This window comes from Cebidichthys violaceus, unplaced genomic scaffold (genome assembly GCF_023349555.1).
Source record: "Cebidichthys violaceus isolate CVI_PGR_0920_01 unplaced genomic scaffold, fCebVio1.0.p SCAF_3, whole genome shotgun sequence".
NCBI lineage: Eukaryota > Metazoa > Chordata > Actinopteri > Perciformes > Stichaeidae > Cebidichthys > Cebidichthys violaceus.
The window spans coordinates 18,500,222-18,644,400 of record NW_027176483.1 but is presented as its reverse complement, the minus strand read 5'-3'; the positions used below and the strand labels follow the sequence as shown (position 1 = coordinate 18,644,400).

General features: G+C 41.5%; 2 protein-coding genes across 4 annotated transcripts; both read left to right on the top strand.

The window, feature by feature from the left end:
* Positions 1-307: 307 nt before the first annotated feature.
* On the top strand, positions 308-15,074 carry hsf4 (heat shock transcription factor 4). Its single transcript, XM_068723328.1, has 13 exons — positions 308-811; positions 3,055-3,163; positions 3,376-3,503; positions 4,652-4,776; positions 6,579-6,654; positions 7,391-7,458; positions 8,823-8,922; positions 9,996-10,114; positions 10,313-10,543; positions 10,688-10,805; positions 10,988-11,053; positions 13,468-13,565; positions 14,966-15,074. Exons 1-12 carry the CDS (start codon positions 686-688, stop codon positions 13,525-13,527), a joined length of 1,326 nt encoding a protein of 441 aa, XP_068579429.1. The 5' UTR covers positions 308-685; the 3' UTR covers positions 13,528-13,565; positions 14,966-15,074.
* A 19,409-nt stretch (positions 15,075-34,483) lies between these two features.
* On the top strand, positions 34,484-121,379 carry gnao1a (guanine nucleotide binding protein (G protein), alpha activating activity polypeptide O, a). Of its 3 annotated transcripts, none has more exons than XM_068722650.1 (8): positions 34,484-35,292; positions 36,015-36,057; positions 52,376-52,517; positions 93,057-93,217; positions 101,148-101,276; positions 103,089-103,218; positions 108,302-108,455; positions 109,751-115,570. In XM_068722650.1, exons 1-8 carry the CDS (start codon positions 35,175-35,177, stop codon positions 109,936-109,938), a joined length of 1,065 nt encoding a protein of 354 aa, XP_068578751.1. In that variant the 5' UTR covers positions 34,484-35,174; the 3' UTR covers positions 109,939-115,570. The 3 variants fall into 3 exon arrangements, with proteins under 3 accessions (XP_068578751.1, XP_068578752.1, XP_068578749.1); XM_068722651.1 differs by lacking the exon at positions 109,751-115,570 and adding an exon at positions 118,345-121,379 and having other exon boundaries at positions 34,489-35,292; XM_068722648.1 differs by lacking the exons at positions 108,302-108,455; positions 109,751-115,570 and adding exons at positions 116,244-116,397; positions 118,345-121,379 and having other exon boundaries at positions 34,505-35,292.
* Positions 121,380-144,179: the final 22,800 nt, after the last annotated feature.

The window sequence follows — 144,179 nt, the reverse complement described above, 5'->3', positions numbered from 1 at the left end:
AACAACGTCAAGACATCTAAGATGTCTGTGAGTTGACAGAAATGAAAATGGACCCTTTCTACCTGGCATACAGGTGCACTGAACCCTGAACTATTCAGTTTAACCAGTAGACTTCTGATGGTTGGACAGTGGTGTATTATTGGAGCTTTTGTGTGGATGCTGTATTGTTTTACTGGGCGGTCTCTTGGTTGTCAGCTGGAGGCCTCGGGGTAACAGGGAGGGGGGGGTAGGGGTGGGGGGGGGGGGGCTTGAATGGTTTGTGTATGTGTGTGCTGACATGGACCTTCTGTGATGACATTCTGTTTGATGACTGGTGTGGCAGGGAGGACAGAGAGAGGAGAGCAGAAGAGAAAAAGAAACTGTAAGAGCAATAGGATTAAATGACAACATATTAAACTGAAAAAGAGAAATTGAAAATCAGAGACAAGGTAAGATTGTGTCAACAAGGACAAGTACAGCGACAGTTTGACCGAATGAAATGGAATCAAAGAGACTGAGACAAACTTGGGATTATCAGTAACGGATCATCAGAAGTGGAGTTTCTCAAACATGGACTAGTCTGGGAGTCTGCGCACACACACACAAACAAACAAATACACACACACACACACACACACACACTTTCTACTCGCACACACATTTGGTTTCCTGTTGTGAGCCGTCTCGGTAGTGGACAGCTGTCAGTATGCAGGAGTCTCCAGGTGCCGTGGGTGTAGATGGCAGCTACGCCAGCAACGTTCCAGCCTTCCTCACCAAGCTGTGGACTCTGGTGGAGGATCCAGATACCAACAACCTCATCTGCTGGAGCGCTGTGAGTCCGTCCTCAGGACATGCTGTACATCACACCGTAGTTACTCTGTGGGGAATGTAATTTCAATTCACAAAACATGTCCTCTAAACCGTCCTGGTCTTCTTTGGTGAACACACTCTAGTGCGAGTGTTCATCATCTGCCTGCTGTTCTCTGATAAGGTATAATAACTGTTGCTGTATTGTCACAAATTGTGACTCGTCACCTAAATGTCATTTAACGTTGATGAAAATTATACACGTTAATTATAGGTTCAATAGCAGATTACATAGGTTCTGGTAATAACGAGCAAACAACAAACAACAACAAAAATATATAAAATGAAAATACATATTGTTCTGGCAACAGGACAGTTTCTTTGCTTGTTTATGCGTCGCTCTTGTTTAGCTTGATAACTGCATTTACTGGTACGATTTAGCTGCGATACCTTTTTTTTTTAGCCTGGCTAACAAAACTGCTACTTTCACACCTGTTTAGCTTTTAACAGCTTGCTTGTTGAGCGTGTCCGCTCGCAGGAATGGCCCCAGAAAAAAATCAGAAGGTCTAATTTGTATAATATAATATTCCTATATGAATACGGTAATAAAATATAATGTAAATCAATGTCACAAAAGGCAGTTGAAAAAGCTGATGATTAGCTGGCCGCTGCTTTAAAGGGCAGTCCCGCTGGTAAGTTGTGATCTTTCCAGACAATTATATGTAAGAATTTTCCCAGATGAAATTTCTAACTTCCGACCTCCAAGTGTTCCAGGTGCACAACGCCGAACACAAACAAAAGCCAGGCCTGACCGTGACAAAGTTATGTTTCTTTAGTAAATGTTCATACAGTTGAACTCTCAGCAGTGGAGCCTCCACTACATTTTGTTTTCAACATTTGTGCAGAAAAGATAACTTTCTGATGTTGTTTACTGTAACCAACTATCCAATAACGTAGCAACATATTTTAACACCAATTAGCATACAGAGCAGGTTTTGCTATATATTAATATGTATTATTTTCATTAAATAAAAATGATTAATTAAAATATAGCACAGATTCAAAGTACCAAATGATTATATTATTGGTTGATAAACCATCTGTTAGTGGCATTTATTCTACACTAATAAGCCATCATAATGCATGCATACATAAAAACCCTATAAAAACGTATTTGTCTACCTTCATTTAAGTGAGGAATCTGTTTAATTAGTTTGTGTTGTATCCTGTGGTTTCTTTGGCGTTAAAGGTGCATTGTGATTACCACACGTTTACATTCTGCTGTGATTAGCACGCTTTACCCACAGATGAGAAGCAACGTGTTTAGTTCGGTGAGCAAATATAAGTGCTTCATCATTCTTTTAAAAATATATAATTTCGTCAGTTAAATTTGACAGCATTGTCCAGATGAAAACAGAGACCATATGTGGGTTTCAGGGGGCGTTTTCTCTGTTTGTCCTAAAGGGAATGAGCTGTGCAGGATTGATGTGTGTGCTTCACTGATAAACAAGAAGAGGCACTTTCTCAGTTCCTCCTCGTAGGGAGATAAACACTCAGACAGATGCTCTTCAGTCCCATGACATCTGTAAGAGTGTGCACCATCAGCTGTTACATTGTCAGTCTATTAGTAGTCAAGAGAGCATTACTACATGCATGATAACAGCAACATCTTATTAGAAATGTCTAAACCTCGTGAATTTCACACCTGTTGTGAAAATGTAAAATATTTACAACACTTTACACAACACTGCTTTTCAGAGTAAAACATTGCTGCAGTTGCTTAGAAAGATTGCAGCGTTGGGAGAGAGAGAGCATGATTCATCACACACAGTGAGAGCGAGAGAGTCTGTTTGATTGGCTGACTGAGCTGAATTTGGCTGCTGATGAATAGATTGTGCGCTCTGGGGAAAATGTATTACCACCTTAGAAAGCTCCTTTCAGTACTACGGTAGCATTAATCCATGTACGGTCTCAATGACAAACTCAAGTTACATGGCAGCAGTTTTGAGGGAATTAAAAATGTTGTCATTTTCTTCAGCGAAGCATCAGTGAGATTTGTTTGTCACTGTACATTTAGATTTGATGAACAAATGAAATGGCTGCAAAAGTGCTCTTTAGAATCCAAATAGCGTGAAGGAAAAAAAAAATAAAATAAAAATGAATCCATGCAGAATAATAAAGAGCAAAAAAGTGTTCTAAATCCAATTGTGTCTCTGTCTTGTCTGTCTTGACTATAGTTTGAGCTTTCCTGACTTTTCTCTATTTCAGTCTGGGACCAGTTTCCACGTGTTTGACCAGGGACGCTTTGCCAAGGAAGTCCTGCCAAAGTACTTTAAACACAATAATATGGCGAGCTTTGTTCGACAGCTCAACATGTGTGAGTAGCCTACACTTCTCTCCTTGTCTTCTCTGCTCTCAATTATTGTATGCACTGATACTTTGTGTGTGTGTGTGTGTGTGTGTGTGTGTGTGTGTGTGTGTGTGTGTGTGTGTGTGTGTGTGTGTGTGTGTGTGTGTGTGTGTGTGTGTGTGTGTGTGTGTGTGTGTGTGTGTGTGTGTGTGTGTGTCCTCCAATATGTGTGCGTCTAGATGGTTTCCGTAAGGTGGTGAACATCGAGCAAAGCGGCCTGGTGAAGCCTGAGAGAGACGACACAGAGTTCCAACATCTGTACTTCCTCCAGGGACATGAACACATGCTGGAACACATCAAGAGGAAGGTATGGACACACACACACACACACACACACACACACACACACACACAAATGCACACAAGCACAATGTCCCAAAGACAAACTCACCAGAAAGTGTCAAAATAATGTAACAGGCTTTATATTTATAGACTAAAAGTTAGTTTGGAATGTTGCAGCTGTGCACATTTACATTGATGTTTTATTCACGGTCGATCAGATGAAGGTGATCTGGATGGAAGTTATTGGTTTCTAATCACTACCGCCACAGTATGTGGAGATATGGCAAAGAGCAGTGTGGAGAAATAACACCCAGCGAGAAATACTTTGCTAGCTTATGATTTGAATCATCAAACTGCATGATGTACTGCATTGTAATCAGAAGAATTACTTTATAATAATGGCTTTGGATGACTATGTTCAACATAAAACGAATAGATTTCTTGGCAAAGGCCTGTAAAAAGTGAAATACTGTTCATGCATCACATAATGCGCTGATTTACAAGTGAGGCGCCACCACAGTAATGGTGGCTTACCTAAGCTGACGCCTACGACCTGAATTTGTCAAAAGCTCTGCAGTACCTTGAGCTAAATGCTATGCCAGCATGCTAACATGCTCACAGTGACAATGCTAACATGCAGATATTTAGCAGTTTAGCTAATGTTTACTGTTCACCATATTAGTTTTGCTTGCTAACATTAGTTTACTAGCAATGAACACAAATTACACCTGACATTGAAGGGAAACATTATTTTTCTTTTTTTTCCAAAAGTTCAATGATGGTGCTAGATGAAAAGTGAAGGAATCACCAAGGTTATTACAATTTGTCCTAAGGGGAACATGAATGTACCAAATTTCCTGACAGTCCTTCCAACAGCATCCATTAGCATTTTACTCAAAAGCACAAATGTTAACATCATGGTGGCGCTAGAGGAGAAATCAGGGGATAACCAAAGTCATCAGGGTTCCTCCTCTGGGGACCATGACGGTCTGAACAAAATGTTGGCAACCCACCCAATAGTTCTTGACTAGTGGATAGAGCGACTAGAGCCGCGCTGCTAGTGTGGCTACAAACTCCACTGAGTTCCTCTGCTCACAGACATCACAGGGAATGTGTGGTTTGCATGAGCTGCATCTGAGTAAGTTAACAAATCAGGCTGTGCTGTGTGTTCAGGTGTCCATAGTGAAGAGTGAGGAGACCAAAGTCCGTCAGGAGGACCTCAGTAAACTGCTCTATGAAGTCCAGCTTCTCAGAACACAACAGGACAACATGGAGTGTCAGATGCAGGACATGAAACAGTGAGTATAAACATTGTTGTGTGTGCCATGACCCTACAATCCCTTTCCACTCCAGGCAAAGTAGGCAACTGCCCCAGGGCCAAAATCGTTCAATTTGTGTTGCGTCTTTGTTTATTGCTCAGATAACTATTTGTTTAGGTATTTGAAAAATGAGCACGTTGTACCGAATTGACTAACACAAGTCCAGCATTACTCCACTTGAGGCCCTGTCTTGTAGGGAGACCTTAAGTCTAGTTTTAATTTAGGTTCATATTTTATTTAAATTTAATTAAATTGCTTCCCATTCAATGACTCACAGGGAACCAAGGGCCACGTAGTATTCAGGATTACTGGTTGGTGACGGGGTGTCGACATAAACCAGTGTGCAGTCGGCATTAAATATTGTACCAACAAATCTCAAAAACTAATTTAATTTGACCGTTGACTATTAGTGATGCTTTATAGTTTACATTCACTACCTGTTTTTGAAAAAACATATTTCAGGGGGATAATGGGAAAAGAGCAGTTGACCTGTCTGTTATTCCTCTTGCTAAGTTGGAACAAATCACCCAGTGGATGTACTGACTTTTTCTCTGGAGGCTATTGTTGCTGAAAATAGCTGCCGTGTGTCTATTGTGAGGTGGAGCTGCTTTGTGCTCAGTATTGTTTGCTAATGTGAGGAGAGAATGTTCACCTGCTCACCTGACCAACGCACACACATGCACACCAATAACGACAGTCTTAGAAAGGATGACCAGATGTGTTCATATGCACATAAACGGCCATGGCGCGGACAACGCTCTCTCAAAATATTCCACCACAGACTTTTCTCTTTAGTATAATTTATCCACGGAACTAATTCTCCATTTCTAAAAAAAAAGGATAGAATGTATTGAGCTGCTTCACTCCAGTCACTTTGCATTACATCGAGAGGGTTGGACTGCACATGCACATCCTAGAGAGTATGTCAAGACAATCCTAAAAACGGAGACCTGTCCCTCCCAATATCCCAGCCAGGGACTGTTCTCCAGGCATCATATGCTCTCAACAGTACTCTTGAGTAGCCGACTAGGGCATTAGCCAGGTGGTGCAATTAGCAGCTGAGTCATTTGAACCTGTCGTGGTACCATCACACAGTGGACAAAACTCCAATAACTGTTAGGATCTTCTTTACATCTCTCAAGAAGATCTCCTTGGAGTGGCAAGACAACTAAAATAGCTACGATATAGGCCGACGCTCTGTATGGTGGTTGTCTGACAGATAAAATAAAGCATGGCTGGTGCAGACTGACCATGACAACTAATGCCTGATTTGTATTCCTGCCTGTGCATTCTGTGAGCGCTGGTGCGGGCACCTCTCGCACATGCCAGACATGCATAGCACTGTGGAGGATTGCATGTAGCATGTCATTTCTTTTTGATTTGGACCTGCAGTTGGTAGGCTAGTTTGAAGTACGTATGACCATGTTTTGCTTTTTCATTCTCAGAAAACAGCAATGCGGATTCACACACCTGCATGAACATATATCACACACAGCATACATGCATTCTATACCTATTAATTTTAATTATATGAATTAAAAATGCTTGTATTCCATCCCGCCTCAAAAGCCTCAAAAGTTAACTTGACGAGCGAGCAAGTGTTGGGTAGAGTTTGGAGGGTCAAGCATGTGCTCGTCACAGCCTCGGGTTTGCGGAATGCGGAGCGGAAATGCTCCCTCGAGAGAATCCTTTTCCGCTTGCGGATACTGTTCTGTGCACTCGTAGCATGTGCAGGAGCTCTCAACCACCTCCCTCTGACATCCTCCTCCTCTTGTTTGCAGGCAGAATGAGGTGCTGTGGAGAGAGGTGGTCTCACTGAGACAGAATCACACACAGCAACAGAAAGTCATGAACAAGGTCAGTCTGTGTGTGTGTGTGTGTGTGTGTGTGTGTGTGTGTGTGTGTGTGTGTGTGTGTGCCATGAAGTCATCTGTTTCAAAGTGAGATACACTTACATCAACAACAACTCTTACACTTATTGGTGTGGTGTACGGTGTATCTTATCTCTTGTGTATGTGTATATCTACTCCTACTCTCTGCCATTAAAGTACTAATCCACAGGTACATTTCAGTACACCTCTGAACTACTACTACTAGTACTCTACTACTACTACGACTTCTACTACTATTAAAACTGATGCAACCAGCCAGAGATCTGCAATTGTGTGAAATATTGAATATAGATACTTTCATTTAACATAAAAAACACATAAATCAGATAAACCTATGAAATAGCATACCCTATCATAGATGGAAAACCCTGCATACCCACAGCTTTTTTTTAGGCAGGAGTACTTTCATGAAGTAAGCCAATATTACGCCGCAAAAAATGTTTTTAATCAAAATGTTTAAAAACATACTGAAAAAAATACTAAATAAAAAAGATATGTATTAACAAGAATGGTGCAGGTAACGCAACTTAACTCCCTTTTCCTGCTTTTATGTTTCAAGCAGGAATTACTGTGTCAGTGTGTGTGTGTGTGTGTGTGTGTGTGTGTGTGTGTGTGTGTGTGTGTGTGTGCGCGTGCGTGCGTGCGTGTGCGTGTGTGTGTGTGGATGCTGATTCATGCTGTGCTTTTTCTCTCATTGCCAGCTGATTCAGTTTCTGTTCAGCCAGATGCAGTCCAACACACCCAGCACTGTGGGCCTAAAGAGAAAGCTGTGAGTACATGCACGTGTGAGCACACGCACAAACACGCACAATCACACACACACACACACACACACACACACACACACACACACACACACACACACACACACACACACACAGTGGAGAAATCAACAAAAGTGAGACAAACAGGGCCACAGTGCAGCAGAGGGAAGGGCTGGCTCAGCTGACAAACTGAACAATCTAACTCACCAAGCGCTGTGAATGGAGACAAGTGCTGAATCAGTCAGACGCACACACACACACACACGCACATATTCACACACAGTGAAGGCACAGCAGAGTGCATGACCCTGCTACAGCCTGTGTGTGTAAAACGCTGGTTCAGCTTTGCTGCTGAGTGTGAACAAGGCCGCCATGAGAAAGGAAAGGCACGCTGGAACACAAAAGTGCTTTAGAAACATATATTTCAGAGTCAGTGTGCTCACTAACAAAAGTTACAATTTTGCCCCATGTTTTAATGATAGTCATCATGTGAGGCCCTCTGGCTTTCATAATCACTCTGAATGTCCACCATCTGTGTTTGACATCTACCCACTCTCATGTCTTACTCATCCCTTCACTCTCCCCCCTCATTTACTGTCACGTCTCCACATGAACTATCAAAGTTATCTAACTAAGTGCTCCAAGAAGCAAAGACTTAGGGTGCTTTCAAAGCTGTAGTTGGGTTCATTTGGTCAGGACCAACAGAAAATATGATTCATTCGTTGCATTTTAGTTCTGGTGTGGTTCTGGTTCACACTGAGTAGTTTATATTTAATTGACAGCTTTCACTCCAGGCGGTGGCCATTGAATGAGGCTTCACTTTTGTTTACATGTTCACAGATGTATTGGCTAATGTATGTAACGTATTGGCTTTTTACTAACAAATATTTTTTTGCACATACAGTAATAAGTGTAGTTCCCATCAACTTGAGTATCCTTCATTTCATCTGGTTCACTTCACCACAGCTTCGTGTGTGTTTGTGTCTGTGTGTGTGTGTGTGTGTGTGTGTGTGTGTGTGTGTGTGTGTGTGTGTGTGTGTGTGTGTAGTTGGAGGAGCTTAGCCCGACAGAGAGAGCAGATGTGATAATAAATTACATTAAAACATTGAAAAGTACTCATGAAAACCCCAGCATCGTTGCGGCTTATCAATACTCCAGTCAGTTAGCACTGGAGTCCGTTTAATACCGGGTTTGTTAACGCATCCCTGTCAGATAATGTAAAACGTGAAAATTAATAAAAGCCTCCATTGCAACAGTTTCTATCCATTCATTGGTTAGTACTCTGACGAGGATGCCCTGCTCTCCCTGACTGCGTATTGCTGTTATGAGTCAAGATGCCTAACTGATTGAAAACTGTTGTTCCCTCCAGGCCCCTGATGTTGGACGATGGCTCTCCCAGCCCGCCTGCCTCCAAGTTCAGCCATAGTCACCCAATGGAGCCCATGCATGAGCCCTTCTACATCCAGTCGGTGAGAAAATATGAACGCCATACACCTTATGTTCATCATGTGCTTTAATCCCTTAAATTAGTAAAATTATCTTAATTTTGGTCTTTTCTTTAGAATTGCTAAACATGTGTATCTATCTCTGCCAAAAATTAATCTCCCGTAGAGTTATTAGTGCTCTGCCGCCTTTTTCAATGACATATTTTGCTGGGAACTATAAAAGTAAGCCACTGTGCTGCTGAACTTCCTCATTCAGCACAAATGCTACTGGCAGGCTCATGCAGTAAACATCTACTTTGAAGTTAATGGATGGCCTTTCTAAGTGCTTGGCCGTGTCGGGATTATAAATGTATCTATCGGTTGATTTACCACACACCATTCCTAATATGGAAGATATCCTTCAGCAGGTCAAGACATTTATCTTAATCTGTTCCTCAAGCATGGCATATCCACCACATTGCAGCGAGGATATTATCCAGACTTTATTCTTCTTGAACCTGCTGCCACCAGTCTAGCTATTATATTACATCACCACTAGAGGGAAGCAATGTGCGTTGACAGTTTTGGAGGGCTATACATGAGCTGTGTACATATCTAAAGCCTTGGATTGAAGCAAACTTTACAGTAGCTGTGGCTATCTTACCAGCTGGCTTCATCATGACCTTTTTTGCTGCGGCTGTAGTTCTCTGTGGGAGCGCAGTAAGTGTGACAGTGGGTTTAATAGCCCAGATATTACCGAGCCACAGTAAAGTTATTGCTTCCGGGGCCGCTCTACAAAACCAGGATGCAGTTACTGCGGTTTGCCTTGGTTTATAACTCACATTTTGTAGTTACTGCCAGTTCTGGTGTTCTGGCAATACATTTATGTGCAATATTATTGTCATACGGTAAAACAAATGTTTATTGATATTCTGGTTTTACTCAACAACCAGCTATGTATGTAAATGTTTTGTAGGGCAGTATAGCCCTGTGAATCTGTAATGTCACATTATCAACAGTGTATAAATTCTAAATGAGCAACACAGTGGGCCCAAAGAGCCAATTTGTTAGCAAAAGCAAGTTTGTCATCACAGTCATCTCCCCTTTTTCTTCCGCAGCCATCCAGTGACACTGCCTCTTGCTCTACTAGTGGGCTGACAGGAGGACCGATTATATCCGATGTAACTGACATGTCTCAGGCCAGTATGGCCCTCCAGATGCAGCCTGATGAGACCAGGTGAGTGATCGATATAGCATCACTATTTCCCATTATAAAAGTAACCTGCATCAGCTCTTTTACAGCATCGAACAACCATTTTGTAGGATATTGTGCAAGAGATCATGGATATTGGATCATAAAACTCACTGTAAGAAATGTGTATTACGAAACAGCAGTCTCAAAATGTGTTGTCACAGTATTTGACTCCACGAACAGGGAGAAGTGCATGATGCTTATCAAAGAGGAGCCTGTGAGTCCAGGAGTGAGAGGAGGAGGGAAAGGAGGCAGTGCAGGGGGAGGAGAGGCCGTAGCGTTGGCCTCCTCCTGTGAGGTGTGCTCCTCTGAACCTCCTGTCCTCCCCGTCGCAATGGTCCAGTCTGTTCTGGAGGGGAGGGGCTCTGTGGCCTCTATGGTGGAGAGGAGAAGTAAGAGACCTGCCCTGGACAGGTGAGCGCTCACACAAGATCGCATAGACACACATACAGAATGCAAGGTACACACAGGTGTTTGCACGGACACAAAAGTGATGCAAGTAGTGAGGAAGTGACCCTGTGTGTGTGTGTGTGTGTGTGTGTGTGTGTGCGCGCGCAGAGTGGAGGTTTCAGATGCAGTGGAGAATGTGGATATGAGCCTGGAGGAGCTGCAGCAGCTGCTGCTCAGGAGCCATCAGCAGAGCACTGTGGAAGCTGGGACCAGCGCTGTTCTGGATGTCAGTAGATCCGTACTATTCAGAAACACACTTACAACTTATTTAACTGCACATAGACTCAGTTGTGTCTGGAGCGGTACTATATGTCTCTGCTTATACTGCACACAGTGGCCTTTGTTCCTCACATACTGACCTGCTTGGATAAATGTTATTCTCACTCCTCTTTCTCTCTCACTCTGTAGCCCTTCAGTTTAAGCCTTCCTCTGCCTGAGTGGAACTTCACAGAGATGGAGTCCAACCTCAAATCAGTAAGTCATATAGTGTGAGAGCTGTATGGACCGAGCCTATAGATCCTTTCCTACTCAGGAGTGACCACCTTCTCCTTTTAATCATGTGATGGCAGCTTCTCTAATGAACTACATGGCTGTCATCCCAAAATCTAAGAATAATGAACCCTTACTTATTGACAATTTATTTTAAAATGATGATATTTCCTTCTTTTCTATACACTTGTTGGCACGGCAACAAGCTGTGCGACCGACACAGAGCAACATTATCGTTCATTTGGAGTTCTGTTTGTGTCCTGGCATACAACCAAAACAGTCAGCTGAAAGACACTAAAACACTCTCTAGAGCTGAAGGGAACCGCAAATTTAAGTAATAATTCTTCCAATGTTTGTCACTACGAGCAACACCTGTCACATTACATTATCTTTAGTTCCAACAATCGTGAAGTAAACATGCATACCAGGAATGTGTGGTTGCATGTATTTGCGCTGTGCCGGACCAACCCTGCAATGTTTTGTCAAAGCGCTCTGCTGTGCCGACACGCTGGTCTTATTGAAATGAATGAGGGTGCTGCGGGTTTTTTTGATGCAGCGTTAACGTCGGTATGGACACAGCCTTAGGCCATCAACAAAGAGGCCTGTCTGATCCACTGATTGCATAAATACAATACTATATAAACAACACTAACGCCAGTGAAAAATGGAAATGTGCCGCCAGGTGGAGGTTTCCTGTCAAACTACAATAGTGATTCACAAAAGAGTCTGAAGCTGATGGTGAAGCTCAAATTGTCCAATGTGACTCTTGGATTCAGGATCCGGTGCAATACAAACAGGGGCATTGCTAAAAATGCTGCCCCCCGACTACCCTCTCCAAAGTTTGCCTGCTAATCCTCTATGCTAGCAAAGTAATCAATAACGTCATTGATGTCCAAATTTCTGGCCACCTTGCATCAAACAGCAAGGATGGCGAGGCTGTTCAATCTGTCTTGACACATTGTGGGGCTTAAATAGTCTTTCATGCGGCTCACCTTGTAAACGGTTTCCCACCAGCCACAGGCAGAGTACAAAACAGCCTAATATAGTATGTAGCGCCTCTCTAAAACTGCTTTGCATCTGCACTTTAAAGATTGCATTTAACAGCTGAAGTAGAGAGAAGTTAGGGGGGAAATTGGTGCCATGAAATGATAAATGAATTACAAACTGCTTTCAAATCATTGAAGACTTGTTTGCCTGATGAGCAATCCGAAATGTGTCCTCTTCAGTGGCCCTTAATGTCAAACAGCAGCTACTTCTTTAAATGAAGTTGAAATCACTGATTATGCTGTTGCAGCATATAACACTCTGATGCAAAACACAATCGCTGGATTCTCTTGAATTCTTCTTCACCAGTCTCCTTATGATGATGTCCTCTTTCCTTTTGTCTTTGACCGCTTCAGGTTTGACTGTTAATCACGTCATGTTGTATCGCCTTCTCTTCTGCATTGGCACCTGACTGGACAATTAGCTCCACAAAATATCTTCAGGAAATCACTCAGCCACTGGTCGCCAAGCAATAGTTTCAGACCATAACTCTTTATTAACTCCACATTGTCATCTTCACATCATTGTCTGAGCTCATTTTGGTATCGGAACTAATATCTCATCTAAAGAAGAGCTCATTTCTGCCCTGTTTGGTTTTGTTTTTGCAGCTGACAGTCAATACTACTCCCAGTAATTGCAGGTTTTTCCACTTCCAGTCACAGTCTGTGTGCGCCTTGTTTGTCCCTTGTTCCGTTAATCTGTCATACATTCTGTGCCATTTACCCAAAGATATTCTGTTACCATGTTAAGGACCCTCTGCAGTACTTGAACATTTTTTTTAATTAGCTCATGAGGGAAAACGTAATATGAGAGGCATTACAATGCGAATTTGTTCCAGTCCTGTTACATCTTCCTCCTCTATGCCTGAAGGGGTTTATTCATATCCATCACTGTCTTCTACTCTCTCTCTGGCCACTGTCCTGGGTCAACAGACTATCTCTCGCTTCATGCAGCTTAACAGAAACACTTTAATTGCAAGAGGATGTGGTCGGTAAAAAGAAAGGAAAAAAATAGATTTGTGTTGATGTGCTTTTAGAAAATCAATTTGGGTTGGAATCATCAATGGTTACATTGCCAGATGACCAAAACCGGGGCTCACCTACTATATTAGCAACAAAGTGGAGCAACAAGCGCTGTACCAGGGTCAGGTGTTGCACTTAATATTGCTGGTACATGTGTTGACAGCCAAGCGTCTGGATGAAGGGGCAGGACTTTTAACATCACCGTTCAATTCTGCTAAATGAACATGTTGGATTGTAGATATCCAATATATAGATAATGTTCTATCATTTGTTATGACATTAGGGATTGAGGGTTAACGGTATAAAATGTGTTTGCTTTTTTTTTCTTCACAGTATATGTTCCAGAACCAGGAAGCGGAGACTTTTCCAGCTTCTGGCTGTGAGGAGCAGTGATCCATCTGTGCTGTGGACTGACTTTTCTGAAATGGAAGGTAATGATCCTGTGACTTAATTTGTTAGTGAAGCGGTCAGTTTTTCAACACCAGGAAGATGTACGTTCACTAATCTTGGTGCTAAACAGGATGCAAAACACAAGGGTCCTCTTGATTGACCCTCGAGACCCCCTCAATGCGTTCACAGCAAAGTTTAAGGTCTGGAAAAATGTGTCACATGTCACTAAAAGCTTATTATGTTCATCGGTATTTGTTATTCAAATTGCAAAAATATTTATTCACAAATACAAATACAGAATTCTTGTGGCATTTCCTCTTAAATACCCATTTAATACCTGGTTGTTTCTGGTACGGTGGATTGCCTTAGCTTACATCTTTAAAACCTTGTTGCATATTGAGTCTGTGTAAGAATTCAGAGTAACACTGGAGCACTAGGTGTCATTAATTAAAGGTTAATGCTGGTGATATTATATAGTTTAGTCAATGTCAATAAATCACTAAAGTGAAGTTCTTGTGGAATGGTTTCCTACTAACTCGTTTTAAATTATTGAAGAAATCTTTGAAAAATGAATATATTTTCTTAAAAAAAGAAATAATAATTACCCAAAACAGCAGGGCACTGTAATTTGATTGTGTTTGTTCCCCAAATGTGTGGGACTTTTTTTCATCTGTGGATTAATACATATTTGGTGCACTAATGAGTATTTCCAGCAGCAGGACAGTGTCTGTGGGATTGACTGAAATGTTTGAACATAGGATTTGTTGATGATAAGAAAAATATAGATTATCCATTAAAACAGGATTACCATATATCACACTTTTCTAAAAGTGCACATACTGCTCCTTAGCACAATGATGTCATTGCCGTGGTAACAACAAGCAGACATCATGCAGGTGCATTTTGACACGTTAAGCTAATAGCAAAACTCATAACAAGAACATTTAAAAAAAGTACTGTACATTCTTGACAATTGCACCTAAAGCTAAACTCTTTTTAGACTCTCTCTATTTTTGGCTTATGTGACTGGTCCTTTCAAAATAAGGTACCTAGATGAAATCAAACATGTGTGGGGGTCATTCACACTTAAGAATTAGTTTGTATCACTTTCCTATCAGTATGGAGAGGAGCAATGAATACAGCAACCAGTAACTGTACACATGGCATATCATGTATCATATTAGGACAGACCTGTTTTTGGAATTAAATTGAAATAAACTCCATCTGTGTCTCAGTGTCCTATTATATCTGCTCAGGGAGAGATGATCACTGCACTCACTGATCCTAATGATGAAAAGACCTGAGTGTATTTGTATCCAAGAGTTGCAGATTATTCACTGTACTGTAGTTTCCCTCATCTTCATTCCTCCGTGTTTAACTATGAAGATGCTGTGCGTGCCCACCGAATGACTCTGTCATCTCTGCTTGTTTCCCTCCTCAGGCCACAAAAGCTGATGTTCTCCTCATTATTCCACTCTGCATGGGTTTGATCCCACGGCTCTGCCAGGCTGCTTCTTACACGTGGCTTTCTTTGCTTCCTCCTTCATTTCTTTCCATTCACACACCTACAAAATGCAGCAATGAAAAAGCTTGTATCCTTACATTTCTTTGCCCTGCCAATGGGCCTATCAGCCAGCAGCTCTATGGGCATGGCCGCTTCTTTGCATGAGAAAAGACGCTGGTCAAAGTTTTCCAAAGTTACCCAAACAAACAAATGTGTTCTGACACAATTATACCTAGACTCTAATATTAAGCCAGTTGTATCCATTCTTGGCTCCGGCACTTTAGTCTTTGTGTGAGAGGGAGTTCCTGCTTGTGGAAGTGACTTTTTCTTCCTCTACTGTATAAAGAATTTATTACGGATGTACAAAAGAATATTTTTAAGTATTTTATCCTTATTACAATTTTTTTTATTTGTATCCAAGAGAAAACTTTGGCAAAAAAGTCGCTGTGAAAAAACATCTTGGAGTGCAATGTAGCATCCTGTATATTACAAGTTCTGTTTTTTTCAGTCTTTGTAAGAGTGTTGAAAATTTAAGGGCTCCACAAATATTTCATGCATTTCCAATCATGATAAATGTGTTGAGATGGATCAGAGGTGATTTAGCCTTCCATGATATCAAAGGTTCTTCTTGCAAAAATTTTGGATGCAAGCCACTCTAAAATCTAAAACGTTAAGAAACCTTTAGTTTTTTTAAGCATATCATGATAGGAGGTTTTACACTCTGAAGCGCCCATCTACTGTATCTTTGCACAGGCCTGACATGTAGCTATAGACTTGGTTACTTCTCTTCTGTCCATTTAAATGTGAAGTTTAAAGGAAAAAAATATTAAAAGATAGACTTCTCATTTGACAAAACCATGAACACCACTGCATTTTTGCACAATCTGTATCACTAGTTATATATAGTCATGACAACAGGTCATTTATTGTGTGTTTGTAGATGACCAACACTTTGTCGCTCTACACATGCCTGTCTAGGAGAGATACTGGCCTCATAACAGGGTTTTTGAAAACTTGAAGGCAAATTTTAGTCTTAGAGACATGATGTCTCTGAATGTTTCTACAGTTTTTATTTGGAAACAAAGGCCACACTTTGAGTTGAGGCTTGAGTGTGCATAGAACATAAAAAACCCTGATAGAAAGTCATGACAGCTACTTTTCATACTTTGTAGAAAGAAGAATACTTAACTGTCCAGGAGCCAGTCTTTAAAAAGATTTATGATTATGATTGACTGTGTTTCATTATATGGTGGGGTGGTTATTTGAGAATTTAATCTGTTATAGAACCATGAATACCTGCTTAAAGGACTGCGTATTAATTCTCTGGATTATTTAAGATAATCAATAACCATTCAATGTAAAATATTTGTCCTCTGCACTGGTGGCAGGCAACAGTTAAAAAGGTTAATTGATGCAAAATATTGGAAATCTCCTGGAGATGAGTTGAATCGTGCAATACTGTACAGAACTGTGAGAACTCACAAAATTGCAATACATGGATGACCATAGGAATGTAGGAAACAGCAACTGTGAGTGGTGGACTGGAACACACCCTGGTAAGATGTGCTGCAGAAGCATAATGTTAGCCTGTGACACTAAAAGCCCTGCTAGCTCTTTACACGAGTCAAACAAAAGCTTCAACTGGTAGTTTCAGTTTTGGGGAGGCGTACACCAGCTACAATTTAGCCTATGCTGTGGGGGGGGGCTACACTGTAACGCCTTAATGCGACTATAAATCCAGCTTTACGAATGCCTTTTTGCACAGAATACCTGGACATTTTGTCCCCTTTGTGAATCTAAAAGCCCTGCTAGCTATTTACAGCGAGTCAGAGCAAAAAGATTTGAGCTAACTGACCCGCAACTTCACCTTCAGAGCTACACACCGATGCTAGCAAGGCTAAAGCTCAGGCTAGCGATTTGCATTAGCTTTTTGAAAAGGGCATTGCATTTTCTCCATTATGTACTTTTGAATCTACCACTACCACTACTTAAAATGATGACTCCAATTGCTAAAAGTTAGAAAACCAATTCCTCTGACATAGACATGATTACAATTGAGGATGTTATGTCTGCATTAAGTGAGGACAATGCTTTAAGAAAGACTAGCTCATGACTGTGTTCCTATTTGGGTCAATTTACCCAGACATTACATTGGATTTGCCAAGTTAAAAAGCTAATGCAAACTGCTCCCTGCAGGTTAACATTTGTTTGTGGCAGAGCCTCCTTCTCAGTGCATACTTTGGGGAGAAGGGAGAAAAAACAAGCTGTGGTGTATAACAAGTGGAATTGCACTAAATCACAGTTGTATGCTATTTGAGAGTATACAGTATATTTTAGACATAGCATTTATTCTTGTTCCTCATGATAATATGAGTGTTAATTATTTTTTCAAGGAGTGATGAATACACACATTCAGTTGCTGTTGCGTTCTTAATTTATTCTGTTTTAAATTTTTATCATTTGCACTGGAAATGAACGGATGTGTGTTCAAATGACATTTATGCTTGTCAGGATTGCAGATAGATAAGGAAGTATTATTGTTAACTGAGTGAAAATATCTCTGCTGTAACAAAGCCTGGTATCCCCAAAACACTGCTACATAACCAACAATACATCAGCATATTAATACATATACAATAAACAAAAAAACGGACAGAAAAACCCTTTCTTGTTTCAACGAAGTACGCTTGCAGACACACAGGCGATCTTACTACTTAGATGCCTTTAAAGTGGGCCACAACCTGCTGAAAATGTGAATTGTTTTTAATGGTTTTTTGCAAAGACTAAAGTGTATTGTTACAGAGAGTCAAAGAAACTGAACATGTATTCCACCTGTATGAAATATTTAAGTTGTTAAAACAAATAAAAAGTGAAAAAAGGCAAACTAAGAGTGACAACTTGGATTTGTAAATTGCTGTCTATCTACTGCATGTCTTTGTGCATACAATTGACTGTTCCCCAAATAGCAAATGTCCAACTTAGCAACTTTAACTGGGCACAGCTGCTCTTGCTGTGTGATTGGGCCTGTAGAGGAAATACGAAGAGTTTGAGTGGTGTCTTTATTTGGCTTTGCAAAATCCAAAAATCAGAAGTGTAAGGAACAGATTAAACAGGTGCATCCCTTTGTTAAGGAATCATTAGCTAACTACATTATTATGTGGGGTTGGTGCAACAGTGGCCCAGGATGCCAATAACCCCTATACCAGGGTAATGTTATGTTCTGTAATGCTGTATTAGAGTATGAATGGATGTATAAAGTAGTTATTATATGTGATTATATTTCCTCATGATGTTGCCAATTATGAGCATGTGTAAGTTAAAAAGCAGTGGTCCAAGAATCGACCCTTGTGGAATCCCTGATGAAGTTTTTCAAAAAAGATGAGACAGACATTTAATGTAATTTTGCAGCAGAACGTTTTAAAAATTCTGAACAGATTTTTATAATTCTGTCCAGCTTAGATTTCCTGTTTTATGTAGTTTTTTTGTTATATCTGTAAATAAATTAGCATATCGATAATTACATTTCATAGATTCTGTTTTTGGACATGGTGCTGTTTACACTTACTGTCCAAAACATTCTCAATAGATCTAAAAAAAACACCCATTTAGAAAGTTTTACACATTTTATTTTTCAGACTTGGTTACAACGATGCGGGTCTTGCTCTATCTCTCGCTCTCTCTCTCTCTCTCACATCAAATTTACTTTAAAATCAACACTTACACATAAAATAATTTACTAGATTGTGGGTTATTAATGTGGTCAACACATGTCTCTCACTCACTCACTTCATTGTTGTTTGTTCTCACTCGTAGCTCTGCTGGTGGCTGAAGTCTCTGTCCTACTGAAGAGCATTACTGCTTTTGTTCCTTTACATTTTATCTGCGGATTTCACAATAGTTGTGCAGAACAAAAAAAGCATTAATAAGGACAGGAAAGTCCTCCGTTTTGTGTCCATCGTCCTCCTCAAAGCCGCCAACCGTGACTTCAGACGGCCACTCCGTAGGTCTGATAAGACCGCTGGACACGCCGCTCACTGATCGCTCCAATAACAGCTGCTTCCTCCGCAGACATGCAGACTTTAACTGAACAACAGCTGCTAGTAAAGACAACAAGGTCAGCAAGGCCTGTAATCAGTTGTCCATGTTAAATCAGTCGATCGGTAATCAATGTTGTTGTTTGTGAATTTCCGGGTAAGGGTCACGTGATAGGGGTGTGACGAATCAGGGAAGGACACGTCATGACTGCTAAGAACCAATCAAGTAGTGAACACGTGATCGTTTCCAAATATATGCGTTTACGCCGTCCACACGACAAAGCAACCCCGGAGTTTTCAAACGTATCCGTTTTCGATGCTTTGAAAACTCCAGTGTAGTGTAGACGCTCAGTGTGAACGTAGCAAAACATGCGTTTTCAAATGGAAACGGAGTAGTGTGGATATGGCCTCAGGCTTTGACAAAAATAACATGGAAATAAATAACGGTTGTTTTTATTTTATTCTTTGCACAGCGGACAATCGTTCAAAGGGAACACCTCTTATCTTGGAGTTTGAGGTGATACTGTCACTGAAAAAAGCAATAAAATGTCAGGAATTGTCTTTATTCTTGTTCTACAATTTCATAAATACAACAAACTATAGTTTTTGTATATATATAATATAACTATGTATAACACTTTATAAACTGTGATATGAAATAGCTTTTGCGGCTCCAGACAAATTTTATTTTGTGGAAAATAGGGCAAAATGGCTCTTTGGATAGTAAAGTTTGCCGACCCCTGTACCAGGGAAATAGACAAAATAGTTTAACATAAATAGGTCTCAAGATTAGCAATGCTGTACTCTTATTTCATACCCTACTTATGGATTCAGAATGATGAAGAAAGTAGGAGAACAATTAGATACAAAATAGGATGTATGCTCAACAGGCTCTTGTAGAGCATACATCCTTGTAGTGATTTTTAGGTATCTGTTATCTAAAAAACCTTGACAGATAGTGTACATAGCTGTGTTAAATGGGAGAATGCCCCCGGACCACCCTAGGTTTGGGCTGGGCCCTGAATGTTAACGTCTTGCTCTTTCACTGATGTTTAGGATACATTTCACCCACATACAGTAGTATCAGATTGTCTATGTCTGTCTGTCTGTCTGTTATATTCTGGTTTGCTTTGTCCACTTCTGTTTTGTTTTCCTTCTTTGTCGTTCTTTTATTCCTTTAATTGCGTTTTCAGTTTACTTTGCATTGCTGTTGCTTTAAACTCTAATGTGCAAAACCCTTTTTGAGTAGCACTATACACATACATTAATTATCTTCACATGATGTCTGTAAGGCATCAGAAGCCGAACTGGGGTAACCAGCACACAGTGTCTGGGGAAAAAAGGCTTCACATAACATGCTTTTCATTTAAGAAATGTGCCACATATAACCAGCACTTTAGAGACTGTCCACTTGGACAATTGTTGACCTGGATTTGATGGAGCTGCAATTGACCTTTTGCTAAGTCCCACCCTCAAACCAGGGTCAGACAGCCAGACTTATTTTGTAAAAAAAAAAAAAAAAAACCCATCTTGACTTTGATTGTTGTTTCGTAGAAACTTTTCTCTTTGTGTTTCATGCAGTGTTTCCTTGCTGACATGAGGCGTTATGAAAAGGAAAAGAATGGAATACATGTTGTATTACAAAATTACATATTACATACACACACACCTTCTGGTGTATTTTTAGAACCAACAATCCTTTCCACAAAATGTGAAATAAGTGTCAATAAACCCCCAACATTACAAAGATAGTGTCTTGATTTTTGAAGGGGAGATTTATGTCTGCTTCTTATTAATTGGACACACATGCTGTGGCTTATACTGTGTAATCTAGCACATTTCAAAGGCTGTATGTGTGTGTAAAAGCGCACACACACCCAGAGAAAGTATAGCTGCTATAAATATATCACTATAGGCTTCTCTCAACTTGTGTGTCTCTCAGGCTCTTTGTCTTGTCTTCTCCTTGTTTCATGGCAGTTGAGCTGCACTCCTCTCCAGTTACGCCTCTGATGTAGCACATATTCCATTTGTGAATCCTCCAAATTAGATTTCAGCCCTTTTAACCAGTCATCAACCAAGGAGTGTAAAGACACCGTCTGAAATCTCTCAGCAATGATATCAGAGAAATTGTTGCTTTCTCTGATTACTGGCATATTGAAGTTCCAGGCAGGTATAAAGCAAAGATAAGTGCAGTTTCCCACAACAAGGCTAAAATATTTTACTATATATATCTCTCTATTGTTATTCTTTTCTTCTTCCTTTTTTTTTTTACAATGACTTTGCAATCAGTTGCTGTGACTGCTGTTGAATTTTTGTATTAAATCAACCTTTCACAAGGTCAGCCCCATTGGCTGTTGTTATTATTTCTGCTGTTTCTATTTACTTCTCCTCGAAGCCTATTATTAATCCTAAAATCATGCCATTTGGGTCGGCCTCACTGGATGATTCACACAGCAAAACCTTTTGTTTTTTTCTTGCGCCTAAATATTTCAAACTGAACTAGTTTGTGGCGGCTTGGAAGAGAGCAGTTGCTCAGGTTTGTGATTTGGAAAAATCATACCTAAGCAGTTGAGTCTTTTAAAGGCTTTTATGTAATTGATTTACACGTTTCTCTGTGCAATTTGTTCATGTTATGTAACCCACATTTCTAGCATTCATGAGGTAACATTTATGACATATCGCTGATAATGTATGATGTGAGAGTCATTCCTGCGTATGTCCATTAAATTAACTTGTCCATAATCAACCTGTTACACATACGTTGTGGTGGATATTTAAACTGTGAAATAAGGGAATCTGTTGGCAGATTTTCAATTCCTTTTCTTCATCTTTCATTTTGAAGGTCAATGTCACTCTAAGCTCTTTGATTTAACTCATGATTAGATGGGTGCTACAATTCATGCTAAAATATGCTAGAAAAAATAAATAACACAGAATGGCCATTGTTAAACCTGCATGCATTGATTTGTTTGGCCACTTGGGGGAAGCCAACAAGCTGTAAATACACAGTTGCTGATGTGTGATGTGTTTGAACAATTGCCTACTAGTGTAGATAGCTGATTAGCTGCTCAGCTGCAGCTCAGCATACAGCATGTAAATCTACCTGCAATTGTCCCGTGGGTCCGGTTAGATGCTGGTGTGGTTCATACTCGTCCATATCTCTAACATCACGCTGTCTGGCCATTACATGTTGGCTATGCCGCTAGTTTGTTTACTTCATCTCTTGATCTAGGTCGCAACACGGCACTCTGCAGCCGACCAGCTGCCAATAAAATCAAACACCAACATGCCTCTCCAGCCAGCTGAGGCAAAAAGGATCATTTTTTATATTTATTTTTTTCCTTGTAATGATAAACGAGAATTACCGTCTAGCGGTTGTATGCCTTCTCCAAAATGTCATACATTTTACATTTGTGTGAATTTATCTTAATCAACATGCATCCTTGAGTTATGGCCCAAAATGTGTTTGTGAGGTCACAGTGACCTTTGACCACCAGATTCTATCAAATCATCCTTGAGCGCAAATTCGAAGAAACCGTTCAAGGCGTCTCTGCCCACGGCTGATCATTGGCATGGCGATATAAAAACGTACTAACTTAAAACATCTCGCACGGTTTTGATATCATCTCAGTGACAAAATCTGTCCACAGAAAGACCTGTTACTGAAAATAATACAGTATCAAATGAAAGTGTTCATAATTACGTACAATCACTGTACTTAGATGTATGAATTGCTTAACAATTTTTCAAACTATATAAATTGTGTATATCTTGTAATTAATACTATTCGGCTACTCCACTTTGATCTTTTAAATAGTTGTGTAATTTAAACTGTGTCATTGGAACATACAGGATTAACAAGTGTAGTTTCTTGCCAAGTGCAAAGCCGCTACAACAAGGACGACAATGGGAATAAGTCCTGTGATTTTTTTGTGTTACCCTTGATGTTCTTTTAATGGTGCATGTACATTGCGTTTCCTCCATTTCTTCCTCTCCTTTCATCCAGCACCTTATTTACTCTCTTTTCTCCTCCATCTTCTAAGGAGCTTGTATCATTCTGCATGCTCCTTTGCTCCCCACTCACTGCACAATCTCTCTTACGCCCTCTCCTCTTCATCTTCTTCTTCTTCTTCTTCCCCCTCCTCTCTCCCTCCCTCCTCCATACTGTTGCATTATTCAGACTGAGTGCTATTTGGAATGGCTTGTGTTGTCCCTGAGTACCTCTCCTCTCATCGCGCTCCATGAAGCATGGCTCCCTGAAAATACCCCGACAGCACCGCACACACACACCCACACACACATGCAAACATCCATCAGGTCAGACCATGGCACACACATACAGATTCCTTACATTCAGGCGTTTTCTGCACATACGGTGGTGAATGTAAAGAGGTTCTCCCAATTGTCATGTCCTACTTGCTCCTCCCCTCTTTTTCCTTTCTTTTTCTTCCCCAAATACCAGCCAGGGGTCCTCAGAGATCACTTAAGCAGCAGATGCAGGGCCAGACTACAACAGACCAAGGCGTCTTTTATTCATAACTACCAGTAGCACGAAAGCTGAAGCCCTTCAACTACAGGCGCCACAGCCTTACAACACAGGACAATGTTCAGCACCGACAAAAAAAAGAGAGAAGGAAATAGAGGAAACATCCATGCATATTTAATCGTTTTAAAAAAAAAGCATGGAAATACAAAGAGATACAAAGTGTCGCTGTAGAGTCGCTTTACTGGAAGAACCTGCATCTTTGGTGACGTGTAAAAGTAAAGAAGGAGAAAGTACAGATATGAGAGGAAGGCCAGAAGAGATGTAATACGATTTAAAGAGATGTTGCCGAAATTATCAGTTGTGTATGTTTAACACTTCACTTTTTAAGACCTATAATCATTCAGTCGTCAGTGTGAAATCACAACTGATCTGGGAGAGACAGAAAACCCTTTGTTCAAGTCTTCTAAGACATTTGGTGCTTGAAGTGGCTTTCAGAGTGTCCTCTCATTCATACAGTTTTCTCTTTTAAGTGTTTTTCTTTACCTCTTCATTTATGAACATAGTGGAGCAAATTCACAACAGGGAACGCAATACAAGATATGAACTATGCATGTTCTTGGAAAAAGAAAATCAGGTCTAGTGGTTGTGGTGGCACTGATGATGTGACTAGGGCATCAGGGTTGAAACTCTTCTGCATTTTTCATGCAAGACTGTCTTTTTATAGCCGAGTTGTGAGAATGCAAGCTAGCTGCCAGTGCAATTGAGTTACTGACGTCAAACAAGACTGGGACACTGAATCAGTGATGATTTATGAACAAAAGATGAGATCCTAAAGGCCACAGCTGAATTTATACACTGCGCTATCCTTCCAATGTACTGTAAATTTCATTATGTAGCATTTTAGCAACAGTCATTTTTTTCATATATAGCTGGAAATAAGCAATTTCACCATCTCTTTGATCATACATCATGGAGAAGATAAAAACTGTCAACCTCCAGGGCTGAAAAGTGAAGCCAGTGCGGAAACTTGCATTCTCTCTACTGGCCATCAGGGGGTGAATCCTCTGGTTGCAAGAAGAAGTCTGACTGTTTAGAAGTCTATGACAAAACGCTCACCTGATTTATTAAACATTATAAACTTGAGTTTATGGTCTTAATCGCTAGTTTCAAGTCTTCTTCAATATAGCATGTTCATTAAGCACATTATGGTCCCATTTAGAGTAAGATAGACGATAAAGCAGAGTATGCTTGAGGGCGTGGCTATTTTGTGATTGACAGGTTGCTAGCACAGCATTCTCTGGTCAGGGAGTTGTCTAAAAAGAGTCTAAAAATGTCTTATCAACGTTCAGTTTTACTGAGCTCCACCCTCTCGTGTCACTTCTGGCTGCAAAGAAACTAAGATGGCGCCGGTGAAATATCGAGGTTTCAAAACAGCGGTGGAATGTAATGACTCCAAACGCTTCCCATTGTTGGCTGCATGTGTAGCGGTGCACAGAATGATGTCACAAAGGCTCACTCTGATGCTACACATTTAATGAAGTCTTCTGCAAAATAGAAAAATATCACTTTAGGTTATCGCTACGCAGCGTTTTCTGCGTCCATCTTGTATACAGATATTCTCATTATCTCACTTATTGACCATAGACGGTTTTAAAATACCACAAATGCAAAAAAAAATTACGATTACACCTCCTCATGAACTCTTTTAAGGGTAATTTGTCTCATACATTTCCATACACATAAAAGTTGCTCATCATAACACCATATTTAATACTAAATAGTCCTATGAAACAATAATATGAGTGACGGGGGCTCCCTCACATTACCAAGGCTATACCGCCCGGGCCAAAAAGCATTTACAAAACCAAACACAGTGCCACCAACGTACAGTAAAACACTGTACTGACCCGGGATACCTAAATAAGGTCGCCAGCTTACCTGCAAAATAGGTATACAATCGCTACACAGCATTCCATCTAGCACAGAGACTATCATTATCTCGCTTATTAAATCTAATGTGATCCCATCCGCGTCATTATTAAACGGTCAGAGAAACTGACATACTTTAAATAACAAGAAAGTCCCTCTAGTGCGTTTGGGAGGGAAGGGAGGGGAGTAAAGAAGAGTGGACGGGTCAAACAAACACAGGACTTTCACCCAAGAGACATGCTGTTTGTGTCCGGTGTGCCAAGTCAATGTTGACTTATTTTACCATAGTTTTCTTACATAACTTCCTTAACTAACAACAGCTGCGTAACAAGCCTAGTTATTTTACGTAACAAACTTTTTATTCAACCCACATCACAATCATGGGTAACCTTAATCACAATAACCAACAAACTACTAAAAGTGTATTTTGAAAAGAGACCATAAGCATGTAATAAATGGAAACTGCATTTCATTTGAACAGAGAACTTTATTTTGAAAAGACAACATGCATGTAACTAGTGGAAATTTCACACATGTCCAAAACTGGCACTAGAGGGTTTGAAGCGTAAGACGAGTTGTGAGTGAGAACATACCGTCAGTTGGAGCTTTCTCAGCATGAATTAAAATCACAATTTAAACGCTGATCACCAACAGAAAGTACATAAGCAGTCTCAAAAATGTAACTTTAAAATGCTGCCATGAGTGAAATTAAAAGGACCATTGGTGAAATGTAAAAGGTGAATGTCTTGAATGGGCCAAGTGATATCTGTGACAACAAACAATATGGTCATGTGCACACGGCTTAGTCTACAAACATTGACCCTTGTATTGATTGTAGCTGACTATTACTTTTTCATCTCTTTATCTTAAAATTGACAATTTTCCAAAATGAGTGCTTTATGAACATGACTTCTTTTTTAAGAATGTAAAAGACTGTAAAGGTTTGGGAGTATGTCCTTGTTGCTGCCTTCACACTGACTACCCAGGAGGCTGTGCAGGAAGGGACTTGGGATCTGGAAAAAAAAAATATTCAGTGCAATAAAAAACAAGGTCCAGACATGTGCGGTAGCTATTAGCCTATGACACACACAGACATCTAACAAACAAAGCTTTAAATATTCCTATACTAATGAACAATTGCAGACAACATCTCCAACTCTTTACCAATCTACTAAACCTTCAAAGAAAAGGAATTACACACTTGGCTCTTTATATTCCCAATGCATTCTGGGATATAGGCTGCAGCCCCAGGACCCTGAAAAGAAAAAGCAGTTTTAAAAACTAATGGATGATTATAACCAATGTATCACTGTGATTCTGTTTTAAATACATGTGAAAGTTTTATGTAGAAGATGTATTCTGAACATGTATTTGACTGAATCTTGCACCGCCCCTTAACGTGGACAAAGTGTAGGAACCTTGACGCCCGCCTCTCATCCTAACATCCTATAGCTTTGGCCGACATTTGTAGAATTTAACTTGTCACGGCAGCTAATGAAATCCATTTTCCTTGCATTTTTAAGATTTAAAAAAATGTTTTTATGAAAAATGCATGATAACATCTAAAATGCATGAACACTATTAGATTATTTTAAAAGGCTCTGAAAGGCACTTTGGTACAAATCCCAGCTGTCTATAACTGACTTAATGTACTTTTATTTACTCTTGACCATATAACACAGATATTTTTAATATATGTTTGAGAACTTTTCCTCTCCTTCTGCATGTAACTGCTCTTACTTTTTTCATGATATAACTCTCCAAAATTACTTTGAAATGCATTTGCTTAAATTTTAACTTCACAGTTAAACATGATTAATTACCCCATAATGACAATTGTCTCCTTAAATAGACCACCATGCCGATTGTATGCTAGGAAAGCGAGTTTGTGACCGGAAAATCATTGGTTCATAACCCTGGAATGGCAGAATATATCTGGGGTTTGAAAGTGAAAAGGCAGTACTTAGCCCACCCTTACCACCATTGCTGTTCCTTTGGGCAAGGCACTTAACCGCAACTGCTGCAGTGGAGCTACTTAGTTGCCGGACTGTGGTTGACTGGGCAGGATCCACGTGTTTGAATGTGATCAGGGCGTTCCTGAAAAAAAACAATGCTCTCAGTGAAGCTCATCTCCTGATTATATGAAACGGTGAAAACCAAATCAAGATGGTGCTCACAATAACACAGACAGTACGAACACACACACACACACACACACACACACACACACACACACACACACACTCACTCATCACCCATTGACTGTTTGCTGTTTGTGTGGATTAGGAGGGATTACACTCCATGCTTCAGTGCCTTTTGGGGGTTTCCGTGTGAGTGTGTGTATTTCATTTAGTGTTGTATTCCGGCCTTTAGCTGTCTCACAGCTTGTATATGACTGCAGACAGCTTGTGTTTATATTTGGCAGTCTGGGTCATGTCTACAGGTTGGCAGTGAGGGGTCTGCAGATGACAGGGATGGCCTAAACAAAGGTTGAAGTACCTGCTGGGTTCAGCTCTGACTCTGCACATATTGGCAGTCATCATATTTGGAGAAAATAGCTGCTGGCTCAATTTATACAGCGGACAGCATTGATATATGAAAGTAATGTAGTGTGTTTGTGTGTGTGTTTGTGTGTGTACTTGTACATTGTCATTTCCCCTTGAGTATGTACAATAGCCGACTGTCAATGTATGTACCAGTTGCAGCAAAAAAGGCTGTCAAGTTGTAAAATGTTCAGACCGGTTTACCTTCAGAAGCTTTGGATCCTAAATGTTTACATATGGGCTTTCAACCAACATTTCAAAAAATGTGATTTCATGGTTTGAGTCTCTTTCTTGCTGGAATGTCTTTACACTGCCACAACTGTTTAAAGTCTCCCTTTTTGCTTTTATTTCAGGTTAGTTATTTTATCATTTTTCAACTTTGTGGCTGTTCTGATTGTGATAACTTTGCACTTGTTGCTACAGTTGTAGAGATACGGCAAAACAAATACTGAGGTAAGGGGTGCGAGTCTCCTAAAGTGTTCCAATTTTGAAACACATTACAGAAATAATTTGAAACTCCAGCCACCAAAACACATAAATTAGACCCCTGGATTAGATATTTTTGTTAACTGCATAGGGAACTCCTTACAGGGCAACCAACCTGCTGAACAAGCTATCCAGCATATGTTGATATAAACTTCTCTCTCAAGCTCTCTTTCTCATTCTTCTCACAACAACTTTGTTGTATCTGCTTCTTTGTGAACAAAAGTGTGCGCTGTTATCGCTGTTATCGCTGCTATCGCTGTTATCGCTGTTATCGCTGCTATCGCTGTTATCGCTGTTTGCTGTCTCATCGCTTGTCGTCCCTGTCATTTGACACCAGGCTTGTAATAAACTGTTAAAACAAAACTAATCCACAGGGCTTCTCTCTTCTTACTTTTGTTTGAACCCAGACAGTCAATTGATGACTCTAAATTGCCCGTAGGTGTTTGTCCGTCTACATACAGTATGTCAGCCCTGCGATAGTCTGGCGACTATATGCTTTCAGTGCCCCTGAGACCTTAAACAGGAGAATGGATGGATGGAAGACATAGGTTGAAAAACAACACAATATCCCTGTAAGGACACTTCTGCCTTTTTTTCAGAGTAATTTTGAGGGTCTCTCCCAAGTGTGATAGGTCTTTCTTTTCCTCTGCTGATCCATCATTCTGCTATTGAAGCCTTCCTTAATTTTGTCATGTTTAGACTACAGTAGAATGCCATTTTTATTAAAATCACTCCCATTTACATAGCCTAGAGTATTTTGTTAACATCGTCACTCTTTTTGCTGACAGAAAACAAACACACATAAATATCACCTCTGCAATGCATTTTGATTATTTCATCAAGACATTTCTCCTGGTACACTTATGCATACACACATATGAAGTATATATGGCAGTAATCGAGGTAAATGATCCACATTCCCATGTTTTCATGGGAATGTGGATCTTTCTGATCAATTTGAGGAGGGCCTAGTTTGCATGTTTCACATTTAATGTAAGAGTGTCATGCAGTGGTCTGGTCTTGGTCATGACCTGGTTTTGATTTGGGTGCTCTCGACTACAACACTTCACAGCAGTTTGCGATCATTTCATTGGTTATTAAGAAAGTGTAGTTCTATTGTGGACCATACAAACACAATGTCATACCCCGTGTTGTCTGTTTTGGGGAATATTATGAATGTCACACACAGTGGGCTTCTATGCCATAATGTGACACTAACCCCATGGTCCTTACTGTAGTCCAAGCTGTCTTTTTATTCTTTCCAAATATTTACATCTGAGATGATTTATTTATACTCGTTGCTTTCCGTGTTCGTGTTTGCATCCTTCACTGTTTTTGGTTTATTCACTTATCCTGTCTTTATTCTATATTACAAAAGAGAGTGAAATTAGGATGCTGATTCCAATTAAAATCTATTTGCAACTACTGTAACGGGAAAACATATTTCACTGCTTGTTCTCAGAATGTTATTACCCAGGGGTGTTTGTTTTGACAAGCAGCACTGGTAGACATGGAATAAACAATAATTTCCAAATCCACACATCAAAAACACCACACACAAAAAGATTAATTATATAAACTTACCCAAAAGTATTCATTACCAGCTGCAGAGAAAATGAAAATTTAAAAATCAATATTATTGTACTTCTTATGTAACCCCCAAAGGCAGAACACAGAAATAGTGGTTGTGTGGCAGGCTCAACTTCATCTCCGATAGATTCAGTGTTATTTAAAGAAACATTTGTAATAGCCCCAAACTTTTCTGAACTGTCCAGGCTTCTCTCAGGAAGCAGGAGTAGGCGTGTTGGTTTTGAAGGCCCACACAGGGCACTGCCCCCAGATCACTCAGCGCTTTGGTGCTTTGTTTGATTGTTTACTGCTGTAATAACTGCTGCTCTAAAATGGAAACCTTTGTGGGGTTCTTGCTCAGCACCTGATCATTTCACAGCCAAATCGCTGCCCATGTCGGGGATGAGGGCTACGGTCGCTGATACCTGTTGTTGATCAGGAAGTGTTGAGGAACTTCATCTGAGAACATGAGATTGGCTGAAGGTAGAAGTGTTAATGCCGTCATCAGCTGGAAGCAGTTGGTCGGTTGCTATGAAATTTGATACAGACATTCGTGGCCTGTACCACATTTTCTGCCAATCCATTGAGTACTAAAGATCCTAAAGTATTTCACAGGATAAACAAAAAAGCCTGCTGGTGGCGCTAAAATCACCAACGTCTGTGTGTCTCAATGCAGTTTCCTCTGCTTTTTTGTACCAAAATAACTTTTGCTTTATGTCGTGGGCAATTTTTTCAGTACATTTTCAAGTCTCTCACTTCCCTTCTGCCCTCAGTGCTCTCTGTTTATTTTCATATTTACTGAGCAGTGCTCTGAGTGTACAAGACATCATCATTAAGAGCATTAGGATGTCTCTTTCTGCCTCCGCACTGCTCCACATCGCATCCCATTTTTTCCTGGCACCACTTCTTCTATAGGCCTGTCTTTTTTTCTCCCCCTCGCATCACTCTGACCTTATTTAATCCAGCTCCTTCCATCTTCAACCACGTTGCTTTGAAAGTCGCAGACTGAAGAGTGCAAATTACATCCTGACACATCCGGTTAGCCCCAATCCGACACTCTCTGTTTTTCGCACCAGCCTCTGTTTTTTTTTCTAGAAAAGAAGATGAAGGTGTTGTATAAGCATCTCTGCACTTTTTATTAGAAATAACCCATGGCTCTTTCCTTTGTTCGGAGAGGTGTTAATGTCGTACTCCCGGTAATCGCAGTAAAAGTACACACTTAAATGAGTGTTTGCCAAGCACTGCTTACCTTACTGATGCTACTCCTGTCAAGCTTTTCTCTCTTGCATGGCACACATGTAGGTCACAATGCTAATGGAGGCAGATTATCACCACTCTCCAGATTCTTAGCGATGATGGGTCCTTGAGTTTAGACTGAGGTAGACAAGTCTGTCTGAAGACGGTCGCTAGTGACTCCTTGGGTTAACGTTGCTGACGAATCCTGTCTTAAATATGGACTTGATGGATGCATATCATGCATGATATCACACTAAAAGACTGAGGGGAAGAATAAAGATCCACATAAAAGACATGGAAATAAAGAGACTGCGCTGTTCTTGTGTCACAGTGTAGTTAGTCCTAGTTTAGTATGATAATAAAGTTATTTTGTTCCAGCATCATCTCCATGTGGCTCCTGTTCATTTTCCATCGCTGATGTCAGCTAGTCAAAGAGACATGCTAATGATTGTAAGTTATTAACACACCGTTCCATCCATTCCCTGCACTTGTCCTTGCAGGTATAATTGTCAGTGACACACTTTGTAATTCTTCCTTCTTTTATAAACGAATGTAGGAAATTCAGGGTGGTTGTAATGTGCAGCACACCATGCTGTGCTATTTTTAAATTCCCTTTGGCAAACAAGGGTTAAACAGATTAGAATGGAATTGAAATACTGACTGCTGCCAGCACAGGTTTCTCATTTAATGTGTTGCTGAATATGTTTTTTGTTTCTTCAATTTTGTGTTCTCAATCAGCTCTTACGCTCTCCTAGGAAGACTTGCATCACATTGCTGTTGATGGTGTGTGTGTGTGTGTGTGTGTGTGTGTGTGTGTCTGTGTGCTCTGCTTGTGTAACAGCAACCACAGTCTGTGTTTGTTAACGGACTGACCAGATGTGACAAAGGAAGGAAAGGGAGGCAGAATGTGCCCTAAAGCTGCAACACAGTGTCTCTAATATCAGAGAATATCAGAATCAGCTTTATTGGCCACGTATGAGTAGCATACAAGGAATTTGACTCCGTTTTTTCCCGTTGCTCTCAACGTACATACACAGAATGACAAATAAACAAAACAGAAAAGAGAGACAACAAAGTAGAATAGAGGTAAGCATAAACATTTAACTACTATGTACAAATATAAATATACAAACATATATATGAACATAAAAAACAACAACAATGACAATGTAATGGAGGTAATAGTGCAGTATGACATGATTAAGTGTTCATATGTTGCATACTACACAAAATAATACTCACAGAATTCCACGTACAAGGTGCAGAAATGGGATGCTCCATAAATAGCACCAAATTAAGCTCACTAATGCTCCAGATTGACAATGATTTGCCTTAACTGACTTAAAGCCAGGTCTTAAAAATACTAACTGTTGAAAGCAGTTAAAGTCACACACACAAACAACCTATGTTCAACATGGGCTGTCAGCTCAGCTGATGCTTCGTCCAGTAGGGTTATGTTTAGACTGCTCACCCTGATCAGGCAGCTGAGACACCGATAGATGGGGGACATTGCTTCTGTTTCTACACGCTTTCTAGCTGCATGGATTACAATGTCAGTTGGTCCACCACTGTGGTTCGTATCGCACCAATTCATTTTTACAGACGTGCATGGTTGAAACCTCCTGATTTTGATCAATCTCCATGGGGTTGACACTTCAGAGGATGGTTGGTTCAGAGGAAATATTTTGAAAAGTACTGGATGGATTTCTATGAATTTTGCTCGAAATATTCAAAATTCCTTGTGGATAAGAATTTATTGGTCCTCTAAATCTGCCTCTAGCACCACCGTGAGGTCGACACTTTTCTTTCTTTATTGATACAAAATCTCTATGAAATTTGTCACAAATATTCAAGGCCCCTAATGATCAATTGTGATTACTTTGATCCTAATGATGAAGAGCCACAATCAGTTAAATGAGTAGTATTCATTGTTAGCATGCTTACACTCTTAAATACGATTATAACTGATAAACATTTACACGCATCATCATCACGAGTATGCTAGCATGCAGATGTGACCATTTATCACAAAATTCCCCAAAATCAGTCTTGAGTATCAAACGGCAGACTTATAAATTCATAACGGTGCTTATGAACAGGAAAGGTCTCAAAAATGGTGGTTCATGAATTAAATATGACTGAACATTGTGCAGAAAGAGAAATTAATACTATTCCGAATATTTCTGTTTTCATGCAGTTGAATATACCTAACTGTACCATCATCACTGAGGATTGGGGGTTAATTGCAGTTCAGGTGGATGATGACGATGACGATGATGATGATGATGATGATGATGATGAAATGGTGGTTTCAGTAAGACAATAACATCCATGCCTCTCTGCCATCTACATGAGCTTCACAGACGGGTAATGTGCTTTTCCTCCAATGTGCTTGGATGGACACAATGGAACAGGATCCAAACAGGTTTGTGTGAAAACGTCCCCATTGACGTTCTGTCTGTGTTTCGAAATAGACTTCCGTTAAAACACGGCAGGATGTGGCTACCGTAGTAGTTAGCAAATGCTTGATGCTCGACTTCCTGCAGCCGTCACTTGTTCACTTTGGCTCACTGCCATTTCTTGCAGGTCCTCCAGGCAGGGCAGCTATAGGCTCAGCTTGAGTGTGTGTGTGTGTGTGTGTGTGTGTGTGTGTGTGTGTGTGTGTGTGTGTGTGTGTGTGTGTGTGTGTGTGTGTGTGTGTGTTTGCAGGAAACGTCTGTCTTGGGTTTCAGATATGAGCCCTGACACTCCACCCAACAGTCTATGAGCGGGCCAGAAACACAACTTATTCAACTAAAAGTAGATTAAAAGCTGCACAGACCTGCAGAGTGGAGTGCTCAAAAACAACAAGTCCTCTTTTTTTTTTTTTTTTTACACAAAATGTATGAACAATGTATGAAATTGCTCAACCGGGTCGTTTTTGTTCGCATTACATTAAGATCCTGCTGAATAAACCAGCAAACATCTGTCCGCTTGCATGGTTAAAACAAAATGTTTTTTTTTTTTGTGAGTCTTCTCTTGACTTTATTGGTTAGGTGAGTTATCAATGACATCAAATATTTCTTGAGCTCTCTCAGTTTTGAGGCAAAGGGGTTTTATTTCTTTAAATCCTCACGTGTGACTAACAGCCTGCGTGGAGGGCTGCTGTTAGTGCACCACCAGGCCGCGCCACTGGGAGTATAGACGCTCTCTCCCTCTCTCCCCACTTCTGCTTTTTTTCTTTTTTTTCTTACTGTTCTGACGTCAGCAACCTGCAATTGAACGAATGAACTAACGAACGACCGAGCCCCTACCGGAGCTACCGGGAGGCAGTAGAGAGTCACAGAGCGAGTCCCCGCCGCCCGCCTCGGAGGAGCCAAACGGAGGAAGAGCCACTGTGAGCCGCCGTGAGAACGTCGTGTTGGAATCAAACGATGCGAGCGCTGCTCACCGCCGCCAAGTAACACACGACCTACTGTCCACGAGTGGAGAGGAAGAGAACCGTTACCGTGATTTACCGACAGGAAAAAAAACCCCAGAAGAGAGACGAAGGACGGACCACCACCGAGGCCACGCTTGAGAAACGGACCAACTGCGGTGGCTGCAACGAGTTGCGTTTGCGCTGTGGATCAAACCGAGAGGATCCTTGATTTTAAATGCGTTAACGGTGCCGTACCCCCGGTTTGAGAGCGCGAGAGAGGGAGCTGCCCAGAGAGCCAGAGAAAGAGGAATCGAAGGCATAGCTCACAGAAGGAGGAAATTAACCAAGACAGAAGAAAAAGAAAATATTTGCAACCAGCTTTGGTTCCACACAAGTGTCATTTTTTTTCTTTTCTTCCGTGGGTCCCGGTATCGGTTAAGCTATCAAGCTGTGTTCTCTAACCATGGGATGTACTCTGAGCGCAGAGGAGAGGGCGGCTCTGGATCGGAGCAAAGCCATCGAGAAGAACCTGAAGGAGGACGGAGTCACCGCGGCCAAAGATGTTAAGCTGCTGCTGCTCGGTAAGAGAGTCCAGCTGCCGGCCGGAGGGCCCGTAGGGCCACGGCAGAGAGGTGTGGTGTGAGGGGGTGGGCGTTTGGTACAAGATGATCATAATGGTGGAAATAGATGAAAAAAAAAACAAAAAACATGACGTCCGTCATAAGCTTAAAAAAACAACGATATGAGCAAAAAAACAAACAATTAGGCATATGACTTGCTTTATTTTTGCCTTCCAAACACACCCTGCCCTCTCATTACATCACTTTGAAGCCACCTGCTATAATAAGGTTGTATCCATCAAAGATATGCCAGGTGGGTAAAATGTCTGCAGAACCAGTCAATATGTAGAGAAAAGGTGGGAACTACATCAGTGTACGTTTGTGTTCTAAATTGTCATCTATTTAACTGATTAAATTGGGAGGCGGATGGGAATTAAGAAAAAAAGGATGTTCGGGAGGAAAGGGTGCAGCCACTTTCTCCATCTTTTTTTTAATCTCCACCCAGCTGCTGCTGTCTGTATTCACTTATGGTTTTAAGAGGCTGATTCTCTCTCTCTCTCTCTCTCTCTCTCTCTCTCTCTCTCTCTCTCTCTCTCTTTCTCTCACTCTGTCTCCATCTTGCACACACACACACACACACACACACACACACACACACACACACACACACACACACACACACACACACACACACACACACACACACACCTGTTTACATTGTCTTCTTGTCTCTTATCCCTCAGGGGCTGGAGAGTCAGGGAAAAGCACCATCGTCAAACAGATGAAGTAAGTCTCTAATAAGCACGGTCTAATAACTCTATAGAGTGGACGTGTGTCCCTCTCTCTCTCTTTCTGTCTCTCTCTCTCTCACACACGCACACACACACACACACACACGCACACGCACGCACACACGCACACACACATATATACACTTATGCAGCCTGATCTCAAAATTAAAACCCTGATTTTGTGTCATGTTCTTGTCCTGGGAAAGCGTGTCGTAGACCATTGGTACCCCTCACCTCAACCCTAACTGGCGTTGTGAAAACATCTGCCCAAGCCTCACTCTTTCAACTGTTGTCAAACACCCGATGTTGCTCTGTGTGGGTGGACAGATTGTGTGAAAGGAAGAATAATGAAGGTGCAGTGATTTACTGTACTGCTTGTATGCATGGGGGGAAGCATACAGTATTATATGAAGTGTTCTAGCATATGTTTCATGCAGATAAACTCTGTCGTGTCACTGTCGATACACTCATCTTCACTCCGGTCCAATAATATTAGAAGTAGCGTTCACTGAGATGGTTGCTTCAAGCTTTCTTTCGTTGAAGGGTTCAGATTTGAGGTGTGGCAAATTTAAGTTTGATTTATTCTCACTATTTAGTTGTACTCACACACTATTGGTTTTATTATTATTATTATTATTATTATTATTATACTACTGCTCTCTACAGAACAGTGAGTTTGAATGACCAAGTCTTACTTTCAATTAATTATTTGATTGATTAATTTAAATCCAATCTGCAGCTATTTAGAGATTAGATTAATCGTTAAAGGGAACAGTGTGTAGGATTTAGAGTGGGAATATAATATTCATAACTATTTTCTTTTCATGCGTATAATCACCTGAAATTAAGAATTGTGTTGTGTTTTCATTAGCTTAGAATGAGCCGCAGGTCTTCTGTGTTGCGCCGCCGTGTCTCTGCAGTAGCCCAGAACGGACAAACCAAACGCTGACTCTGGAGAGAGCCTTTTAGCGTTCCCTGTAGGCCACCGTAGTTTTCCAACACGCTTTGAAATCGAGGGGTGAGCGGAGAAGCAGTCAGGCTTTTTTGGCTCTAACCTCACTGTTTGATGCCGCTAAATCCTACACGCTTGTGCTTTAAGTCATTTGTTTCTAGCAAAAATGCCAAAAATGATTCTCGGCTCCAGCTTCTCAAACGTGAAGATTTTCTATGTTTCTCTATTTCATATAATTTCCACCCGAATATCATTTTTGTCTCAAAAAACAAGCGATTTCTCGGATGATTCTTTTCTCAATGTCAGCTTGGGCTTTAGGAAATTGTAACGAGCATTTTTCTTGAATTTTATTAACTGAGAAATCAATCAATTGAAAAATGAATAATAGAAAAAAAAATCCCTATTTGATTATTTTTAAACCCAAAATATGAAAGAGCGACTCTGTTATGGCACAGTCAGTTGCCACCTTTATGTAAATACCATGTAGGCCGTTAGCTGTGTCAGTTTGTGTCAAGGCCTGCTTACTAACCAGGGGTCAGTCCCATGTAGTGCTCATAAAGTACCACCACAGTGCTCCTGTTTCACCCCTGTAGGGACTCAATGTGTACCTGTGGTACTTAGCTTTAATGAAGTCTCTAAACTCACTGCTGTCTTTTTCTTCTCCTCCTATGGTATCATAATGCCCTTATAATTGTGTGTCCTATAGGGACCTGTCTGTGGGGCTCAGTGCAGAATTTCTTGCAACCATATCATACTTCAATAGTACTTTTGTATTTGCTATATCACTGCAATAATCCTATAATATATCTACAGGATTTAGTGTAGTCCTTTTTTTTTAAGCCCTCCTCCGTCATTTGATCCGTAATCCAGTTGTGACATATGGATCCTCTTCCATATCCTCTGCTGCGTCATTTTCACAGACAGCCGAGTGCGTATTAGCTGATAACAGGCTTCGGTTGTGGTCGTACGGTGACATATCGCATGAGGACGTGATTCAGTGGATCCAGATGAGCCTGTTCCTCAGCTGTTAATGGTCAACCCAGCAGCACTTTCTGCACACGGACTGACAAACGCTCCCAGTGGGTTCATCCAATACAAAGTAGGCCAGTACCTTTTTGGAGCTACTGAATTCATTGATTTCGTTTCACTGTCGGAAATCACGCATTTATGTAACTTGGAGTGACGTAGATGAATATTAATGTTGCTGCTGTGTTGGTCCATATAGGCGGAAGCCTATTACACAAACGTGGCAGATATTATGGGATGCTATTCTTGGCCAGATCTCCTTTACAAAAGAGGTCTTTGATCTCAACGGGACAAACCTGGTGGAATAACGGCTTAAAACAAAGAGAATAGGAGGTGAACTATTGGGTTATTGCTGCTTTACACTCATTGTTACACCAAATGCACATTGTACAGGTGCATAACATGAATACTATTAAATGAAATTTACCGTATTTATTGACAGAAAGAGCGCCCGTGTCTTTTCAGGTGGTTCACAGCCACCTCTGCTTCTGTTGTCTGATTGCAGCCTTCAAGCTATTGTTACGTATGCTTTTTGCCTGAGTTGATGAATTTGCATCTAGCAGACAAACATTGTCTTTTGAAGTGTGTATGAAAAAGACACTTTTTTAGTTTTTTGTTAAATGCTTTGCATGCTTCTCAGTGGCCACCTTCACCTCCAGATACAAAGCAATGTGATACGATGTCACCCCGAGCAGCTGATTGATGAGGTGCACTGACCATGAATTATTTGTTGTGGCATTGTCAGAAGAAGCTTTTCACCAGGCAGACATTTTCTAATGGCTAACTTGATTCAGAAGGGACACCTCTCTGTCTTCTAAATTTCTTCCGACCTGGAATAACTGCTTGAGCGTTGGCATTAGAATCCAAAATTGCGTACGCTCGGGACTAACTAACCCTCACCTGCCGGGCCTAAGCATCAGGGAATTATGTATGTTGAAGGTGTTTTTAAACAAAAAAAATGTGTCATACAAGAAGCAAACTCCTGTGAGGGGCGCAGGTTGTGTGCTTCATGTCGGTAAGTGTGGTGAGAGAGCGACAGAGAGCCCGTTAAGTTAGCAGTCACCGCGGCGTTGTAGCCGTGAGCGTAGCAGCGCCACGTGTGTACAGTTTAGGCTATTATGCTAACTCAGCGTCTTGCTTGCCACCTGCCGATCAAAGTGAAGGGAGCTAAGCTGCTAAATAACTTTGGCTAAGGCTTGCTTAAGGTGGACAGGTGCTCCTCCCCACCAAACCCCCCTTCCCCCCCAAAAAAAAACAAGACTCTTCTACTGGAAACCCTGATTTCCGTACAAAGGGATTCTGATATTGTGGAGAGAGGAGCTACTTTTCAAGTGGTGGACAGCGCCCTGTGAGGGAAGCCTTCACGTTCCTGTCCAGAGACGCTCTGCTATTTCCGAAAAACCGCATCAGAGGAGCAGAAAGCCCTCACTGCTTTTTCTTTTTCACAGTGCTTTGAACATCTGGGGTGTGCTGAAGTGACCAATTGTATGTGTGTGTGTGTGTGTGTGTGTGTGTGTGTGTGTGTGTGGGATTGGATTTGTGTTTTATGGTGTGTATATTGAGCTGCGGTGTGTGTGCACGTGATCTCAGTCAGTGAAAATAAGTTTATTACTGCCTGTACAAAACAGTGGAAAACAACACCGCAACATGTGCCCACCTTAAAGACTTCCAGTCTATTCTGTAAGTTCACTTCTAGAAAGTACTTTTGAAATGGGCTTTGGTTGAAATTATTTACCAGGCAGCACAAAAAAACCCTCCTTTGAAACACAGATTATTGCTTTGTCAGATGATGCAATCGCTGAGTGACAGTAACTCATGACAAAGCACTGATAACGTCTCTGAGGTGAGCACAGGTACGTTTATAGTGTGTGTGTGTGTGTGTGTGTGTGTGTGTGTGTGTGTGTGTGTGTGTGTGTGTGTGTGTGAGAAAGAGAACTGAGAGAGGACTATAGTTGTGTATGGACAATTTGGAATTTAAAGGGAAAGGATTTGCTAGAATCATGTGAATGTCTGGCTTCTGTACGTTTGTGTATATGATCGCCTGTCAGTGAGTGTAATATTTAGGCCAGCAACCCAAAGGACTTGGTCATGTGTGAACAACGTATCTCTATCTTGTACATAGAAGTGTGTGTGTGTGTGACACCATCTGTTTATGGTGCCTGTGTGTACTTAAACGTGTGCAAAGGTTCTCTTGCTGCCCAGCTGGCAAACTGACCCCTCCAGCAGTGCTCACTGTGTGTGAGAAAAATAATTTAATGTTGTAATACTTTCACATAATCGAGCAGAAGCAGGGAGGCCGCCGCTTGGCACGGCCATTATAAAACTTAGGGGGGGAAAAGATTAGAGATCGTAGTGCGGCCCCCTCCCCCCTCCCCTTTCTTCTTTTCAAATTCTGTGTGAGTTTCCCTTAAAGGCTTCAGGGGCTTGTTCTGTCAGGGCAAACTCCAGAGATGGATATTAGCGTAGCGGTTGTACTTTTAAAAACATTTTTTTTTTTAAAGGAAACTTGATCATACACATCAAGTTCAGCTTACTCGTCATGGTTAGTACTACTTAGTTAGTACTAACATGTGTAAAATGGCTCTACAGTTGGACAAAATAACCCAAATGATGACATCAGGGTTATTTCAATTAAAAACAGGACAAGTCTAATGAAAGATGCTCTCAAGTCTGGAGCTTGATATCAATATCTCGGCCTCTGCTTTGATTAGAGCACCCCCTTAAAATCACATGGACTGATATTCCTCATCAGTCGTATTTGCTCTGAATATGTGTGTAAAATGTGACTGCAGAGAGACCCAGGCACTTTGAGGAAGTGAGCACGGCGAGTCTTCCTGATAGCCAGAGGAGTCGTGCCATGATATCCTTTCATAGCTGATTAAATCTCCAGGTAAATTATTTTTCAATCATTAACAGTTTACGACCCCATGTAAAAGTATACAAACTGTAAACTGCCTTCATCGTAACCTCTGATGTTCACGGGTAGAGCAGCGATTATAGATGGCCTCTATTGCTCACACGACAATGTTGATTTGAAGTTTAACAACACAGTTCATCGTCCTTGTTTATTTATGCTTAGACTGTCTGCGGTGTCGGGACTCGAGACACCTCCGCTTTGTTAAAGACCTCCTCATTTGTTCATTGTAACCCAGATAACAAGGCTGAAGCACCTTGCCAAATTGTTCAAAATAAGAAATGTATCCAATCCTCATTCAGCCAGTCAGTCACTTTGTGTACATTATACACAGCTTCACACTCTCTCTCTTCCTCCTTTTCTTCGTCTCTGGCTTGCTCTCACAGTGTGTATATGTGTGTGTGTGTGTGTGTGTGTGTGTGTGTGTGTGTGTGTGTGTTGTGCCGCGCTGACATGATCGGAGGCGACTGGCCGAAGGGAGAACAAACGCTGTCCGTCCCTCACGGCTGCACCGCTTCCCACAGGCTGTTTCCCGTGTGTGTGTGTGTGTGTGTGTGTGTGTCTATGTGCGTATGTGTGTGTGTGTGTGTGTGTGTGTGTGTGTGTGTGTGTGTGTGTGTGTGTGTGTGTGTGTGTGTGTGTGTGTGTGTGTGTGTGTGTGTGTGTGTGTGAGTGAGTGAGTGAGTGAGAGAGTGGTTTCTCTAGAACAGGAGATAATTAGGTTTAAGCCTCAGAAGAGGAGGATAAAAAGGGGGAAGGGGGGGAAGATGGAGGAGAAAAAAAAAGGTGATGGTGTTTTTTGCAGCGAGTCAGAGGGTGGGGGTATAGATGGAGGAACACAGAAAGGGAGTTTAAATGAAGGAAAATGCCCGGTGCATAGAAAGAGAGGAGCAGTCTGTAAGTGGACATCGAAAGGACTGAACTGGAGAAGATAGGAATTTTTATTAAAGGAGAATTACAGAAGCAACCGGGGAGGGAAAATTATTGTTTTGTTTTTTTGAAAGGGTAAAGTGATGTTGGAGTGTGAAAAAGAAACAGGAGGAGAGAGAAAAGGGTGAAGGGAGGATGTGTGAATGAGGTTGGGGAGATAAGGGGAGGGAAGTGAAGCCATTTTGTGCTAGAAGAGAGAGAGAGTGGCAAGTGAAAGAACATATTCTCACTTATTAAGCAAGCTGGAGGAAGTGACAAAGAGAGGCGAGGACATGGTTGTCAGGGTGCAAAGGGCACTCCTCTTCTGGACTCTGTCATCCTCGATAATTATTACCCTCCTTTTCCTGGGATGGTGAGACACAAGGAGAGAAAATCAAGAGCAAGAAGGAGGAGAGGGGAGGGGCAAGAGGGGGGGGGGGGGGGAGCTCATGTTGGCACCAACTCAAGTGTTGCATGAAGAGACAGTCGGTAACTGGTCATCTGAAACAGTCCGTCAGCCAGATAGTCATCCTTCATTGGTTAAATATAGCCGTGGGCGTGCTCATTGGCGGAATGATTTGATTGGCTGCCTCAGTGAGTTGTGAAATAACAGCAAGGCAACGTCTCATGATAGCTGTTTGTGTCTGCGTGTGTGTGTGAGTGTGTGTGTGTGTGTGTGAGTGTGTGTGAGACCAAGCCGTCTTTGGTAACAGTGTGTGTAATAAGTGTTTGAATCCTTTTTTGCATTTTGTAAATAGGCAGCCGGATTTAATCACATCGTACACGCTTATGCTGCGTTCACACCACAACGTCATTCTACGAGCCGATTTTCAATGGAAGCCGGTGACATAAGCCACTAACTGACACTTGTCGCTGCGTGACGGCCGAGTGGTGCTGCAAAATTAAAGTTGAGCCGGTCTCAACTTTAATTTTCAGTGCTCCAGTGACTCGGTGAAGTGTCAACCGATCATATGTTTCTGTTTCACCCTCTTCCGTTCCATCTAAATCAAATGGCAGTTGCCCTTTATCGACAGAACTACGTTAACGAAAGTTTGAGGACGCCGACAATGTAGCTGGAAACACGGCATTAGACACACATACACTCTAACCCAAATCAAGAAACCAACACTCTTCTCTTTTTCATCTCATTTTGTGAGCTCTCTTAAACTCGCCTCATTTACACTAGTCTTCTGGGTCATGAAACGTATATCCGTCTTACCTGTAATCATAAATAATACTATAGTCTTGCCTATAGGAATCTTGTCACCCTAAAGTGGACCATACCATTTCTTTACCTGGACATTATTTCAATGACCTGAGTTGCAGTGGCTCGCGTCCTTCTATGCTGTGTGGTGCAAGCCAGTGAGGATGCTAATGCAGGTTGCTAGCTGCTATCTAGATAGTTTGATACACTTTACTTTCTTACAGAGTGTCGTGATTAGCGTGTCAAGTGTAGTTTTTAGCTCTGTGAGAAGAGAAATAGGACTCCATCACCAGTAGCACACTTTGTAAAGGTGAACTGGTCGGAGAAGCTGAAGCAGGAATGGTTAACACGTGTGTTCTTCTGATAATTTCTGCATGATTAAACTTGATGCCTTTTAATGCGGCTATAAGTGGGAGACTTTGCGGTTTGTTTGTTTTTTGAAGGTGTGGGGGATTGGGGGGGTGGGGGGGTCAACCTGCTGGGATGTAGAGAAGGGGGTGTGGCCTAAAAGGTTCGGAAGCCGCTGCTCTAAGCCACGTCTGCTCTCCTTCTTGGTCTGCACAGTTGAGTCAGACCAGTTCAATGTGACTGTGTGTGTGTGTGTGTGTGTGTGTGTGTGTGTGTGTGTGTGTGTGTGTGTGTGTGTGTGTGTGTGTGTGTGTGGCCCGCGCGCTAATCAGGGCTTCTCACAAAAAACAAAGGTCTTTTGTGGGAGGAATGTGTGTGTGTGTGTGTGTGTGTGTGTGTGTGTGTGTGTGTGTGTGTGTGCGTGCTTGTACACATATATGCAATTGAGTGCTTTTTTTCCCGGTTTATGCTGTTTTTGTTCATTTCGTTGCTGCGGTTGTGTGAGTGTGTTTTCTTTTTGTGTTAGGCCTATTTGGCAGATTTCATGTCAGTTGAGTGCGCTGCGAGACAAAGGAGTCTTGTTACAGTGACCCCACTCAGCTGATGTACAGTCAGCTGATGGGGACTGTGGCTGTAGCTGGAAGTGTCGATTTTTGAAAGCATGTTTTTATTTCTGTGTTTGTATCACACACACCCAAGTGCGAACAGAAATGTGCCGGAATAAATACTTGTGATTTTTGTGACGCCTTGTCAAACGGACGCCGATTCAATTTCATGGTTGTCATTTTCTTTGCGCTATTCGTAACGTTGTATTGGATTGCATTCTATTGGAGGTAGGGTTTTGCTTTGTTTGTCCCCTCCAGTATGCAAATCATACAAATTATTAAAAATAAACTAATTTTAGCATAATGCTGTCTGATACAACACCACCACAAAGCACAGCCTCAGGAGTGAGTCAACACACAAGCAGCTGAAATGAATAGTTGAACAGAAACTAAACATTTTAAGAAAGTAGGTCTATTGCATTGCTTCGCATTACATCATACAGGGGTTTGTGTTTTTCTTTTGTCTTATCAGAATTGATTCTTAGACTCCTTTTGGTATTTTGTGAATACAGGAAGTAGTTGGGTTAATGTCTTGATCTTTATCACTCACAAAATAGAATAGAACGGAAGAGAGTACCACAGACCTACTAATGCTAGAATGGCAACACCTTCGCAGTAGCAATGCTAGCTATATGACGACCTGATTAAACCTGAGGTCCCACTCCACTCTGCCTCTCTCCCTGTCCGTCTCCTCCCTTCCACAGTCTGGAGGATCCATCAATCCACCAACGACTCAAATGTAACAGAGGACATGTTGACTTATACAGGCTTCACTATTGATGTTATCAACTGCTCCTGGAGCAACCACTTCCCATAATTGTGCCGTCAACTGGAAACGCAGAACAATAGTCACCATGTCTGCTACACCACTTAATGCGCGCCTACTTTTTTATTGGCTGTTGGGTTTTCTGCATTTCACATGTGATGTATTTATGTATTCCTATCCTTTTTGAAGTCTACTCTCAACAGAGACTACACAAATATGGTTGTTGCCAACATATTGCAAATACCAAGGTCTGTCAGTACCGGTCAATTTAAAAAAAAACGATGGGATCTTAGGTCAACAAATGGCCTGGATTTAATTAAAAGCAGCAAGAAACGGCAATAAAAAGAATACAAACAGTGCATTGTAGCAGTTTAATAAAGAGACCAAATCCCCAGAACACAGACCAAGGAAACACGTATGCTTAGTAGAGGAAAGAAATGCTGCTCGTAGTTAGCTTATCTTCACAAGGTGTGAAGGGATGAGCCACAGGGCCAAAACTACAGTTACAAAATAGTTCAACATATGGTCAGCAGCTGTGTCATCATGGCCAGCTAACAGGAATACTTAAACTTATGATTATTGATTTCTAATGGGATGAACTTTTAACAAGCTTAGCTCTTTGATTTCAAAGGCACAGCGCGGTGACGGATGCTACTGTCTGGTTTCCCGGCCAAGAAAAAAAGATTTTGATGTATAAATATATAAATATTTATTTAAGAAATCCCACAAATAATAACTGGGTCGCAAAGCTTCAGTGGAAGGTTTCGGGTGTGACTCTTTGTGCACCTGTTACCCACTGTTAATTAGGCAACTGCAGGCACTGCACTCTCTGCAACTGTCAAACTAAAGTTTGCCAGGCGAGCACCTGTGTGCAGGTGTGTGTGTGTATGTGTGTGTGTGTGTCTGTGTGTGTGTGTGCACCTATGTTTCCCTGTAGAAATCAGTCAGTGGGGAGGGAGGAAGGGTGCATCGCTGTGCTTTTTAATTAATAGTTAATTGCTCATGGAAAAGTAAAGGAAGCAGAGGAGGGGAGTTAAAAAGGAGAAGACATAATTAGGAATGAGGAGTAGGAAAGAGAGAAGATGGCAGTGAGTGGGAGAGACTGTCGGGGAACTAGTATGATGTTAGGTGAGAGAGAGAGAGAGAGAGAGAGAGAGAGAGAGAGAGAGAGAGAGAGAGAGAGAGAGAGAGAGGGCACAGGAATAAGAGATGAAAGAGAACTTGGCAGAGGAGAGAGGCAGATAGAGATAACTTGTGACAGTGAAACAGAGAGATAATGGCAGACGGATTTAATGAGGTCTTCCCACATGTAATACGGAACTGTAATTATTCTGTTCTCCTGTCCGCCTGGGTTTAAAAGCATGTGTGTGCAGCTCCTAGCATCCCCCCTGAAATAGTGCGAAGCAGACCGTGTCCCTTGGCACAAGAAGTCTTCATCGTCACGTGACCAAACCTGGAGCCGGGACTCAAAAACTGAACAAGTACCCGTCACAGTGCCTCTTCACGTTATCCGTGCCGTTATGACGATGAGATATAAAAGTGACATTTGTTCAAAGGCGTGAGCTTTTTCTTCCTTTTTTTGTTTGCTTGTAATCAAATATGCAAATAGTCACAAATGTGGAGGTAAATCAGTGACTTTTTCTTCATAGATTGTTATCAAAACTGTAAGTGCATCACATGTGGTCATTGATCCAATGTTATAGGATACAAGAAGAAGGATTTTATCTACTGGTAGACCAGTATGTCAGCTTCTCTCTCTCCATGTATTTGGTTTTCAAATCGATTCTGTACCATTTTCTCATTGTGTGTCCTGGACAAAACCACGAACCTCACTTTGCACAAGAGTAAATATAAATGGAAACAAGTCAGTCAAATGCCACACTAGCGGCTCTGCAGGCTGGACTTTGACTTTGACAGAGCGGTCCTTTTAAGCTAAATGCTAACAAGCTCACAATGACGGTGCTAACATTATGTATAGCAGGGATAATGTTCACTGTGTTCACCACAACAGTTTGTTAGCATGCGAACGTGCTCAGGATGCTACTGCTTGACTTCAAGGTGTGACGGCAAGTGAGTGGAGCCAAACGACGGAGCAGCTGATACCTCCAATTCTGTGTGTGTTTGTGCGTCAGTCGGGGTGGGGGCCTTTCTTTCTGACCCCTTTGGCTATTTATAGCCTTTTCTGATTATCTCCCACCTCTTTCATGCTCTCGCTCACACCCATTATCACCCATCACATTTTGATCCCCTCTTTCTCCTTCACTCTTCACTCTTTGCTCTTAACACTCCCGTAAACACACACACACACACACACACACACACACACACACACACACACAGAGAGTACGTTGCGTAAGTAACTCCGTCCGTTAGTGTTGACAGGAGTTGGTCAGTGTGCACTTTGTCACAGTAAGAGCTCTGTTGACAAAGACCACAAAGTGAGTGACTTGATGTACAGCATAGCGATGAAGAACCAATCACACATGGTCCTGTGTGTGTGTGTGTGTGTGTGTGTTGTGCCAGGACAAACTGTTCGCTAGCAACAATTGCGGAACCGAAATAGATGCCTAATTGCGCCCTGTGGTTTGTAGGCTTTGTGTTTTTGTGTGATCACATGAGTAGGTGTGACGATAAAAATATGAGAGTGGGGGGGGGATAATGGGAGACAGAGAGGGGAGGGACAGGCATGTCATGTTAGACACAATGATGTGCGATTGGTCACGTTTGTGTCCAAAGCACAAACAGCTAGAGAAGCCTTGCACGGACTACAAGGTCCTCTCTTTTAGTATCGTTGATGTTTTTTTTGGATCTAGCAGTTGTTTGTTTACGGTTGTCAGAGAGACGGGCCTCCTGTACGGCTGCGTTTTGTAATTCACTTAGACGCTTACAGGTGTGGCATTTACATTTTATCTAATCTAAAGCCAAACGCTGCACATACTGTCTGTCTGACGCTCTGATGGGAGGAGCCAGCGTCACCTTCAACCACAAGGTTCCACATTATAGAGGAACTGAGTTCAATGTTTTTTAATAGAAATCTTAATTATGAAATGCAATTTTGTTGTAGAATGGCACACATCAAAGGACATGCTTTTGTCGTGAACCGTAGAAAGAAACATGGACTCCTGAGGGGAGGTTTTGCAGCTCGGTCTGATTCACACCGGGTCCCATGAGGTGACGGCGATGAAGAGTGGTTGTCATTACTTAATTGCCTTTAAGCTGGTCAGTCGCCGCGGCTGCTTTAGCTCTCAGGCTGACGGTATTATCAGCTGAGATGCACATCGTTTGCCCCCACAGTGCAGACATTCCAAGCCTTTATGTTTAAAACAAACAAATACATTCATCAACTTATTTTGCACTCTTCAGTGTGGTTGTGTTTCGCTCGACGATGACAGGTGGAGCCACGCAGGCTTGACCGAATGAAGTCAGGTGATTGTAAGAGTGTGTCCTCACTTTACCTTACCATCCAAGGGGGAAAAACAATATCCACGACCAATAAAGTGATGAAAACCCTCTATGTGTGACTAGTGCTTCACCGTCTTTATTAGTTTCTGGAACCAGGAAATCCAAAGCACAGGTGTGTCCCGAATCCTATTATTTCTAAGCACATTTTGAGTACATGAAACATACTCAAACCCAACAGTATGAATACTGCAGACCAAGTAATGAGTGTGTTGTTGACAGACACCATTCCCCCACAATGCAATGCACAACGGAAATGGAAGAGCTTCCCATAGCGTGAAAAATTCAAAACAGATTGCAGATGATTATGAGACGCCTTCAGAAAGATCTCGGGGAATCTTAAATGGAGGTTTAAACCTAAAGACAGACGTTTAGTTTTATATTTGTGGAGTTGAATTGGAAGAGACATTCACAGTTTAATTGACATCCAACATCAAACACATTGTAGCCTTTGTTTCACACACACAAACAAAAAAGACAATTATGTTAATGTGATTATTGATATTGCAACACCTGCTGCGGTATATGTCCAGAATGGTCGCCATATCATGGAATGATACCGCGGTTAAATTGCCCATATGTCTGTCCTGCTGTCCATCTGACAGCCTCGGTGTGAAGCTAAACTACGTTTCAGGTCACTGTGCAGATTGTGCCAAAGCTACGGGAAATTACACACATACACACCGACACACACAGTGTTCTCTCTCTTTGCTGACAGAAGGGCTTGGAGAGTGGGTAATGAGAAAAGGTCCTCATGCATGAAAGCTCACGTCAGCAGGCCAGCCAGTCCAACACACACACACACACACACACACACACACACACACACACACAAAAAAACAAGTCCTTGATACACTTCTATTAACACTTGCTGCAACACTTCCTTCTTTTTTCACCTGAGTTCTCTGTTTTTGTGTGACTGTCCTGTCTTTTTTTTTTTCTGTCACTCTATCTTCCTCTCTCTCCCGGGGTGAATACGATAATAATGTTCACTTTCTAGGAAGACGGTAACAATTCATCAAAACATCTCACAGATTCAAATTCCCATTGCTTATCTTTTCAGGACAACACCTTTTGTTGTAAAATGATGAGAGCAGGTTGATGTATCGTACGTCTCGTGTTGGAAGGATAGAGACACCGGTACATCATCAGAAGTCTCTTCTTCCATTTTTTTTAGGTTCTTATTGATTGGAGTTTCGTGTAACTGATAAACACACGTCACTCATCTCCTTGGCATCTGCGGCTCAACACACTGTTTCCGCAGACACTGCAGCATCCAATTAGGAGTTTGTCCTCGTTTCACCCCTGATGCAAGGAGAGATGGTGAGACGGAGGGAAGAATGCAAAAACAAAAATTGTCTGCTTGACAAGTCATTAAGACAGAGTGTGAGACAACAGGGAAGATTAAAAGCCAGGCTATCGAAGGACTAACAGATTTAGATTGTATTCAGTGACACAGTGTGTATTCATCCATAGACATAGACATTACCTGATGTGCACATCATACAGATTAGAAGTAGGGATGCAGCCATTAGTGGTCCGAACATCGGCAGCGACCGATATTCACCTTGTCGACTGCCGTAAGCACATCGGCATTTAAGATGACATTTGCAGGTGGCAGTGGCCCAAGTCTTGTCTATCTGTTTCGTCGCATCAATTTTGCACCTGATAAATGTTGCGTTGGACCCGGACAACAGTAATCAGCTGCTGATTCGGATGAGACGCCACTGTCACGTGTGGTTTGTGCACGAATAACAGTGCAAGAAAAAGTCAGCCGTGTGATATTAATTTATGTTTCACGAAAAAAAAGTGTTTTTGTTGGGCTATGCAAGTAGCCCACTGAAACATTCTCCTCGTTAAGGACTTCAGTAGTTGTATAGCAGCTAAAAAGGTTTCTGAAGCAATTCAAAAAAGAAATGAGGTTGTTTAATTTTTCATAGAATATGTTTGTTTCCTTGGCACAAAACGGGAATAAATAACATCAAAATCAAAAAATGTAAATAACCAAAACATCGGCTATTGGCCAAGTTTGTTCATTTTTTGGACTCGCTGCATCCCCAATAACAGCCATCCTTAGCGCTAGCTGCAGTGTATAGATCTGTGCTCTATGTGAAAGTCACAGACGTGAACAGGAGCCTGGTGTATTTATATAGGACTGGCAGGCTGCCTGATTGATCTGAAACCGTACACTGCCCTGGACTGTGCTGTCCTCCAGACCACAAATACATTGACTCACACAACGTAAACATGCTCACACACACACACACACACACACACACACACACACACACACACACACACACATACACGAATGTGCATACAAATGTATGGTTTGTCAGATGTCAACACACACACACTGCTTAGATATTTTTTTTAAGACAGAGCAGTGTGTGTGTTTGCTTTTTTTAACTTCAGTTTTCTTTAAATACTTTCATTTCAGGTGTTCTTTTAATATATGTGTTAATAATTCCTTTACCGGGATAGTTTGGGGGTTTTGAAGTGGGGTTGTTTGAGGTATTTATCCATAGTCTGTGTATTACTGTATTACCGCTCGCCCCCAGTTTAGAGAAACCCACAGGAGTACCGGCATGTTTTTCCTGTTGCAGCAGCCACCTAAAAAAAAACATAACCCACCTATAACAATCAATATAGTGTATGCGTTATTTAGAATATTTTCAATATTTTACCTTTCTTTTAGATGGTTGGTTCAGTTGGGGAATTGAAGCACAAGATGTTCCAAATTCTAAATATTCTCCATTTTATTCTGTTATAGTCATCTCTAGTTGTTGTCTACATAAAAACACACAATGCTGAGGAAATGTAAGATTGTATTTTTATACAAAAATGAGAGGCTGGATCTATAAACACTACTGTAAACGATCTAAACATGTTGGTGCTCTTGTACTAACAGTGGCTGTTTAAGTAAATACAGGCTACTCAATTTCTGTACCTAAGTACAATTTTGAGGAACTTGTACCTAACTTGAGTATTTCAGCTCTTGTTGAATTGGGTTTCTGAAGGATTTTAAATTCGTGGCACTTTGACTGAGTGGTGTGTTAAAAAGGGCTGGATGTACCGACCGAGAAGCTATGACATTACCTCATTTGTATTGAGTCCGAAAGCGTGCTTGTTTCAAGATGCAGTCAAATGACTGAGTGTGTAGCATGCAGTAGGCAGGCAGGTAAAACCGTAGGACGAGACAAAGGCACTGTGAGTTCATAGAGATGTTGGAAGATGTGTTTCAAGAAGGTGCCAGGTTCCATCCTCAGTCCTTTCTGAGCAGGGATCCTGTTCACTCGGGTTAATGTATGTGTGGGGATGTTGTCAGTCTCCATTGCCTCAAAATGTTGCCCCAACCTGTATCCGTCTGTCTGTATCAGTCAGCTGTTTTTTTTGTTCTGTTGTCCTGTCTGTTGTTCTTGCTGCCCGTCGCTCTGTCAACTCCCTTGTTTGACTTTGTCTGATTCGTCCATCTGTACTCTCCTCCTGCCGGTCTGTCCTCCCGGGTAACTGTCTAACCGCCTTTTGAGTCTGTCTGTCGGTGTGTCCTTGTGTGCATGACATTTAAAACAGCAGGATGGGCTGCTGCTTGCACTGTGTGCCTAAATGTCAGCTTCGCCTACTGGTTATGGACCCCCCCCCCCCCCCCCCCCCCCCCCTGGTCTGCCCTCTCTGTCTTTTGTGTTTTGGTTGTAACCCTCCTTCAACCTGCTTCTCTCTAACCCCTTGCCCCCATTCTTCTGAAACCTTCTCCCTCCTTTATTTACCTGACCGTATTATCCCAAGAACACCTCCGATGTCCCCATGATCTCATTTGAATAACTTATCACCCTGCCTTTTTGTGGCTTATGTATCTGTAATCGGGCTGTAACCAAACGGCGACTTCTGTGTAGCGCTACATCCCTAATCTGTCGACTTATGTAACCGTTGATGACAGGAAGGACCAGCATACTGAAACACCTGGCTATACATACGCACGCTCTCTTTGTCTGTGTTGTCTTGTTTCCTGTCTACAGTATGTCTCTATAAGAAGTTTGGAAGCTGCTGCTGTTCCTATCTCTGCGCTCAAAAGCACAATGCCAAACCTAACTGACCCATTGACTGACGCGTATGTATTTGTGTGTGTTCAGGATCATCCACGAGGACGGTTTCTCTGGCGACGACGTAAAGCAGTACAAGCCTGTCGTTTACAGCAACACCATCCAATCTCTGGCTGCCATCGTCCGTGCCATGGATACACTGGGGCTGGAATACGGAGACAAAGAACGGAAGGTCAGCACTCGTCCCCCACGGTCACACACACACACACACACACACACACACACACAGCGATATTTACACTTCATTTTTCAAATACTGTCACCAGATGTGCGCAGTGTATTACGGCATACAGTCACACTGAAATGTAGCACAGAAACCAGATGGAAATATCATCCTACGTGAACCACCGATGTAATTCTCCAAATGCTGAGCTTCCAGTCCTGCATGCAGCAAGTAGCCACTGGAAGAATGCCATAAGGGCTGATGTAGTTCAGGGAGAGGGCACCGTGTGCCTTACGTAGAGCGACTGTCTTTCAACCAAAGCACCAGGAGTCCAGCTCTTATATCAGAACCGATACAGTACCTCTGAGCGAGACACCGATCTCTGCCAGCTTCAGGTCCTTGCTTCGACCTCTCAGAAGAAATAAAACACACCTCTGTATAGACATACATCACAGTATTTTTTTTTATTGGCTCCATATAATTGTAGTGAGTCATAGACAAGACTGTTGTTACTGTGCACGTTAGGGCGACCCTGTCCGCAGTGACTTTGTGCACATTAACCATGCAATGTACCGTAGAGAGAGAGAGTGTTGTTGCTTCATAAAGCTGGTGTTACAGCACGTTGTTTTGGAGAGCTGCAGACATTAGCATGTTCTACCCACACTGATAATAAATCTAAGGACTGTTATTTATGCATCAAAAGTTACGAGTAGGACTGACTTTTCTTTTTTTAGTTATTTCAGTGACTTGATAGATAATAAACCAAATCCAAATGCAACGGTCCTTCCGGAGCTGCAGTAGAGGAATGCGGATGTCACACACTCCCAGTGACTTTGCCAAAGGCTCACAAGCAGCACATGATCCAAGGACTCTGGCAGAGGTGTGTTAGCGCACACCTTCCTGTGCAGATGCAAAGTATACCGCCTGCTCTGGTTGAACATGTCTATTCAGCGGTGTGCAGCTGCGCCTGTCTCAGCAGCGTATAGCGCATGTTAAGCTCTCAGCTGGAGGTGGGTGAGCTGAGGTGAAACCTCACCAGTGTGCTTTTTTTTTTGGGGGGGGGGGGTATATCATCCTTAACAAGTGCTTACCATCATTTCTCAGGCACAAACTTCAATCCACAGCAGTAACGGCAACATATTGATTGTTTGCAGCAGTCTAGGTTGGGATAGTAGAATAAATGCAACTATGACAACAATATCTTTTTAATTCTGAAGAGGAAACAGAATCAGACAGAAACACAAACAAAGTCATATTTCTAAGCTCCTTATGATGTTGAAAATCATTTCTACCTCCTTGGGTGTGACGACCCAAGGAGGGAGAGAGCTGACACTCTGTTACTGAGTGTCAGCTTGTCATCACTCTGTTTTCTTACATATTAATAACTGTCTACACCAGCACTGATTTGGGGCCTAATGGGAAAAGCTGCCATCTAACCCCGTCATGCTCGTGCCAATGAAGGATCATGCCAATCTAAGTTAGTCCTGCTTCTGAGTCCCCTAAATCCTACAGCATACAAGTACAGTATACAGTATGATACGCTAATTGAGGATTATGAGTCTAATCCACGGAAGAGCATCAGTTCTCTCCCAATACAGTGCAATGGAAGGAGGTTAATTAGAGATATAAGGATCGTGAAGACGCAGGGCTGCATTATTCCAACCTCCCCTGGCCCGTGTCTCGGTTTTATGGCCAACATTTCTCATGATTCAAGCCATTAGAGATGTCAAGATTTGAATTAGCTGTTCCTTTTGTACCCTGTTTTCAATGTGGAGTATGGAGCGAGCTCCAAATGGATAGCAGTGGTAAAAAAAAAACTGCAGATCGACTGAGGACTGGAATGGTGCATTCAAGTACAATCCGTACCTGACCTCTGTAATTACATGTATGCAGTACACCACATACAAGCCCATACATTGGGCCTTAAATGCAATGCTGTTGGGACAAGTGTTGGATACCAGAGCGTTCCACCACCACATGACCGCCGCCACATGACACATGGAAAGCTCCCATAAAAGCTGCCATACCTACATGCATTCAGGTCTGCTGTATGCTGTTCGTAGTGACGCTGTTGACAATGATGTGTTGTTGTTGATGGTAGTGAGGATTAATGGCGTAATAATGGTGAGGATAATAATGTCTAATATTGCTTCTGTCAATACAGTGTTGACTTAATTAGATGACTCTGGTCCAAACTGGCCTCTAACCCTGAGTAAAAAATGCTTAGAATTTCTCTTTTTCTGTCTTTCTTCTCTCTCTTTCTCCCACACATGCGAGCGCGCACACACACACACACACACACACACACACACACACACACACACACACACGCTCACACACGCTCACACACGCACACAGACATGTGCCATTTGCCACTTGCCATAACCTTATCCAAAGGTACAGTATATTTTTAATCACAATGGAGCTATTGATATGCAAAATACAGGGCTGAAATAACAATACACCTATTGATTAGGATATGATATCTGTGTGTGTGTGTGTGTGTGTGTGTGTGTGTGTGTGTGTGTTTTATATCTTGGTATTGCATGTCTGGTCCGAGGTGAAAGGAAGGTCTTATTGTTGCCATAGACTCATTAAGGGGAAAAGGGCAGTGTGTGTGTGTGTGTGTGTGTGTGTGTGTGTGTGTGTGTATGTGTGTGTGTGTGTGTGTGTGCAAAGAAAACTTCCTCCTCCTCCTCCGTGCTAACTTTTTTACCACCGTCCCATGAAATCCTTTCAACCATCCTTTAGTCAGGGTAAACTGTCAAATCTAAATGTTTTCCTTTTTACGTTGTTGTTGTCATCTATGATTAGGAGATGAATGATTTTATTTTTAATGAAATACTTGCTTTGATTAAAAGCAATCTTGGCAATAGCTGTTCTAATAATGTTTTGCTTTTGTGTTGATTGTGGTGCTTTTATAGAGGTTAAAAGCACCAGAGTCAAATCTACGCTGTTAATGTACGCTGTTTAGCGCCATGCTGTCAGCAGACAAGCCGGCCACTTTGAATTCAAACATAAGGCTGATCCTCCTCAGCTCGGAGTTGCAGTTGTGACAAATTCTGAACTTTTGTGTCTTCTTCACACACCGACGACATGTTGTGTGTGTGTGTGTGTGTGTGTGGCGATGAAGTTACTGTCAGTGTGTACCAACGTAAAACTAAAACTGGAAATATGAATATGAGTTACGATTAACTGCAGAAAAGTATCAAAATGTGTTTCAAGACCAAGCGTAAGGCTGAAGGATGACAGAAAGATGTCAGAGGAAAATAAAAAGAGAGTGTTGAAGAGAGATATATTGTAGTTTATATGAAAGCTAAAAAGCATGAGAGGGAAAGAGGAAGGAAAGGAGATTATTTAAGAGAGAATGGAGAGAATGTGACAGTGGACAAGAAACAGATCGAGAGACCAGACTACGCTGTGTATAAACTACACTCTGCATCGGACTTCCCCTCAAAGTAACCAGAGGACTTCAAGACGTTCTTCTCACATCTATAAAGGATGAGGAGTATAGCTCTCTCATTCATCCTAAAATATATATATATATATATATATATATATATGTATAAAACCTGATGTTCAATGTAATACCTCTACTCTCCCTCGTCTTTCATTCTTAAAGTACAGTGTATAAGTCACAAAAATACATCTCCACCTGCACTACGAATTTTTTTTCCCGGAGCTTTTTCTCACCCCGTTTTCTGATAAACCCCCCCCCCCCCCCCCCCCCCCCCCCGCGCATCTGTTTTTGTGGTCTTGGCTAGTTGCTGTGGCAACTCGGTGTTTTGCCTTGCTCTCAACACATTCCGCAAGCGCATGTCCAAGGGCGCTGTGACACACGCACACACACACGCACGCACGCACGCACGCACGCACGCACGCACACGCACACGCACACACAACACATGCACTCACACAATGATGCTGTAAATAGACGCCTTGTCACTGCTGTATGAATCTGCAAGTAGTTTTCACTCGGGTCCAAAGAAGAAGCTGCTGCCACTGACATTTTGAATAGCTGTTAAACCTCCATGATCCTAATGAAAACTAAATGCAGTATTTGTTTTTTTCTTTTCTTTTTCGGACCACAACCATTCTCCGACCCGATACGTATGAGCAGCATTGTAAGCCATTTAGTTGAGCTGCCTCTTAGCAGAATGCTCTGAGTGAATTTAAGTGCCCTCTCATAAGTAGTGATGCATGCAGTGTATATGTCTAGGCCTTTTTATTGCGAAAGGTAAGAACGGAAATACGTGAAGCCGTAATGTGCTGCCGCTGACAAGGTGGGAGCAATAAAGAGTTTGGTTCGGACATTAGAGCCCCAGTGTTCTTATTGCATCACCTTCATATTGGTAGAGGAGCAACTTATAAGTGCCGTATTTCAGCTCCGTCCGTTTGCTTTATCGATTCATTATTACGTAATGGAAACATAAACAATGCACCGCGCGTCTGAATTCACACCGGTGACAGGAGGGGGAGTTATTTTCATATTGTAGCCTATAAAGTTTCTCATAGACCACAAAGGCATTTGTACGGTTTTGCTTTTAAAGAAATAGCTGGTAGATAATGTCACAGGGCTTTGAGCCAGCAGCCTGCGCCTGTACACACAAATGCCTCGTGTTTTGTTTTAAAAGGTATCCGACAGTCAATAGTTATGATACACCAATGCAATCCTTGTGTTTTGTGTTCAAAAGTGTGTCGTACATTTTTCAAATATACTGTTTTGGTAGATTCTTGGTGATAAAACATAATGTTTGAGGCCTGATGAGGCGATGTCTGTTGTGTTGAAAGGTGTCAGTCACTTTATGGAAATGACAACACTTATGCCATATTACAATATTACGATATCCAAAATCTTAGATGAGATGAAGTCTGATATGACGATGTTGATATAATATCGATATATTGCATAGCCCTACGTCATGCTGTGCAACACTACTGCTGATGTAGACATCATCTTGAAAGGCTTTCTTTCACCTCGACTGTACCGGTTATTCAGAACTGTGATCAGAAGTAGCGACTCTGAATAGCTTCCCTTTAAAAGCGAGCCTACAGCAATGGCATAGATTTATTCCTTTGTTTTTCCTTCTGAGTGTGCGCCAGTGTGTACGTTACTGATGCTTAGGCCTCAGGCTCCATTTTCTATACACTAATTGCTTCAATGCGTCCGCACAATTCTGAGGGTGAAAATTCACCAGCCGCACATTATGTGTGCTCGACATTTGTTTGTTCAGCGCTGCTAGACCGGCTTGTAGAGTCAAATAAAGTCAGAGGCTGATGGTGCCAGTGGTAGACACACACACACACACACACACACACACACACACACACACACACACACACACACACACACGCATACTGTATTCTTAACCAATGTCACTACTTGTGCCTAATCCTGAACAACCCAACCAACAGAGGCAACGAGTAACAGCCAATCAGAAGCAGAGTGGTGCGAGTCATGACTTCGTCATTCTAGGAAATAAAAAATGTGACGTACTCTACTAATAGCAGAAGCTTTAGATGGAGATCAACTCCAGTTCAAGAGATTAATTAACATTTTGCACATCTTAAAAAGTATACATTTCCTGTTCTGAAGCAAGTCCTATCATTTTTTCATGCAGACAGACAAGAAACAGCATACGCGTCAACCGCATTGTAGGCGGTGTGATCCATCTGCTTCCTGTCCTTCCTCATTATTACAGTTGTTTTCGTGGCGTCTAATACACACTTTTGAAACGAAGAGAAGGAAATTAAAGACGCAGCTGGTATCCTACTGCAGCAGGGACACACACACACACACACACACACACACATGACTGACATCAGAAAAACACTTTGTGTCTCGATGGACTCTTGAAGGCGACGGAGGGGGGGGAAGACGAGAGGGAGATGGAAAGAACAGAGGGATGAGATGAAGGGGTAGATGGAGCGAGAGAGAGAAAGAGAGGAAACCAGCAGACAGGTTGCTGCCTGTTGTTGTGGAAACCAGCTAGTTATCCTCATGGGTTAGTTCGAGTGTGTGTTAGTTTTAATATGTGGGTATGTGAACAACGCCCCTCTGATGACAATGTTCCCTCTGCTCATTAAAGAATGAAAGAACCTGCACATGGGCACACTTAAGTGTAGTTTAAGGTGGAGGTAAGTACGCCAGGTACCTCCTGTACACTCTACTTTACTTATGTTGGCTTTTGAAGTGTGTATCCACACTTTTTAACAAGCACGCCATGGAACCCTTCAAGAACCGTTTTCTTTTGTTTGAAATGTTACAGAAGTACTTTTAGCCAATGCACTGATTATACAAAACATAAACATTTAGCAACGGCATTTAGACCCAAAGACCACTGCTGGAGATATTATGTATCCCATGAAAATGAATCTTATTTCTCTGTGCCATGAAGCTCTATTGCACTAGGTGACTTTCAAACAATGAACACGGGCACTGTCATTTATTTGAACTTAATCCCACATACACTGACCTGCTTCCATAATTAACACATTTGTATACACAATTTAAAATAGTCCCCTCCGAATGCATTAGTTTCTCCTATTTGATAAACGCTGTTTTCTTTCCCCCGGATGCACATTTATAAAATGCACTACAGGAATGTACTACTGTTATTTTTTTTCTGTTTTTGTTTTTCTTCTCGACCCTGTGTTGTACAATGACTGTAAATTAACCTTAAACCTAGTTTAGCCTTTTAAAAAATTGAAAGTCTACATTTCTGCTTTTTAAAGATTCATTTATTTAATGGGAATCAATGGTCTTTGGGGAGCCACAGAGAGGCTGGGCATGCCGGATAGAACTGACTAATGCTTTGTTGGTTTTGCTGTAGAGCTGCAACAATTAGGTGATTAATCGATTGTCAGCAAAATAATGTGAATCAATGAATCATTTAAGACGTTTATTGACTTGTGATGCACATTTTAAACAGATTTTCTGCAATGTTATAGACTTAACGATTGAGTGATTAAGAAAACATTTCTAGATTAATCAATTTTGAAAATAATTGTTAGTTACAGCTTTATTTCGGCCTTTTCCTGAGATTTGTACCAGGTTAACCTTGAAATTGCTTTTATTCAATTCAACTCAATTTTGGCTACCTTGTGTTTGCAGATGAGATTAATCGGATTGATGGAAAAAGATTATTTTCAATACCAAACCAATATAGACCAATATAGTTTTTGTTGAATTACCCAGAAGGCAAGTAATGTTGTTTAAAGCAAAAGTACAAACAATGAAGCAATAAAATGAATTTCGTTAAAAATACTCTCAGAGCCGGTTGTTCCTCCTAATTTGCTGCTCTGTTGTGACCTGAAAAACATTTTTGCCCCATTTCTTTGTACAGTAATAAACACACAGTTTGACAAGTGCTTATTAATATGATAAGGGACGCCTGTTTTCCGTTATACTGACTTAAATTTCTGAAAGCTAATATTAGCACACTTTATTATACCAAGGAACAATCAGGATATGGATTATCCCCGGCATTAACGAAAAGGTTAAAGGCCTTAACATGTGGGTTCATAGTGTCAATATGCAAGAGTGTGTGTGACACACACACACACACACACACACACACACAAGGTTATTGATCAGAATATGATGCTTTGAATCGGCTTGTGTGTGAGTGCCGTTATAGATCCCTTCCAACCAGGTTAAGAAGGTCATTGTATGGACAGAGCCTCCACTACACACACTCACGTTCAGATGTTTGAACTGTTTGTGTTTCTGAGTGTAGTTGAGAAGAGAGTGTGTGTGTGTTTGAAGTGTGTGTCAGTCCGCCACCTTCCTGTAGTGCTGAGCTGCCTTTGATTTGTGTTCCCTCTCTCCTCCCTCCCCTCCTTCTCTTTTGTTATTTACAACATCCTCCCTTTGTCTCTCCCCTCCTCGCGTCCTCCCTCCTTTAGTCCTCTCTTCTGCTTTTTTTTTTAAATTTTCTTTCCTCACTGCCTGTCTCTCCTCATCACTTCCTTCCTCATATCATCGTTTCACCTTTTCCCCCCCGGTCCTTCCTTCTCCTTCTCAATCACCCTCCTCTCTCCTTTTTTCTTTCTCATCTCTCTCTCTCTCTTCACGCTCTCTCTAGTCTAATCCTGTTACAGGAGCCTTCTCCATTAGGTTTACACTCACCGCTCCATTCTGTTCATCCAGTCAAATCCAATAGATCAATAAGATAAGCTCCGTGTAAGGCACCTGATTGGCAGCTTCGATCAATTCATCAAGACATTCAATCTTTAATCCCACCCCTCAGTGATGTGAGGTCATTAGTCTGTGGGTTACTGCAGCTGGCTAATTAACACACAAACGGGCACACTGTGTACATTTTAGGCCAGCTGTATGTGGATGAGAGAGAGAGAGAGAGAGAGAGAGAGAGAGAGAGAGAGAGAGAGAGAGAGAGAGAGAGAGAGAGAGAGAGAGAGAGACTGCCTCACGAAAGTGAGATTGTCACAGCAGAGACATACACTGTATCCTAGCAACAGGAAGGACCATGATCCTATACCTGAGATTTGGGGAGTTTGCGTTTTCTTTCTTTGTCTTTGTTTCCATGTGTGTTACAGGTTATTTATTTTTTATTTTTTTTTCTTTAGATATTACTTTGCATCTTCTATTATTTATACTGCAGATGTACAGTTGCCACACACTTTTTCCGTATTCATAGAAGAAGAGATCTCCCACGAATACTCAGTTGCACTTTGATGCTGGAAGCTGCCCAGTACAGTGACAGTGTTCCACTGTTGGCTGCACTCAAGCATCATGGCTCGGTTCAGTAGCTTGTTTCTCTGTCAGCTGGGACCCTTCTGTGTACAGTTGGCATGCTGTCCTTGCTCTCCCACAGTCCAGAGACGTGCAGGTTTGGTGGCTGCTCTAAATTGCCTGTAGGTGTGAATGTGAGCATGAGTGTGTGTGTGTGTGTGTGTGGCAGCCCCCGTGATAGACTGGCAACCAATGCCTACTGGGATTGGCTCCAGCTCCCTGCGACCTTGAACAGGCTAAGCGGTTTAGAAAATGGATGGATGCCTGACTCAGTAACATCACGGTGATACTTAGTGAGGAGGAAACAAGCATTGTACATTTCCCCAAGAGTGTGTGTGTGTCATCAAAATGTTTGGTTGGGTGACCTGTGGATCACTTGGTTGACATCACTTTGTTTTGGACACACTATCAGGGCAGAAATTAATGTTTTTTGTTTTTTTTTGTTAATCTACTGATTATCTTCAATTTGACATTTTTTCTTCCTTTTTTTCTTTTTTTGGTGAAATGTCTTGACTGCAATTAGCCTGCCATTGAATTCATGGTGAGTGGTAATTAGCATGCTAGCATACGAAACTGAGATGGTGAACATGACAAAAGCATATCTTCTTAGCATCAACATGTTAGCATTTTCACTTTGAGCATGTTAGCATGTTGGTGTTAGCATTTAGCTCATAGCCCCACCATGTCAAGGTACAGCCTCACGGTGCTGCTAGTCTGGCTGATATTCAAAGATGTTCAGTTTATTGTCATATTTGACCAAAAAGCATCACAATTTATGTGCCTTTCTTGCTTAAAAAATGACTGAAAAACCTCTCTGTCAACTGGCTATTCTAATAATCCACTAATCAGCTCTACACATCGCATGCTTATAAGAGACGATGTCATTGAATTTGTCACAGGGCGTTGAGGCTACATGTGAGACGCTATCAAACGGTGAGTGGTGAGTTTAAAAAAAAAAGAGTATGAAGTTGTGTTTAAGACATAATTGCTGCTATTATGCTATTATTAGATTAGTTCTGAGAAACACATTAGGGGGGGGGTGGGCTGATGGACATACTGTATGACTGCGACCCACTCAGTGTGTTTTTGACTCCACTTAGCTACAGCCTCTTATTCCATTGCCCTCTTGTCTTCCCTGTTTGTGCGTCTGTGAACCAACAGGGCTTTTTAGAGAAAAGCCTGCAAAACACGTCAGAGTGCATAACATCAGAAAGGCTCAGTGTAGGGCCTGTAGGGGAGGCAACATACACACACTAGTTCTCTACCAGAGCTCCTCGAATCACCCTGCAGCTCTCTAAAGACACACACACACACACACACACACACACACACACACACACACACACACACACACTTACCTCACAGCCTCTCTCTCGCTTACCTTCTCACTGTGTTTGCCAGACCGGTGCTGCCAGCATCATTTGACAGGCACATGGACCTGTCTCGCCACGCGACAACACCACGGCGCTACAAACAGGACCATGATGCCTTGCCCCTGTCGCCCCCAGTTACCAGGGCCGCCAATCATCAGTGCTGGATTGCTAAGCACGGCCTTCAGAGCAAAGCCTCTCACAAACACACACACAGATTCAGTGGCTTTCTGAAACCTGAAATGTGATTTGAGGGAAAATTAAGACGGCAAGAAACAGCTGAGAATATGACTTGTTTCTACAAAAAGGGCAAAAGAAGAAAATGACTGCCAGGTGTAGTGTGATTAACGTTTAAAGCCACTCTTTGGAAGAGAGAAAATAGTGTTAATAAAACGCGTGTAGAAATGTATCTCTTTGTGCATGAGGCTGCTGTTCCTCTCTAAGATCCCTTTACCGTCAGAACAGAGTAGAATAGTTTCAGTGACACTTAGATATAGGCTTGTGATCAGTCACTCATGAAGGCAACTGGCATTTGTGTGTAAGTGCCCAGTAGTCCAGTTCTCTCAAGGGCTGTGTGTAAGTTACCTCAGGGACTCGGTTCCCAGGTGCTGAGAGAGGCAGAGCATGGACAGTACTCCCAGGGGGAGGGAGAGAGATAAAATATTCTCGTGAAACATGATGGATAGATTGCGGAGTGAAAAGCAGCACAGAAAGAGGCAGAGAGCCCTGGAGATGGTCTTTAGGGGTTTAGCACATAGGCACACCACTATGCCATACATACGTGTGTGTGTGTGTGTGTGTGTGTGTGTGTGTGTGTGTGTGTGTGGAATGGATCAGGTTGATGAAGCGCCCTGCGATAATGTCAACACATTTCCATGCCTCTGCAGAACGGCCAAATGTCATCAATTGCTGTGTCAGTTCAGACCACAGATACAGGATATGCTACAGTACTGTTTACAGTATATGCTGTTTGCAAACAGACGTACCCTTGGAGGAGCAATGGGATGATATACACTGTGAGGTGAAAGAGCTTTGTCATACCAAGGTATCACTTTACTAGCTTTAGTTACCCAACTGAGGGCACTGATGCAAAATAATATTGCTTACAGTGGATTTATACGATTTTTGTAATACCCTGGATAAGTCAGATGCTCATTTGCTGGGTTATCCGACAACAGACGATCACATTTTCTTCTTCTTCTTTGGTTATATAAATCCTACTTTCTAATTTTGTTATGTGTTGCCCTACATAACATAACTGTCGATGCAGCCTATTAAGCCCCTCTCCCACTGGACAAAACAACCCTCCCACTAATAACACAATAATTAGTTAATGTACAAAACAACCAATTAATAAGCTCTCCTCAAAGTCACCAGACTCCAGTCAGACATTCGTTTTCTACCTCGCCGATTAAAACACTCTTAGTTCAAACTCGATAGAAACAAAATAAAATGCATCGAAACCGTCTTTGTTAGTCTTTTCTTCTATCCAACAATCACCAACTCTGGTTTGAGAGTTTAAGTAAATACAGCAGTAGATGTCACGCAACTTAGACTTTTATACTGCATGCTGACATTCTTTCAAAATTGTTGTGCTTCTCTCTTCTGCGTTCAATCTGGCAGCCAACTGCTGGTGCAGCTAATTAGGCCAGGCTAAAAATAGACACCTGCCTATAAGATTCATATATCATCTCTGTCATACAAAGCCTCAGAAGTGTAAATCTTCTTCCTCCCATCGTTAACTGGTTGGTCAGTATTTTCCACACTATGGTTTTCGGAGCTTGTAAGAATCAGGTTTAGTGAGGGTGGCCCAAATATTTGTTACCTATAATATATATATATTATATGTATAATATTGAAAACAATGTTTCCTTAAACAATGTAAGAGGATATAATGGGTTAGAAGTGATACACATACTGATACGCCATGAAGTAACCAATATAATATGGGAGAGAATTTATTCTTTTTTTTTATTAATTGTAACACGGATGCTAGTTTTGACATGGTGGGTAAGCTTACTAAGTCAAAAGTGTCCTGCCATTGAGATTTTACCATGGACTGGACTCGAGTGTGCCCTACCAGTATCGCTTGAATAGCACTGTACTGTTGAAAACGTAGTTAGCCTGTTAATTATACCTGTCTTAAAATAAACACTAATGTAATTAAACTATGGCAGCACCGCTTTGAGCTCTGCTAGAAAAGTATACTATGAACCATATATTGAAGAAGGCCGGGGGAGGTCTCAGTCTGCCGGCTCGGTAATTAACCGTGGCTGAAAATAGACACCGGGATATATGGACGGATTTAAGGGTGGGCTGATGTGATGGTCATTATCACTATGGTCCAATTCTAGCCAATATAAACTTACAGAATGTACAACTACACCTTTATTCACAGTAATTAGTTATGTAGCCTGGCTTAAGAAGACGTAGCAACACATCACGCAAAGAATGAGTGTTGTCAGGGCCGTAATCAGTGTGAGAAGCTTCAAAAGCACAACACTGATAAATCGCTTAGTGAAGCATCACGCAAAGAAATGTTGAACAAGATGATTCTACAGACCTGCTAGCAGCTCTGTGTTGCTGTAATGAAGGCCATGCTTTGAGCAACATGCTAACGTCAGCATGCTAACAAGCTCACAATGCTAATGTGCTCAAATTTAGCAGGTGATATTTACCAGGTCACCGTCTTAGTTTAGCGTGTTAGCATGCTAACATTAGCTTCAAAGACGGGGTACAGCAAAGGATGATGGGAACGTCAGGTATTTGGGTCATAAACCAACGTTTTGGACAAATTAAACCTTCCACCAGATGATGGGAAGTTAGGGGATCACCACAGTAATGACACTTCATCCTAAGAGGGATGTATGAACCACATGGCATGACAATCTGTCAAATGGTTGCTGCGACACACGTTTTAAAGACAAAAATGCGTTGTATCTGCTTCCCTTTTCTCTTTTCCCCCCTCTTTGCACTGTGGAGATGGTCGACTCTGCTGCTGTGGCTATCAGCCTACCCATCATGGTAATGAGCTGCTGAATCATCTGCAACTATCAAGACATACAGTTATTGCTCTCGTCAAGCATTAGCCCAGTTATCCACAACTTTTGCTAAGTATGGGAAAAGAAAGAGCGAGTCGAGTAGAACGGAGTCGTGCCGCACCATGCGGTGGAAATGTTGCAAATGCTTCCCCCTGTGCTTTCCGACCACTGGAAGCTTAAGCGCGTCTGTGATCTTGCTATATTTCCTGTAAGATCAAGAGATTGAGATGTCTCAAAGGTAGCGCAGCCATGTTTTATGATATACTGCTTCAGTAGACTTAAACAAATATTACTGGGATCACGACAGAAAATTGCAGATGAACATTTAATATCCAGGAATTCACGCTATAGACACGGCTGACTGTCTCTGCAACAATTTAGCCTCAACACAGACGGTCCAGCCATTTACAGTACTAGGTTTCCACCAAGTCTTCTTCTTCTGTTGTGTCCTAGTTTTCCTGCTTTGTGACGTACTCATTCCCCTCTACACACATATTCACACACACACAGTGAACACCCAAAGCAAGAGTAATGAAAGTGTGCATGTGTGTGTGTGTGTGTGTGTGTGTGTGTGTGTGTGTGTGTGTGAGCCTGCTGTGCCTTGTAGATGTAAATTATGAACGACATTTGAATCTATATTTGATGACTGCCTCTTATTTAGAAACCAGCCATGGCTGCAGCAGCTGTGTGTGTGTGTGTGTGTGTGTGTGTGTGTGTGTGTGTGTGTGTGTGTGTGTGTGTGTGTGTGTGTGTGTGTGTGTGTGTGCGCGCTCCTGTGTGCCATTTTCTGTGTACATGAGTGTATGTACGGTATGTGTCTGTTTATAGGGGATTGAAGGGGTGAAAGGTTGAAGCTATTGAATTTCTCACCTATATTTTGATGTGTGACTGTGTATGTTCATGTTGTGAGGTCAGCATGGTGACTGGCCTATCCGTACTGTTCTCAAATGGAGCTCTTTTTTTAATATTGAAGAACTTGGCATTATACTGCCCTGACAGCGTTTAACTACAAACAGGCTGTAAGTCTGCGTGGTGCTCGGGCCACAGTAACAGTAAGAGTCTGAAGACGGTTCATTTTATCGGGTCGGGAAATTTTAATTCTAATGATTGAGTTGTTTACAGGAACCACTGCTGATAATCTGTAGAGTGGCAAACAAACAAAACAGTTTGAAATGAAAACAAAGCAGAGAACAAAAGATGAGTGCATCTGCACTGCAACTTAGAAGAGACGTATGATTCAAAACATTATAAAATCCTGTTTTTTGCAGAATATGCACTTTCATTTCTGGATCAAAGCTCATCCAGAATGTAAAATGAAACGCAGACTCAACTCAAATGATTTAAATTACTTGTATCAAGAAGGAAGATCCAGTCATTACAGCAGCTGTTCTTGACATTAATGAAAGTGATTCAGCTGTACAAAAACATCACCTTTGGATGAAATCCTCTTTCATCTCATAAATTCAGTTTTGACTTACAGTATACTGTATCTTCCTGTTCTTTTCCTAATTCCTCCGATGGGCCGATGGTTTAGCCCGTATTGGGGTGTTTCATTGATCAAAAAGTTTTAGTGTTGTCAAATATAAGTGACGATAGAAGTTATGAAACCCTTTCACCGTACACCAATCTGTGAATCTAAGACAAATTCCAAGGCATGCAAATGTGGCTTTGCATGTGACCTGTGTGTGTGTGTGTGTGTGTGTGTGTGTGTGTGTGTGTGTGTGTGTGTGTGTGTGTGTGTGTGTGTGTGTGTGTGTGTGTGTCAGGGAGCATACCGTGCGAGTGCTTGGCCTCAGTGCTGTGTCTCTGACCAGGTAGTGAAACTCTGACTCAGTTGTTTTCCAGCTAGACACTGTCTACCCTTATCTATGGCTACACACACACACACACACACACACACACACACACACACACACACACACACACACACACAGCAGTCAGAGATGACACAGTCCACATACACAAGGACAGGCACATTTCCCTTTACGACATGCAATGTTGATGTATTGCTACAGGCTTACACATCCTGCTGGCCACATCCACACACATTTTACCTCACACTGACGCACACACACAGCAACACAGTCAGCATGCTGTTCATTCTTTTTGTCGAAGGACACATTTTTTTCTGTTACACAGTAAAAGCCATACAGACAAAAGCAGTCTGAGGGCAGATGGAGGAAGGCTGAGATAGAAAGCAAAGCAAAGCAAACAAGTTGAGAAAAGAGAGAACTGAATGCAAACTGATCAATAGAAACATCAGCCGTATTCATATTCCTCCCAGAACTAACCCAGAAGTTACCCACCGGTTAGCTTCGTGCATGAGTCTTCAATCACTAAACATGCTGTCGTTTAGGAGTAAAACCAATTCAACGATAAACTAAAAACGCCCATGCACAGATTAAGATTCAACATCCAATGATCAGTGGTGTCAATGGCAGCGCAAAGGTCAGAGAGAGCTAACATAGATCATGTTAAAGGGATTGCAGTAAGCAGATCATTAGGGGAGAGCAGCAGCAGACTGGAATTGCTCAAAAAGCAGATTTGAAAGCATTTGTTAAGCAAAATGTCCCCAGCAGTCCTTGGAAAGAAAAGGCAGTTTATCGATGTAATTAATTCAGGAAGCTGGGGTCAGGCAAAGCATTCAGAAATGGCTGAATGGACTGGCACAGTGTCGTTAGGAGACACAATCAACACCTGTACAGGCGAATACAAACCAAATCAAAAGCCCTGCTATTAATATAAACCTTTTGTGTGACTTCAATTTCAGTTTAGATGTGGAGGGAAGTCAACACCTCTCCGACACAAAGGAAACAACATGGGGAAAAGAAAATCGTGCACATTTTTGTCTATCTTTCCTGCAGAGTAAAGCCGCTGTCACTGTGGTCGAGGTGCAAGATTGATGCAGATGTGGCGACTTGTATTATGACTAAAGCTGCCACAGTATTAGATTGATAATTGTTGATCTTCGTTGCACCATTAGTGCCCATGAACCCTGTGATAATGACTTGTGACATTAATTTTGTACCTGTGCATGTGAGCGTGTGTGTCTTTGGATGTGGGTGTTTGCACGCCACTGTGGCATTTAGAGGCTAATCAATGCCCTGCTGACTTCTGCTGCTAATTGAAGGTTAGCAGATACCATCAGCATGAGCCTCTCTCTCTCTCTCTTTGCCCTTCTCTCTTCCTGTCTTTGGTCAATAGAGCTGTGTTTTTGTCAACCTCAAGAGGAGCGTTATCCAATTCTTAGCATCCACAGCTCTCACATTCAGACACACACACACACACAGGGCGCATCAGCTTTCTATCGGAGAAACGCTTCCCCAGCTTCGCTCAGTGATTATGCCATATCTTCGCACACACACACACACACACACACACACACACACACACACACACAACATCCTTGATTCGTAACGTTACACTGTTGGTTGCACTCTTCCTCGCAGATGATGCAAATGCAGTGTTTTAGCATTGCTCTCTGTAAATCCGTGAGAATGTCCTTCAACTGAAATTCCCTCTGGGATTTGGTATACAGCAGCATGATGCACAAGGGTTACTTTACTAACAACACCTCTTCAGGAGCGCATGTCTTGATTCATTTCATTTTTTGATTACTTTGATAACTATCCAGGAAATGGTTACGATACAATATATGAAAACGGCAATTTTAAACGCATTCATTCCTCTTAGCATGCATACAACAGTTACTTAAACTGTTATTTCAAGATTTGAAATCATTGTTGTATTCTCAATCTCGGAATCTCGGAATTGTTTTTGTAATTGTATTCTTGGAATCAAAGCCTCTACTCTTCAACATTGCGGCCGTCTGATAAGATACTGAACAAGTGTTGCAGTTATGTGGAGTCAGCAATGAGGACAGTGTCATGTCAACCTGACACACCGTGTGTGTGTGTGTGTGTGTGTGTGTGTGTGTGTGTGTGTGTGTGTGTGTGTGTGTGTGTGTGCATGCACGCGCGCGCACACTGTAGCTGGAAGAGAAGTGAGCGCTCGAGGTGATTAATTCTGATGTCTGCTGTTGCCATGGTAACAGGGGCACCTGAGAGGGAGGGGGAGAGAAAAAGATGCTGAAATGGAAAATGAAGATGACCACTGTTGATGTGGAGAAGGAAAAAGGAGACGAAGGTCAGGGGACAGAGAGATGGCCGAGAACAGAAATATAGAAGTCGTAAGAGAAGAGGACGCCAGTCTTCTGTTTGAGATGGTTTATGGTAAACTGTCTAAAAACCTCCAAAATATAACGAAATACTCCTTTTTCTCTCTATTTCGTCCCCTCATTCTTTACCCCCCCTCTCTAATTCATCTTTCTTCAATTATTAACTTGATAAAAAGCTGCATCTGTCTGCCATAAATAATTTAGCCTTAAATGAGGTGTCCCTTGTGTGTGTGTGTGTGTGTGTGTGTGTGTGTGTGTGTGTGTGTGTGTATGTGCGTGTGCGGGGGTGTTAGAGGCACAAGACCTATTCCCCTGTGCACATGTGAGAGGGAAAAGAAAGAGTCCATGTATCCCTGCGTCCTGTCCACTCGTCCTTCTCTCAATCCCTCGCCATCTTTGCTTCACACCCATATTCATCCGTCCGTGTGTCCAACTGCTGCTTCATCCCCATTCGTCCGTTCCTGAGCTCATTTTTACCTCCTCTTCGTCCTTCAAGCTCATTACAGAGAATGAAAGAGAACACTTAAAGTGATTTGAAAATGTCACTTAAACTGTAAGTAAAGTACTGAAGTGGCCGCCTCACTTCAGTGTCTGGCAGCTCGCTGTCAGCGTTTTCAGCTTACCGCCTGAAACGCTCTGAACCGAGACCTCCAGGATTCAGTCCTGTGAAGCACTCGGCCCTGTCAGAGGCCTGTCATGGCCTTATCACGAGGAGCCGTCAGTCCCACATCAAAACGCTGTCAGATGGTACCAGCAGTTTGTCATTATTACCGTAACTTATCTGCCAACTATGTCACCATGTCTGTTTTGAATGCCATGAATGGGCAAAAGCGGAAGATCATTTCAGGATTACGTTTAGTACAATCAATATTGGTTCAGAATCGCAGTTAAATATTCCCTTACATTTTTTCAGCCTTTCCTCAGTTTGGCACTTGTTCTGCCTTGTGCCTAAATCGACATTGAGTTTCATAGCATCATTGGCCATAAACCATATATGTGAGCAGACAGGATACAGCCATTATGTTGTCAAACAATCTGACGGAGGCGACTTAAGAGATGCATCCTTTAAGCTGTATTGATTATGTTGGCTTCTCATCCCCGACGTTGGAGCATCCTTTCAGCGTAAGATTTCATTTTCTGCCGTTTCGGCCGTTCAGTCACGACTACGAGGGCTTTACGATGCCCACCCGACTCTGACGTTGAGGCCCTTGGAATGCTCCTAAGTCTTCCTCAAAGGCCTCCCTCACTTGAGCCCCTTTTGTGCTGCAACCTTAAGTGCTGCTTCTATTGATCAGCTAGCTAGCTAAAGGCCTCCGGCTTTGTGAGTGTCCGTGTGTTGGCCAATGACACAACATGGGCCCCAACGTGTCTGGACTTTTAATGGTCAGAGTCTCTTCCTTTTCTCCCCCTCTCAACCATTCTCACTGGTGTCCTCCCTCCCTTTTTTTCTCACTGTGTCTCTTCTTCCTTCTCTCTCTCTTTCATCTTCATCCTGTCCCTCTCTTTTTTTCCTCCTCCTCTCCATCTCTGCTCCTCCGCTCCTCCCTCCGTCTCTACCCCCCCTCTCCATTCAGGTCTAAACCAGCAAGCTGGTTGTGAAACAAAATCTGTGCCAGGACAACATTTTATTTTAGCATTTAGCTCACTCACCCCTCCCACCCGGGTGTTAACATTCACCTCTTTTTACACACACACACACACACACACACACACACGTACATGTATTCCTATACCTGTGAGGACACTCAGTCACTGCATTCAATCCCTAAACTCTAACGGCAAAAACACACCAGGTTGCGGTGAAGTGTGACTCTCTGCAATAACTACATTTTTCTGCTGCCGGAAAGCTTGTTCATGTGTTTCGGGCAGAAATAAAAAAAAAATTGTAACATAGGTCAACATATCACAGGAGTCTCAGGACTGTTTACTGATTGGCTGAATGCTAAACTATCCCCGACTTTTAGTCTGGCCGCACTTCGCTGCAGAATGAAACGGCTGCGGCTGGCTGAGCTCACTATGGATGTTCTTTATGTCATTCTTTATATAGTACATATTCAAAACAAAGAAAACAAATCCTGATGGTCTTTGTATTTCTGCTCGAGTGAAAGTAATGGCTGCAGAAAAATGTATTATACTGTTGTATACATAACGTGTTTTGTTTTTCCCTGTATATCACCAGGCTCTTACATTATATGTCATATCAACTCTTTTGAATTCCATGGATATGAAAAACTGTAAGATCATTTTCTGATTATGTTTTTTTGGTACTATGTAGGCCACATCAAGACCTATATTGTTCAGCCAGACACTTTTACGTTTGAATATGTCTTTTACTTCACCTATGGATTATCATGGTTACCATTTCAGATTCATGCTCCCATTGTTTTCTTTCAGCACGTGTATGTTAACACACACAGGGCTTGTGACACTATGGCACTGAAGGCCTCGATATTGGAGATAAAGACCGAACTGGAGGCTGTTGTGATGAAGAGGGTGACACACAGAGGAAGTGCAGCAGGAGAGAGAGAGAGAGAGAGAGGGGGGGGGGGGGGGGGGGGGGTAGCAATACCTAATGTCTGTTTGGTTTGATGTGTTCTTTGTGAGTTCACTGCTATAGCGAGTCCTGTATGAGTTCTGTCATGCGTACAGTAATATGCCTCGGTGCAGCCCTCTCTGTGAGGTTGAGTTGTTCTCTGTCCAAAGCTGCTTCTCTTCACTTTTCTTCAGCTCTCTGACAGAGAGAATGGAGGGCAGCTTGAATAGACCAGAGTAATGAGAGAGAGAGAGAGAGAGAGAGAGCGAGAGAGAGAGAGAGAGAGAGAGAGAGAGAGAGAGAGAGGAAAATGGGGAAAAAAAGGAAGGAAAATGTGTTTGTGTGTTAAGCCAGCCAGCCAGCTAGTGCATCACTGCTGCTTTCTAGTCTTGTACCGCAGAAAGTTCTGCCCACGGGGTGCTGACACACACACACACACACACGCACACACACACACACACACACACGCACACACTGCACAGTTTTATCACGGTAGGATGAGTGTTAGAGCCAGACGTGTGCTAGCATTTTAGTACTTATGAACCCACATAGGCTGCCACACACACACACACACACACACACACACACTGTGATCCGCAACACCCAACCTCACTGGCCACACACATGCACTCAAGGTCGAGCCCGACACATATGCATTTTCATATTATTATCTCATATTTGCCTAAAACAAGATGGATGTTCCTGCTTTTTACAAACTGTTACTGAAAGGATTCCTGCTTATTACAGGAAATTGATTGTTGAGCATTTAAAACACAGAAATCGGTAAATCTAACTAACAGTAAGCTAGCTAACTAGCTAGCTAGCTTTTTCCCTTCTTCAGTAACTCCTAATTAAATAATGTACAATCCTGTGAACAGAGGGAGGATGAACAGCACAGTGCAGAGAAAATAGAAAGCAGTCCGGAGAGCTGTTGTTACTGTTTACTAGAGCTAGCATGTTCCTGGCCTGCTAGTATGTTAGCCGTTAGCACGCCATCTGCACCGGTACACTAACCATACACTGCCAGTAGGCCCTGTGTCACCAAGTTTTTTTGCACTGCCTATTCCTCAAGGACATGTGGATGAATTTCACGGTGCCACTTCATGGTGTGACCCGGCCTTAAAGGAGGACAGATCAATCACATTTTATCTGGTAAGGGGGATACGATCAAAGCCAGTATTCAGTGGACAAGACTGACTTTGCATGATTTTAACAAAGAAGTGAGTGTCAGTGATATAAATTAAAATTAGTGCCAGAGACTTAAGCTACTGGGAGAAGCTTCCTCAGGGTAATTGTACCCTATTCCCTATGCATCATCGCTTACATGTACTCACTTCTTTTTGATAATCACATTAATAATACAACGTCACACTTCTGAAATCGACCAAAGCGAACAATGGTGATACATGTTCAGCATACAAATTCTCCATGGAGATATGGTCTGAAAATTCACCGAAAGCCACTTCTCAAAATGACAAGCTTAGAGCTTAGGGACTAATATTGAAGCTCTGCTATTAAACAAGACACACACACACGCACACAAAAGATGCTGTTAAAGGTTTCCTAAGGCAAAATCGGCACATACAAAATTTAGTACAATGTGTTCTCGGGCTGAGCTGACGCACACACTCACACTCACACTCACTCACTCACACGGTCGACTCGACACACCTTTATTCAGAGGATTCACTGACATACACAGGCATATCTAGGCTGGGCTCATCTAGCATGCCTGTGTCATTATTTATAGTTCAGTGAAGCATCAGGCCCGACTCTAGTAGCACCGTCTTTGCTGTCTCTGCTGTGTGTGTTGACATGTGTGTGTGTTTGTAGCTGTGAAAATAAGATAATCTAATTCAACAGCTCTTATCTCCAATGGCCACAGCATCCCAAATGCACACACACGCTGTTACATGTCATATAGAAGTGTGTGTGTGTGTGTGTGTGTGTGTGTGTGGATATCAGATGAGGTTTTGTCTTTTCCATCACTCTCTCTTGTCTCTCGGTCTCTTACCATTCAGTTTTCTATAAGCCCTTTTGCCAGTCTCTAGGATACCAACCAGTTACCGTAGCAACCAGGCTAGCCGGCCACCTCCATGGAGCACGCAGCCATACGGTCACCTGACCGCCTATCTTTCACGGGATTGGATGCTGTGTTTTGGCCTCGTCTATTCACATGCTATTGGTGGGAATGGGGGCCCCAACAAATTCTCTCCCCTCTCATTTTCATACCCTTACCGTCTCCTCCTCTGCATCTCTCTGTCCCATCCCCCTCTCCTTCTGTCTCACTCCCGCTCAGCAAACACAGGCCCTGTATTCAACTGCATAACGCTACAGTCACTGCATGGACTCACTTTTGATACTTCTACTTTGAACGTATGGAAGGAAAACATGTGTTCTGGGTGGAGATTCAACTAAGGAGCAACAGCTAAAAAAGGCTAGAAAGAAAGAATAAATTGAGCCTTTTACAGACTTAGACATTTGAAATAATGTCTAACTTTCTATTCGTTTATAGCTTGTTTATTTTGCATTTTCAGAACATTGGTCACCCTGAATTTGTTTTTGAGTTTGTTTTGTATTTTAACAAAGATAACAATGCTGCTCTTGACCCACCATCACAGATGACCTGCAGGTTGAGATCAACTGAGTTACTGTATGAAAGGAAGTAGATTTCCAAAGCTCTACATTTTGCTTCATAACTTTTTATTTTTTTATTTTTTTGGTCTTGGACTGCAACTAACAAGTATCTCGATTGTTTGGATCGTTTTGTCTGTAAATGTCATGACATCTTCATATTCCCTTTTTTATCCAACCATTACCCCAGAACAATATTGAGTTTACTGTCACATGTGACACAGAAAGAAACAAATCAAGAAGCTGAAATCAGAGAATGTTTGCAAAATGGCTGAAACGATTAGTTGATTATCCAAGTAGTTGCCTCTTCATTCTCTGTGGATTGATCGTTTCAGCTTTATTATTGTGTGATTTAATGTGGGATGTTTGGCTGAACATTTAGTAATATTGATAAACCATGCAACAAAAAGTAATGATAAGTAATTAAATTGACACATTTGCCAGCTAAAAAACTCAATGATAGAACCCCATCATTTATTGACAATGACCTCTTGTCAACGTGTATATTCATCTTAAAGGTAATAAAACCTATTTTAGAATAATTTTCCATGTATTCCTTCCACGTCTAGCAAAATTCCAGCAGCAGATGCAGAGTAGCTCGTCCTAATCTTCCTGAGCAGCTTCTTTATCCTACTGCAACGATCCCCAAGCTCCGCCAGGCCTGCTGGGAGATGCAGTCCTTTTCCAGTATGTCATGGATTTTTACTGGTCTCCTCCCAAGTTGATCATGCTTAGAGCAACACTACAGGAAAGTGCCTTGAGGCCATTCTTAACCTTAAACCACATCAGCTACCTCCAGTCACTATGAGGGCATTACATGAGAATTGACTGGTAAATTGAAAGCAGCCAGGGTGCCTTTAACTAACTGGTGGCCAGTCTGACTGACCTTGTTAACTCCAGTAAGGAATACAACATCAAGATAACTCCACATAGATCAGCCCCTCCCATCCCTGCTCTTACTTTAACTATACTTTCCTTAAGAATGCAAATGTCGTTTTTTTTCAAGAGCTAGTAAGTGTGCAGGAACCAACTGGCTCCAAGAATCCACACCAGCGATGGTTGGCACTGATGACAGCAGGGCACAAATGCACACACACACAAGCAGCAATACACACATCTATAAAGAGTATAATTAGCCTGCTAAGCTGCCAGAGAGCCAACACCCATACATAGGAACTACTTGTTATCCTAAATATTGTAGCTCTCCTTCACTTGTTTATCTTTGCTTTATGTAACAGCTGGTCTCCCTTGGGCAAAAAGAAATATGAGGATTTATTCCACTGTGTGTGTGTGTGTGTGTGTGTGTGTGTGTGTGTGTGTGTGTGTGTGTGTGTGTGTGTGTGTGCGTGCTTGTGTGTGTGTGTGTGTGTGTGTGTGTGAAGTACAGAGATGTGCTGGGTTTGATTGGATGCTCTTATCACCTCCCGGTTTTTCCAAGGTTCGATCAAGTAGCATTCTTTTCATCTGGGTTTCATTTACTGTATGTTGATGAGTGTCGTTATGGTGTGTGTGTGTGTGTGTGTGTGTGTGTGTGTGTGTGTGTGTGTGTGTGTGTGTGTGTGTGTGTGTGTGTGTGTGTGTGTGTGTGTGTGTGTGTGCTTCAAGAGTAGACTCTGAGGACTAGGTATGTTTGGAAAGTGGAGGGGTGACAGCTTGCTGTTGGATCTAAGTATAGATGAAGTGTGAGAGGAAAGAGGCAGTGAGTGACATAGAGGCAGATTGGACGAGAGACTGATACTAAACAAGAGACAAAGTGAGAGGAGAGAGAGCTCAGAGCACAAAGGGTGACTGTTAATGGAGGGGGGGGGTTGGCTTTAAAAGAAAACAGACACAGATATAGAGAGACTCCCAGGATTTATTGATCCCTGCGGGGAAATCAGAAATAATACGTTGTAACCCATTTTAAGGCCACTTAAACATGGGAAACGGTGGATCACCTACTGCTGTGTAAATTAACAATTTAGCAATAACAAAACATTTTTCTCTGTGATTAATAAATCACAGATTAAGAGGCATTAAGAGCACAACGCTGAACTTCATACCAGTCAAAGGAGAGAGGCTACGCAAACAAACGATCCATTAATCATATCATGTGTGATGCTGCCTCCTTTTTTTTTGTTAACACAAGAAAACAAGCAACCACAGTCTTTTACTCTCACAAAGGAAAGGACACGGAAGAACGGCAGGAATGGGAAAGAACAATGTGGCTCAACAGAGGACCAGAGATTACACTAAAGGGAGCAAACAGAAATTCAAAGTCCAGTTTTCTGGGTCCAGCAGAGAGATCTGTAGTAAGAAGTGCCCGGGCAGCACAGATAGGTAAGAGTTAGAGAGAGAGAGGGGGAGAAAAATGGCCTCTTTTTAAGAAGGGCTGTTGGCTAAGACAGATGGAGATCCCCATGTGTGTGTGTGTGTGTGTGTGTGTGTGTGTGTGTGTGTGTGTGGGTGTTTTCAGGGAGTGTTTTCATGCCATCTATTGGTCTTGTCTTAACATCCATAGTGCACAGAGGAATACATTTTCCATTCGTGACCCATTTCTCACTGTCTCCCAGTAATTACAGTGGGTTTGACAGGAGGGTTTATGTTCATATTCACAGTTAATGTTTGATCGCGTGTGTGTAGTAGTGCTTAAGTGCAGGTGTGACACACCAGACCAGAATGTCTCCATAGCAACATAGCTCTATATACATAGCTACTTTTTTTTACTCATCTTTGTATTAGGAGGGCTGAAATGAAACCAGTTTAACGACACATTTCTTGTAAATGTTAACTAGACGCTACGCTGAAGGTGTATGTGCTCATTTGATGGTAGCAGAATATAAAACATGTTTGTTTTTTTGTAAAATGATTACAATACAAATAGACTTCCTTCATAATCCAGGCTGGTATCAATATCAAAGTAAACATTTTGAATGGCAACACTGACCTACATTTTCAGCTTATACAACTTACCATTGTCTTTACTCAACTTTAAACTGGTTTCTCAAAAGGTCTTCATCAGGGCTGTGTAGGTTTGCTTTGATCAGATTTGATTTGTCACTGTGTGCAAACAACCACACTGCTGTCATCAGATTTGAATTCAAATCTTACTGAATCCTGATGGGCGTATGTCATCTTTTTCAAACTCCTGTGTAGAGCTTTGACAAAAACAGATTTTTGTGTTAAAGAACCAAAACTGTTCTAAAATGTTGTGTTCGTGTATAGGAGCCCTTATTGTATGACGCTATTGGAAAGAAATATGTTTGTTCTGGACTTTGATCTGTCAAATTCCACTCTAGTTTAAACAATACTGTTAGCATTTTGGTACAGCTATTGCTAACCCCTGCCACAGAATTGCTAATAAGCAAATATTGAGTAAACTGGCAGCTCAGAGTCCCGTTGAAACAGCTATTAGATGTACAGGGGAAAAAACACACCAGTAAAGACGAGTCCTCTGAAATCAAGAGACTTCAGAACAAAGATCAGAGCCCAAACGTTGTGAACACATGCTCATGAAGCTCATTGCGTGTCCACCATTTGATGCTGCAATTTGTTCCTATTTTGGAGAGCTACGATATTGTTCTCCACAGTACCCTCATAAATATACTGCCTCGCAACAAAGGTTTTTGCATACGTTTTGTTTTGTAACACACTCGTGTATGCTGATGATTACGCGGAGAGCCACGCCTGCTCCATCTCCATCTCCGTCTCTCGGGGTTGAGGTAGGGACAGTAGGATCGATTTTTTTTAAACCGCGCTCTCTGGCTGCAATCGACTAAGTGTGTTTTAACGATCCACTCATATAACAGCACGTACTGTACATGCTCCATATCTGCCACCTTCTCCCTCTGTGTGTGTGTGGGTGTGGGTGTGGTTGCAGGATGCCCTGTGAGGGTGGCAACGGAAGCTCCACTGGAGCAAAGCATGGACTTCACACAGATACATATATGTTCAAACATATGTGTGTGTGTGTGTGTGTGTGTGTGTGTGTGTGTGTGTGTGTGTGTTAGGGCTCCATTGGGGCAGTCTACAGGAGGGCTGAACAACAATTTAATATTTCATCACTTCCATTATTTAGCAACCGCTAAAGCGAGAGAGGGAGCGGGAGAGAAAGGGAGGGCGGGAGAGAGGGTTAAGAAGGCCGTGTGCGTACTAAGCTAGTAAGATGCGTCGACAGTCCATCTGACATCTTCATCGCGGAGCTGGATAGAAAACGGGATGGAGGGATAGATGAAGGGAAGGGAAGGATGATGCTGATGGAGGAGTGGAGGAGGAGGGTGCAGCAGAATGGATGGGGAGAGAGGGAGAGAGAGAAGGGAGGGGGGGGGATTGCATTCCTGGGAAATGAAGATGGTCACCATGGCAACTGCAGCTGAGAGTCACATAATGCAGAGGAGTTAGAGAGCGAAAACGAGAGACTGAGTGAGAGGGTGGGGTCGTGCCAGCAGACGACAGAGGAGGAGAGAAGAGAAAAGAGATGGTAATGAGGTGAAAAGATAAAGCGGAGGGATCGAGATAAGGACCGCAGAAGGTGGAGACAGACAAGAGACATAAAACCATATAAGTCTAACGATATACGAGTATATGTAAAGGGAGTTACTGAGCGACTGTGTGTCTGTTACTGTTGGGTTACAACTGGATTACAGTGATGTCATGTGAGGTTTGGTCAGAGGAGGAATGATAGTCAACGCTGTAAGAGACAAGAGAGGAAAGAAAGAGAAGAGGAGATTGAGAAAGGCGAGTGAGAACAGATTGTTGATAAAGAATGGCAGCCATGTTTTTTTTCCTCCAAGATATCTGGTGGCTGACACTCACTGTGACGTCAACAAACACACTCACACTCATGATTTCTGATCTGTTATCACGTTGTCTGTTTCTCTCCTGCTTGTGTTTTATTCACGCATATAGTATCGCTTCCTTGTTGTTTGTGGTTGTGTTCCTTTATACGTTAACTTCATCACAAATGTGACACTTGTGTTGCCTGTAACACATGGCCAGAGCCACTGGAGGTAAATGGCCCAGTTTTATTCTTATTAATCAATGGTTATTATAATATACCAACTGACCCACAATCACACAAAGCAGAGTCAGTGTACAGAGTGTGGATGACCGTCCTGCAGCTCTACAGGCGTATTTTACTTACATGCACTGGCCTTTGTGCATCCATGTGTACAATCTCTGGTCAGTCAAAATTGATCCAACAGCGTAAGTCATAATTCGGTCACCTCTTTGGCCCAGTCAATGTATTGGTCTAGCTCTATGATGTACCAAGCTACCTAGCAACAGATGTATGTGTGTCTGTGTGTGTCTTCAACTCAGTATTACTGTTTAGCTCGCAGTGCAAACATGCCGCCTCGGGGTTTCACATCTAATCCAGAGGGTTCTCACTCCCAGCTCGTCAAATAGGGACAGCAGTCCTTTGAGTCCAACTATGACACTCCACGTACCCCTCTAGCGCCACTTGTGGATGTGCAGGGCTGCCTCTAGTGGCTGGACTAAGTATGACAATAGCAAAGGAGGAAGTCAGGTGACGTAGTATAAAGAGTGACAAAGTCCACAGGTGGATCTATGGGTCAAAGAAACTCCGGACCGTCACCCAGGAGACCACGTTTGTGTCCCAAGTGAAACCCACTCGTGTGAGAAACTGACTTGATTTAACTTAGACATGTAAGCGTGTAACTTATTCAACTTACATGCGTAACTTAAGTTACGTAACAAACATACTTCTTTTAACCCAAACCACGATCTTTTCCTCAACCTAACCGAGTACTTGAAACATGACGCTATAGTGATACCCGGTGTTTTAGAAAGCGAGGCCAATATCTGTATGTGATGATCTGGGAGTGAGAAGGTGTCCATCTATTTGTCTTTCCATTGACTTGTAGAGCCACCTGTATAGTTCACCTTGCATTTTGTCTGAAACACACTAAGTCATACATACTATAGCACAGATTTTCATCGTTACGTCATTCTATTTTCTAATTATTAATTATGGGTGTGGGGCTTTTTTGTGTGACTGAGAGAAAACTTAGACGAGATGTTTGATCAAAAACTATGCACACATCTACCACACAAATTTAAAAAAAATGTGTATTACATGACATTGTTGAATGTTTGCATCCTGCGGTCTGATATTTCTATAAAACACTTTTTTTTGTTTTGTGTGTAATTGCATGACTCAGCAGTAGATTTCATTTTGGTGATTTATGATCAGGTTAGCGTGCCATACCTTTTGCCAAAACGTATTACTCATTTTGTTGCTGCACATGGCCATAAATTACTCCAGTTTATACTAAGTTAATTTTAAGCCAGATGATTATTTCCATTGATAAATGACTGCACAACTAATGGAATAATTCATAAGAAAGCTGGCCATTAGAGCAAAATCAGCTCCCTTAGGGGGGACTTTACGGCTGCTTTGCTTACAAAACTGTTTGCCAAAAAGGTCTACATGATGGACACCCCCATTTAGTTCATTTACACACAATCAAATAATCTGGTTACTGTCTGCTTCCTGCAGCAATTACATTTCTTAAACGCTTGGTAGGTTCTAGGTTTAAAAGAACACAGTTAGCACAAGTCTGCTTGGGAAACAGGATTTTTTTTAGTTACCAGCTGTTTCGAACCATGCTGGTGATGTGGCTGTAGGGATGGAAGCATTGGTCTGTCTGTCGGTGGGGTGGTCCACCACTTATATCTGGAATACAATATCTCTACAACTACTGGATGGACTGCCATTAAATTAGGTACAGACATGTCCCCGAACTGTAGTGACTTTTCATCTTCCACCGTCATTCTTTCTAAGTTTGTATTTGTCCAATACTCAATATACAGTAATACAAAGCCAATTATGTTCACATCAGCCTCAGCCCTTTGGGTTGAGTGCAGATAGCAACGTGCTAACATTTGAAACTAACATGCAGAAAATTAAACAATCAAACAATACGTCGTCTCTGCATATGACGACTATCAATCACAACAGTATAGGTTTGAGCTACCAGTCTGATGTTTACTTTTATATTTTCCAGTATTATTTTAATGAGAATTTTAATTATTAAATGTTTCATATCAAATGTTTGATGCAGCACATTATGTTTGTGAGGTCCCACAGTTTTCCTCTTAATTGTTCCTTCATGTCATTTTATCCAATTATGATTACTCAAACAGTCGGCCTGGCAGTCCACCATAGGACAGTCTGAAGAAACGCAGTGCGTTTTAGGGTCGTTTAGTATGTACAGTAAGCTCTCATACTCATACTAATGTAGTATACATTCATGCATTACTTGCGTACACAAAATGGACATGGAATGCACGACATACTTGCGCTAGGGTACTTTACGCCACACTCGTGTTTATACTTTGCATGTGCATGCCATAGGCCCAAGATAGGGAATTGCTTCTGAGACAGCAGTGTGCAGGAAGAAAGAGATTACTCATGGAGCTGCAACTAAAACATCTGAGCAATCAACTACTTTCAAACTGTGACCAAGAAAAATTTAATTGAGCATCATGTATCACAGGGCAGTTTTTTTTTTTACACGGTGTTGCTTTTTTTTAATACACTTACAGTGAATACACTCAGTCTTGGTTTAGAAAAAAAAAAACGCATTTTGTAGTGATTGATAAATCGGGCTACTGCCGTGCTTCATGGAAATGTCTGTTTTACAGTATTGAGGTTTTTACAGCGCATATGAAGCACACAGTTTTCTGACTTAACTGATTTCCTGATTGTGTGCAGTCTTGTGCATGTACATGCAATCTGTGGTTAACGTGATTACAAAAAATCTGTTCGGATACCTTGGTAGTGGTTGGCCTTCATAGTGTTTAATTCAGAAGGATCAAGCAATGTCGTCCTTCAGTGGGTAATTTAATCGGGTAAATGTAAAAATATAATTAAGTTTTCTGGAGCATTTTCACTAGTGCTGTAACGGACCATTGTTGATCCGTGATCCGAACGGATCCCCCTTCAAGGTTCTGCACGCATGTGAACCGCGGATTAATTACACAGTTTAACGTGACCCACCACAGTGTGAAATAAAGCTTTACTGACGATTGATATCTGCCGATATTCAGAAAAGTATTCCATCAGGACATCAGCGTTTATGCTTTTCTAGTCGCCGACCTCTGATAATGTTACATTTAACCAGTCTGTGTTTGAATTGACAGGACGGTGGCAGCACTGCTAACGGCTAACGGACAAATGTTCTGTTACATTATGATACGTTCAGGCTCCGTTCAGTGAAAATGAGTATTGGGCGAAGCTAAATTATAACGTTATGATGTGATCACATGTGATCTTGTTAAATGTATTGTTGGTGAGAAACTGCTGTTTGAAGGAATGTTTTCACAACATAAATAGACATTAGAGATGAAATTATGTGTTGTTTAACTTCCTAACACTAGCTAGAAGATTATAATCCGTCATCCCATCCGAACCAAGTTTTATGATCCGTTGCACCACAAATTTTCACTGTGCTTGTCTCATCAGTCCATTACTATCACACAAGCTTAAACACACACACACACACACACACACACACACACACACACACTGACCCTGTGCCTTCCAATATGTCTGTTTAGACAGTATCCTTGGCCTGGACTGTGACTTTTAAGTGTGTCTGTGGCCCACTGCCCAGGACTTTAAACTGGAACACTCTGAACACACACACACTCAAACAGAAAACAGGCTCAGTTTCTTCTCTCTGCCCCTCATTCATACCCACACTCCCAAATGTGTACACACACACACACACACACACACACACAGACTCATTCCATATCAGGCATTGTATGGCTGCTGACGGAGTGGACAGAGCATTAGGAAGCTGGAACAGAGCTTAATCCTCAGACTAAAACACATTTACATCAAATCAAATCCCTTCGAGTGGGATTGGCGGATGGAGAGAGCTCCTGTTTACTGTTGGAGAGCGTGTTCTGGGTGTCATCTTGTCTCTACATGCCAAACAGCAGACCTGGGTTAAGATGTGGCTCGTGGATAGTGTCACTGCTCCAGCTCTTTTTATCAGAAACAGTACTGAGTGTCAGAGGGCAAATGAATCACATCTACCCACTTTCATGTTTATCTGACACAACAGAGTTTCTTAAATAGTGTTTCCATGAAAGACCAACAGTTTACTGAGCTGTGAGTCTCTGTGAGAGAGTCAAGATACACTTTGAGCTCTATTTTCCTGAAATAGGGCGCTAACACAAATGAGCTTGACCGGAACATTTTTCAATTTTTGGTGACCACATGCGGTGGCGGAAACCAGGCGCAGCTGGGCAACACGTGGAAGAGAGGCTGAATACATCATTTGTAGGAGGAATACAGAATCAGCAGGTGAAGTGAAGTCGGGGCGAGCTTCAGTAATGATTAACCAATCACATGAGCTCCTCTCGTTGGAGTTACTTAAAATGAATTTACCATGAGTAAAATCTGTACAGTCTGATGTTTAGAGAACACAGAATATGATTTACTGTGAGATCCTGTCGACGTGTCCGGAGATGTAAATAATTAATGATGCCATCCCTGTGTTAAAATGACACACAGCCCCTCTCTCAAATCAGGCTGCAGGTGAAACGCACACACATCATTCCTGCTGCTGTGTGATGACTACAGGTCACAATCGACACATTGTTGTGGGCGACCCACTCATCAAACAACATCAGCATTGACGTTTCTGCAGAATCTTTCTCAGTCCCAATAAAATGAGAAGAAAGTAGCAAGTGGAAAGGAGCAGACCTTTCCGAATTTCCTTGCAATAATTACCCTGCGATGGTTTTAAGAGGCAAAGTCGGTGCCCTAGCACTGGTGGGCAGAGGACTGCAGGACAGAGCCTGTTGTCTTTTTCTCCCTCCCTCACACACACACACACACACACACACACACACATACACACACACACAGAAGACTGCAGACCAAAAACATTTATTCTTCTGTTATTTTTTTAATCCCATTTATAAGACATGTTGTCCTCTAAAATCTTGTTTCAGCATCGTCTGTTTCCTCCTCCTTGATTAGAAAAGAGAGGGAGAGAAGGAGGGTGACGTCTGATAGAAATAGTTGTTTACGTGGTCAAGCAGTACAAGAGTGGATTTTTTTGTTATGTTGCCAAGTCACTGAAATATACTTCCGACCTCCATAAAACCTACCTTCTCTGCTGAGCAGAGCAGATGAATCGGTATGGGAGGATCTGTCGGCTGATAAGGAAATGTCAGAAAGGCCAAAGATATGTTTGGAGTCATTTAGAAATAGTGACTCAATTATATAGTTTGCACACCAGAGAGCACCAGCAAGCATAACTCTAGGTATGGTTCTATTGGTCAGTCTTCAATTTAGTCCAAATTGAAGAAAACGTGCCGATTATTCCATCCGGTAGATTTTGAGATATTGCGGACATTCATGTTTCCCTTCCAGATGAATTATAAGAACTTTGGTGATCCCCTCACTGTTCTTCTAGCGCCATCGTCAGGTCAACATTTCGATTTGCAAATACCCAGAAAACGCATTACGATCCCATCAGCCGGAGCTGTACTTTGTGTGTTTGGTGCTAATTAGCAAATGTTAGCATGCTAACATGATACGCTAAGAGGGAGAACCTGTCAAATATAGTATTGTAAGTTACCAGTTAGTTCAAAGTTTTGCTGAATCTAAGTACAGCCTCACAGAGCCACTAGCATGGCAGTAGACTCTTTGTCTTAAGTTACGTGATTAACAAAAAGATTAGAAAGTATTGTTACTTGATTCTTAAAAACTCAAATGGGATCAGCCTTAAAAACTCCAATACGACAAATATAAAATAGAAGAGAATGTGGGAAGTGTTTAGTTTGTAACATTTTAGAAATGATGATTGTGAAATAGGTCATGTTGCGTGATTTCCTGGCTAACCCTGCAGTGGACTACATTAATGGGGGGGTGAAATAAAGTGGCTTACAGAATCTGAGGACCTGTGCCTTTAGTAATACTGCCTATTTGTGATTACAGTTTGTTTTATAAAGACATGCAACCCTTTTCTTTGTTCGGTATCAAAGCATACAAGCTGTGTGCAGCTACTTACAGTACTTAAAGCCTCAGTTGGAGGTTCCCTCTCATCTTAGCTAGTGCTGATTCTTGTGAAATAACTACAGCAGATTATTAAACAGGATGTGAATGTGGTCTGTGGAGAAAGAAGGAAATAGGGGGGAGGACTTTCAAAATGCCCAGCTCTCAGTAAATGGTGGAGGTGTTGTCAAAAACGACCTACCTAAAAATATCAGAAGTCATGAAATAGAACACGGAACTTAAAATTTTTCTTCTTTTTTTTACATTAAAGTTAATGTGAGGAACTTTTAACTGGTTATGAAACAGTCTTAATGTATTACCGATGCCTTTATGTGACCAAAATAAATAAATGAGACCATCAGCGAAGAAGGTTGGCTATTTCTATATTGTTATTCTTAATGCTTGTCAGCGGCTCACCGGGACGGATTCCGCGCACAATCGGATGAAATCATGCAGGTTCACCAGAAACTCCTTTAGCTCAGACTCCAGTGGGGCCAACACCATAATGCCGGAGGCCCAGGTCGTAATGCCGAGCCCGCCGGAGGGAAGGGAGGCACAGGAGGACCAGAATCAGGACTGAGCGGAGCAGACTGTCAGACGCCTGCTGCAGTAAAATGAGATGTTTCCCTAAGAGTCTCTGGTGTTTGCGTCAACAGAGACCGCCAAAATCAACACAAAATGAAAGTTCCTTGTGGTAACCTTAAGGGTGTGAAAAGAAGCCATAAAACAACAGGAGTGAATTATTGCACAAACAGTGTGTTCATACGTTTTAATATCCAACCAGGGCTGGAGAAAACTCCTAATTTAGATCAGCTGCACGTTCACATCTCTCCACCTTCAGATGTCACACTGCTGCTTATAAGTGTCCTTGCAAATCCTTGCAGAGATACATTTGTTCTCTCTTATTGCAAGTGTCTTGTGGTCGCTTCAGCCTCTACATTAGATGGCACACACATACACGGATGGATGGTTGAATGTGTGTTTGAGGAATACATGTTAGGCGCTGTTAGTTTAGGCAGATAAATGGGCGGTGGGTGTACCGATGAGCTGGGTAGTTGGATAACTGGTTATAGGCAATGACAGCGATATATGACATGAGAGGTCCTACAGTAAGCTCTAATTGGCTATTGAATGGAGGGATAGAGGTAAAGAGGGAGAGAAAGGAACAGATGCGGAGGATGTGGGAGGGATGATGAGGACAGTGCTGGTGATGACGATGGCACTGGTAATTGCCTATTCACTGTCCAAGCGGGGATGTAAAGCAGATAGCTTGTCTGTCATTAAACACACACGTATACGTTCATCAAGGCTATCATCATCAACTTAAAGTAAAACTGCGGCAGTAAGTATAACTATTTGGGAAACGTATTTCTGTTCAAGTGCAGGAAAATATTTTACTGAATGCTAATTGAAACACAAATTCAGTCCAAAGTAATTCAATTCATTAAATACATTTTGAAAAAAGAAGAATTATTTCCTAGATCGTGTACAAAATGTCCCGCTTATCAGTGACATTAAAAGATGGTAGCACTAAAACTACATAAAACGACAAATACCATAAGCCAAAAAAAAAAAGTACACGTGCAGAATTAACCAAAATGTAAATGCTGGAATAGCTGATGCAAAAATAGCAAGCAAACCAACAGGAGTTAACATGACGTTATACAGACAGTACACAGTATCTGACAAAGTGTACAGAGTTGGATTCAAGCACAGCTCTTTTAACAGCGTTCTACCTATTAATCAGGGAAAAGTCCTATACGCTGGTGTTTTCATGAATAGGTTCTATTCCGGGCCTTATACAGATCAGCAGCAGATTCATTTATTAGTAGTTTAACTTTTGAAATGAAGCTAAAGTCATTAAAATCACATATTTTCTATCATGAAATCCTTTGGTTGGTTCCTTTGCTCTCACAGCACAAACGAAGCGCACCGCTTGGAAGCGGACCGGGATCCACCGCTACTAAACGAACAAACGAAGTGAGTTCATTTCAACAGAAACAAACAGTGAGTGAGTGAGTGAGTGAGTGAGTGAGTGAGTGAGTGAGTGAGTGAGTGAGTGAGTGAGTGAGCGTGGAGGCCTCAGACTGCCTCTGCACTGTAGCTACCAGTCTTCTCCATGCATGTGGTAGAGGTGCTAGCTATCATGTGCAGTATGGCCGTGCTTATTAATGCTTTGATTTGACCTCAGAGAGGGAGATTTAGAGGGAAGGGTAAACAAAAGCAAAGAGGAGGAGAGGGGAGGAGCACAAGAGACTGACCAAAGGACAGGCAAGAGGGAGGGAGGGCTGATGGTTTGAAGAATGACAGAGATGAAATACCGGAGGAAAGGAGAGATAGAGAGAGGAAAAAAACCTGAAACATGACGCCAGAGAAGGATAAATGAAAAAGAACAAAACAAACATGGTTATAGGCACAGATGGAAGGAGAGATGAAGGACAGATTGATGAAAAAAATAAAAACCACTATCGTGCAATGTGTAGCTAGAGGTCAGAGAGAAAGACTATGACAGAGATGATGATGATGGAAGAACAGCTAATGGCTGAGAGAGTGAATAGATGAGGTCAGGCATGAGTTGGTATGATTAGATAGACAGGAAGGAGCAAACTCCCCACAATACAGGAAATGACAGGTCTGGCTGAAGTCTTATCAATCTCTGAACCCATCGGCTTTCGGGGCGAATACAATTTAGCCTTCAATATTTCTGGGGTTCCGGTGTAGCCAGTGGCTATCAGGGCTAAGACTTCCTCCTCCGTGTGCCCGTCATTTGTTTTCTGTCTGATAAGAAACTTGAGATGCGAGACTGAAGTTGGAGTTGAGAGAAGAAGCCGTACGACCGGATTGTCAAGTAGCCGATTCACAAGCTAATTTCATGCTACTAGAAAAGCAAACCATCGTCAGACCTTAGCCAGTGGGTTCCCAGATTGCATTTTGGTCAATACGTTCCAACTCTTTTGCTCTCAACAATGACCTGCATTCAACCAAAGGCCCCTCAAATGTCGTTGCTCGATGCTACTTGGACTACAAATGGAAACCAGAGCGGTTCCGATGCTAAAATCTTGTCCCTTTGCCTGCCATATGAATGCAGAATCTGTCTTATAAACCAGTTATTACAGTGCAAAGCAACTGTGCACACAAACCATATAAGTAGAAGACTAAGGGAGCTTTTACGCCTCTAGTTCAGTTCATTTGTGTCTTCATAGATGGGAGGAACAGATACAGGCTGGGGGCCTTTTGAATGTGATAATACTGTGTGGTCGCTACATTACACTTGGGTCACTTTCTTTTAAAACATGCAAATGCTCTGGAGATGGCAATACCTGTGGTCTGTTCACCACTTTGGTCCAAACACAAATATCTCAACAACTATGTAATGGATTGCCATGGGATGATATACAGATGATTATGCTATCTAGAGGGTGAATCCTGCTGAGTTTGGTGGTTCCCTGACTTTAACTGGTGCAGCACCATGAGGTGGACATTTGTGGTTCAGAGTGAAATATTTTTAAAAAGTAATATATTGATTGCCATTCAATTTGCTACAGGTATTCATGGTCCCTAGAGGATGAATCCTACTGCCTTTGGTGATCCTCTGACTTCCTCTAGCCTCACAGTCAGGTCAAAGTTTTCACTCATGTCAACACTGGATAGATTGGCACAACATTTTGCAAGGACATTCTTCTGCCAAACTAATGATGTTCCCATCAGAGAAATAGGCCAAGAAAATGAAATAGAAAAGCTGAATCATCCAAAAATGTGGAAAATCAAAGAGGGGAATAAATGCATAATAAGAGAAAGGGAAAAAAAGAGATGGAGATGCCTTTCTTAAATGGGCATATCAAAGCCTTCCTCTGTTGAATTTGGACAAATGAATCAAGCCTTTTTTGTTGAAAGCTTTGAGTTAATATAATGTAAGAGCAATTACATTTTATCAGCAACAATCATTGTGAAATCCCTCCCTGTGCGGTCGGGAAGTCTTTGCTGATCATCATTAGCTTTTTGAACTTTCTAAGTGGGGTTCCTCAGTGTTTGAAAGGTATCGAGGCTACGCTGGTTGCAGCAGGTGACTCCCAGGTGTTGAGCGGGTCAGTTTTTAATCAGGTTGTCAAATCTCCAATCTGACGTAATCTGTTATTATCTCCGCCTGATTGCGTGGCATGCTGTGAATATAAGGGGTATGTTGAAACTCAAAGAGTCCATGCCTTCATTTATTCCTGCCTGAGTGCTGTGCGATCTAATTATAGTGGCTGGATAAAATTACAGTAAGGGAATAACAACACTCATCCCCACCCTATTCTGCTTTTATCAGTACAAGTATTCTATTCTTCAGGACATAATGCTACACTCTTCCAGTGATGGAGTTATCCAGGTATAGTGTTGCAGAGATTATGTATAATCTTGAACTGTGTTTACTCTGTTTCATATTCATTTTGCTGACTCAAAGATTTCCGAGGCCACAGTAATAGAAATGTCACATTACCTGTAGGTTGAAATTGTATATTCTAGTGACGTATGCTGAGGTCCGTTGGTCCATTAGTTATGTGTTTGATTCTCATATTTCAAGCTTGCTGACTCAGAAATGATATTGATGTAACATTACACAGGCGGAGGATTGGATGTTGTTAGTTTCAGATTCAAACTGCACCTTTAACATCAAATGGTTTAAGTATATTCAGAATCTCTAGAAAAAGGATTGAATTTTATGCTGCATAATATATTTAAAGGAATTTGTGCTTACTAATAGGAAGCAATCAGAATATTTATACTGTGCCAATAAAGCTATTACAGTTTTATCACCAAGCTTTATTATTAGGAAAATGCTGTTATGTCTATCATTTCTCAACTGTAAAATTACCATTAACCGGATCATAAATGAAATCATTGGGAGCGATCTATCTTTTGTTTCTGAGATGAAAATGCATAAATGAATAATATTAAATGAAAAGCATTTTCTTGATTCGTGGTAATAATGTCCCCTAAAGACATTTGTTTTTGGAATTGCCAATAAAAAAGCATACAGCAGATGATATGGATATCTCCTGGCTACATTTTTTTATTTAAAATAAAATGCATATCTTCCCTTGATGGGCAATTTCCAGATATTATATGATAACAATGAGTGTGCATTTTGTAATGCAGAGCCAGAAGCAGTTATGCATTTATGTTGTCATTTCCCCTCATCAAGTAAGTTTTGAACTGACAATAAAACTTAACAACGTTATAATTACATTCGGCTGAAACTTGAACACTTGGTGTTTATTGTAAACTTCATAGTCCTAACGGGTAAATATCACATTCACAGAGCAAAAGTCACCCCGATCACAATTGTCTTTTTGAAAGTATTTCACTTACACATAGATCCCTTCAGACTAACCACAAAAGTGGAAAGTAAGTGAAAAATAAATGAATGACGGCAAACAATAAAAGGAAAAATCAACCGCTAGATTCAGCTGAGATGCTAGTAATGCCAGCGCAATCTGACGGAGATTTCTGCAGCTGGTTTACTCGTAGCTAAGTGTCTAGCAAGATTCTCCATTAACACAGAAAAAACATGTCTGATATTGATTAAACAAAAATAATGTAATGTTTCATAAACAATCTTGATATACTCATGTAATCAATAATAAGACAGGATTTTGTAATCTTTGCATGAAAAGGTACAATATTGAATTCCACCAATATTCTCCTCGTCTATAACATCGAATGTCACAATAGGAACCATTTGGTTTATGGTTTGCTTATATCAAACAATCAATGTAGGAAGCTACTGAAGCACCTTATTGGCAGGACTTTTATGATCATATAACCTGAACAGCTTTTAGTTTTAAGACAGTTACTCCCTGTTCAGCTCTGTCAGCTACTAGGAGGTGATTTATCTGCCTCTTTGCTAGGAAGGATATCAGTGCAGACCAACAGTCTCCGCCCCAGAAGGAACCAGAGCCAGATCACTGCTGCATGACAACAGTCTCCTCTGTAGCATTCGACAGCTATGGAGAAAAAGACCCTGAAAAAAGCTTTACCTTTGTCCAAGTCCAGCTGGCTGATGATTTTTAGAGCATCATTCTGGACATTTGCTCGCATTGCAATTTGATGATATTAAGACAGTATTTGAACTCTGACCTCGCCATAAACTGCAGCAGCTTTTCTGGTGTAATGACGCATGGAGTTTAACTTTTGTGTGAGCTGGAAATGCTCTCATTATTTTCTCTCCCCCCATAATCTTGTTCTCTTCTTCTGTCATCTCCTGTAATCGCCTCCTCTAATTGTCGTAACCTCAAACCTCCTCTTCTCTCTTTTCTCTCCTCCATCCGTGTTAAAGGGATAGTTCGGATGTTGTGAAATGGAGTTATATGAGGTACCAGCACAGGGGCAAAGCAATGTACAGCTGTGGACGGCGGGGGGCAGCATCAAAACTTATTTTAGGCTTCTAAAAGAAAGGCCGTTTTAAGTAAATAAATATCTATTGAAGTGTTCGCTATATGTAGATTCTCTTCACCGCTTTACCTTTGCCGTCAGACTGACCTTTCCCATGGGAAACTGAAGTCTTGTATCCATCTATGCTCTCTTCAAATTCACCAGACTCCTTTGACAAAAACAGCAGTTTTAGCGAGAGCTGCTGGTCTACCGCTGCCTCGATCAGTGAGTTATTTTGTGTTATTGTGACTTTTGTGTTTTAAAGGATTGCTTCAGATTCACCAAAGTCACCCAATAACACAAACTAACTAACCGATCAGTCCTTGTTCTTGCTCTTCTGCTATGTGTAATAGCTAAATTATTATAGTGTATCGCTCATACACTTTAACATACAGTATTGATGATACTGTAGTGAACACATAATCTCTGTTTACCAAGTGGCACACACAAAATGCATTGTACTGTGACGGTCACTCTGTTTTTTGTTTCATTTTGAGTGGTTGATGTGATTACAGCACCTTCAGAGTTTAGAGAGGCCGCCGCTCCTCATCAGGCCTCCGTTAATACTCACCTCCTGCTTCTCCCCCTCTTGTGTTTCCTCCAGGCGGATGCTAAGATGGTGTGTGATGTGGTCAGTCGTATGGAGGACACAGAGCCCTACTCTGCCGAGCTGCTCTCCGCCATGATTCGCCTGTGGTCCGACTCAGGCATCCAGGAGTGTTTCAGCCGCGCCCGCGAGTACCAGCTCAACGATTCAGCGCAGTAGTACGTACACATGGTCATCGCGTCTCCGTGTGAAATGGAGCCTATTCTAGTTTGATACATGTCAAATATGAATCACACAGACTTGATAGGCGGTCCATCTGTGTAATAAGATGGAGTTTAATTCTTTGTTACAGAGGTACATTTTTACAATTGCTCTCTGGTGGTATCGCCCAGCATCCCAAGAAGTATCATATCACTGAGTCAGCACAGAAGCAAGTGTATCCATCCACCCACCATAAAAGATAAAAGAAAACCAAAAAATGCTCGCAAGCGCACACTCAAACACACTTTATTTATTTACAATCTTCTAAATGTGATTATACACTAGCTATTACGACACACAGTCAATCACCATTACAAGTACAGGGCCTGATTTATGCTCAGTGCCTGTGTGTGTGTGGGTGGAGAGAGAGAGAGAGAGAGAGAGAGAGAGAGAGAGAGAGAGAGACAGCAGGAGAAACACAGCAAAGGAGGGAGAGAGAGGGAGAGGGAGAGGGAGAGGGAGAGGAGGTGGGGGAGTAATTTTCTTCAAGTGCCACGTTTGTGCATGTAGCCCTTATTTAATTGTGCACCATACATCCAGTGAAAATGCACAGTGATATTATGATAGATTGAGGTAGCGTGACAGATGGAGTCGTATATATTTGTTGCTGTGTGCAGCACATACAGTACACGTATATCACTCTTATAGGCCAGCCAACCAAGGATGTAGTGAATGTAGCTTGTGTTTGTCTTTAGCTGATAGACTGACATGGATTCATATTAAACGGCATTCTGAGCTGCACCAAAACAATACGCCACGTAAGTAAAACGGACGACAGTACATTTCATGGGGAAACGTATAAAGTATGCTCATCTGGAAATACTTTTAAATGATGTTAGTGAGTCTTTGCACCATGATATTCATTCAGGAAAAGATATACACAAATTGCCTGGCTTTGGATTTCTACTATACTACTGGGTTCATTTACTGACATTGTTTGTTAGCTAAATTAATATTTCTTACTTAGAATTTAAAGGTTTATAGAAAGCAGTTACCTTTACGTTAAAATAGGAAGAAACAACACCTTGAAATGAGATCAAATGCACCATTTGGATGAGAATCTACCAGTTGAAATACGTGTCCAGACTCAGAGGCAACAAAAAGAGAAAAGAAATAGGAGAAGATAAGGAAAACTGAAGAGAGCGGAGAAAAGACAGAAAGAGAAGGGGCAGAGATAAGAGAAGGCGATTGGGCAGCGGCCTGGACAAAGAAAACACATCAAAATGATTGAATGATACAGACCACAAGACAAATGAGACTAAAAAGGCAAGGAGAAGAGTGACTCGGTCAGAAAGCACGAGAAAGCAAAAAAGGATGGAGACGAAGAAAGAGGAAGAGAGAAAGTTGCAGCACTTAGTTATTTCTCACCATGGCAGACATCTTGAAAGTGCAAACATATTCCTGTCAACATTTACATGTGGTCAATTAACTCAAACAACATCCGCTGTGTGTGAGTGTAAACGTGTGTGTGTGTGTGTGTGTGTGTGTGTGTGCGTGTGTGTGTGTGTGTGTGTGTGTGTGTGTGTGTGTGTGTGTGTGTGTGTGTGTGTGTGTGTGTGTGTTTGTGTGTGTGCGCGCATGTGTGTGTCTGTTTGTGTGCCTGTGTTAAATGTCACATTAAAGATTGATGCGCACTTCCTATTATGTTGTGGCCTGTGGAGCAGAACAGGCCGACCAGCCAATGAACTGATAGGACAGATATCACATGATCAGACCACATTCTGTTTAACTCTGTGTGATTGTGTGTGTGTGTGTGTGTGTGTGTGTGTGTGTGTGTGTGTGTGTGTGTGTGTGTGTGTGTGTGTGTGTGTGTGTGTGTGTGTGTGTGTGTGTGTGTGTGTGTGTGTGTCTCTTTCTTGACAATCCCTAAGAGCAGAACAAAGTAGATGCTATTTCTCTAAAATTTTGATAATTTGTACGTTTTTCAAATACGTTTCTTTCCATTTTTTTGTCTGAACACAGCCTATCCTCGTCAACCGATCATTCGTCAACTGTTAACCGACAACATTAGTTCCTTGCATGCAGGGGAGCTGTGGTTGAAGTTCCTAACAAGCTGACCAGCTACAGAGTATGAGCAAAACATGAAACTGCCTTTTACACTCTGTCAGGATTTCAGCCAGTGTGTTTCAAACCTGGCGTAATGTTAGCGAGTGTCTGGTTGAGAGGGTGCGTGTGTGATAATGAGTATGAAACAGTGAAGTTATAGCTGGAGGTTAGCCCTGAAGTTAGCAACAACTCAGGCTCACTTAGGGTGGGCTGACCTTTAAAACTACATTTTTAATCTTTTAACTGTTCAACTGACAGCATTGATCGGTCAAAATTCTTATTGTCGGTGAAATGGTTTGTTATTAACATCACTACTTTGAAAAGGCTTTTCGGTTGTCGGGTGTTACAGATGGGTTAAAGGTTGCCGATTTAGTGAAGAAGGTTATGGTCCCAGTAGGGAGTGTGTGTGTGTGTGTGTGTGTGTGTGTGTGTGTGTGTGTGTAATCACACATGCATGTGCGCTAATGTGCATTTGTCTCTATTCTGAGAGGAGCAAGTACAGCCTGAAGCCACCTCTCTCTATCGTTGTGCAGATGCCCTGTGTGTCCTGACCTATTTACTACAATGCACATACTCTCTGTTTATGATTTGCATACCCTGCCTGTGACACAGTGGTATGCACTATGCATGTACCAACTTGTCCTCAGTTACAGCCTCTATATGCCCACATATGCAATGACATTCATGGGATAGTTCAGGTTTTTTGAAGTGGGGTTTTATGAGGTTCACATACCTTATCCACAGGTAATCAAACGGGAGTGACTCAAGTGCCTGTGGTCGCAGCTGGGCGGCTTGTTAGGAACTTCAACCCCAGCGTCGCTGTATGCGAGGCAGTGGCACTAATCCTGTCAGTTACCGGTCACTGATCGGTCAATGAGGGTTGGCTATCGGTCAGAAAAAAATGAATCTAAATTAGCTTCCCTCATACAACCGCACTTCCAAACTATCCCCCCAGGTTTGACTTTGGTGCGTTGGCTTGTTACACTGTAAGACTGCAGTATTAAATAGATGGAGTGCATCGTGCCCACTAATAGCAGGCAGTCTGAGTATACTTGTCTAGAACTAATTGAAGTTAAATGTCAGACAAAGTGGCATCATTGTCCATTCCTTACTACAGATATTGATTCCGCAGCTTGCTTTGCATTTGATTATTTGACATCATTGAACTTCTTACGGGGTAATATTATAAAGCTACTTCAGCCTTATTGATTTTATTAGATAAATATAGTATATCCTGGTACTGTCCATTTCTGTCTTTAGATAGTTAATTGTATTTTCTGCTGACGACACAGGTAGTGTTTGGAGGTCAGCATGCTTCTTTTCACGGCTAAGATACAAAATAGATGTGATCTGATCGGTGTTGATTTGAGATGAGCATCCAAGCGTCAGTACGCTGCCAGTGTGATATTTCCTGCTTTGTCTTCTTCTCTGGGCTAAATAATGACGGGGCTTTTTTTTCCTCTGTCGATTCAGCCTCCTTTGACATTATAGCCAGGTTGTGTCATGTTGCATCATGTCGCTGCAGCTTCTGTAGAAGCGACAAGTGCTGGTTGTAAATATGTGTCGGAACATCACAGTAGGGGAGACGTCTAATCATCTAAAAACCAGTTACTTAGCAACAGCTATGAAGGAGGACAGTGGAGCCGGCCTCCCATGGGCTGAAACTGTAAAAAAAAATAAAACATACCACATAGACATGTTTTCAAGCTATGTTTCAAAGTAAACATATTCTGCCTTAAAATGCTTAATAATAGAATTATCAGTATCAACATTTAGAATAATGCCTTCAAGTTAAATTAAATGTTGCAAAAGAGATCTTTGTTTTTGTTTTCAAGAGCTATTGCTCTTCCCATGCCAACACCTTCTTTGCATGTATTGCAGACTGTCTTCACAAGTGTTGGTTGAGTGAAATACTCCCATACTGCACTCTTAGACCTTTTCTTCAGGGCATTAAGAGAGTAAGCGGGGCAGAGAGCGCGAGTGTGGATGGACTGAAGTTTAGACGTAATACAAAAAACATTCTTTGATCATGAAGCACTGTGTTACTGTGCAATTCTCTGCTTTAATCAGTGAGGTGTATGAAGTACACTGCAAGCTGAAGTCTCTACTAGCAGTGACAAACAGAGTGACGGCTGACTCATGAACATAAATATGTTAAATATCATACAAACGCTGAATATCGCGGCTGATAATCGGTCGATCTCTTCCGGAAACGCACACAAATGCACTCGTCTTTGCCACCCATCGCCTCACGGACAACATTCTCTGCGGTTGCCTAACACTTTTTCAGTGACCATCTATAATACAGTGCATCACCAGGGAAATCAGAGAAGAATTCACTGGGATGTGATGTTAATCGACTTAGTGCACCGTGAAGAATAATATCAGGACGAGGATGGGGACTAATGCAGTGGTGCTCTACATACAGTGCTGCATGCCGTCTAAAAGAAAGGCTACACAAGCATACATTGATCTGCATTAATGTAAGTTCCTGTCAAAAACATGTTGCCTGAAAAGGGACTGCAGGGACTGTTGGAAACCGTGACACTTCTATTCAGAGAGGGTTCAACTTCCTGTGGTGGTAAAGGTCATTCGGGGTTTCAGGTGGCCACGGTGATGGTAGGGAGAGCCTGAAGTTCAGGTTAGAGTAGGTTTATGTGTCTTTTATAGAAACCAAATCACCAAATCACACTCATTTTCTTTTGATAGTTATTAGGCCAGAATGTTAAGTAAGAGCCAGTCAGCTGATGCTATAGTGTAGTGGACAGATGTGTTTAGGACCTGGTTTATGTTTATATATATTTCCCATTCCAAATAAATCAAGGTACAACAGATCACTTTCCCTCATTGTGGCCCTGTAAAAAAAGCTTTTTCTGCCTCCCACATTCTCTTTGTCTCCCCCCTTTCAGCTCTCCCTATCTACTTCCTCTCCACACCCCAAGCACTAAACCCAATATTCCTTTCTGTGTAATCAATAGTTCTTATCACTGAAGCGGTGTGTGTGTGTGTGTGTGTGTGTGTGTGTGTGTGTGTGTGTGTGTGTGTGTGTGTGTGTGTGTGTGTGTGTGTGTTTAGACCATTAGCGCAGTATCCCCTCCCCTCTCTAGCCTTTTTTTTTCCCCCTCATTCTCTTAGAAGTAACTCAGCATCCATTTATAAAAGCTCTGAAACAACACTCACCGATCTATAGTGAAAGTAAAAGCTTTAGATCCATTACACTAAATGGATGCATGATGTTGGTATATTTTCTGCTCTTCTGTCGGCCCATCTCTGTTGGCTTAGAATAGCAGTAATGTCTGACGGTAATTTGTATTGCTCAGACCTCCCCCCCCACACCTGGTTTTCAGAAGTGAACACATGAGGATGATACCTTTCAAGGACATTACGCAGCTATTTGTCTGCACAGGCAAAGAACATGGCATTACAAGAGCATAAGAGACACCAGCCAATCAGAATAAAAGATTGGACATGCTGTAAAAGTGAATAAGTAGTGAAGCCACAGCTCTGTCTTCAGCCTCATCTCCCCTATGTGTTACTTGATGGTAGGGTGGTTTGATACAGTAGGGAGGGTTGATACAGTAGGGAGGGAGAGTGATCACCCCTCAGCCAGAGAGCTGCCCTGCATGTTCTGTGAGATGAATCTTTGAGCTGTACTATTAAGGATTATTTGATTTATTCTTCGACATTAAACAATAAAGGTCCACTTCCAGGGATATTCCATTACATAACTGAATAGGCAGAGTCATCTCGCCCACCCACTTCCCTTTCTCACTTCTTACCAAGTGGCTCCTCAGCAACATAGCTTCCATATGTATTTGATCTGCAAATTATTATTATTAATAATTTCATGTGTACCGCTGGAATTACAGCGTAATAATTTAAATGATTTACATTATTTTACATTTAATAAAAATAATTAGATTGTAGGGTACTGCACAAGGTGACTACAGATTCCTTTCTGTACCTGCTCTGACAGTATTGATCGGTACCTTACCCTGACCTCTGACCCCCCCCATAGAGGGAGCATGTAGGGATCAGAAAGTTTGCCCCCCTGCAGTCAGGAGAGTTGCACATTTACTTTTATTATTAATACATAATCCAGTGGGTGGTTGTCACATGCTCGTTATGTAATGTTTACTGTTTCAGCCACCTGAGCCATGACATGCATCATTACACTGTAACACAAAGTGGATAGCAGCAAAATAAATGCTGCTTTTTTTAAGTGATCACACTCCTACTCTGTCAGTGTGATGAGCAAACTATACCCTGTGAGCCACTGAGGCCTGCGTGAGTCTAAAAGGTGAGATGCACAGAGCTACTCGTGGATTAATGGAAGACTTCAAAGGAAGAGAATTATGAGGAACCAGTATCAGAACTGGCCGTTTGCTAAGCGCAGCCCCCTCCTCAGTTACTGTTGCTACTGTACGTTTACACTTTAAGGGCCAGAACCAAGAACAATAACCATGTGAGCCTCCACACTGATGATGGAAAATGTTCTGTAAACAGTGGCGCTGCATGCTCGGACAAGACGCTCTTTCAACTGGAATGGACTTTGATTGGCTGTCAGTGTCTGTATTGTTCATCCAATCATGCTGTAAGGTATTCCCAACCGCTGTCGTCGTTATCGTTGTGATGTGGACTTTACATTCTCAAAAACTACGTTTTCAGTTTCAACATTAGAAGAGAAAAGGCTCTTACACTGAGGACTTACCGATGAATCTAGCAAACTCAACGCTATCTTGGGTAACAATGGCTGGGGTTGCTGGAATGTAAACTTTCCCAAAGAGCTTGATGCTAACATTAGCCTAGCCTCTAGTAGACTCAAGGACCAACGTCCACACTATCAATGAGATAACCTGTAACCCCCCAAACTCTAGTTCGTTAAAGCTGTGCTCCTTGGCCTTGTAATTCTCTTAACACTCGTATCTATAAGCTAGTTAGCCGCCATGCTAACATCCGCAAACTACATAAGCAGATAGTCATTGTTAATCTATTTCCTCCACTTCTGCAGAGAATGGATTGTGGATTTGTGTTTTTTTTATAATAATAATAATTGTATTTGTATAGTGCTTTAAAAAGTACTCAAATCCATTTTACACAGTAAAGACAGAAACAATAAAAGAAATAACAATATGAACAAGGCGACATTATAACAGTAATAAACAAGACAAAAACATACATATATTGCATCACAGGTTAAAAGCAGATTTAAATAGGTGAGTCTTAAGTGCAGTTTTGAAAGTGGTGAGTGACGGAGAATGTCTGAGGTGTTGGGGGAGGGAGTTCCAGAGGGAGGGGGCAGCAATGGAGAAGGCCCTGTCCCCCCAGGTCCGATGTTTGGACAGAGTAGGGGGAGTAAGGAGGTTGGCGTCGGCGGATCTGAGGTTGCGGTGGGAGCGTGTTGATGCAGGAGGTCTAAAGATATGAAGGGGCGAGGTTGTGAAGGGCTTTATATGTGATGAGGAGAATCTTGAACTGGATTCTTTGCTGTACGGGGGGCCAGTGGAGGTTTTTGAAGGACTGGGGTGATGTGGTCTCTGGTGCGGGAGTGGGAGAGCAGACGGGCAGCTGAGTTCTGGATGTATTGCAGTTTGTTGATGATTTTGGTGGATGAGCCGTACAGGTTGCTGTTGCATGCAGTAGTTTGAATGCATGAAAAGGCTAAAAAAAACACTTCTCCAAACTCTTTAAATGCAGAACCTCTATCACTACAGCCTCATGTACACCACTTCAGCATGTGGAGAAATCCAAAGCTTGACAGACCTACCACGTCTTCTTCAGCTAAACTAGAAGAAGACTGCTGCTGATTTGCAATCTGTGTCTGTCTTTGTGTCTGTGCAGCTACCTAGACAGCCTAGATCGGATTGGTGCCCCAGACTACCAGCCCACGGAGCAGGACATCCTGAGGACCCGAGTGAAGACCACAGGCATCGTCGAGACACACTTTACCTTCAAAAACCTCCACTTCAGGTCAGTATTTAACTCGTAACATTGACATTTGTTTTACTGTCACAAGCACTGCCTCTTACTCATCGCTCTGTCTGCTCCTCTTATCCATGTAGAAACTCCAGTCTGTAATTAATGTTACGAAACACTTTAAACAAGTGTCTATATCTATGACTGTCTGTCATTTTAACTAGATCTGATTCAATTAGAGCAAGTAGCAGTGGGAATGATGGCAAAGAGGAGGGGTGTGTTCGGATGCTAGGAGGAGAGGGAAGAAAGAGAAGAGAAGCGGAGGTCTTTTTCTGACCTCTAATTTAATTAATATATTTCTGCCTCTCTTGTGTGCATGCACGCACACACACACACACACACACACACACACATATACAGAAGTATTGATAGGCACAGAGCGGAGAGGTTAATAAACTGTGGAACCACTTTTTTCTGGATTGATGCACCATCACACTTCAACTGATGTGTGTTTCACTTTCTGACCCAATCATTCACACACACACACACACACACACACACACACACACACACACACACAACTCTTTATTGTGTGTTCAGATACATTACACAATACTCCTAAACGTCAGTTCTGCTGACTGATGCTTTCTACTGTTACTCTTGCATTGGAGTAGGCGTTGTGCTGCTGGGTGTGTTTTCGTTGAGAAGCCTAAATATCGTCAGCTCAATTGCTATTACTGGCAGTCAGGCAGTGTGTGGGAGACTGCAGTGTTCCTGTACTGGGTGTAACCCATCAACCTACCCACCATTATACCCATCACATGTGGAACTGAGTTCACTTCACTTTGGATTCACTCCTCTCTGGTAGTAGTCTGTCTAGTGTACTCTACAAACCACAAAATGACAACTTATACATGAGAGTGGTCATTCCAAGCTTGTAAAGACACGAGGTGAATTACTTACTTAGTTGGAAAAGGTCCATCTGGTCTAAGATACACAGTTTATGAACTGAATGTCTGAAACTAGGCCCAAAAAAGGGAAAGGTCAAATCAGAATGAACGCAGCTTTAGACCAGTTTGACATCAACAAACGTGTACGTTTATTGATGTCACACAGTTATACCGCACATCAGTGATACATCCAAACGTTACAACTTACAATAAGAAGAAAACCGCCAGAATTTATGAGTTTAGAGAGACTGACTGAGCCTTTCAAACACAGAATAAGAAAATAAAAGGTTAGAAAAACATGAGACTTGTTGAGCATACACTTGGGTATTGAAACAGTAAGAAAGCTGTTGACAATATCTAGAAATAGAACCACTTTATGGACTAGGGCCAGAAACCAGAAATAGGCCAGTTTATGAATGGACCTACAGCACAAATCGACCACAACTGAGAAGCTCCAAGGCTTCAGAAGACGTTTCACCGGGGGGGGATTGGTACGTTAGAGTTGCTCATAAACAAGCATAAACAATTATAAAAAAGTCAGTATAAGTAAATAATAAAAATAAGAGATAAGGATTTAGAAATATTGGAACTATGTGCATCAAACACATACAATATATGACCTCAGTGTAAAGAAGGGAATAAACAATGCTGAGATGTGGGATCTATTAAGTATGTTGAATTTAAATGCAAAACTAGTATAAATAAGAATTGAATAAGAATATGTATTGAAATGTACAGTGGACAATGAATGCAGGATTACAAAGCAGAGTATTGCACAGTTGAAACACTGCACCATTCATTGCACAGTTTAATCATTAGTGCACATAAGAGTGAGTAAGAAGTGAGTGAGAAGACACTGTCTTCAGTGTGTGTGTGTACATGTGCATTGATTCACGGCTGTCTCTCCGTCCATCAGGCTGTTTGATGTGGGAGGTCAGAGGTCGGAGAGGAAGAAGTGGATCCACTGTTTTGAGGATGTCACAGCTATCATTTTCTGTGTGGCGCTCAGCGGGTACGACCAGGTGCTGCATGAGGACGAGACCACGGTAAGGACGGACGTTCACATGCGTATCTCCTCTCTCACTCTGTCTCACTGATGCTGCTTCTCTGTCACTGAGTGGCCTCATGACCCATTTATAAATATGGGAAACACAACTTTTAAAGGATACTATGTCAGATGGCATCAGTAATGGTATTTTATAGATTCGGGATGTGCAACAGCATGGGTAATAGTCCCCTAATACATTCAGACACGGGCTATATAGCAGCTAGTTTAAAGAGAGAGCGTACGCTTGCTCTACGTGTAGAAACGGTGTTGACGGCGAGATTAAACACAGCCTGTGTAAAAGCTTGAGACAGGGAGGAATAAATGCCTGTGGTGCTGTTTGATGAGCTGATAAATAGTTATGCCATGAACGTTTTTAAATTTTGTTATTTCCATTTCATATATACATTTTTCTGATGTCTTTAGGAATGACTGGTACATACAGAGACACATAATAAGCTCTCATTTTGCATCTCTTTAAATATCTGGTGTTATTTAATAATAGTGAACTATCAGCAGTCTTCATTCCTTCCAGTACGACTAGAGCACAATGTGAATTTTTATGGAATTCCGTGGTGTTTCCTCTAGATCACAGTTTGGTACACCATCCTCCGATATCACAACCAAACATGTAAATAAATCAACGGGATTCTGCTGAGGGCCATATTCAAAACACTTAATCCAACAGTGCTCTGTCTCTGGTGAACCCACTGTTGGGTGGTTCCAATGGAAAAATACACAAGGAGATTATTTGTCTCGATGCAAATCATTCTTCCCTATGCTGACACTGCAAACCAAGTTGCATTCTGGCCAAAGCAAATGACCTGTTTTAAATAATAGGCTGGTCATGTATGGTCGCTCACAAAGTTGCTCTAAAGGCAAATCATGCTGGCTGTAAATTATGAGATATACAGTCGTGTGGAAATCTTCCATGAAGTTTATGTGATGCCTATACTGTATTCACCTTACTTACTTTATTTTAAAGAGCTTTAGTACTAAATGAACACAGAAATATAATATGATTTAGAGAATCAGGTGATTACACAACATTATATATAATTAAAAACCTTTCAATTGCAGGACTTTTGATCTTTTTTTTTTCTTTATAATTATACGATTGTGGGAGGATTTTAATAAGTAGAGAGTGGTAACACAAAATACTTATGTAGACCTGTTATTCGATTACTGTAAGGCTCTGAACAAGGTATAACACAGTCACAGCGCAGTGACAAGAAGCCACACCCTGCCATGTGGCTGTAAAGAGCTGATTTTAATGCACGACACTCGCTGCTATTTATAAAGCCTGAAGTGTTTCCTCTGAGGATTCTGTGCTGGGAAACTGCTCTGTAGCTGCTCTATTCATGCAGATGTCATCAAGCCTCCCCTGAGCTGGGAGCACCAGAAGAACGTCAGATGAAGAGAGGCAATATCCATCATAAAACACAAACAGCTTCTAGTGTGTGTCGTATATCTGAGTCCATTTTAAATGGTGCGAATGTAAAGTCATGGTAATACTTTGAGTGTGGCTGCTATCGTGTTTGATGGGAGAACATTTCTCCTCTATATGCAACATTAAAAGTAAACATAATTTCCGTCCCTAAGCTTCAAAAAGCAATTGCGTGTTTATAAACTCACAATTTCAGGGAGAAATTCATTGTAAAATAGGCAAGACAGACAAGACCTCAAATGATCAGACTGTAATGCAGTGATATTATCCCGATAATCATTAAAATATGCTTAAAACTCCTTAAATGGCAGTCAAATATACCGTAAACACTTAAGCTTTCATTTTATAAAGAGACAAATATTTGTATTGCATCACAGATGGTACAAACATCTCCCTTTTTGGTGAAATACAAACAAATCTTATCATAAATCATAAAGGTCTCCCTGCAAAAAGTGAATGCAAAAATAACATTGTGTGATTCTGTTCTTTCGTTCATGTTAATTCTGGTATTTTAAATATCAGGCTCTATATTTCACTTCTCTCTACCGTGAAAGTGAGCTACGCAGCTCTTTCAAGTCCCTCTTGACGATATTCAATTTAATCCCGATAATGGAAATTCACCACGATCTACTTATTGTGAGTGTTTTTATCGTAATCCGGGATAAAATCCGTCTCTTCTCCACCCACATCCTCTGTCAGTTCTGCTATCAGACACAGTCATGGCATGCGATCCAGAAAGTAAAAAGTAGTTGTGCAGAAAAGATATTCTACAATCAGACATAAAGATAATGCCCCATTCTCGCTAATGAGAGCGATAAAGTCATCGCTTACATTTCCTCTGGGTAGTTCATTAAAACCACTGATAACCATGAATTTAATTAGAATGCCAGTTTTATTTGCCATAATACTACTCCTGTCTAGACTATTCTTAGTATACTAGCCTCTTATACAGTATGAATTATATGTGCAATATCTTACTGTTTTTTTTAGTTTTCCTACATCGGAGGCTTTATTTATTTATTTTTTTAACACCGTAGCCTAAATATACATGTTACAGGGTTTGGACTGAAAGAGTTCCCAGGTATTCGTTGAAGTCGGGTGACTACTAGCATGCGCATGCAGTGTAGTCAGAGAGTCATACTGTAGATGGTGACATTTACATTTCAATTTTAACATCAAGTAAAACTAAGAAACTGTCTTCCTGAACCATATCGGGACAATACCTAACTCTCACTAACATTGTTCAGATTGTTTTAATACCACATAGAAAACATTTCCCATGTATATTGTGCCAGTAGGGACAATATAGCATATGATTGTTAAATATGATATCACATTTCTCACTACTTTCCAGCAGTATAATTCCCAATGATATAATGAATTGAATTAATGTGACCTGGATCCGAAATAGCGGCATAAAATGGATGGATGAATTCATTCATCACCAATTCATTTATTCAAGTCGTTGCTAAAATTGACACGTGCCCATTATGAGTCTATGAGATTCTTAGCAGCTACACTTGTGATGGTGCTGACTGAAACCACCTCCTGCATCAACAATCCCACTTTTACTGTATTGATGTTTAACGGATGCCATCAGCCCGCAGTCAGAACATTTTATAACTATCATCACTGCCTTCCGCCGGCGAGAGAAAACATTCAAGACTTGTGTAAATTACATCCTTCTTAGGCTTTTCTTTTATTAGGAAATTCAATGACTTTTCAAGAATCACAGATATCCTGGCATTTGCAGTACCTGTATGATATTTAACGAGGTCCCATAAGAGGTTTTCTGTTTCATTTGTGTTTGTTTATGCCTCTGCGCTGGCGACAGCTGGGGCCAGAGGCACAATGTTTTCTATGGAGCCTTTTTCATACCTTTATTCAAGTCCATGGTCTTTCAATTTGAGAGCATGACTCTCCAGATTTCAGGTTCAAATTTCATAATGCTTTCCCCCAAAGCCCTGTCCTCACACTCACAGAGCTAATGCAGTGCTAACGTTAGCTGTGCATCAAGCTAACATTTGCTGACTCATAAACTGGACTCGTAAATAGAGCACTTTCAGCCCGAGTGTGTTTAGTTTGAGCTCTGAAGGGAACTGCAAGACTTAAGTATAGTTACAGCGAGTAGATGTGTTAATGTGGGCCGACCATGGATGTATTAAGAAGAAGGGGAAGGCCGCGATTGTTACCGCCTCGGCTATTTGAGTGTGAGGGCGAGGTTTTGAGGGAAAGCATTACAAAATCTGAACGTGAAATCGACGCTCTTGAATAAAGATAGGAAAAAAGCTCCATACTTCAAATGTTGTCCTTCCGTTTATTGTCCTTACGAGAGGACTATATATAAAAGACCACCTCACCGGCCCCATGCTAAAGGTTTTGACTCTATGTCTATCTAAATATCTAAGTGCTTTACGGACACAACCACACAGTGCAACACATACTACTTCTGCTTTTTAATTCCCTTCTTTCTATTGAAGAACTGCTTGCATTGTGTTTTTCTCTGCCTCTCTCTGTTTTGTTTCTGTGAAAACACACAGACGTCACACACGCAGGCTATATGATGTCAGCTGCTCTGGGTGAACACTTCTGCCTCTAAACACTTTCTTTTCAGCACTAGGGGTGTGTATGTATACTGTATGTGTGTTTGGGTTAAAGGGGGGTGTCATATAGGACGCAGGCCGTGGGTGGGTGAGCGGGACCCTTTGCATTTTCTGTTCCTGCTCTAAACTCCGTCCTGCAGCATCTCTGGCTCCTTCCACTCCTCCTGTCACTCTCGCCATCGACTGTCCTCTCTTACCAATCAGCAGTCAGATCTTCTACAGATGCTCCACCCACAGACAGGTATGAAACCTCCCAATAGGTTTTGTCTTCATCTATGACTTAAATCTTGCTTTAAATATAGCATTAATGCTTTATGCACCCTGTGGAGCTTTTACGGTAAACACAGTGTTTCTGGCTTAAGAAACATGTACAATGTTCTACCTCAGAAAATATTTGCAAAGCTAATTTAAATCTGCATCGTTTGCACCAGGGTGCTTACTCTTCTTCACCTCCTTCATTGGTACACTTGCAACCTATACAATGCATTACCTCCACAAACCTCTGCTCGCGGTGAGCAAGTTATGTCCTCAAGTACATGTGACAGAATGACTATAACACTCAATACAGAGACCGTCTTTTCTAAGCATTGCTCTTTGGTGCCCCTAGTGGTGAAAAACTCCACACGGCACCTTTAAGCTATGTATTCACCCACAGCTTAATCGCTAGTAGGGCATGGCTTTGTTTAACTCAGCTACAACATTCAGCTTACTAATAATTGTTTTTGCTGATGTGTTGATTTACACACATGCACACAGATATACACACTCAACATGCAGCAGGAAATGGTGTGACCGTAGACAAGAGGAACTCCTCAGTACTTCTGTTCTGCTTTCTTGTTTTAATTTACCCAGTTCCTCTTTGTGTTTTAGTGGTGTGTATGTAGTGTATGTGTTCTTGATTTTGCTACTTGTTTGCATGTGTTTTCTGAACACATTTTTGTGTGTGTGTGTGTGTGTGTGTCTTTATCTACTATGATCATGCAGAAGATTGTGTTTTAAAGCCCTTTTAATCCATAGTAATGTCTCTTTTACAGAACCGTATGCACGAGTCTTTGAAGCTGTTTGATTCCATCTGTAACAACAAGTGGTTTAAGGAAACCGCTATCATTCTCTTCCTGAACAAGAAGGACATCTTTGAACGCAAGATCACCAAGTCTCCACTGTCCATCTGCTTCCCTGAGTACACTGGTACATATCGATGCACTCGACAGTGATGTTTTATTGTTAGTTCATGCTATGAACTGCATTATTGTATGAACACTAGTAGGCACTGTAGCTGCTGAGGGAGAGCTTCCCCCACTCAGTGTTTACAAAGAAAGAGTGAAGGAAAGACAAAGAGTCCTGACTTTAAGACTTACAAGTTGTTGATCAACGAGTCACTGACAAAGCAAAAGCATTTGAACGTGTTGACCTGATCTCAGTGGTCTGTGGATAGAATTACTCATTCATACATGCCCTCTTTCGACCTCACATTTTCCAGTTAATTTCTTAATTTAGTTATAATGCTTACAAGCATAGTATTTGTATCTTAGTATTTGTACGTCCTGTAGTTTAGTTAGTCTATTTAGGCTCAGACTGGAATGAAACAAAGATGGTAGTCAAAGAAGTAAATGAGTGAATGAAATCAGGAGTGTTACCAGGAGTTCAACAGAGAGGAGCTGGAGTGTGCTCGTCTAGATACAAGAGAAAATTAGAGATAAGACAACGGGGGGGGGGGGGGGGACAACGTGAGAAAGCCGGAGAGAGCAAGAGTGTGAGAAAATTAGAAAAAAAAAAAATTAACAAAGCAACACTGTGGGAAAGCAAGATGGAGAGAAACCAAAACAGCAAGACTGTGAGAAAGAGAGAATTAGAATTCCAAACCTGTTTCCTCTTCTCTTCTTCTCTTCATCCTTTTTCATGGCCAGACTTTGAGCCTATTCTGACGAAGTTGCCGCTGAAGCAGACAGAAAAACCACAGTGCTGCTCCTGGCTCAGAGCCAAGTAGATGTTACTCCAATCACTGAGATCAGACTCATTTCGACAGTGTTATAACAAATTAAGGCTCTTGATTGAATCCACTGCGTTGCAAATGCTTTGCATTACAAGCAGAACTAACTCTCACAGTTTATAATGGACTTGAACTAAAAGGTCATACATTAGATTTGGCACTGCTGTGAAATGAATCAGTATACAGTTTGAATCATGGTTCCATCCTTTTGGCTGTAGGACCTAATATCTGTCACAGTCATGTACTGTTCCTCTATAAAAACTATGATATATTGGCCGTATTCAGAAACTTTGCCAACAAAAGCAAGACGCGCAGCCCTCTGCACACCTCAGCAAATGCTAGAAGGTCAAAGGTTATGTTTTCAATGAATATCAGAAAATATTGCTGATACGGTGAATGTACTGCAGGTTAGCCCACTGATATAAAGGTCCACATGACAACAGCGTTCAAGCCTTCACCTGACTCCCGCTATGTGTCATCTCTCTATCCTCAGGTCCAGACACCTACTTGGAGGGAATAGACCACATTAAGTGTCAGTACGAGAGCAAGAACAAGTCACCCAGCAAAGAAGTCTACTCCCATGTGACCTGCGCTACGGACACCAACAACATCCAGTTTGTCTTTGATGCTGTCACTGACGTCATCATAGCAAATAACCTGCGGGGGTGTGGCCTGTACTGACGTAGACGTTAAATGTTAGCCAATGGATGACAGATGTTTGACTTGTGTTTACCGTACCAGTTTGTTGCACGTATTATGTGTGGCCCATGTCAGTAATCATATGATAGCCAGTCAAAGATGGGGCAAGGGCTGTGTTTATGATGTCCCCATACTGCTTTATTGTAAGGCTTGACTCTTAGTTAATGTATTGATTTGGTTGAGCGGTTGGTTGGGACTTCTTCTGATGTATTTGACTTCCTCCTTAAGAAGAAATTTCCAGTAGCTCCGTGCTTCTAATTGTAGCGAAACTCCAAATCTTTTGCCGGTGTGCTGCAGACATCCTGCACAATAGCTCCAGTCCACTCTCCAGGGATATAAGGTTCTTGAGTAGCGCCTTACTCAAAGAACTGGACTGATTGCTAATTAACAGCAGCCATCGTATAGGGGTTCACCAGCAGTCCACCAAACTGGTATAATGGGAATCACTCCTCTACCCCAAAGTATTTTTAATCATTTTAATTTAAATCAGGAGTTGCCAATCTTCTTTGCCTTGTACTTGTGCCTTAGTTACACAAAGTGACTATTTAAGTATGTTGTTCAGCTAGTCAGGGTCAAGCTCAGTTCACTCCCAGTTTACATCAGAAAGATGCTCTTCAGACTTTATTACGAGCATGTCATGTTAAAGTGTTGAAGGTAATGTCCAGCTTTCTAAGAAGAAATCTAAAGTGAATGCTAAGTCATCAGCAAAAAAAAAAGTGTTTATATATATATGTTGTGTGAAATAGCTTTTATGCGCACTTTCCTCATTATGTTGTATTTGTTGTGTAATTTGTTTTATTGTGTTTTCTGATGACTCCTGCTCTGATGTGTGAGCTGCGCTGCATAGTGTCTGACTGCATAGTGTCTGACTGCATAGTTGCACTATTGAGCTCCAAAATAGTCCGTTCTTATGCGGCAGGACATTATGAACTGAATCATCATATTCATAAATACTATAAGAAAAGATGAAGCATCATTGTGAAATTATTAGACAAAATCAAACTTAACTCATTATTATGAAGTCTGTATTATTTTCACAATAAAACGTTTTATTTTGTATTTGTAATAGCGGTTGCTGAGCTTGCTGAGAGGCTTGGACCATATGATGTGAGAGAGGGCAAAGCTAGAGTAAGAGTAAAGCTCTATTTGCACGGGACTAGTATTAAGCCCCCACGTCTGCCCCGCCCCCACGGACGTCATATCGAGGCTCTGTGTAACGGCAAAAAAACATAGAAATCACAAATCATTTGATGCCGATTCGCACGGGACTAAAATGGCGAAATATGTTGAAAAATTACGAACATGGCAGATTTCACAAATGTAACATCACAGGTAGCCAGTAGCGCTTTACACTATCATTAGAAACATGTACTTTAAAAAAAGAGAAATTTCAAAAATATGTCAGATAAAAATGTCAGTTTTAATTATTGTTAGATGATTTAAAATTGTATTTTTATTTTCTGTATTTTATCATATTTGTTTTATTTAGTGTTGGTGTTAGTTAAAACAATATCTTATTCATTGGTTTAATATTACTCATTTTGTAGTTCCATATCAAACCGCGTGACGCCTTGCTTGACCTGCCCTCCTTTAGAAACACACAGAACCGACCATCAGTGTCAATACATCAAAGCCTTTCTTCAGTCACACTCTTATGTCTCTTTTTTCACTGTATTTTGAATTGATGGCACTTAAAGGCTCAGTATGTCCAATTTAAAAACCCAGTGTGTAGGATTTCTCAGTTTACAGATTATTTTTTTTAGCTGATAAAAAGATGAATCGTCGTTTCCAGATTGCATTTTGGCCAATGTGTTCTGCATCTTTTGCTCCCCACGAACTGTACCTGTATGTAGGCAAAGCCTGCTCAAATTTGATCGGTCAATACTACCTCGACTACAAACGAAAACCATAACTCTCTTGGATTGTCTGTTCTTATGCATAGTCTGTTGATAGAGATTATGGTTTGAGCAATGGTTGCTTGTCAGCAGTTTATGCAGCTGAACTGAATCGTGTGTTTCCATAGTTCAAAGGAAGAGCACCATTAGTGTTTTGGCCTTAGATGCATTTCATTTGAGACTAAGTATGCTATAGAAGGAGGTTATTGAAATTGTTTCTTTGTTATGTAATATCATTTTCTGAACAAAGTTAGAAGAGGCAAGCATTATAATTTTTGTTGTTGTTAAATATTTGAAAATACAGCACGGGTTTATTCTTTTCGGATTGATATTTCAGCCTCTCCTGTCCCAGCATTCATGTGTCACAATAGATCAGCTACGAGAGGTTAGGGTTCTGACTCAAACAGACAATTCAAAGATAATGCCTCAAAGTATCGGGCCCAGGGACGGTATCCATTGTGTGGAGCTGCACAGTGTAATATCTTTATTGTCCACCTCTCTGCCTTAATAAGCCAGAGGTGAGCTTTGAAAGAGTGTGTGCTCGTGCTCGTGGGTACATATAGTCCTCTGGGACTAGATTGTCAACCTTGTTACTATTGTTTCAGCCCCGATATTTTGCTTTTTGCTGAGCGAGTTGCATTTCTGCTGGATAGTCAGCCCTGAGCTGCTGGACGATTGAGGTTTGATGTAGTGCACGGCTTAACGGAAATGAAACGTAGTGTGTGCATTTTGTGGGAACAGTTCAAAATTGAGCCTTGACATTAAAGCCAAAGAGATGCGTATAATACCAGGGAAATAGCATCAGCTCCTCCCTTCTCTCCTTCTAAGCAGCATGTCGAGTTTTCTCTGTCTGTGGGACTTTGTTGAATTGACTTAGCTGAGTGTGTTTGCAGCTTCACTGGTATGAGAGCTCTCTGGCAAACAGAGGTAGCCAGCTTCTTTATTTATTCATGAGCAGGGCATTTGCTTCATTCCACTCTTCCCTCCACATTTAAAACAGCGAGAGCCCGTCTGCTTCAAGCTGCGATTCTTTTTTCTTTTTTTTTAAACAGGTAGATGATGTCATCGGCTCTTCCCGCTGCATCTTTGCCAACTTTCCCTAATTAGAGAGCTGCCTAAGGCTGTTGATCAGCCTGCTTTGTGTGTGTGTGTGTGTGTGTGTGTGTGTGTGTGTGTGTGTGTGTGTGTGTGTGTGTGTGTGTGTGTGTGTGTGTGTGTGTGTGTGTGTGTGTGTGTGTTTCTGTCTCTGTATTGTATTTGTGTGTTTACCAATTGTATATAGTTACCTACATGTGTGTCTGTTGATAGTACAGGAAAGGTCAGTGTTTGCGTGTGTGTTTGTGTTTGTGTGTGTGTGTGTGTGTGTGTGTGTGTGTGTGTGTGTGTGTGTGTGTGTGTGTGTGTGTGTGTGTGTGTGCACCTGCCTGTATACACATGCATGTCTATGTCTTGTGTGAGAGACAACATCAGTCCATTGGGGAGTTGTGGTGGAGTCAGTATCTGTGGATTAATTACCCAGAAGGCACCTGTCTACCCTTTCCACACATAGGCTTTCAACACACACACAAACACACACTGAAGACATAAACACACCCATGAGACTTCAAAATGTCACCTTACTTGCCCGTGCCAAATAATATCACCATATCCAACCAAAGAGCCTCAGATGTTTTTTGGTTTGTTTGCCAAACATGAAGACTGCTGCTGAAAGCTTTTAGTTTATAGTCTTCTCCTCTGACTTATTATGTTTATTACATAATGGGAAAGTTAAATGATCCTACTGCATCGCCTTTGGAGATGTGACTTTAAATAAACATCAAACACCAAACGCTGTTGTCCTGAAACAATGTCAAAATAAGTCCACATAAAAGATTTCTATGACTTCACTTCTTTACTTCATGGGAAACATAGAAAACCACTTGTATTAGTAATTTGCATAGAGGCCAAACAGGCTGAGCCTTGGGGGTTATTTCAAAAGCAGCACAGTTTACTTGCGGTACGACGTTACCCTGTCACTGAAAACATGTTTAAATCAGCATTTGTTGTATTAACAATTTGGTTGAGCATCATCCTCACTTTTAAAAAAATTTTAATAATTTTTTTTCCCCGATACATTTAGCAACATGTTGTTTTTTTTGCCTGAAAGCCTAAGACAAACCAGCAGTAGACATGACAAGCTGTGGAACAATGAGTTGGGTACAAATCCGCCGTTAGTTTGCAAGCTCCAATTCACATGCAGTAGAAAGGACATGCCTACATTTGTATGCGCCCTCGGGGCGGCTATGGCTGCATACTGTACTGTTGGAGCTTTGTCTTCCAACTCCTTTCATGCCTGTGTTAACCTCAGGCTGCAGAACAGAACAGCGTGTATCCTGGTTTCTGCTGTGCAATATTCTTCAGTGTCATAGCCGATGCATTTAAAAGTGAATTCAATTGGCCATAACTGTGTTTTTGCATATTTAAATCAATTGCTACATATCACATACAGTATACTTTAATAAATGCCTTTTTTGGGGGGGTTAATCCTAGTTTTATACAGTATTGAAATTACCTTGCAGACACCCGAAACAGGATTTTTGTGTCCGAGTTCAAACTTTGACACGTTTGTGCGTTTTTACTCTTCTCTTCTGAGAGAGTCCACTAATTGTACCGATGCCACCAGGATTAATTGACTGATTTTGCTGCACAATGTTGCCATTTAAGATGCTGGTATAGGATACCAGGATATATTGTAATTGGACCATATATATTAGCTCTAAAGCAAGAAATAGAGACATTACACCAGGGGCGAGGCTGAGAGGTTAGTGGGTAATGTAGTTTAAGTCCCAGTGATAAATAATGGACTTCCTATAGGCTGCAGGGAAGGAGAGATTTGTGGGTAATATAGTCTAAGGTCATGCTAGAGAGGGTTTATGGGTAATAGTGTTTTTTGTTGTATTTATTTTAGGTGGATGGGTCTGATGTGAATAATACAATCAGTGGTTCATTCAGGTAACAACGGTCTGATTATATCTGGGCAGCAGGTGGTGGCACAAAAGAAATGTTAGCACCATGTGCCACTCAATGCCTTAGCAACATAAACAATTTCTGAAATCCCACAATGGCAGACGAACTTGATTTGGGCTGAAATTTGTTACCATGTCAGATGAGCTTCTGTGGTGTCTTTTTGCTGACTTATTTATGCTTACAATTTTGAAATAGAGTTTTACCTGTAAATGCTTTTGGGTCGTCCAATAATATGTCCAGCTCCCACTCAATAAAATGAGCACTTAAGCTTCTCCTGCTCTACTGCTGGACTGGGAGAGGATTCAGGAAGCCGCAGGGCACTTGACCGTAATGAACTTGTGTAGAATTAAGGAGGCAGAGCTGGTAAAAGTCCTTGTGCTCATCATGCTCTCAACTCTTACTGCTGCAGCTATTTTACCCTTCAAGCCTCCAACGTCTGCGTCATTTAACCCCTCTCTCAACACCAACCAACGTCCTGTCTGTCTGTCTGTCTGTCTGTCTGTACTGTCTGTCTGTCTGTACTGTACTGTCCCCTTCAGCAAAATCTACAGTCCTGTTTGTTGTGGTTCTGTGTGTATGTGTGTGTGGTGTATCTTACTGAGCGCTGTAAGTAAAATGTATCTGCTGCATCCTCCTCACTGCTGTGATAATTTATTAAAAGTTGTATTTATACATAAGAGAAACAACAATAAAGCACCACATGAGTAACTTGATATGTGTGATTATTTTTCTGAACTATTTCCCATTTGTAGAATATTTCAAATAAAACGACTGAAGATGCGTGTCGTTTTTTTTTTTTTCCTCCTTCCATCTCACTTTCTGTGTTTTCCTAAACTGTGATTATTTATTTTAAACGTTGGAAAGAATTCCCTGAACAGGAAATGTGTGTGTGTTCAGTGTTCCTGAACACACACACACACATACTGACATTCTTGTCAGCATGTGTGTGAGACAAAGAAATCACTCCTCAGTTGCAATCTTTGTCTGACTGCATAATATGCATGCATGTTGCACTTAATTTAATTAAAGATGTACACTCAATAATTGTGCAGAAAAGTGTAATATCTCTCGTTTCTCTTTTGCTAAAGTTTTAATTGGAAGGAGAGAGAGGGTTGTGTAATTACTGGTCTCTCTTTCTGTGAATAATAGAATGCAAAGTTTTTGGCTCATTTGTGTTGAGTTTGAAATGTGACCATGACAATAATTTGTTCCTTCTTTCCTCTTCTCTCTTCATCATCATTCATTCACTTTTCCCCCTCCCTTTCTCCTCTCTCCTCTTTATTCTCTCTGTTTAATCCTCTATTTTTTCACCTGTTCCCATATTCTCTCATCCATTATCTTTCATTCCATTTCTTTCTCCCCCTCTTCTTCTGTCCTCCTCCGCAGAATCGCATGCACGAGTCTCTGATGCTCTTCGACTCGATCTGCAACAACAAGTTCTTTATCGACACCTCCATCATCCTCTTCCTCAACAAGAAGGATCTGTTTGCAGAGAAGATCAAGAAGTCTATGCTCAGCATCTGCTTCCCCGAATACACAGGTAGAACAAAAAAAATAAAAGACATTACAGTTTTCCTGAGTGCATAGGTGAGAAATAGCAGCTCTCAAAACACAGCAGCAACCAAACTTGACAGGTGCACAAAATTGATTTCTTAGAGAACACAAAAAGCTGCAAACCAGTGGCAATGAGTCCAATTACGTATAGGACAGAGAAAGAGCCAATAATGAGAAGAACATGACAATTTCAGGTTCACCCACATTACTGAGGAAGGAGGTTTAAAAGGCTGTTCAGGTGCAGACTAGTGAAAAATAGCACCACTACTATTAAAGTCAGTCTTAAAAAAAATTGTGTTTAGTGCAGATTTAAAGAAATCATTTGTTTAGAAATATGCTTCTTCACTTTCTTGTTGAACTTTCGATGATAAGATTGACAGCACTCTCATGCCTGTTTGTTAAGTATGTAGCCGGAGGCAGCAGTCGGTTAGCTTAGCTTAGCATAGCGACTGGGAACAGGGGGAAACCGCTTGCCTGGCTCTGACCAAAGGTAACAGAATGCACAGTACCAGCGCCTCTAATATTCTTCTAGTTGTATGTTGTTGCTTTAATCCAAGCAAAAGTAGAAAATTGACAATTCTAACAAAATGTCCAGCACATGAGTCTCTGTTAAATGGAAATTGTCATATTTACACTCGTGAACGAATTATAACGTGTTAATTCATGACTTTTAATGGTTTTGGTTGGCGGATTTTGTTACCTGTCGACGGAGCCAGGGGGGGTTGTTCCTCTTTCCGTTTTTTATGCTAAGCTAAGCTAACTGGCTGTTATATATATATATATATATATATATATATATATATATATATATATATACACATCTATATATATATATTGATATTGACATTTCCCGTTCAGACATGAGATTGGTGTCAATATCCTCATCTAATATTCAGCAGGAAAAGAATAAACATGTCATACCCTATCCCATATCCCATAAACTTCAAATGTGATGTTGTAAAACTGCCTGACAGCCAATATAAAGAGTGAATGTGAGGTGATACTATATGAGGCAGGTTTAAAGAGAGGAGCACTAGTTAAAAAGAGATGATTTATGAATAAATACCAGCTGTCTGATCTTAATGTGATTCCCAGAAGCAAAATACAGTAGCTTTCTAAAACCTCTCCGGTGTTTCTGGACATTGATCAACAGCTGCTTGATACAGCAGATTGGTTCGTTCTGCATTGTAACTCCGGAGCTGTGAGGAACGAACTGGGCATTAACTGTTACAGAGCTGTAAAGCATTCTGAGAAATGTGGCACTATTAATCAAAGCAGCTGTTTACAGCATTGAGCCAGTTTGAGTTCGTCAGGTGTTTGCAGGAGAGCGCACCGAAACCAAATGTTTGATGTTGCCTGTTTGAAGAACGGCGTAGCCTTGATTTGAAAAGAGCGATGTACGTGAAGATTTACTTTACTGTGTTTAAAAGCATGGAAGAGGAGGAGTGAGAGAGGCTGAAATAGAAGCTGTGAGAGGAGGGAAAAAAAAAAAAAAAGGAGGTGAGAGTCAGATGTAGCCGTGGCAGTGAAAAGGAAGGGATTGGTAGTCAGAGAGCAGGAGACAGTCACGCTTGGTCAGCCATGAAGACAGAAGAGAGGAGATGGCAAGTGAGAGCTGTCTCCTGCCCTCTTCACACACACACACACACACACACACACACACACAGGTCTCTCACATGATCCTATGCATTTCTGGCTTTCATGCATTTTTTATTTTCTAATTCCCTTGATAATCACAGTAAGTCTATCTGACATGTTGCATCTGCCCCCCCCCCTCTGAGAATAATATATACGTATGTATATATATACATATATATATATGGGATCTCATTCCTCCGTGTTGTAAGATCAAGGCAGTGTCAGTTGAACAGTTCTATTGTATGAGAACTGTATCATCTCTGATGTTCTCCGTCTCTCTCTCTTCTCTCTCCAGGACCCAATACCTATGACGACGCAGCAGCTTACATCCAAGCACAGTTCGAGAGCAAGAATCGCTCTCCAAATAAGGAAATCTACTGTCACTTGACCTGCGCCACGGATACAGGAAACATCCAGGTGGTGTTTGACGCTGTGACCGACATCATCATCGCCAACAACCTCCGAGGGTGTGGCTTGTATTGAGCTCGCCCACACACCCCGTAATGTCCTCCCCCTTTTGTCCCCTATTCTCTCTCGCCCCTCCTGTCCTCCTCCCACCTCGTTCCTGTTCCTTTGACACTGCTGTGGAAATGATGATGACGATGATGATTCTGCTGATTATTTAAAGAAAAAAGAAAGAAAAATGCAACTAGGTACATATTAATAATGAGGATAATTTAAAAAAATAGGCATACGTATATATATATATATATATATATATATATATATATATATATATAATGTTTTTAGTTCTTGTCTCTTCTCCTCACGCTCCGACTTCTCCTCCTGATGTTCTTTGGCCTGCTGCCAAGTAAACAAATTAGTTTTAGTAGAAAACACGAAACCTGAAGCCTTGAAAACTTCTTGAACAAAGTCAATGAAAGCCTGCATTTCCCGTCCTCCTCTCTTTTTCTTTCTCAGCTGTCTTTTGTTGTTAACAAAAACAAATCCTGTACTGTTTTTGGCAGTTTTTTTTTTTTTTATTATTGCTATGAATATGACTTATGTTTCATTTTTGTTGATCGTGTGTATATTTATTACATGAGTATCAGTCTGTACACTGATTTTTATTCACATTTTGCCTCACCTTGACACATTTTATTTGTGTCTTATTTTGTTTGTTTTTTTGCTATAGTAGTGATGTAATAACATTTTTTGCGGAAATATGTGAAAATGTCGATAGCACTAAAAAAAACACCGGACAGGTCGGCGAAAACCTTAAAAAACTCGAGACCTGCTGAAACTGACAACACTTATTTTAACATTAGTCTTTTGTTTACATTAGCCAAGATGTTTGTTGTCAATTTCCCTTTTGTTTTTGAGTATGTTGTATCATTTTACTCCCCACAATCCGGTTTTCATCAGCAGGAAGTGAGGCTTCCTGTTTCCCAAACCTGGCCTTAGCCATTCACCAACCTCCGGTCGTGGCCGAGCCTGAGAGCCAATAGGAAATGTGCTAAATGTCCTGTCAGTGCCATAGAACAGAGGTACTGTACTGTAGATTGCTACGCTTTTAGAAGCAAGTGCAAATCGTTATAACTCTACCTTCCTCACTGTTATAACCTCTAGACCTACTAACATTCTTCATGCGAGGAAACTCAGTCCGGGTTTGATAATGGTTGATTAATTTTGTTAATTTATTTATTGATTGATCACCTGTCCTACACATGCCACTCTCTCTCTTTCTCTCTTCATTACACACCACCTCCATGCCTTTACTTCTCTCCCCTCCTACCATCTCTCTTTCTTTTTGCCTTCTTTCTGCATGGCGCCCTGCCAATCCTGATTTCGGGGTCAAAGGGGCTCTCCTCTCTTTCCAACCCCTCTCTCCGCCTCCCTCCCTCCTCTCCCTCCTCTCCTCCTCTCCTCCTCTTCCTCCTAAACCCCTGACACAGATAGCATGAGATACTCAAGCCTTTGTATAAAGAGACCAGTTAATTCATAAAAATGAAAAATAAAAAAGAAGCTTCACATAGATGCTGTTGAGATAATAACTTTAAAAAAAATCATTTCAATAAAAATAGCAAAAGATGAATAAAAAAAGATGGGGAAAAAAAAACACAAAAAAAGAACTTAGGAGGTGGATAGCGGCAACAGAAGAACAGCGATGATTGGATCCTGGATAGGATGGGGCGGGGTCAAATATAAAAAAATGTGAGTCAAAAGGTCATGTGAGTGGCTTGGAAGAAGAAGTGTAGATTTTGGGATTCTTGCAGTAACAAGTAGAACTAAAACAGTCAAAAAGGACAAAAAAAAATCTACACCTAAAATAATTCATAAAACCAATGAACGTGGGTATTACAACAACAACAACAACGATCCTGTAATATTCTAAAAAGATAATCTTTCTTGTGCTTTGTAGCTACGAAACATTTTTTTTTGTCTATACCTCCCTTTTTTAAAATACAAATGTTTTGCAAAGGGTTCCAATTTGACAGCGAGCTGATTTGGAACCACGACGATCTCATTCTGACCCCGTGTTGTTGTAATGCTCTGAACTGTGCCCCAGCCCCCTTTTCCTTTTACCGGTTTGCCTGTTTCCCTGCATCAGAACCGTGTCCTCACTTTAGCCTGACTCAGAACGATTAAATAAATATAATATTATAACAATATCTATTTTTATTATTTCAGAAAAAAATGAACCACTTTTTTTGGGGAGAGCACGTTTCTCGCTGCGTCCACTAGTTAGGGACGCCGCATGTTCACACATCGACGCTGTATAAAATCATGCTCCTTTCTTCTACTTCTTCTCTGTCTCCTTTCAGTTTGACACACACCTTCCAGGTCTACAATGAAAAGCACAGTTCTCACATCACACACACACATTTGCTCGCACTTACACAAACACACACACAATGAGTAGATTTGGAAATTTGTTATTTGTTCATACCTAATCTATGTTACCTCCCATTGATCTATCTATCCATCTATCTATATTGACCTCTCTTTCTTGCCTTCTTGATTTCTAGTTTTGAAAAGAAAAAACAACTGTGTATAATTACATGATATACCTGTTTCTTTGGCATTCTGTTCCTGTTACCTTCATTATTTTTTTTTTTTTTATATTTTCACCTCTTCTTTGATCTGTTCTCTACCCAGTGAATGCTTTTTTTTCTGTGCAGCTTTCTCTCTCTCTCTCTCTCTCTCTCTCTCTCTCTCTCTCTCTCTCTCTCTCTCTCTCTCTCTCTCTCTCCCCCTCTACTCCTCTTTAGTGAATGGTTGTTATTTCATGTGGGATGTCCGTGCTGGAAAAACCAATCGAATGTAGTGTTTACATTAAAAAGCCACTGTTTTCATGACTACAAAAAACCTCTTCTTGCCTCTGAGTCATTCCGTCACATCCCTGTCTGTGTTTTTACCTTTCAGCTCTGAGGAAACTGCTCCCGAGCGCTGTCACACGTTCAGTCAGACATTTATGAAAATTGACTGTTGAAGTTAAAACATGCAAATCAAGCACAACTCCTCTAAAATAGGTAGATGCCGGTGTCACAAATTGCAGGATTATTTGAACACCCGGTAAAGCGCTTAGTCAGGCATCTCGCTGGCACCAAAAACGTCATAACACCTCCCAACAGAGATGTGAAAGACTTTCGACAACTGTAAATAAAACCAGTACGCTACCATTGCTCAAACGAAACCAGCTTTGGGATTATTATTGGTGCACACTGTGACACCAACTGAGACGGCGTTGGTGATCTCTTTTAATTGCATTTTAATAAGCTCTCTCTGTTTACAGCTGGGCGTCTTATAGCCAGCAGTAGGCAGCTCGATGCTGCTGCAGTCACGGACGGAGAAGATTGATTAAATCAGGAGACAGAACTTACAACTGAGTTTTAAATGATACCAGGCTGATACATTGTATCCTGATGACTATGGTGAGTACCTTACTTTGCTTCTAGCGTCACCATGAGGTTGACATTTCGGCTATGGAAGATGGTAAATGAACTCTAATAACTTTGATTCACATGACTGTTCATGTAGCATCATTAGGTTAAAGATTCAATTAGTCCAATACTTTTATGAACATGGAACATTTTGACCAAATAATGTATTAAGGGAGCTGGTACGGCCACTCAGCCTTGCTGGCAATTTGTCCCAGTGGCCACTTGCAGTATTGCAACAAAAAAAAGTCAGCTATGGTCCAAAAGGTACCATTGGAAAAGAGATGTCTGTAAAACGGTAGACAGGACACCTTTTTATTTGTATAAATGTCCTAGGCCCTAGCAAAGCTGTTCTTATATGCACAAAGTCGTTCCAGTGTAAAGTCTATGGGGAAACACTAAGGCTCATGTGCAAAACTTTTAAGATTACTGGCTCAACAAGCAATTTTCATCCAAGTGAGCGAGCGCCATCTTTGGGTCCAGTATACAGTTTTCATTATGTATCCATGCCAAATAACTGCAAAACTAGCGGCATTACCATCAGCTTCATGTGTAACGCTAATTATCAAATGTTAGACATGAGCATGTTGGCATTGTCACTATGTGCGTGTTAGCATGCTGATTTTAGCATTAAGCTCAAAGCGCAGCTAAAGCCTCACAGAGCTGCTAGCATGTAGATTCTTAGTCTTGTTAACAAATCACCGGTTTAACCATATGTGCTCAGTTTTGTTTTAACTATTGACTTTTATATTTGGGTTGGATTATGTTCAGACGTTACTGTTAGAAGCATGTCTGATTGCTCATGTGGATGTGCATAACCTTGTACAGTGCAACCACAGACTACTGTGAGTAAACTGTTGTCATAATGAGACGGATCTTCTGACTAGGAAGACCCAGATCATAAAAATAAGGAAATCACTTATTCACTTAAGAGGATGCATAACAGAATGGAAGCTGGGAAGAGTTTTCACAGTTTGAATATCTTCCTCTCACACACACACACACACACACACACACACATACATGTGATTCACACACGATAACGGAGAGACACAAACACATTGCTTCCTGTCCTCTCCTCAGTTGATCCCCACTGGGAGGAAGTCGTGATGTGGTTTCAAACAACAACCACAAACAAACAAACAAACGCACTTTTTCCATCGCGCTCTCATGCAAGCTCTAAGTCTCTCTCACACACACACACACACACACACACACAAACACACAGACACACACTCTCTAAAATGCCAACTTCAACTCAGCAACACTGAAACAAAGCATATAAGCTGCATTAAGAAGAGTGCATGCGTCAGGCTGTTGGCTTTACATTATATAGTTCTCTCACTCATTCTCTATTGATATTACACACACCATACAGCTATCTGTCCACGTCTTCATGACATGCTGATTTCATCAGGGTTGATAATGCGTATATGTGTGTAGTGCGGACACACACTCATTTTACATGGAGCTGTGTCACGTCAGTACACTGAAGCACGGTAATCAAGCAGACACAGGATAACACACTCCGGCCTCTTATAAAGGCGTATTTGAACTGCACTGCAGGCCCTATTGACGTAAAACATCACACACACACACACACACACACACACACACACACTCATACGCAGATCATAAGAATCCCTGTCATGGCAGATAGAATAGTAAATGTGAGCTGGAGTGATAGTGGGCAGAGAGGTGGTGTCTGATGGTATTCCTTCAAACATGAAGAGAGAGAGAGGAGTCTTTGATCCTCGCTGCTGTGGCAGTAGCTGCAAGGAAAAGGCAGGTTCACAGGGTTCAAGAATAATACAGGGAGAGGAGGAGAGAGAGGCTGGGCAGATGGAGAGAGACATCAGACAGCAGCAGAGAAGGAGGGAGGGTGAACAGAGAGAGAGAGATAGAGAGAGAGAGAGAGAGAGAGAGAGAGAGAGAGAGAGAGAGGGGGTGGAGGAGGTGTAAGGAAGGACAGCTCTGAATCAAGTGGACTCACCCTGATTTTTTTTTTTTTAAAACTCGTACAACTCTCCTTATTTTTTTTTAATTGGGCCAATAATTTTATTTGTTTGCATCTCTATTAGCTGTTGTTACCCAATAGTTGTTCCCAGCAAGCACACAATTGGAAACACAGTGACGGTACAAGTCAACACCGACAATAGCAACTCACACACACACACACACACACACACACACACACACACACACACACACACACACACACACACACACACATAATGCAAGCTCTCTCAGGTGTGTAACCGTCATGCAAAATGTTAATGCAGCCCAGTCTACAAATAGGATTTATAGTCAATCAATAAGTAAGTGAATGGTAACTCCAATAGGTTCTTAACATGTGTAGAGTGCTAGTTCAAACACAGTGTTTGAATATAGTTTGTAATAAATTTGACAGGTTAAAACAGGAAACAGCTGACAGAGAAACCTTTTTTTGTTCTGGGTGTTGATGTATGAAGGTAGATTTGTGTCTTTATTACGCAAACAAAAAAATATGTTTTGAAAGCAAATTTCTCGCAATGCAATCAAAAATCAAGTTTGTAAGTGAAAATATATAAACTGAGAATAAATTATTTGTTAGTTTTTCTTATGAAACTATAATTTTTGGTTGCAAAACCAAAAGCTACGGTTTCAAAACCAAAAGCTACGGTTTCAAAACCAAAACCAAAACGTAAAGCTACGAGTTGAGTTTGGACGTAGTGGGCGGGGCATACGCTGCTGAATGAGCCAGGAGTTTCTATTGGTGGGTTCGACTTGGATCCCGGCATCTACTTCCACTGTAGAGGTTACTGTGATGAGCGGCATGGAGGTAAGTTGACATTATATCGCTCTGTTTTGTCACAATTATTTTAAATATGGCAGCACTTCACTTTGTTTTCATGTTGTTAGTGTCGTAGAGTCTCTTTTTTTAAAGAACGACATGAGGTGTTGTTGACATGAAGCTTCACTTTCTGCGTCCATGTAACGTAAATCGAACCCACCAATAGAAACTCCTGGCTCATTCAGCAGCGTATGCCCCGCCCACTACATCCAAACTCAACTCGTAGCTTTACGTTTTGGTTTTGGTTTTGAAACCGTAGCTTTTGGTTTTGAAACCGTAGCTTTTGGTTTTGAAACCGTAGCTTTTCGTTTTGAAAGCAAAGGTTTTTGTTTTGCAACCAAAAATTATAGTTTCATAAGCAAAACTAACAAATAATGTATTCTCAGTTTATATATTTTCACTTACAAACTTGATTTTTGATTGCAGTGTGAGAAATTTGCTTTCAAAACATATTTTTTTGTTTGCGTAATAAAGACACAAATCTACCTTCATATTGATGAGCCTCAACAGTCACGTTTGTTGGGGCGGAATGTGAAGGAGCGTTCACAAGCGCTAGAGCGACAGGTGCTGAGTTATGGTGCTAAGCAGACAGTCTTGGTTGGACATTGTCCAAGCTGCTGCAGAATTAAATCCATCCATGGTGGATGCAGAGTTTATCAACGGGTAAAGGGAGTTCAGGGGTAAATACGTCTGTGTGGTGATTTTGAACTGTTTCGATAAGATGCAGTGTTGTAAAATGTATATATCGCTATTAGCGCATTAGCCTGCTAGCAATGATAGCACATATTGCAATGTTCTAGCTGTGTGTGTTAATACGAATTGTAAATGTGTGTTAAACACACAAAACGCCTTGAATGAAAAAAATATTAATTTTAGATAATACAATATTTAAATAACTTTTTCTTGATAAAATAAAATAAAATCAGTGTACCAAACACTAACAGTAGCAAGTTTACCAATTTCTCAAAGAATCCAATGCAATTGTGAGGTTCGTTGTAATGCACCTTTGAATCGTCATATTATATATATATATTACTTTCTTGCATTGATTAAGGTTGGGCGATTTTGAAACTCTTGAAACCACTGACGGTACTGCTGTAAGACACACAGCAGTATACAAACTTATCATCCCAAAATAAATGTATCTATGTGTGCATCTTTTCAGCTTGTGGGTCTGCAGTCCATAGAGCCATGAAGTGGCCTCTTCGAACGCCAGATGATTGAAGGTTGACAGCTCACCTCGATAGGAGTTTTGTTTCCGACTGTGTGATTATTACGAAATAATACGTTTTTTTTCTTTAATTTCTCATGCAGATTACCATCTAACTGACATTTGTATATTTATTAAAATGAATATAAAGTAATAAAATGGACAGCTTTGCTATTTACAGACAAGTCTTATAGACAGAATTTGCGTAGGAATGATTCTGCCCTAAGCTTTTTGATCGTTACAAGCGTTAGATCGCTGTAACTGCGATCACTATATAACTGTATTTCACACATGTTGATGATCTGTTGAAAGGGGAAATGGTTAAAACAAGCAATTAAGTACTATATATAACATTATTCTTAGTACGATATACAATTAGTGAGCAATATACTCTGCTAAGGTTACGGCAAGGCACAACATTTAAAAAAAAAAACAACATGGCACTAAGACAGTCTTAAAATTGTATACTATTAGCTAGACAGACAATAGAACAGCATGTAAGAGTGCAGCCCACTCATTGGCTCAGTGGGGACGTCAAGGCAGAGGGTGGTGGAGGCAGGTGCAGTGACTTCACAGAGACTTGTTGTAACAGTGAGGTTGCCAGGTTTGCTACCGGCCTTGAACCACTGTATTTAGCAACCCAATAGAGTGCTGCAGGGATGAAGTACTTTTGTAGGCCAACCCTGGAAGTTAGCATTGCACTGGTTCCCTTGACAAAAAGCCAATTGGATTTTTCCATTTGCTTTTGGATTATTGCAGTAAATCAGCTCTGTGGCAAACACATGTTCCTGATTCTCACACATTTTGTTCAGCAAGATGATCTTCACAAATCAACACCACTTTATGAATTTTTGAAGCGTGAATGCAACCGGCAGAAGTAAAAAGGCCAACGTTAGGCTATAAAGGAGCTTCGCCACGTTCACATGAGCGTGAGAGCACACAACGAGGCTGAGAAGGCTTGATGACGTTATATAGTCTCATTTAGCCTCATGCTAGCAATGGCCTTAAATAGCTAAATAGCTTCTGGCTCTAGCTTCATGTTTAAGTAACAAACAGCAGAGTGGTATTGATCTTCTCATCTAACTCGCAAAGGAAGGCAAATGAGCACATTTCCCAAAATGTTGAATTATTTCTTTAAAAGATCTATTTCCATTTTATAAAGAAAGAAAAAGGGAGACCACACACAAGAGAGCAGCAGATATTGATTTTTGATTTTGCAGGGAGTGACAGTCGAGTTAGACAGTCGAGTGTCAAGAATCTTAATCCTTCCAAGAGTGACCTCACCTCCTTGCTGCCAGTGAGATATTTTTAAATCCTGTGAAAAACATCAATGAATCACCATCAAATGAAAGAGAAAGATAACAGCAGTAACATGAGCTTTCTGCTTAACTGAAACAGACTGAGTGCCTACTTCACACGTGGAAGTCATATAACAGGGCTGAGAGCGGCAAAGACTGTCATCATTTTTATATTGAATAAAAAGATTTTGTTGTGTCTAATTTTGTGGAAATGCTGAACTGAACAGGCTCTTCCTCGCTCGGCTTAGAAAATAGCATTCTACCACACAGCACTCTGTATTATATTACCTTGTGTCATGCCGCCTTGAATTTACTTTTGCACAACTCAGGGAGGTAAAAACAGTAATTTTGCTGCGGGCACACAGGAAAAATCAACCTACACTGAGTGATGACTTCCAATACAAAACGTTTTTTCTCAAAGTTGCACTAAATGGAGGGAAAGGAACATCTGGTTTTCCTGCACAAGTGGGTTCATGTGCATGATTCAGTGCATAATGTCTACAGCACTAGAACAGAAATATGATGTTTATTGCCAGCCTGCAAGCTATTAATGATCAATAAAGTTAGATGGAGTTGTCAAGCTTTTCCCCACAAAGTTATAAAGACTTTTCAGGTCTGGCTGACAACAAAGACAAGACAAAGGTGGATTAGCCTTTCAGAAGCTAAATGGATGAGGACACAGTTTTGGTTAAATTGGGTCTGTGCTAATTTGAGGGTGTATAAAGCCACACTAATGTCATCCAGGAGTCACAGGGAGTCATCACTTACCAGAAACCTTTCCATGCCTGAAGATCTCTGCCTGTGTACCGTAGTTAAATGAAGGTTCTAAAAACTTTTTAGTAATGTGATTAGTTGAAATGTTACATAGATTAGGGAGGGATCAAGTATGGACTACGCAGTACAGTCAGTACAGTTTTCTGAGTCACATGTTGTCATGTTTGTATGTTTGTTGTTAGTTTTGTATCAGTATCAATGCTATATTGTAGCTAATCATCTTTAAAGCAGGTTGACCGTGTGCTGTATTTTGTCTCATTTCATACAAAATGTTACCCAGTATGAGCAATAATCACAGTAGATTTCCTCATAGGTGGCTTTGGGCCATATTTGGGTGTGCAAAATATAGTATAACCCAAATGTGTGTGTGTGTGTGTGTGTGTGTGTGTGTGTGTGTGTGTGTGTGTGTGTGTGTGTGTGTGTGTGTGTGTGCGTGTGTGTGTGCGTGTGTGTGTGTGTGTGTGTGTGTGTTGTGCAATCTGTCCTGAAGTTCATTATGTGTCGTTAAATCCCATGGCAGAATCCTGGAGATTTGTGTGTGCACACAAACTTTCTTTGACCCAAAAGCAGAACTCGGACATAAACAGTCAATAGTTCAAAGTATATTTATTGAGGAGACTAGAGACGAGGTATCGGTTGAGTTTGTAGCAGGGCAGACAGTAAACTGGGAAACAAACTGACGAGGCGCTGGACGATGCAGACAGAGAGAGATCTCAGGCGGCTGATGGACCTGAGGCACAGGTAAAACACAAGGTCATGCAGGATTCACATTAACACGAGGAAATATTGAACCGGAGCTTATAGTTTGGCTAAAGCGTACACCGTAGGCGAACTGACCAATCAGGTCAATCAGGAAGACTACTGAGCCCGGGTAGTTATTCTGCAGGAGCTTGATGAGTCGCAGGTGGATTGGCAGCAGGACGTAGAGTGCCACGCCCAGACAAAAACGCTCACGAGGAACTCAAGGGAGAGGTAAACAATAGAAGGCACAATGAGGCAGAGGCACAGCTGCTGTGACACCTAGTTATATGAGATACATCTCACCAACAAAGACCTCGCTTCTTATGAATGCAAATGAGTTTATCGGAGTAACGAATAGGGGAGAGAGTATGGAGCTATTTTTCTATCTTTGTTCAAGAGCGTGTTCTTTTAATTTTAATGCATGATTTATTTATTTCACTTCAGATTATGTACTGCTCCCCTCAAAACTCACACTCAAATAGCCCCCCCCCCCCCCCCCCCCCCCCCCCGCTTTGTTTTCTAGCTCAAACTGTATGCTTGCACTCAGATATAGTTTTGCTTGCACAGATTACCTGCACTCCAGCTCCAGTCCTTCTACTTACACTTGATTATGTGTTCTTGTGCAACAACCCTGTCAACATTCTCTAAACTAATAGAATGCCAGATGAACTGTTGACCAATGAAATGATCCCTGCCTCGTTGGGAGTGCTTTCTCTTTACAGGAGCGTCTTTGACGGGCGGTTACTTTTTAACCTGGTTCATCTACTTCCGCCATCCAAGGCTTTATTATATTGCTTACTTTACAATAATACATATATATCTGACACCTGTCACCATGCAGGGCTTAACAGTGGGACTGAATCTTCCCCACAGTCCAAACACCCACCATCAGCATTGGTTTTGGGAAGCCAGGGCTGCAACCGGTTGTTTTGGGCGACGAGCATTCTCTCATACAACATATAATAATATTGAATAGGATACGCTGCAGTCTTGGTCGAGAGGCTAAGCCCGCCCTAAGGTTACATCTTGAAATGGCCCTGCCTCCGAACAGAAGCTGACACATAACTGCTTCATTGTAGCTTTTATGTTGTTGTGTAGGTTAGACTGAACATTTAGAGAGAAGACAGAGGAAGACAGGGAGCAGAGAGGTGGGAGGGAATGAGAAGAGCGATAGTGGGAGATGAGGACGGACAGAGTGGGGTGAAGCTTATCGCCTGTCAGAGCCTTGCTATTATGTTTAAATGGCCTGAACTGAAATCAAGCAGAATCCAAGCAATCATCACTCACCTTGAGATGTTTAGCCAGGAGCCAGCCAATTTAATGAACCTGGCCCAGCAGGCACACTGCCAGTGTAACTGGCTAAAGCACCGGCATTACACTTCATCTTTAAAGTAGTGACAACTTTTAATTGTTTTTTCACGAGTACATTTCTGCCTGCTTTACACATTGATTCATATCGGAGCCATAACGCATTACCAGGTCAATTAATGTGTTGTGTTTTAATTGGAAAAGACACATTTTCTTGCTCCCCTGTGGTGGTATCTAGCCATGAAGCCCAGTTTGGATTTAATGGCCCGATCCCAATCTCCACCCATACGGACTCACGGACTTTGAGGCGCGCTCCCGCAAAGTCCGTGAGGGTTTGAGGCTCTCTGGCAGACATTTTGAGCCCTTTATGAACCCTTTCCGTAATCCAGCATTAGATGCAGACTTTGCCTCAGGGAATTACCCACAAATCATTGCAATGTGACGTTAAACACGGGGTAACCAGTGGAGGCATGAGACGTAAGGTATTTATTTATTCATTCATCAAATATTTGATTTTGTCATTGAAGCTGTTTTGACAAAAACTAGTAAATAGATTATGTGAAATAAAGAACCAGGAAGACGTTCAAATCAGGGAGTACAAAGTATAAAATAAATACCCACAAATATTTGTTGTCGTTGTCATGGTGATATATTGAAGCAAAGTGCTGTCCCATTAATATTTACACCATTTCAAGCCCTCACAGTCTCTCACACTCAACCACGTACCAGGGAACGTCAGTAAGTCCTTGAGGGTTCAGGGTTTGAGGCTTTAGGGGGACATTGGGATTGGGCCAATGACAATTGATGCCCCGCCCACACTACCCCAACTGATTTAGTGTTTTATTTCCTCTGCCTCTGTCCTGTCAATTTGACACCGGTGTCTTTTGTTGAGATTCTGAATTACCATTAACAAGTGAATCGCTGCCAACATAACAAGTGGTGGTTTTGATTTCAAACCTTGTACCTACTGCTGGAAAACCGGAATATTTAGATCAATAGTTTGAAACTAATTACCCTCGAATTCCACTGGGCGCTGCAGCTGCGCCGCTTGAGCTGATTGCGACCACTCTAGACAATGCCTGTCTGTCTTATAGTACCGGTGGAGTGGCAGACCGGGCTGGTGCTTCCCATTTTTAAAAAAGAAGAGCGGCTGGAGAGTGTGCTCCAATTATCTGGGTATCCCACTGCTCTGCCTTTTCAGGAAGGTTCATTTTAAGGTGGTAGAAAGTAGGCTCCAATCGATTGTTGAACTTCAGATCCACAGGGCTGTTGCAGGGATCAAGGGAGTTTGCTTATCCACTCTTCATGTGTTTTGTGGAGTTAGACGAGGCTTACGACTGTGTCCCCGGGAGTTCTGTGGGGGGTACAGCGGGAATATGGGGTTTCTTGTTTAACCAAAGTTAGTCGTATCACTGCCCCAAGCAAGGGAGTTCAAGTATGTTGGTGCTCTGCCTCACCTGCCTGTCATGACAAGTAAAAAACAAATAATGCTAAAATAAAATATATATTAATATTTCTCAACTGATCTGTGCTATAAATGTAATTTCTGTATGATTCCAAGCATTTCAAGCATTTCTATAATCAAAATCGCTGAATTAGCGCATGTCCTGTTCAAACAGAGGAGACACATGAGGTGAGGCAGCGACGAGCTGTGCCTCACCTCAGATTGCGCAATCCTTCACTAACTGGGTTGAGCGCGTGCCTTTTGCTTTATCATTGTTTGTCACCACTGTAATATCTGTAGACACTTTTATTATGTCCTTTCTTTACATAGAATAGGTCATGTATTTCACGTCTGTGTAGAACATATTTAGTGTTGCTGATCTGACATTAAACCACAGTGAAAAAGCACAGAGAGGCAAACAGTACCTCTGCCTCAATGAAGAGGGCGAGCGAGAGCCCACGGGTTGGGTTCATGCTTGTTCTGTCGTTGCTCTTCTTCTACACTTTTCTTCTTCTTCTTATATTTTGCTTTGACCACAACAATGTAAGATTCTATATCCAAGCTTAAAAATGTCTCAATAAACAAGGAAATATGAACAAATCAACAGCAATTCAACGTCGGACAGGTTAAGTAACCTTTTATGTGTTTGTTGTTCTCTTTATACATCCGTGGTTGTTACGCAGATTATCGCGGAATCTCACGATGTTCGCGGGTGCTGCCCGCGAGCGCTCCGCTTCTGAAACGCTCCCGGTGTAATCAAACATGTACCTCACCTATGTGTGTGTAAATAATGCTGATATGAAAAACAACCAGTAGTCAATGTGCAAACTGCCAATTGAATGGTGATTTAAGCTTCTCTATTGGGTACATATGTTTGTAAATCTGACTGATGTAGAGTCAGATCCTCACCAGACACCAACCTCACCGCACGTCACTGCGATAGACGGTTGGTTTGGTGCGGCGGCAGCAGTGATGCAATTGTTGTATCCAACTATGTTGGTGAAGAGGAAGCAGACCCGGAAGGCAAAGCGTTCAATTCCAGTCCATCCATGACCCTCAACTATGGTAATGTGCGAAGAGTCACCACTCGCTCTGAGCTGGTGTCTGCATCTACAGAACTCTGTTGAAAAAAATAACAACGCACCTCTACTTACCTACCAAATGTACAAATACATTTAGATTCACCATCTTTTCTGAATCTGTCTAAGAATCTCCTGTATTTCGGCAAACGCATAATCCACTTCAGAGCATGTGTTGAATAATTATTTCACCATGTCTCTCAGCAACGTGAAACAGACAGACGGGACAAGCGGTTCAGCGGTAAGAGCGACACTCTTATTTGGTTGTTGTTTTAGAAGCCTTTCGCCTTCTCTCATGCTGCAGTACCACCCTCCGTCTGAACTGTTACTGACCTGCTGTTATTACCAAAGAAGCCTTATCAAACCGTAAAGATATAGTGATGTCTACCTGAGCAGAGAATGAAGTTGCTCTCTCTCTCTCTCTGTTTGTGTTGTTATCTGAGCTTGTCCTTGCTTCTTTTTGACAGAGCGCATGCTTTTACTGCATGTGAGCGTACCCCACTGTACCCTACTGTACCCCACTGTACCCCACTGTACCCTACTGTACCCCACTGTACCCCACTGTACCCACTGTACCCTACTGTACCCTACTGTACCCTACTGTACCCCACTGTACCCTACTGTACCCCACTGTACCCCACTGTACCCTATTGTACCCCACTGTACCCACTGTACCCCACTGTACCCTACTGTACCCACTGTACCCTATTGTACCCCACTGTACCCCACTGTACCCTACTGTACCCACTGTACCCTACTGTACCCACTGTACCCCACTGTACCCTACTGTACCCACTGTACCCCACTGTACCCTACTGTACCCCACTGTACCCCACTGTACCCACTGTACCCCACTGTACCCTACTGTACCCCACTGTACCCTACTGTACCCACTGTACCCCACTGTACCCTACTGTACCCCACTGTACCCTACTGTACCCCACTGTACCCCACTGTACCCACTGTACCCCACTGTACCCACTGTACCCCACTGTACCCTACTGTACCCACTGTACCCCACTGTACCCTACTGTACCCACTGTACCCCACTGTACCCTACTGTACCCCACTGTACCCCACTGTACCCACTGTACCCCACTGTACCCTACTGTACCCACTGTACCCACTGTACCCCACTGTACCCTACTGTACCCCACTGTACCCCACTGTACCCCATGGTTTCCTCACCGTGCTCTGCGCTGCTCTCATGCAGCGGTTACAGCTGAAATGCAGTCACGACAGGAGGCGTCATTACAGAAGGGTAGCATGCAACCTCCAGTTCCCCTTCAGAGAAACACTGTTAGCTCCGTCAGCACTTTCACTGTAGTTTGCACTGTTAGCACTGTTAGCACTGTTAGCTCTGTCAGCACTGTTAGCTTCCGTCTCACCATCAACATGTTGAGAGTTTTAACATTTTTATTCAATGTTCTGTCATCTATTATTCCATTACTTTTCCTGATGTTTTAGGTTTTGGCCAAGGTATCGATTATGATATATTTTAGCAGGGTAGCATATTGAAGTCATAATGTTATTGTGACAACACTATCCTGTACTATACATGAGCAAGGAGACCATAACATGCGCGACATATTTCACATCAATGAAACCAATATTGAATCAATGTAATCTGTTAATGCTGATATTACTTTTGATTGAGTCATTGTTGTTAATGGGCCCAACCATCCGGGTCAAAGGCAGCAGGCACCCACGGAAACTTGAAAGGATATTCAAAGAGGAAGTTCAGTAGCAATCTGGCTCCAAGAGGTTTGGTTACTGTTTGCTAACCTTTGGGGGTTTGATTAAAGTTAGTGTCTCCATGAATTCAGCTTGTATGAATTACGGTGGTTGCAGAATATTCCCACAATTAGCAAATGTCTGAAGAAAATTGAGGAATTACTGTTTTATACTAATAAATATGTGTCTTTCTGTTGCGCAAAGACTAAAAGATTGTCCTGTCTCTCATTTACACATCTCCACCCCAGACATGGGAACATAACAAGGATTCCCTCTGGCATTAAATCAAGCTAACCTCTGTTCTGTTCTCTCTCTCTCTCTCTCTCTCTCTCTCTCTCTCTCTCTCTCTCTCTCTCTCTCTCTCTCTCTCTCTCCCCCCCCCCCTTCCCTCAAAGTGGAACTGGTGACCCACCTAGTGGTGAGAAGAGATCAATGCACCACCACGCCCAGCGATCATGAATGCAGGACAAGCAGCCAAATACCAGACTGTGTGTGTTGATCAGATGATCATACAGGAACACAAACTAGAACATCCACTCACTGTTCCTGCTCCATGCCTCCTTATGTTATGTTGTTGCATCCCTTCCTCCATCCTTCTCTCTCTCTCTCTCTCATCCCAATTCCACTCCACCATTTTCTGTCCTTTTTTCCACTTAGCTTACTCTTGATAGTGTCAATGCACACACACACACACACACAGACACACACACACACACACACACCAAAAAGATATTAATAGTTCTGTAGCACCAGTCTATCTGTTGCTAGGATACCAGCCAGTTCAGAACTCTGAGACATGCAGTTTATCTGTTTACTAAAGGAGCATGTTTAGTATGTCAGACACACACATTTGGGTAAAACGTAGTCTGTGTCCACGCTGGAGTATCTCACTGTATCATGTCCACCACTCACACTGAGCTGACAGTAACCATAGTGTAAGAAAATGCTGACGGTATTTAGGGTCTACTAGTCTCTGGTTGCTATGGGAACTGTTCTGGCCTCTCAGCAACATCCCCTTGGTGACAGAGGAAGAGGACAGTGGATAAACCAGAGGCTCCTCATGGGGAACAAAGCCGCCGTGTCGCCCTCTACTGGTCCAGAGTGAGCTCAGCAGGGAGGGCCCAGGAAGGAAGGGACAAGAAAACGCAAATTTTACTTAAGAAACTACATTTTACATTGATGGTAATTGCTTGTTAGCTTAAAGTGTTGTTACCATTGCTTTTCCCATTGTTCCCATATTGTAAGTCGCTTTGGATAAAAGCATCTGCTAAATGACTGTAATGTAATGTAATTAGTTTCAATCCAAATCCCAGTTAATCTATTAAAACAGCTGGTCTGTTTTCCAAGTGTAATTAGTTGGTCAGGAGATGCATCAATGGGTGGGTGGTTTTGACAGCAACAATCAAGATTTATTCATGCTTTATACATTTGTGTTGCAAATAGTGCAGTGACATGACAACAAGTAAGCTGTAATAGTACAGACTGATTCACAAACCAGGACCTCGCCACACTGCAAACACAGAGAGCAGAAACTCAACATACTATTCTGCTTAACTGGACAGGACACAGTTCACTTTAGCTCAGGATAGCTGCAGCTACATCTCACCCCAATTTAGCCTTTTGCTTTTAAGCTCTTTTGTCGTTTTGCTAACTATAAATCATATTTCCTCTCAAACTGAACACAACAGGATACTAATTTATGAGATAAAACAAATTCTAGTCAGATTCTAGTCTCTTTTTTTTAGTTATGGCATTTTGGCTTTTCGGTACTTTTCGGTGCGTCAGGACAGCGGAGTCGCTGCCCATCTTTCGGTGCAGGCCGAAAACTCACCTCTTCAAGAAGTGCTAGCCTGAGCCTTCCACTCAGCACCTATTGTATGCATACTAGTTTGTTGCACTTATTGTATTTATATTACTTTGTTTCTGCACTGTACTTTTGCTCTGCTTCATGCTCTTAGATGCTTGTTTAATTAATAAAGGAGATGCACTTATGACTTCTGGTGACTAGTAGTTCTCTTGAATACCAATGTTGAATGCACTTATTGTAAGTCGCTTTGGATAAAATCGTCTGCTAAATGACTGTAATGTAATGTAATGTACATGTGTAGTATAGGGCCTATTAGTTTTCCAGACAAATGTACTGTACACCCAGCAATCTTTGACAAACCCAGAAGATTGTTTAATATCTCTTGCCACTATTTACAAAATCAATATGAAAACAATGTTCCATCAGCTGCACAATAAACAATATTTTTAACCTGTTTGCCAAGTTGTAATTTAAAGACCAAAGCAGGAAATGACATATGTCAGTGTGCACAACAACATCAAAAAATCCATGTTAAGTGGAAGGTAAATGGAATTGTACTTGTATCACACTTCATTGTTGTCCGCTTTCACACCACATGTCATCATTCACACCCATTCATACACTGATAGCAGGGGCGACCATGCAAGGTGCCACCTGCCCATCAGGACTAACTAACACTCACACCCGCTCATACAGCGCAGGCACAATCACTTATAATAGCATGAAATTATATTTCTTTCCAGTATGTTATACATGTTTTTATGAACAAGGAGATGTGTCATTTCTGACTACCTTGAAGAGCAAATGCAGTGAGCAGCTATTAAAAAAAAAGCTCTGTGGCTGTAATAATAATTTATATCAGTATTTGTATTTTAATTCATTTTAACTTTGTGTGAGCGATTTAACGGCATGCTTTGCTCCATGCTACAGTGTTTTTTCTGATACTTCCACAGGATGGCGCCAGATGGTGACAGAATTGTCTAATTCTACACATAGTGAAGGTTGTTGGTAAAACTATAACTCTGAACTAAAAGACGTTCCAATGTATATGAAACAAACATAAATTGCTGGTTTGCTGTCATTTTGTTTTGCATCAAATCTACTTGTGGCTCCATAATTGTGCGGTGTGTGTTATATTTTAGTTGCACTCATGAGCAGTAGGAGATCCCCTGCACCCACCCACCCACTTGTCCCTTCGGTGGGCAGACAGTCAGTCAGACAGACAGATAAACAGACAGACTGGCTGACCGTAACACTGTAACTGATGTACTAAAATACTGGACCATGTGCCATTCCAAATTTGTCTTTCAGCCACGGGATCCCACCGTCTGACCAAGAATAAACACACACATCCAAGCGTCTCCCCTGCTCTGTACTATAGGCCTACTCCTGTGTGTGTGTGTGTGTGTGTGTGTGTGTGTGTGTGTGTGTGTGTGTGTGTGTGTGTGTGTGTGTGTGTTGGGTATCACAGTTAGAGATGCAGGGATGTCTGGATGAGGAAGTTTGATTCCCAGTCGCTGATGTAACCAGACTGGCAGAGTTGTGTCACAATGAGCCCACATGCAGCTCTCTTCATGGAGCCGCCTGGTAATCCTGTCTGTTGCTAATGGTCATTTAATCCAAAGCAGAGTTAGTAACTCTTTGCTGTCTGCGGGTCCACTGAGCACCACAGACCCAGCTGAACTTTTAATGACCCTCAACAAGCCTCATAACAGACAGTTGAAGTGTTCCATTAACAGCACAGGAAAGCGGATCATTTTTATCTTCAAAGTGCTGCCGAAACAAGAAATAAAAAAAAATTGTTTTTAGAGAAAGAGAGGCTGAGAAAACCGAGTAGAATGTGTAACAGCGAGAATGAGATAGTCGAGATGTGGTATTGATGGAAAGAAATCCCTCATGCATGATGTATTTGCTCCTTTAGCGCTTTAGTTGAAATTGTTGTGTAGACAAGTCAGACAGCAGTTTCTGGTCTTGGTTTCTCTGTCAGAGTTAGAGACAGTCGAGAAACTTGCAAACATGTCATTTCTGCACGACAGCGTGTTTGAACATTATCGCCGAGGAGGAGATAACACAAAGGTAAGCCGCACACAGGAAGAGCGACAGACGACGAGTCACTTTGTTCACATTCTTGCTCGATCTCCTTTTTAGACGCATCAATGAGATGAGTTGAGAACGGCATCTTAACTGTACACACACACACACACACACACACACACACACACACACACACACACACACACACACACACACACACACACACACACAGATTGTCTTGAGTCAGCTGTGTGTCACTGTAGCATCATTAGCTTTTCTGTGATCCTGTGTTATTGATGCGTTTTAAATATTTATTAGGTCACTTCCACAGCAGCAGCAGCAGCAGCATCTTCTAAACCTTGAATAACAATGAGGACGAACAACAGGGACATATCTTTGTTATGATAGAGGACGGCTTTTTTCTCTTTCTTTTCTCAGAGAACTTTTGGAGCCAGTTAACTAACAAAGGAGGAAAAATATGTTAAAATATAGGGTTTATTTCTTGGGTCCCTCGTCAGATGCTACTTAAACTTCGTCCTCAGACCAAATTCATGATATGTCTACATTGAAATTAATTTAACTAATAATCAACAGAAAATAAGGCAGCTATTTACTATTTATTCACCGAAGCATCTTTATTACCAATGATATCAGGTGTAATTGTGCTTGTATAATCTTTTTTTTTCCCCTCTAGTGACTTTAGTCTGTGCTTCAGCTGAGGGATGAACCTACAGTACATGCTGCTTCTTTTGTTTTTTTTCTAAAAGTTTTTTTTTATTATTATTATTATTTTGATCAAAAATGATTCCTATTTACATAAGATATGAAACTTTCTCTGTAAAAAATTTTTTTTCATTATTGATTAATCAATCAAACATTTAGACTGTAAAGGTAATGGAAAAGTCCAAAGTAAAAACTTTTGTCTTACCAACAGCCCAAAACTTAAAGACATATCTCTCATCTCATCTCATCTCATCTCATCTCATCTCATCTCATCTCATCTCATATCATCTCATCTCATCTCATCTTCACCCGCTTATCTGGGATCGGGTCGCGGGGCAACAGCTCCAGCAGGGGACCCCAAACTTTCCTTTCCCGGCCCACATCAGCCAGATCTGACTGGGGGATCCCGAGGCGCTCGCAGGCCAGTTTGGAGGTATAGTCCCTCCACCTGGTCCTGGGCCTCCCTCGGGGTCTCCTCCCAGCCGGTCGTGCCTGGAACACCTCCCTAGGGAGGCGCCCAGGTGGCATCCTCACCAGATGCCCGAACCACCTCAACTGGCTCCGTTCCACGCAAAGGAGCAGCGGCTCTACTCCGAGTCCCTCACGGATTACCGAACTTCTCACCCTATCTCTAAGGGAGACGCCAGCCACCCTCCTGAGGAAACCCATTTCGGCCACTTAAAGACACACTCACACTTAAATAAAACAGAAACAAACAGAAATGTCATTACTGCACTTTTTCTTGATAAACGACTTAAACAATTAATCCCTTATCAAAATTGTTGAGAATTATTTGTATCTTTAAATTACATGGGATTAATTGCCAAAATATTTCAGTCCAAAATGTCTGACTGAGTGAACATGGCCATCCAGAGAGCCACACTAGAGAGTTAAGAGCATGAGAAAAGCTATAAGCACACCCTTTGCTATAGCTTCTCTAAAAATGTCACATTTAGAGAGACTTTTACGATTGTTTCACCTGATAGCAATAACTTTCTTTCGCAAGGTGAATTTTCACTATGACTAATGGACTGTAGATAAGGAGCCGCTCTGTTACTCCAAAGCCCTCAGTCTGGAAAACCTTGTCAGAGGAAATCTAATAACCTTTCCGTGCAGTAATCCATCATTAATGTCATTTCACCGACACGGACACTGTACATCTTCACATCATTTAAAGAGCTGCTGTGCATTTGGTCTTCACGCTTGATTTCACAGACTCGCACATGAGAAAGGAGTCATGTTAAAATGTTCGAGCCAAATTTAGAAAACGGAGACTGAGCACATCCACGTTATACAGAGCACAGACAACAATGGTGGTTTCAGAAAATTTTGGACCGACAAACAGTTAAACTGTTAAAAGATTATGAGCCAGACAGCAAGAATTTGAAATTCCACAAAACACTTTCAGTTTAGTTAAGCAGAGGACGAGCGGCAGCTCTATCCTAAACAAGGGAAATGAAAATGATCTCCATCATCTCTGTGGAGATAGCTGCTGTGTGACATCCTTTCCTCCACTTCCTGTGGCTTTTAGACCGAAAATGACTCAATAACAGTCAAAAAGAATTAATAAGGGTAAATAGAATTAGTCATACTTAAACTAGTCAAAAGATCAGGCTGAAACCTAAACCTGACTAAACTAAATACAAGTAGGCATATGGATAAAGTATATCAAGAACATATCTTTTAAATTGTTATATCGATGTATACTTTCTGGAAAATTAACGTAGACATATTTATTGATTAAAGGACTATTCCAGGGGTGTTTGCTAATCCAAACAAATCCTAAAAAATCAAGGTTCTTTACATATTGATGGAAAAATGATACCAAACACCAATATTACCATAGGGTAATACTGCCTATAGCTACATGTATATGGCATAATGACAGATCCCACATTTTTATCATCTCAATGTATATATTGTCCTAGTACTCAACCGTAAAAATAAATAAAACTAAAAGGGACTGTAATACACTATACTGACATTTAATTTAAAAAAAACCCTCTGAATTACATCCAAATAGGTCAAGTAAACCCCCCAAAAACTGAATTTAGTTAGACCTAATTTAAACAAAATTAAACTTAAGATCAAGTATAATAGGCTATAAGATATTATGTATTACAATTGATTAATTAAACCAGCTAAATGTGAAATTAAAACTAGAACAGCTGGAATAGATTTTTTAGATTTTTAAATCTAAATTAAATCTAAGTCAAATAAATTCCACAGTTGACATGACACAACTCTGTCTCCTAAAAATGAGAGAAGTGACGATTCTTTCCCCACCGTCCAAGAAATTATTTCAACCGTCCTGAAGTCAGTGTAAGGTTTCAAAACCTCCAGATGTTTTCCTTTGACCTTATTCTCATCTATAGTGGATATCTGCATAAAAATGCACAATTCATATTATTAAGAAATTAATTATCATGTTGTTTTTCATATTTGCTTTGATGAAACATGTTTTAGGTGGTATTAGTAGTTTTAATTGTGTATTATAAGCTGCTTAGAGCTAGTGTTAGGAAGTTAAACAGGTCTCAACTCCCTCTCTAATATCTATTTCATGTCACTGTAAGAAATGAATTACAACATAATAAGTGTCTGATTAAGTTAGATGTTCCAAATGGTTTTAAGGTTTAAGGTTTGACAATCCAGTTCCTTTGCATGGGGACGTCATTTTTAAGAGACCAGGCTGCTCCGCACTAAAGTATGTGAGAAGAGAAACAAAACAACACAAACTAAAGTGAGCTGTGCTCAGTGTGCTGAGTGGAGATGAGATCAGACTGCATGTCAGAACTATTCACCATGGCAACCACAGATTATCTGATTAATTAATGAACCTTTTAGGCCCTACTGCATCACCAGCTACTGTTGGTAATCATTCACGCGCTGTTTGGCCTGCAGCTAACACACAAAAATGGAGAGTTTGAGACAGCAAAGTAGTGAGCTCTGTGTGTGTGTGTGTGTGTGTGTGTGTGTGTGTGTGTGTGTGTGTGTGCATGTGAGATCCTTAGGCTATCTGGGTGGGAGAAGACTGGTAGAAATCAATGACATGGGTGTCATAAAAGGAATGTTTCCTTTCATCAAAAGAAATCAGAGCATATGCTGTAGCCTGAGGCATTGTTTCCACCCCTAAAATCCTTATTAGGGTGAGAAGCAAGGATCAAAACATTTAGCCTTTCAGCCTCACAGATGCACCAAGCAGGTCAAAAACAAGTTTAGTTTTAGACACTTTACAGAATAGCACGCAACTTATTCTCGATATCCTTACATTAAAATACTAGATATTAGAAACCCTTAAATATCACATCTTCTCAGTTCTCTTCTGTTCGTGTATGTGTGTTATTAAAGCATCATTATATATGTGTTTCATTTTCTCTCTCCTTTTGTCTCAGGGGATCTTCACTGGTTAGTCTATATCTACACACACACACACACACACACGCACACACACACACACACACACACACACACACACACACACACACACACACACACACACACACACACACACACACACACACACACAGTCAGCCTCACAAACACCAACATAACAAAAGAACAAAACATGTCACAACACAGAAGAAGTGCATGAGAATGTACACAGACACTTTCCACCTGCAGGTTCTTGTTCGTAGTTTAATTAAGATCTTTGTGGGTGATTGTGAAACTCCTGTGGGAGTCTAATAGTCTTATTTACTCTCTGTGTGTATGTGTGCATACGTGTGTGTGTGTTTAGGTGTGTTGACTAGAAATAAAGGAGCAGTGCTACATTTTAGCAGCGTGTTTTTATCCTCCTGTTCTAGACTAAATCTAAATTTCATTCATCATTATGTTGCAAGCGCCAATATGTTTCGACTGTACTTCTGGAAATTTAAAGTATCAGCCTGTGTGTGTGTTTGTGTGAAACAAAAACTCACTTAAATGTATTTTGCATAGAACAGGAGGATATAATTCAACACTTTTTGAACACTTCTCTACTACGCTGTGTGCATTTTTAGTTACCCTTGAGCATTCTAGTCTATGCTGCTTTTTTATCTCATAGGCATGTTTCCCTGCAGACAGTTTGACATGTCAACGCATGAAGCACAGATGAAACCAACTTCAATTATAGTGACAAGTTAAAATGTCTGCTGTGAAAAAAGGTCTCATAATGACAGTGGAAGAAGTACTCTAAGTACATTCTATTAAAAGTAGTACCAACAACACAGACTGTTAGAAGCCTTATTGCATTTAAACATTTCATTTAATCTGCAATAACTGATTTTTTTTGGGCCACTTGACTGTGTCTGTGTCATAGGGAGTTAACGTAGTCACCGTGACGTCACCCATTGGCTTGTGTAAACTACAACCAATGTTGAATAAGACATTTTTAGTTGACCCAAACTGTGACAAGTAACTTTCATTAGCTGAAAATAAATTGTGAAAGGGTTAAAGTTTTAATTTAGTAGCGACCTGTCAATCACAGGGTAGCAACGCCCTAAAGGATGCCCTCCTTCATTGTCTATTTGACTCTAAATGGAACATAATTTACTAAATGAACATCATGCTGTATTGAAGAAGACTTGAAACCAGCGATTAAGACCATAAAGGCTTTACTTCATGTAAAAGTAGACAGCAGCTGACAGAGCTATTGCTCACTGGAATCGTTCCTCCTGTCCAACCTTTAGTAAGGGACAATTAAACATAACACGATACTTGTATTTCCCACAAGGCCTGATGGAGTTTATTCACCTCTTTAAAAGTGGGCGAAAAAGGCTAAACACATTAATTAACTTTCTCATCAGTTTGAAATTGACTTCTAATATTTCTATAGGTTAGGTACTTATCAAAAAAGCTCAAACTGTTTGGTTAGATATCCAGATATGCAGAGAACACTTTTTTATTTCAGCTTTTGGTCTTTTAGCTTTTCATCAGAGCATGCCTATGGGTTAGGTACTAACATAACATAACGCTGCATCTTGTCCAAATATTCACACACTTTTCTGAAGGATCTAAGGTTTATTCTAGGGTTTATTTGATCAGTGAAATAGAAACACTGTCTGTCTGCCTCCTCTTCACGCCTCAAACCCCCCCCCCCCCCCCCCCCCCCCCGCTTGATCTCACATAAGGATCCTATAAAGTTTCTGCGGTCCAGTTCAGACGCATGCGCAGTGGCAGCCCCGAGTAGCGTGTGTAGTAGTATTATTATTGTGAATGGGAGGGGCGGTATTTTGGACGTACAGTCACAAGAGCGACTCGACGGAGCCAGGAAGTAGACTGTTGAT

Bases quoted from the DNA above. Each gene is read 5' to 3' on its own strand.
- gnao1a (XM_068722651.1), top strand. From the start codon at position 35,175: ATGGGATGTACTCTGAGCGCAGAGGAGAGGGCGGCTCTGGATCGGAGC. The intron at 35,293-36,014 runs GTAAGAGAGTCC...CTTATCCCTCAG, and splicing joins TGTTAAGCTGCTGCTGCTCG to GGGCTGGAGAGTCAGGGAAA. The intron at 36,058-52,375 runs GTAAGTCTCTAA...GTGTGTGTTCAG, and splicing joins ACCATCGTCAAACAGATGAA to GATCATCCACGAGGACGGTT.
- hsf4 (XM_068723328.1), top strand. From the start codon at position 686: ATGCAGGAGTCTCCAGGTGCCGTGGGTGTAGATGGCAGCTACGCCAGC. The intron at 3,164-3,375 runs GTGAGTAGCCTA...GTGTGCGTCTAG, and splicing joins TGTTCGACAGCTCAACATGT to ATGGTTTCCGTAAGGTGGTG. The intron at 8,923-9,995 runs GTGAGAAAATAT...TTTCTTCCGCAG, and splicing joins AGCCCTTCTACATCCAGTCG to CCATCCAGTGACACTGCCTC.